General features: G+C 35.6%; 4 protein-coding genes across 4 annotated transcripts; 1 reads left to right on the top strand and 3 right to left on the bottom strand.

The window, feature by feature from the left end:
* Positions 1 to 30044: 30044 nt before the first annotated feature.
* LOC132563573 (uncharacterized) lies at positions 30045 to 33439 on the bottom strand. The gene has a single exon (XM_060228315.1). It carries the CDS (start codon positions 33361 to 33363, stop codon positions 32341 to 32343), a length of 1023 nt encoding a protein of 340 aa, XP_060084298.1. The 5' UTR covers positions 33364 to 33439; the 3' UTR covers positions 30045 to 32340.
* Positions 33440 to 47573: 14134 nt separating this feature from the next.
* On the bottom strand, positions 47574 to 48086 carry LOC132563565 (uncharacterized). Its single transcript, XM_060228307.1, has one exon. The coding sequence runs from the start codon at positions 48084 to 48086 to the stop codon at positions 47574 to 47576; it is 513 nt and encodes a 170-aa protein (XP_060084290.1).
* Positions 48087 to 56881: 8795 nt separating this feature from the next.
* LOC132563564 (sodium- and chloride-dependent glycine transporter 1-like) lies at positions 56882 to 83190 on the top strand. The gene is made up of 16 exons (XM_060228306.1): positions 56882 to 56965; positions 66602 to 66626; positions 70818 to 70931; positions 71349 to 71480; positions 71917 to 72138; positions 76259 to 76403; positions 76715 to 76853; positions 77335 to 77469; positions 77646 to 77749; positions 78066 to 78190; positions 79062 to 79174; positions 79552 to 79683; positions 80202 to 80301; positions 81118 to 81218; positions 82148 to 82300; positions 82975 to 83190. Exons 1-16 carry the CDS (start codon positions 56882 to 56884, stop codon positions 83188 to 83190), a joined length of 2040 nt encoding a protein of 679 aa, XP_060084289.1.
* Positions 83191 to 85126: 1936 nt separating this feature from the next.
* Positions 85127 to 120225, bottom strand: LOC132563577 (CD109 antigen-like). The gene is made up of 35 exons (XM_060228318.1): positions 120161 to 120225; positions 112048 to 112232; positions 110606 to 110785; positions 108896 to 108966; positions 108041 to 108166; positions 107540 to 107579; positions 105760 to 105844; positions 105241 to 105358; positions 104192 to 104416; positions 103554 to 103964; positions 102505 to 102603; positions 102158 to 102220; positions 101697 to 101888; positions 101151 to 101300; positions 100555 to 100668; positions 100085 to 100139; positions 98182 to 98377; positions 95772 to 95889; positions 94917 to 95027; positions 94281 to 94379; positions 93772 to 93900; positions 93293 to 93431; positions 92700 to 92876; positions 92241 to 92322; positions 91307 to 91463; positions 90571 to 90651; positions 89745 to 89937; positions 88636 to 88850; positions 88278 to 88436; positions 87671 to 87733; positions 87362 to 87471; positions 87029 to 87182; positions 86411 to 86513; positions 86031 to 86142; positions 85127 to 85233 (listed from the first exon to the last, which is right to left on the bottom strand). Exons 1-34 carry the CDS (start codon positions 120223 to 120225, stop codon positions 86042 to 86044), a joined length of 4566 nt encoding a protein of 1521 aa, XP_060084301.1. The 3' UTR covers positions 85127 to 85233; positions 86031 to 86041.
* Positions 120226 to 144179: the final 23954 nt, after the last annotated feature.

The raw sequence follows: 144179 nt of genomic DNA, 5'->3' as shown, positions 1-144179 counted from the left end.
ATGCGACAGAGATATGACATGTATAGTATATATGTGAAGACCACAGCATGCAAGCTACTTTATGTGTCCCACTGTCGTATGTAAAACTTTGGTCTTATATATTCAGTGATAACATTAAGGTATAAAAAGTCCTTCCTACGATCTACCTGATGAAATGATTATATACAGACACGATCACTAATTAAATTAAATTTCAAAACCTCAATAAAGGGCTCACCTAGAAGAGCTAAATATGCTTATTTTCTGGATCATGAAAGATATAATGTTGGTCGGTATTAATTAATCTATCCACTACTGAAGTAACCTTAAGTGCGACTACACTACACCCATATATCAATGAGATCAGACATTAATAAAATACTGTCTCTGTAATGAGGCTAATATAGACGGGATTATACAACAGCACATCAGGGATGAATACATGCACGAAAAGTTACCTGTACTTTAAACTTCATTCCATTTTAATGTTACAATTTAAACGTACCATGGACTGTCTCGTACGCAAATATCAGAACAGATATTTCTTCTCTGTTAATTTGTACATTTGTATATTGAACATGACTAAATCTATATATGTATTTGATACAAATAGATTTATACAACTAAACATAACCAAATTCATACGGATACTTGATATAAATCAAAATTGTATACTGCCAGGTACTGTCGAAATATACAGTTACTAAAAATACCAGTTTCATACAGACACAGGATTCACGTCGAATTATATACACTTACTGCCAAAAAGTCAAATGAACACAGGTACTTCATATACAGTGAAATGTTTAGTTACTGAAACATACCCAAATGAACACAGGTACTCCCTACACAGTGAAATGTTTAGTTACTGAAACATACCCAAATGAACACAGGTACTCCCTACACAGTGAAATGTTTAGTTACTGAAACATACCCAAATGGACACAGGTACCCCATATACAGTGAAATGTTTAGTTACTGAAACATACCCACACAGTGTGAAATGTTTAGTTACTGTAAAACCATAATTCTTAATTCTTACTCCGTGGATATACTTTGAAATCTGATGCGCAACTGAACCAAAACAGCAAGCTAGTGAATACCAACAACTGAAACATTAGAAATCGCAAAACTCCACGAATAACACTAAATACAAGCTGAAATAGAATGTTTCTGAACGGATATACAAAATTATATACATCAGATGAAAAGTAGGTATTCAAACGTCAAATTCTACAAAAATACGGCTTCCTGAACAACCATATTGAAAACCTTTTCGAAAACATTAAAAGTGTGGGTACTTACAATCGAGGAGCTTGTAGTTACAGCATTAGCCATCCTGGTTATTGTGTCCCTGTATCTACTGATTATTTCATATATCTGATTTTGATTGAATTAAACTTGATTTGTATATTTCAGTATTCCATCCCACCAGTTTGAACAGCATGTACTCATGACTTGTGATTAAAGCTAATGTTTCGCCTGGTTGATGTCGGACTGTAGCTCAGTGTGCGTACCCAGCGAGCTCGGTTACAACACGACTTGGTACTTGTCAACTTCACAGCACTTTCAACAATATAGTATTACGTTTTGTGAATTTCTAGTCCAATTCGAAGTTTGCTTACATGATTTGTCAGAGTGATCACTAAACGTTTGATTACGGTGTGATCTGATGACAAATTAATCTCTGGAATTGTTAACTCCGGTAAATAAAATAATAATAGAAAATAGTCACCCGTTTAACTCCCTTCCTCTGTAACAGAGGTATGGTAATCGGTTAATCCCCCGCTATGTCGGCGTGCACCTTACTCTCATCGCCTTACACACGTGATAATCAGATTAATTTCTATCTCCTATTTAATCAGAAAGCCCTAACTTGACCCTTTGCGTATTAAAATCAAGCTGTAAAACATAGACCAGTTAAGAAAAACCAACTGATCCCGATTAATTCTGTTTTGATTATTCGGTTTTAAATAATTGCCCTTCGGTCACGGAATAATGTTACATGTGTATTGTATTTTAATTAGGGGTAATGTGTTTATTCTTAACAGTTTAACAGTTATAACAAACAAAGAAAGAAATAAACGTTGAGTAAAGATGGCCAAATATGTCTTCTGAGAATTCATCAGAACGTGAGGCATCTTAAACATCCGTATCAGTCCCGGAAACAGGAACTATAGTTTACAAAACATGGAAAACAGAGCATTGATGACAAAACAAAGAACGCCTTTAATATACATATATATATATATATATTTATATATATATATCACAAGATGTGTTTATGAAACAACATGTCCGCGGTTGCAACCAAAATTCTCAAAGTGTGACATAAAGACTGTAATACATGTGCTAATTGCATGCACAATTTTTCAAATGTTACTCAAAGGTTACGACCAAGGTCAGATGTTCAAACATTTTGGTACCACTGAAAAAGGTCTTGTCACAAGGAATACACGTGTCAAATATGAAAGCCCTACCTCTTACGATGGAACAGATAAACAAACAGACAGTACAAAAACAATATGTCCCCGATGTTTCGATCTGAGGGCATAAGAATACATGAAACGTTCAATCAAATGTTACAAATACCATAAGGACTATGTTATTAGCTCAAAGCCTGGATATTCATATGTCATTCAACATCCAATATTACGTCGAGTCTGATCCATTCGACTTCAACACGTAAACCTGTTGTTTACTGACGATGTAATGCAACTATACTATCCAAATATATCAATATACACGTATTACAGAAAGTCCCTCTAGGTCACTATCATTATAGAGACAAGCATACGTTTTTCCTTTTGTAAAAGATGACTTCATTTCAGAAATAATTGATTTTAGATGTAGTAATCAGAATGCCATCATTAAGGATGCAATAATAAATTTAATTATGTAGATATGAATGCTGGTGTTCGTGCGTAGACGTTCTCCGTGACAAAGATAAAGGAACTTTCGGACGAATACAACGTTATGGTTGCTATCAGTGATCCAAATATAACCGAAGTCATTTACATCTGAGTCAGACGTTATACATATTTCATCATTAAAGCCACGTTTCTGTATTTTTATACATACTTAATATGTTTAAACTTTGCGTGTGTCTTTTAACTTTTGTTATTTTTAAATAGCACCTAAAAGAATGATAAGTGCTGGCATTATGTTACATGTTATAATGGATAGGATTTCCACCTATCACTGGGTTGATTTATTCAGTGGGAGCGACCCTAAACCCTCTCTTGTATATGTGATTAAATCATTATAGTTATTTAAAAGGTAATTGATATATCACATACACTAAATACACTATATATCAATAGTTTATGGTCAGAAACCCGAGACAGAAAAATAACAAAAATGAAAGAAAACAAACATCGTTTGATATCAATTACTTAAAGTGCTTTCGAATATGAAGTCAAATAGATATAATGTCCTTATTTCTTTCTTCAGTAAAGGAACGTAATTATTGGATTAAAACTGTCTTTCAGTATACAATGTTAAATCGGAGCATTTTTCAATTACTCTAAAGAAAACATTATTTGTCGTTTTGTCGCTGTTAACATGAAAGGGTTTACGTCACAGTATAATGAAACCCTTCTTATGATCTGTAAAAACAGGCAAAACAGACGGGCTGACAAAGATTGTACAAAAGACACACAAATGAATAACACATTTTCATAATTTAGAGTGAGATACAGTAGAGCCAAACAACGAATTAAACTGCATCATGCAGCTGTTTCGTCCTTCTAGTACTAGTCAGTGATGCTAAAGGCCTAAATTTTGAAGCATAGGAGGCAACTAGTGATAAAAAAGTCAAAATCTACACAGGGAGGTGCAGACGCCCTATAATTAGATAAAGGTCGTAATTTTCTTACATTAGATAATTTAAGAATAGCGTCAAGTACAAGTGTATTTTCTGAACCATGCCACCATTCACCTGTAAATACTGGGAAAACCAACAGGCTGTTAAAGTCATCAACTGTGAATACAGAGGAAAATATGCTGGCTGTCAAAATCACCAACTGTAAAAATAGGAAAAAAACTGGCTGTCAAAATCACCAACTGTAAAAATAGGAAAAAAAACTGGCTGTCAAAATCGTCAACTGTAAAAACGTAAAAACCGACAAGATCTTAAAATCATCATTCAAAGTTAGGATCGATAAAACTATAACAATGCGACCTCTGTAAATGAAGAGCAAAATAAGACCACATGTTCCAGAAGAGTCAGCGTCATTTACTTATCAATAATATAACTACTTCATGTTCTGTAAAGACTACACGAGAAGAGTGTGTAAATCCCTGTTAAACAGGAGTCATATTCACTTGGGTATTAGTAGTAAGGTGTAGCGATGATCATACAACACCCAATAACTGTCAGGTTCATTATAAAGTTTCCTCACCAGTAAAACACATTTCTCTGTAACCAAATGTTACCACTTAGAACAAAATCAAACAGACATCCGTGATTTCAAAACACCACGATATTTCTAATTGTCTAAAGACAAAATGATACCTATAAATGATAATGAACCCTAACAATGGATAGCAATATTTCAACATACGGATAAATCATGGAGATTCGGACTCCCATTGGATTTCGATTTTACCAGTTTCTACAACAAATCAATATCGTTCTGATTATTTGTAATTATTATTTTGATTTTGTGACATCATTGTAACAATGCATCTCCTGAGTGAACTCTGTACACTACACTACAATCAGACCAAAGAATTCAACCTTTCTGGTCTTTTATTGCAAATTGTGTTGGATTGTATGTATGGTAGAACGATGAACTCATCATTAGCTGGTAATGATTAAATCCATTTTTTTACACTTTCTCCTCTCCTTATAAGTTATCCTCATTCTTATCGACCACCATTAGCAATACGTCCTGAAACACTTATTCAGTGGTACAATATAGTATTCATTTCAAATCCAAGATCTTATCTATGAAAAGCCCTATCATTTTTCTGTACTGGTTCGTTTCTAGAGTCCCTGCTGATTTCTATTGGTAAACACCTATGCCAACTGCTTATTAATTAAACACACACTATCTTTTTGTCTACCACATGCAATGTTCCACCGACATTTTAAAACACGTAATGATGCTGTAATGGGGATATAATGAATACATCGGTTATTTGTGTTACATTTAGTTGAAATAAGATTGTCACGACTCTTTTTTAATGTGACAAAAATGCATATGACGGTTTAGTGTTTCAGTAATGTTTGGCTAATGTTAGTGCTGAAGAGTTTTGGTGACGCTGAAGAGTTTTGGTGACGCTGAAGAGTTTTTGGTGACGCTGATTAAACAGATTCCACCGATACCTCATCCTATCATAAATATTACATTTTACAGTATATAGACTCGGGGTATAGTGTCGGGTACACTAATCAATAGCTATAGATAATAAACAGAGATTTTGGGCTGGAATTTTAAATGGATTATAATAACCCTCTAATTACTTTATAACTGATTGAATACCTACCTCATACATACAGGTAGCTCGGTCTGAGTGCCAATCTAAAATCTTCGTTTTTTTAGAAATTTTAAACATCAATATGAGTACAAGAGGAAACCAGTCCCGAGTAGCAAAAACACCCGTTCATCTGTTGTATAATTGTCATTATTCGCTAGACTATCTTATGTAGTCTTACAGCCGTGTAAAAGTATAGTTCAGTAGTTTGGTTAGTCAAAAACTGCAGTGATCTGATTTCGGTTTGTTTCGTCCACAAAGACAGTACACAGCTAGCAAAACCTATGGGAGATAGCACAAAGCCAGTAAAAACTATGGGAGATAGCACAAAGCCAGTAAAATCTATGAGAGATAGCACACTGTCAGTAAAACCTATGGGAGATAGCACACTGTCAGTAAAACCTATGGGAGATAGCACACAGTCAGTAACACCTATGGGAGATAGCACACAGCCAGTAAAACCTATGGGAGATAGCACACAGCCAGTAAAACAAATGGGAGATAGCACAAAGCCAGTAAAACCTATGGGAGATAGCACACAGCCAGTAAAACCTATGGCAGATAGCACACAGCCAATTAAACCTATGGTAGATAGCACACAGTCAGTAACACCTATGGGAGATTGCACACAGTCAGTAAAAACTATGGGAGATAGCACGAAGCCAGTAAAACATATGGGAGATAGTACACCGCCTGTTAAACCTATGGGAGATAGCACACAGCCAGTAAAACCTATGGAAGATAGCACACAGCCAGTAAAACCTATGGAAGATAGCACACAGCCAGTAAAACTTATGGGAGATAACACACCGCCAGTAAAACATATGGGAGAGAGCACACAGCCAGTAAAATCTATGGGAGATAGCACACAGTCAGTAAAACATATGGGAGATAGCACACAGCCAGTAAAAATTATGGGAGATAGCACACAGTCAGTAAAACCTATGGGAGATAGTACACAGCCAGTAAAACCTATGGGAGATAACACACCGCCAGTAAAACATATGGGAGATAGCACAAAGCCAGTAAAAACTATGAAAGATAGCACACAGCCAGTAAAACATATGGGAGATAGCACACAGCCAGTAAAACCTACGGGAAATAGCACACAGTCAGTAAAACCTATGGGAGATAGCACACAGCCAGTAAAACCTATAGGAGATAGTACACAGCCAGTAAAACCTATGGGAGATAACACACCGCCAGTAAAACCTATGGCAGATAGTACACAGTCAGTAAAACATATGGGAGATAGCACACAGCCAGTAAAACCTATGGGAGATAGCACAAAGCATGTTAATCTCGTGGGAAATTTCTTCTCGCAACAGTGTTTTTATAGCTGTGTCTTTAGAGTTGCCCCTGTTAACATTCACTTAAATGTAACCAGTGAAATGTGTACTGCTGTGTTGATTTGTTTTATATTAGCACCAGGCAAACGTTAAACCTAATTAAATAACTGTATTGATTCCTCACTACAATATTATTTAAATGATAAAATACAGCAATACATGAAATCGATGTACTGTATTAGGTGATTGGTGGACGTTGTATGTAAATGTTTTTATAGTTTTATCCTCCGTACATCATGTGTATCCACTACCACGACCATATGACATAAATGGGTAACGGAATACAACTGGGATTAATTTGAACACAGAAAACTACTTGATGATACAAGTGTTCAACACATCATTCTGAAATATACATTACACATTCTAAGGAGATTATGAATGAAAACCTACACACTTCTAGACTTTAAATTTCCAAATTATTCTATGCGAATTTTTACACCAAGCTAATCCCACTATGAACTCAATACCAATTCAGTTGAAAAAAAAAAGTAAATACCACCATGCCTAGATAACCATAATTCACAAAGTCAAATTCCATAAAGCTAGGGCAAAATATAACAAAAGAACGATTTACACGGACACTCTTGAAAGAATAAACCCAGGTGTTCCGGAATAGTAAGTGTGAGTGATATTCTTACTCAAATTCGGAGAAAAGTTTGAACATGTGACATAGGTTACAAGGAGATCACTGGAAACTACACAAAGAAATCCCAGTAGAACAAGGTCTTCTGGGTAGTACGTAATTTATATCGTATTTCATGTGTGAGAGAATATATTTATGTATTCTGTTTGATCTATGCTGTAGAGTTTGTAATATAAAGCATATTTAGTTTATCTATGCTGTAGAGTTTGTAATATAAGGTATACTTAGTTTGATCTATGCTGTAGAGTTTGTAATATAAGGCTTATTTAGTTTATCTATGCTGTAGAGTTTGTAATATAAGGTGTATCTAGTTTGATCTATGCTGTAGAGTTTGTAATATAAGGTATATTTAGTTTGATCTATGCTGTAGAGTTTGTAATATAAGGTATATTTAGTTTGATCTATGCTGTAGAATTTGTAATATAAGGTATATTTAGTTTGAACTATGCTGTAGAGTTTGTAATATAAGGTATATTTAGTTTGATCTATGCTGTAGAGTTTGTAATATAAGGTATATTTAGTTTGATCTATGCTGTAGAGTTTGTAATATAAGGTATATTTAGTTTGATCTATGCTGTAGAGTTTGTAATATAAGGTATATTTAGTTTGATCTATGCTGTAGAGTTTGTAATATAAGGTATATTTAGTTTGATCTATGCTGTAGAGTTTGTAATATAAGGTATATTTAGTTTGATCTATGCTGTAGAATTTGTAATATAAGGCATATTTAGTTTGATCTATGCTGTAGAGTTTGTAATATAAGGTACATTTAGTTTGATCTATGCTGTAGAATTTGTAATATAAGGTATATTTAGTTTGATCTATGCTGTAGAGTTTGCAATATAAAGCATATTTAGTTTATCTATGCTGTAGAGTTTGTAATATAAGGTATACTTAGTTTGATCTATGCTGTAGAATTTGTAATATAAGGTATACTTAGTTTGATCTATGCTGTAGAGTTTGTAATATAAGGTATATTTAGTTTGATCTATGCTGTAGAGTTTGTAATATAAGGTATATTTAGTTTGATCTATGCTGTAGAGTTTGTAATATAAGGTATATTTAGTTTGATCTATGCTGTAGAGTTTGTAATATAAGGTATATTTAGTTTGATCTATGCTGTAGAGTTTGTAATATAAGGTATATTTAGTTTGATCTATGCTGTAGAGTTTGTAATATAAGGTATATTTAGTTTGATCTATGCTGTAGAGTTTGTAATATAAGGTATCATGAATGTAAATCTTTACTATTCTTGAAATATCTCTGTAGTAATATGTATAATTCTTCTTTGTAGGAGTTGTGTTATTGTAGATACTCTTCATCATGTGATTTATGAATGTATGCCTTCTAAATGCAGCGATAGTGGTAAGTATTGTAAAGTATTTAAGTGTGAGAGTTATGTCCCTTGATTTAACACGTCTTAATGATTATATTGTCTTTTGAAAGGTTTTGTCATACGGGTTACTTATGAATAAACACAAAGGATTTTGGAACCAAGTTTTCATTTCTTCCCTTTTACAAATGGCCCTGTTAATCTCCGCCTCATCTTCTTATCGTTATTTCTATTCCGATCTCATTCTACAACCAGAATATACAACCAAACGAGGTTTGATACCGGCACTCCGATCTTCATGGTGTGCTCGGAATATGAACATTACATTGATCATAATCTTCATCAATTTTCATCTGTCGTAACCGTAACTTGTCCTTTACATATAATCGCCGTATCTTTTTAACCCCTGTCAATTATTTTCATGTAAACTGCATCCAACAGATAACAGATAAAAATCAAACCGGGTTCAAGTTCTGGCCTTTATTTTAATGGATTTATACGACAAACTAGAACGACTATGCAGACTCGTTATATATACGATACAAGTCAGCGAAGATAGGAACAAACTTTTTTCTAGAGAAGTGCCAATAACCTCAACCGAGATGTCATTAACATGAAAATGTGTCATAGTAGTTTCTTCACGGATTACACCAACTATAGAGATCACGACCGTACACATCGCACCCATGAGAAATGTTGTACTTGTGTCGATTTGAAGCTTGACGTGTTTGATACTTATAATCCCTGGTGGTTTCGTGGTTGTTTACCGTGCGTACATTTGGTAACATTCACTACTTACTTGGATTGACAAAGATTGACATCGACCCTTCCGGATTCCATGGTACTATTCCTTTGTTGTTTTTATGACGTGTAAATATTTCTTCTGTTTCGGCATAGAGCGTGAATCAAGATTCGGGTGATATTTTGGTAGTTTCTTTGCTGTTTTTGGAATTCCGAAGAATCTTTTTTTTTACATTTTATTTCACGATTCCACTACAACCAGTAAAAATGAATTATTTTTGTGAAATTTATGTATCCAATATAAAAGAGGCAGGCCGATATCATCAATCATGATTCGGAAAAAAGGCATTTGCAGGTTAACTCCTAGACGGGTAATTAGCTCATCTGACACAATAAGCTTATCACTAAACAGTCAATTCAAAAATACATAACAAACCTCAAAGACACATTACTTGTATGTTGTTCTTTACACAATAAATGGAAAGGAAAATAACCTAACAAAGGTATCTGTTGTGTTTTAATGATCACTTTCTATACCTATACCTACCTTTCTAAGCTGATACATCAAATCACAATCTGTAGACACCATCGTTTTATCCTAAAGATAAAAAACCCGGAATTATCCTAAGGTCCATCATACATATCCTCCATTAACGTGTCAATTAAATCACAAGTTTTCAATGTTAAATGTTCTTCCTTTGCCATTCATCATATCCTCTGTGGAGAAATCAGCCTTCCAACTGCCTTCTAGTCAAGTGTTCAGTTGACCGTGAACTACTTGACTCCGGCCAAAGTGGTTTGAGCGCCCATTAAGCTGAGCCACTACAAAAATGATTTGAAAATGAGATTGTTATCACACGCAAGAGTTGGGTTTGTAAATAAATAGACATTTGACGCACTACTCAATAGTTTAAATGATTCCACATCTAGTGTCAAAGATTTAAATTATTGTATATCTAATGGAGGTTTGTGGTGGCGACAATATGTTTATAGTCTTTGTCTCTACAGAGTTATTAGTACCTACATGTTGGTATTGTCAGGTATTTTACTTATAGAGGATAACAGGTATCACACTAGTATCACAATTAATGTATAAAAGTTCGAGGTCATCAGGGAAACCCATGGCTCTCTAACAGATCGTTCGGTCTATAATCTTATTCACTGAAGTATTGTGTAGTTTCTGTTATCGATCTTTTCGATGACATCAATAAAAAGCTACACTAATTTAACGGACTAATTAATAGAACACTTTGTCTTTATTGACATTCTGATATTCCCTGTCATTTCGGATCCCATTGAACCTTAATCAAACAACTCTGAGTCATTTCTTTAATGTTAGCGTACACACGAAGAGTCATTACACACGCCTTCGTGTTACAGAACAACGAACAATGGACCTTTGCCCTGTGTCCGATCCACCTTCGGCAGATCAATGGGACTGGTCTTTACAAGTACTGACTGTTATTATATTCACACTTACCATGATGTACCTATATTGTTTAACATAGCGTGTATGTTGTACATTGCTAATACTCTGTCATTAAAAGATTGAGAAGTAGACATTGTTGTGATCCACCCCAGATTGTGTACCGACATCTCCAATGCTTTAGGTCGATAAAGACACATTAAGTCGATTAGATTTATGATATTCTCTACCAGGGATGTCTACTAGTTCCGGCTTTCACGTAACATTTTTACTATCTATAACAGTCCTACATCTCGAAAATTTTACTTAGATAATGATAAATTCTATTATGCAGCCAGCTCCAAAGTTCAACTCTAGTCAAAAGTCAAAAGGGAGGATGGAATTTTTTCAAAGTTTGAGATATCTTGTCGCTATATTAGAGATCGAATATATCTGTTTAGTGATGACCTCAAATATGTCACAATGAAGATTGCCTTACAGACACACAATGAATGGCACAAATGACTGAACTGCACCCACACTATTGGTTTAACCTTCAAGGACTTGTTGGTGATGTTACACTATATACACTTGCTTTAACCCTCTAGGACTCGTCAGTAATGAAAAGTAAAGTCAAAACGGGGGCGAAATTTTCCGTCTGAACTGAAAGAGAGATGCATGGGCAACTCAGGAATATTTCACTCTGTAATGTGAAAATACATTGACACAGCACATTTAGACACACATTGTGTGTTTCTGGTATACATGTACTAATGATCAAAGAACTAAACATTATGTTTTGTTGAAAGGTTGGTGTGCAGTTACATTAAGCCAATCTATCATGCAGAAGGAAGATGTCTCCTGCATGAAAGATACATTTCAGTTCAAATGTACTTCCCATTTTGTCCCCGATCTCTGAAATGACGTACGATTGCCAACCACTCAAGTCTCTGTAGTAAACACTACATATGTAGGCAATAAATTCCGACTTCATATGATTCTGGATTTAACGATGACGTATAAAAAACACATTTTGAAAATTATTTATATATATCTGGGTTCCATTAGTCATTTAAATTTGTCATATGTGCGGGGGTTTGTATGTATCAGAACAGATAAAATCAGAAAGATAGTAACTGAGTTTTTTCTACACGTTTTCAAGTCTTCAGTCTCGGTCAAATATACTTGTGGAAGACATTCGAACGACTTGACTGTAACTGAGTGCGATGCATTATATACATTTATCATGGTTAATAAGTATGTATCAGGGTTTATATAGAAACGTTATCATAAGTAGGTTTGGATATGAATTTTGACCGACATAACAAAACATCAACCATGTGAAAATTGTCCCTGTCGCTGTGGCGAGGTGCAACTTTGTTGTTATCTACAAAATGTAAAGACCTAAAAATCAGTTGAACTCTTTTCCTTGAGAACATCTGTCGTAACCATGACGTGCTCTGACTTTTCTGCAATTGTTGTATTGAAAATCACTGCCATGAAGCCCAAAGTTCTTGCACGTTTAATCTCTTTTCCTTTCCCTTGCTCTGGAAAATCGAGACAATATGTGTGTTCTGAGGAACTGGCCTTTGTATCTGAAGTAACGACATTAACATGTCACTTTCTAATACCTAACAGGAAATCCCGTATTAAAGTGATAGTATCACGTATGGATATACTTGTGTATTCAAATTAGGATTAAGGATTTAAATATGCTTAACTTTCCTAGTACTGAATGCCGATATCATGACATTTTCATACTGGCGCTCAATTCCCGCATTAGACTGATATCAAATAAAAGCAGAAGATATTGTAGTGGGTTGCATTCCCAGTGGGCATGTACTTGGTGTCAGGATGTCCGGTAAAATCTGTACATGGCTCCGGTTTCGAAACCATTCCATTTTTACTTGCAACTAATGCCATGTTAATATGATGACATCATCATGCGAGATATGACGTCATTATTTGTAATCTCAAGAAAACATGATGATAACAAATGAATTATAGAATTGTCCAGACCTATGCCGAGGTACAGAGTGAAAATACACGGCTTGTCTAATGGTCGAATTGTTGGATCCCCGTATAAGATAAAGATTTTCTGTAAGCTTATATTTTCATTATTCCTTCCTATTACAGAATTTCATCGTCGTACAGACCTGATTCTTTCATACGGATTTTTTGCCATTATTAGAAACCCACATAATGATGTTCTATCATTCTAATATGTATTGACAAGCACCATCTCCAACAAACAAGGCTTAGTTGTTCCGAGTTTTATCATAAGTGTATTGCAATGAATTCCTTGAAATGATAGCAATATCAGATATATACAAAAATATAAAAAGAGAATAGTATTAATTCACAAAGTGTTAACACGTTGTTAATCAAAACATTCACATTGAAGACAACAAGGTCATTTGCAAAAATGGCAGTTGTATAAATCCAACAACAAAAAATGTTAAACCTCGTATAGTATCACTTCGGAAAATTTGACGTTGTGCTATGGTGTCGATTTCATGAAAATGGCGAGACAATAATGACGTCATTATTTATCAATAGGTAAGATATCGCCTTATGAATCAGTTATATCAAAAATTATAAAAAGAAAAATGTTGTACTTTTGTGCATCTGCATCGACTTAAAATCGGCTTTGTGGTACTAAACGTAGATGTCCAATCGGCTAAAAATCAGCTTTGTGGTAGGGAACTGGTTAAATGTAAAAAGCGACAGACACAACAAAAAAGTAGATGTAAAATCTACTCACCCCACAATCAGTGTTGACTGGTTTCAATACAGTTAACTAGCCTTGTACTTGGTTAACTTACCTTACGTCTTAATAAGAGTGTGGACTTTATACCAATGTGTATCAAATGGCACAGAAATGTAAAAGCAGATCAATCATGATATTGTAAAATCTGGGGAAACCATATCCAGCTCACTTTTTTCAAAGTTTTACCTAAATCTTTAAATAAGGGATTTTGGTGCCATCTTTCCCCTGGTGCAACCCTTATTTGAAATTGATAAAGGCTTCTGACGGTCGCCAATGATCAGAGCAACTCTGACCGGAAATTGCTGCAGGCTTCTGACGTCCGCCAATGATCAGAGCAACTCTGACCTTAAAGTTTAGTTAAAAGTCTGAAAGTCATTAGATATCGTTTATCAAAGCTCGCAAAGTCTAAGAGTTCTCCATATGGCAAAAACTGTGACAAAGACAAATAATGAAAAAAAGATCAGGAGCCTGTCGTTAAGTCAGGTAGTGTGCCTTTACAGAATCAGATCAATACCCGTTCTTTGTTTTATTTGGTTCTACTTACTAACCCCTCGTTATTATTATTGGATATTATTTTGCCCAAAACAAAAATTTACATCAACTTGAACAGGGGCAAATATTAACGGCATCGACATGAAAAAAATGGCTATTGGCATTTTAGGAATTTTTATGGTCTGTCGCAAAACATGGATATGACGTATTTACCAGCTAACCAAAAAATAATGATAAGTATGACTTCCCACACGAGAACACATTCAAGGCACCAAGTTATAATAACACAGGGTGCGATAAAATTCGTTTTATTAGGAAGCAGGCTTAAAAAGAAAAGGTCGTCCATGTGACACGGGGAAAAGGGAAGTACTCAATATGATAGATTCCATAGACTGGTGTACACATGAGACCGCCAAATACGTACGCCAAGACTATACATATATGTTAGGCTGAATTGTAGCATTTAATGTTTTTATTCTGTATCGTTCTGTTGCTCTACTAAGATTTATGATTGCCATCCTTATTACAACGCGGTTAGCTAATCATTACATGCTGTTACATAGCACAGCAGCATAATGTTAGCTGCTTTAAAATGACAATTATCAGATTGGCTTTCAGTCGAGATGGTATAAAATTTATCCGTCATAATTCTCAAGCAAATGACATTACCAACATGTAAGACTAGCTGTGGACGACCTAGTTATGTACTTATATAGGTGTGATGATAGGTAACTTTTCGATAACTTTGTCGTAGATTATTTCAATAAAGTTCGTTTGTCATTAAATCATACTTTAAATGATAACGTTTTGTTGTATTATCTTACTGATGTATCGCCTGGGTGACGTTTCTGTTATATTATCTTACTGATGTATCGCCTGGATGACGTTTCTGTTATATTATCTTACTGATGTATCGCCTGGGTGACCTTTTTGTTGTATTATCTTACTGATGTATCGCCTGGATGACGTTTTTGTTATATTATCTTACTGATGTATCGCCTGGGTGACGTTTTTGTTGTATTATCTTACTGATGTATCGCCTGGATGACGTTTTTGTTATATCATCTTACTGATGTATCGCCTGGGTGACGTTTTTGTTATATTATCTTACTGATGTATCGCCTGGGTGACGTTTTTGTTGTATTATTTTTGTTGTATTATCTGTGTATATTATCCTGGTTTTTGTTGTATGACGTTTTTGTTATATTATCTTACTGATGTATCGCCTGGGTGACTTTTTTGTTTTATTATCTTACTGATGTATCGCCTGGGTGACGTTTTTGTTATATTATCTTACTGATGTATCGCCTTGGTGACGTTTTTGTTGTATTATCTTACTGATGTATCGCCTGGGTGACGTTTTTGTTGTATTATCTTACTGATATATCGCCTGGGTGACGTTTTTGTTATATCATCTTACTGATGTATTGCCTGGGTGACGTTTTTGTTGTATTATCAGTATCGCCTGGATGACGTTTTTGTTATATCATCTTACTGATGTATCGCCTGGGTGACGTTTTTGTTATATTATCTTACTGATGTATCGCCTTGGTGACGTTTTTGTTGTATTATATTACTGATGTATCGCCTGGGTGACGTTTTTGTTATATTATCTTACTGATATATCGCCTGGGTGACGTTTTTGTTGTATTATCTTACTGATGTATCGCCTGGGTGGCATTTTTGTTGTATTATCTTACTGATGTATCGCCTGGGTGACGTTTTTGTTATATTATCTTACTGATGTATCGCCTGGATGACGTTTTTGTTATATTATCTTACTGATGTATCGCCTGGGTGACGTTTTTGTTATATTATCTTACTGATGTATCGCCTGGGTGACGTTTTTGTTGTATTATCTTACTGATGTATCGCCTTGGTGACGTTTTTGTTATATCATCTTACTGATGTATCGCCTGGGTGACGTTTTTGTTATATTATCTTACTGATGTATCGCCTGGGTGACGTTTTTGTTATATTATCTTACTGATGTATCGCCTGGGTGACGTTTTTGTTGTATTATCTTACTGATATATCGCCTGGGTGACGTTTTTGTTGTATTATCTTACTGATGTATCGCCTGGGTGGCATTTTTGTTGTATTATCTTACTGATGTATCGCCTGGGTGACGTTTTTGTTATATCATCTTACTGATGTATCGCCTGGGTGACGTTTTTGTTGTATTATCTTACTGATGTATCGCCTGGGTGACGTTTTTGTTGTATTATCTTACTGATGTATCGCCTGGGTGACGTTTTTGTTATATTATCTTACTGATGTATCGCCTGGGTGACGTTTTTGTTATATTATCTTACTGATGTATCGCCTGGGTGACGTTTTTGTTATATTATCTTACTGATGTATCGCCTTGGTGACGTTTTTGTTAGATTATCTAACTGATGTATCGCCTGGGTGACGTTTTTGTTATATTATCTTAATGATGTATCGCTAGGGTGACGTTTTTGTTATATTATCATACTGATGTATCGCCTGGATGACGTTTCTGTTATATTATTTTACTGATGTATCGCTTGGGTGACGTTTCCGTTATATTATCATACTGATGTATCGCCTGGGTGACCTTTTTGTTGTATTATCTTACTGATGTATCGCCTGGGTGACGTTTTTGTTATATTATCTTACTGATGTATCGCCTGGGTGACGTTTTTGTTATATTATCTTACTGATGTATCGCCTGGGTGACGTTTTTGTTATATTATCTTACTGATGTATCGCCTGGGTGACTTTTTGTTGTATTATCTTACTGATGTATCGCCTGGGTGACGTTTTTGTTATATTATCTTACTGATGTATCGCCTGGGTGACGTATTTGTTGTATTATCTTACTGATGTATCGATAGGGTGACGTTTTTGTTGTATTATCAGTATCGCCTGGTTGACGTTTTTGTTGTATCATCTTACTGATATATCGCCTGGGTGACGTTTTTGTTGTATTATCTTACTGATGTATCTCCTGGATGACGTTTTTGTTATATTATCTTACTGATGTATCGCCTGGGTGACGTTTTTGTTGTATTATCTTACTGATGTATCGCCTGGGTGACGTTTTTGTTATATTATCTTACTGATGTATCGCCTGGGTGACGTATTTGTTGTATTATCTTACTGATGTATCGCCTGGGTGACGTTTTTGTTGTATTATCAGTATCGCCTGGATGACGTTTTTGTTGTATCATCTTACTGATGTATCGCCTGGGTGACGTTTCTGTTATATTATCTTACTGATATATCGCCTTGGTGACGTTTTTGTTGTATTATCTTACTGATATATCGCTTGGGTGACGTTTTTGTTATATCATCTTACTGATGTATCGCCTGGGTGACGTTTTTGTTGTATTATCTTACTGATGTATCGCCTGGGTGACGTTTTTGTTGTATTATCTTACTGATATATCGCCTTGGTGACGTTTTTGTTATATCATCTTACTGATGTATCGCCTGGGTGACGTTTTTGTTATATTATCTTACTGATATATCGCCTTGGTGACGTTTTTGTTATATTATCTTACTGATGTATCGCCTGGGTGACGTTTTTGTTGTATTATATTACTGATGTATCGCCTGGATGACGTTTTTGTTATATGATCTTACTGATGTATCGCCTGGGTGACGTTTTTGTTATATTATCTTACTGATGTATCGCCTGGGTGACGTTTTTGTTGTATTATCTTACTGATGTATCGCCTTGGTGACGTTTTTGTTATATCATCTTACTGATGTATTGCCTGGGTGACGTTTTTGTTGTATTATCTTACTGATGTATCGGCTGGATGACGTTTTTGTTATATCATCTTACTGATGTATCGCCTTGGTGACGTTTCTGTTATATTATCTTACTGATGTATCGCCTGGGTGACGTTTTTGTTGTATTATCTTACTGATGTATCGCCTGGGTGACGTTTTTGTTGTATTATCTTACTGATATATCGCCTGGGTGACGTTTTTGTTGTATTATCTTACTGATGTATCGCCTGGGTGGCATTTTTGTTGTATTATCTTACTGATGTATCGCCTGGGTGACGTTTTTGTTATATTATCTTACTGATCTATCGCCTGGATGACGTTTTTGTTATATTATCTTACTGATGTATCGCCTGGGTGACGTTTTTGTTATATTATCTTACTGATGTATCGCCTGGATGACTTTTTTGTTATATTATCTTACTGATGTATCGCCTTGGTGACGTTTTTGTTAGATTATCTTACTGATGTATCGCCTTGGTGACGTTTTTGTTAGATTATCTAACTGATGTATCGCCTGGGTGACGTTTCTGTTATATTATTTTACTGATGTATCGCTTGGGTGACGTTTCCGTTATATTATCATACTGATGTATCGCCTGGGTGACCTTTTTGTTGTATTATCTTACTGATGTATCGCCTGGGTGACGTTTTTGTTATATTATCTTACTGATGTATCGCCTGGGTGACGTTTTTGTTATATTATCTTACTGATGTATCGCCTGGGTGACGTTTTTGTTATATTATCTTACTGATGTATCGCCTGGGTGACTTTTTGTTGTATTATCTTACTGATGTATCGCCTGGGTGACGTTTTTGTTATATTATCTTACTGATGTATCGCCTGGGTGACGTTTTTGTTGTATTATCTTACTGATGTATCGCCTGGGTGACGTTTTTGTTATATTATCTTACTGATGTATCGCCTGGGTGACGTTTTTGTTATATTATCTTACTGATGTATCGCCTGGGTGACTTTTTGTTGTATTATCTTACTGATGTATCGCCTGGGTGACGTTTTTGTTATATTATCTTACTGATGTATCGCCTGGGTGACGTATTTGTTATATTATCTTACTGATGTATCGCCTGGGTGACGTTTTTGTTATATTATCTTACTGATGTATCGCCTGGGTGACGTTTTTGTTGTATTATCAGTATCGCCTGGTTGACGTTTTTGTTGTATTATCTTACTGATGTATCTCCTGGATGACGTTTTTGTTATATTATCTTACTGATGTATCGCCTGGGTGACGTTTTTGTTGTATTATCTTACTGATGTATCGCCTGGGTGACGTTTTTGTTATATTATCTTACTGATGTATCGCCTGGGTGACGTATTTGTTGTATTATCTTACTGATGTATCGCCTGGGTGACGTTTTTGTTGTATTATCAGTATCGCCTGGATGACGTTTTTGTTGTATCATCTTACTGATATATCGCCTGGGTGACGTTTTTGTTGTATTATCTTACTGATATATCGCCTTGGTGACGTTTTTGTTATATTATCTTACTGATGTATCGCCTGGGTGACGTTTTTGTTATATCATCTTACTGATGTATCGCCTGGGTGACGTTTTTGTTATATCATCTTACTGATGTATCGCCTGGGTGACGTTTCTGTTATATTATCTTCTAATATGTCGTGTTTTACTTACATCCTTCCTCTATCAGTTCAATCCTTGTTGGTATTACTCAGCAAAATTTGTCATACCAAGAAATCTTTGACTAAGGCCTACAATTTCTAAGAGACTCTTATACTGAAGTTTAGCGAGTAATTATAAGTTTGATATAAACATATACCCAAGATATATTGCATCAGTATAATGTAACTCAAATTCGCACATCCACTCAGTGACTGCATAATACAGTAGATATGGTAACATATCCAGAGAACGTTGATGTTGTAAAGAATTAAACCATCCACTGACGACAAGTTTCCTGCTTATTGATCTGTTGTAAGTTTCTAAACCTCATATCCCGTTTTAACTCAAGCTGGAAAATAATTGTACTGAAAGATGATGTCCAGTTATAAAGTGTCGATGAGGATTAATGAGACAAACAACTGATGATGATCACAACTAAATGAATCTTCATTCTGTGTACATGGTCCAGCCTCGTATATCTTATCTTGTATACTGATAGGAAGAATAAAGTCTCAAACTAATAAATGAATGTTATATTGGTAGACATTAAGGTTCTATTGTTCTGGAACACGCCCTGTTTTATGGTGACAAACATAGCTTCATGTGTAAAAAATATACGATTATCATTACATTATTGTTTGCACTATGGTTTGGTTTCACAGCATTGACATCGATTTTTATTATCACAATTCAGTCTCATTCAAATTGCTTCATTGCGTCATTTAAATTTTGCTAACGCCAGCGCTTTCATTTCCTGAGACAGCAGTAGTTTTTTATTGACCCGTCCGGTATTTAATAGGGTTTGTTACCCATGGGATATCGAGTAAGAAATCTCGGATGTAATCTCGTCCATTGATAAACAGTATTTGTACGGTAATTATGTCCTCTCAACAGTTATTGCTGTGACGTCATCACACAGGCATTGATCGTCTCCAGTATGTAATTACTGATAACGCCTACTTTTGCTTCATATTTCGGTTGCGTCATAACAGAGAGTCACACCGGCTTACCATTATTCCATTACATAAATAGTAGCTAGCCCAGTGTGTTAGAGGTAGACAAAGTCGATTGGTTATCATGAAAGCTTCACTTCAAATGTCGTTAAATATAAATGACAACAGTTTAATCGACCAGGTATTTTTTTTACAATTAAACATGTCTCTAAGAGTGAGGTTTATTAATTGAAGTTCGGTCACATTTGATTCATTATACCAAAATAAATTCTGAATTACTGTGCTTAAAAATGTCTAAATACAGCATATACCAGTTAAAAATTTAGACATTCACGCCATCGTCGAACCTATTTAATGTAAATCAATCAATTAATTTTTATCACTGTGAGAGCTTGCTTAGTTTTTAAATAATCTAATCCTACCAACATACAGATGTAACAACCTCGGCTATACGCAATCATCTCACTCATAATTTGACAACATTTGATAGGTTTATACAACAAGGGAGACAACTCTCGTGAAGATAAACTTACCAGAACAAATAACGTGGCAAATGATGAATTTAGATGAATAAATTAACAAATCGATCAATTGTAAATGTGTGACGTACATGCATTCGATTTCGTTAATAGTAGCTAACCCAATGGGTTAAAGGTAGATCACGTTGAAATGCTTGTGTTTGCTCTAGATGTTGAATGATACTTTACCCGTTTGACTGGTGGGACATTTTATCGTATATGAGTGATAAAATGATATATACCTTGAAGAGGTTGAGACCGTTATGTAAGTATTCCAAGCTTCAAAGATAGTCTACTGAGCAGATCTAAAGGCGTCTACGACTTAAGAAAAATATCTCTGAATCAAGGGAGATAAACCTCTAAACCAAGGGAGATAAACCTCTGAATCAATGAGATTAATCGATGTATTCTTCCATGTTGAGAGAAAATATGTTCTTCCTCCGTCAATATGACGAGTTAAACTAATATCACAGTAAAGATTAAAATGTTTCTTTACCAATTACGTATGGGTACTTTAATCAGTCTGGACTTTCCTATTGACTCCTGATGAAAGAGCAACTGAATCATTATGACAAAATAAGAGATTTTTTTTAACACCAATTGGCTATATTTTTGCAGAAACCATCATTTATATAGTAGTATTTGTGGCTGCTGGAATGGAGAATGGTCTACAGAATACAAATTATTGTTAACTGGAGATTTCGTAAAGTCATAGAGAATCTTTACTTCCTGAGATAGTGGTCACGTGATGATGGTCATGAAATGGTGGTCATGAAATGATGGTCATGAGGTGGTGGTCATGAGAAGGTGACTATGAGACGGTGGTCATGAGATAGTGGTCATGAGATAGTGACTATGAGATGTCATGAGATGGTGGTCATGAGAAGATGACTATGAGATGTCATGAGATGGTGGTCATGAGATAGTGACTATGAGATGTCATGAGATGGTGGTCTCTATGAGATAGTGACTATGAGATGTCATTTTAGATGGTGGTCATGAGGTGGTGGCCATGAGATGGTGGTATTGAGGTGGTGGTCATGAGGTGGTGGCCAAGAGATGTCATGAGAACGTGGTAATGAGTTGGTGCCCATGAGATGGTGGTCATGAGGTGGTGGCCATGAGATGGTGGTCATGAGGCTGGTGGTCATGATGGTGGTGGCCATGAAAGAGATATATCATTAATAATCCTTAACCCTTTTTGTCATGAGAATGTTTTATGTGGTCATGAGGTGGTGGTCATGAGGTGGTGGTTATGAGATGGTGGTCATGAGGTGGTGGTCATGAGAAGGTGACTATGAGACGGTGGTCATGAGATAGTGGTCATGAGATAGTGACTATGAGATGTCATGAGATGGTGGTCATGAGAAGATGACTATGAGATGTCATGAGATGGTGGTCATGAGATAGTGACTATGAGATGTCATGAGATGGTGGTTATGAGAAGGTGACTATGAGATGTCATGAGATGGTGGTCATGAGATAGTGACTATGAGATGTCATGAGATGGTGGTCATGAGGTGGTGGCCATGAGATGGTGGTCTTGAGGTGGTGGTCATGAGGTGGTGGCCATGAGATGTCATGAGATGGTGGTCATGAGGTGGTGGCCATGAGATGGTGGTCATGAGGTGGTGGCCATGAGATGGTGGTCTTGAGGTGGTGGTCATGTGGTGGTGGCCATGAGATGTCATGAGATGGTGGTCATGAGGTGGTGGTCATGAGGTGGTGGTCATGAGATGGTGGTCATGAGATGGTGGTCATGAGATGTCATGAGATGTCATGAGATGGTGGTCATGAGAAGGTGACTATGAGATGTCATGAGATGGTGGTCATGAGATAGTGACTATGAGATGTCATGAGATGGTGGTCATGAGATAGTGACTATGAGATGTCATGAGATGGTGGTCATGAGATAGTGACTATGAGATGTCATGAGATGGTGGTTATGAGAAGGTGACTATGAGATGTCATGAGATGGTGGTCATGAGATAGTGACTATGAGATGTCATGAGATGGTGGTCATGAGGTGGTGGCCATGAGATGGTGGTCTTGAGGTGGTGGTCATGAGTTGGTGGCCATGAGATGTCATGAGATGGTGGTCATGTGGTGGTGGCCATGAGATGGTGGTCATGAGGTGGTGGTCATGTGATGGTGGTCATGAGGTGGTGGCCATGAGATGTCATGAGATGGTGGTCATGAGGTGGTGGTCTTGAGGTGGTGGTCATGAGGTGGTGGCCATGAGATGTCATGAGATGGTGGTCATGAGGTGGTGGCCATGAGATGGTGGTCATGAGGTGGTGGTCATGTGGTGGTGGCCATGAGATGTCATGAGATGGTGGTCATGAGGTGGTGGTCATGAGGTGGTGGTTATGAGATGGTGGTCATGAGGTGGTGGTCATAAGATGGTCATGACCACCATCTCATGACCACCATCTCAATTTATTCACCATATTCGTCATTTGGCACATTATTTGTTTTGGCACGTTTTGTCTTCACGAGTCTTCTCCCTTGTTGTATACACCATATTATATGTTATTAAGTTCTGAGTGAGATGATTGCGTATAGCCGAGGATTTTACATGTGGCAGGATTAGATGATTAAAAAAACATAAGCAAGCTCTCACAGTGATAAAAATAATTGTTGATTTACATTTAATAGGTTCGGCGATGGCGTGAATGTCTACATTTGTAACTGGTATATGCTGTATTTAGACATTTTAAAGCACAATAATTCAGAATGAACCTAGAATCTTGATTGCAAAAGAATTTATTTTGGTATAATGAATCAAATGTGACCGAATTTCAATTAATAAACCTCACTTTTAGAGACAGGTTTAATTGTAAAAAAAAATACCTGGTCGATTAAACTGTTGTCATTTATATTTAACGACATTTGAAGTGAAGCTTTCATGATAACCAATCGACTTTGTCTACCTCTAACACATTGGGCTAGCTACTATTTATGTAATGGAATAATGGTAAGCCAGTGTGACTCTCTGTTATGACGCAACCGAAATATGAAGCAAAAGTAGGCGTTATCAGTAATTACAAACTGGAGACGATCAAGGCCTGTGTGATGACGTCACAGCAATAACTGTTGAGAGGACACAATTACCGTACAGATACAGATATATTGTTTATCAATGGACGAGATTACGTCCGAGATTTCTTATTCGATATGTCATGGGTTACAAACCCTATTAAATACCGGACTGGTCGATAAAAAACACTGCTGGATCGGCTCACGTTAATATTGCTAAAAAGCATAAAAACCGTTCATCACGCTCACTATGCGTTTGTCAATCGCTGGCCTTGCTTGTATTCCGATAACATTTATCATTGATGTGCCTCTAGATTAACTTACATCAGACAGAATTTTTTTTTAATTTCAAACGGTTGGTATGTGGGTTGTGCTGCTTTATGAAACGTCAATGAAAGGCCTTCCTAATCATTGCTATCACAACAGCAATGCTTTTAATGCCTGGCTGACCGTTTCTTGCACACCAATTTTACCACTTTTAAATTCACTGACCACTCAGAAAACACTGCTAACTAACTATTCGGTAAATATCTGTTTCGGATGAACATTTTTATTCGGGTTGTGTGCATTCTTATGTGTGTATTGCTATCTATAGCTAGATATTAGTCTGGCGAGCCAAAGCACTGCTATCTCATTTCTTGATAATCTTCATACGGGGAGAGAAAGTATCGTCATTGCATGTCGGTGTTTTATTTAACAGAATAGGATCATACAGCATTGGTTTTTGTTCTTATTTTTTATTTTTGTTTTTTAAACATCGTTTCAATTTTTAAATAGTATTTATATCTGATACACTGGTGTTTCGAAATATGTTAGGTTACATAGCACTATAAGGCTTTCTATGTTGAAAAATTTGCATTGACGTTTTTGTAGAACACATCAATAAATTACCATAACAGCTTTTTATTGTGGTAGGAACAGATAACAGAAACGTGTGGTTGAAGCGTATGGATTTTTTTTTTAAAAATTGTGAAAAAAAAAAGAGTAAAAAAAAAGCTAGGTTTTAAAGACCTTAATCGAACAGACATAAGACTTGTGGATGTTTTTCAAACATGAATATTTCAAACACGTTATTACTTCAAATGAATGTAATATATACAAATATCTTTGTAACTGTTTGGGATCCTTGTCTTAATACCGTGATATTTACACTGTTTGGTAACCTTCAGGCCCTCTTTGACCCTTGTCTTAATACCGTGATGTTGACCGTGTTTGGTAACCTCCACGCTCTGTTTGACATCCTTGTCTTAATACCGTGATGTTGACCGTGTTTGGTAACCTCCACGCTCTGTTTGACATCCTTGTCTTAATACCGTGATATTTACCGTGTTTGATAACCTTCACCCCTGTTTGGGATCCTTGTCTTAATACCGTGATGTTTACCGTGTTTGATAACCTTCACCCCTGTTTGGGATCCTTGTCTCAATACCGTGGTGTTTACCCTGTTTGGTTACCTTCACCCCTGTTTGGGATCCGTGTCTTAATACCGTGATGTTTACCGTGTTTGGTAACATTCACGCTCTGTTTGGGATCCTTGTCTTAATACCGTGATGTTTACCGTGTTTGGTAACCTTCACCCCTGTTTGGGATCCTTGTCTTAATACCGTGATGTTTACCGTGTTTGGTAACATTCATGCCCTGTTTGATCCTTGTCTCAATACCGTGATGTTTACCCTGTTTGGTAACTTTCACCCCTGTTTGGGATCCTTGTCTTAATACCGTGATGTTTACCGTGTTTGGAATCCTTGTCTTAACCTACCCCTGTTTGGGATCCTTGTCTTAATACCGTGATATTTACCGTGTTTGGTTACCTTCACGCCCTGTTTGGGATCCTTGTCTTAATACCGTGATATTTACCGTGTTTGGTAACCTTCACGCCCTGTTTGATCCTTGTCTCAATACCGTGATGTTTACCCTGTTTGGTAACCTTCACCCCTGTTTGGGATCCTTGTCTTAATACCGTGATGTTTACCGTGTTTGATAACCTTCACGCTCTGTTTGGGATCCTTGTCTTAATACCGTGATGTTTACCCTGTTTGGTAACCTTCACGCCCTGTTTGATCCTTGTCTTAATACCGTGATGTTTACCGTGTTTGGTAACCTTCACGCCCTGTTTGACCCTTGTCTTAATACCGTGATGTTTACCGTGTTTGATAACCTTCACGCCCTGTTTTATCCTTGTCTCAATACCGTGATGTTTACCGTGTTTGATAACATTCACCCCTGTTTGGGATCCTTGTCTTAATACCGTGATGTTTACCGTGTTTGGTAACCTTCACCCCTGTGTGGGATCCTTGTCTTAATACCGTGATGTTTACCGTGTTTGGTAACCTGCACGCCCTGTTTGGGATCCTTGTCTTAATACCGTGATGTTTACCCTGTTTGGTAACCTTCACGCCCTGTTTGGGATCCTTGTCTTAATACCGTGATGTTGACCGTGTTTGGTAACCTTCACGCCCTGTGTGGGATCCTTGTCTTAATACCGTGATGTTTACCCTGTTTGGTAACCTTCACGCCCTGTTTGGGATCCTTGTCTTAATACCGTGATGTTTACCGTGTTTGGTAACCTTCACGCCCTGTTTGACCCTTGTCTTAATACCGTGATGTTTACCGTGTTTGATAACCTTCACGCCTTGTTTTATCCTTGTCTCAATACCGTGATGTTTACCGTGTTTGATAACCTTCACCCCTGTTTGGGATCCTTGTCTTAATACCGTGATGTTTACCGTGTTTGGTAACCTTCACGCCCTGTGTGGGATCCTTGTCTTAATACCGTGATGTTTACCGTGTTTGGTAACCTTCACGCCCTGTTTGGGATCCTTGTCTTAATACCGTGATGTTTACCCTGTTTGGTAACCTTCACGCCCTGTTTGACCCTTGTCTTAATACCGTGATGTTTACCCTGTTTGGTAACCTGCACGCCCTGTTTGGGATCCTTGTCTTAATACCGTGATGTTTACCCTGTTTGGTAACCTTCACGCCCTGTTTGGGATCCTTGTCTTAATACCGTGATGTTTACCGTGTTTGGTAACCTTCACGCCCTGTTTGACCCTTGTCTTAATACCGTGATGTTGACCGTGTTTGGTAACCTTCACGCCCTGTTTGGGATCCTTGTCTTAATACCGTGATGTTTACCGTGTTTGGTAACCATCACGCTCTGTTTGGGATCCTTGTCTTAATACCGCGATGTTTACCCTGTTTGGTAACCTTCACGCCCTGTTTGACCCTTGTCTTAATACCGTGATGTTTACCGTGTTTGGTAACCTTCACGCTCTGTTTGAGATCCTTGTCTTAATACCGTGATGTTTACCCTGTCTGGTAACCTTCACGCCCTGTTTGATCCTTGTCTTAATACCGTGATGTTTACCGTGTTTGGTAACATTCACGCCCTGTTTAACCCTTGTCTTAATACCGTGATGTTTACCGTGTTTGGGAACCTTCACGCCCTGTTTGACCCTTGTCTTAATACCGTGATGTTTACCGTTTTGGTAACCTTCACGCTCTGTTTGGTATCCTTGTCTTAATACCGCGATGTTTACCCTGTTTGGTAACCTTCACGCCCTGTTTGACCCTTGTCTTAATACCGTGATGTTTACCCTGTTTGGTAACCTTCACGCCCTGTTTGACCCTTGTCTTAATACCGTGATGTTTACCGTGTTTGGTAACATTCACGCTCTGTTTGGGATCCTTGTCTTAATACCGTGATGTTTACCCTGTTTGGTAACCTTCACGCCCTGTTTGACCCTTGTCTTAATACCGTGATGTTTACCGTGTTTGGTAACATTCACGCCCTGTTTGACCCTTGTCTTAATACCGTGATGTTTACCCTGTTTGGTAACCTTCACGCTCTGTTTTGGGATCCTTGTCTTAATACCGTGATGTTTACCCTGTTTGGTAACCTTCACGCCCTGTTTGGGATCCTTGTCTTAATAACATGATATTTACCGTGTTTGGTAACCTTTACGCCCTGTTTTATCCTTGTAATATACATGTCGTGTACTGTACTTTGGTGAAATACAATTTCTTGAAATGATAAACTCTTTAACACAACGTGAGATGATGAAGTTTTTCAATTCCTCTTCTTTTTTCCGAATGTCTCTATGTCATATTTTATCTTTTCTAACCCTCCAATTTTTCCGTCCCTCATCTCCCATACATCCTGAAATGTTTCCTTCTTGGCCTTTAGTGTTCTAAATTATGTGTGACAATCAACTGATCGCCTACAATAGTGTAATGTATATTGTTAGTGACGTCATAGTATAATGAATCCATCCATTCATTGAAGGTGATGTCAATAAAGTAAACGCCGGCAGACCATATGGTATTCCACTTTCGCCATCTCTGGCTTGTAGTGTTGGTAGAAAAGGCGTTACTCGTAGCTGATATCAACAAATGAAAATATTATATTTGATAAATCTCGCGGACAATGATCATTACCAAACCGACGAAACATAAATATGCTGAAATTCATGAATTATGATATATAAGTGTTTTGTCTTGTTCTTTGTATTGTATTAACAAATTTATTCTACAGTCTATTGAGGTTACTTTAGTTAACAAAAGGATAGAGTGATATAATGAGAATCGTGTAAATAAAGTTCTCTTTCAATAACACTACAAACGGCTAGAATTTATCGATCTGGTTTTCCTACAGAAAACGATTATACTGAAATGATAATAAAAATATTATGAAAACTGAATCTAATCATTAAAGAAATAATAACATAAAATTAAGCGATTGTTTAAATTTCTCCAAAGATTCGTCGTCCAGGGTATCTTATCGTCTGCTCTTTTAAATCATGGGATACTCGACAGAGCCTTGAAACTGTTTTGAGGTAACTATCACTATGTAATCCACAGCTTTGTCAGCGCATGCGGTAACTATCTTGGGTTATTCCAGAGCCTTGACAGCGCATGCGGTAAATATCTTGGGTTATTCCAGAGCCTTGACAGCGCATGCGGTAACTATCTTAGGTTATTCCAGAGCCTTGACAGCGCATGCGGTAACTATCACGGGATACTCCAGAGCCTTGACAGCGCATGCGGTAACTATCACGGGATACTACAGAGCCTTGACAGCGCATGTGGTAAATATCATGGGATACTCCAAAGCCTTGACAGCGTATGCGGTAACTATCACGGGATACTCCAAAGCCTTGACAGCGCATGCGGTAACTATCACGGGATACTACAGAGCCTTGACAGCGCATGTGGTAAATATCATGGGATACTCCAAAGCCTTGACAGCGTATGCGGTAACTATCACGGGATACTCCAAAGCCTTGACAGCGCATGCGGTAACTATCACGGGATACTACAGAGCCTTGACACCGCATGTGGTAAATATCATGGGTTACTCCAAAGTCTTGACAGCGCATGCGGTAACTATCTTGGGATACTCCAGAGCCTTGACAGCGCATGCGGTAACTATCTGGGGATGCTCCAGAGCCTTAAGAGCGCATGTGGTAAATATCATGGGATACTCCAAAGCCTTGACAGCGTATGCGGTAACTATCACGGGATACTCCAAAGCCTTGACAGCGCATGCGGTAACTATCACGGGATACTACAGAGCCTTGACAGCGCATGTGGTAAATATCATGGGTTACTCCAAAGTCTTGACAGCGCATGCGGTAACTATCTTGGGTTATTCCAGAGCCTTGACAGCGCATGCGGTAACTATCACGGGATACTCCAGAGCCTTGACAGCGCATGCGGTAACTATTATGGGATACTACAGAGCCTTGACAGCGCATGCGGTAACTATCTTGGGTTACGCCAGTGCCTTGACAGCGCATGCGGTAACTATCTTGGGTTATTCCAGAGCCTTGACAGCGCATGCGGTAACTATCACGGGATACTCCAGAGCCTTGACAGCGCATGCGGTAACTATCACGGGATACACCAGTAACAAAACAATACCATTCCATTTTGCTTCAAGTGTTAGGTTGTTTTTAATTTCACAAAATGAACAAAAATATCTTTACAACAACTTTTGACCAAAGGTCATGTTTTCCTGATTCGTGTCCAATACAACTGTCACGTGGACACTATCGTGTGACTATCAGCAGACACTTTATAACATTATTGCTTTACGATACCACTCATTACAAACATACACAATCTCAATACTAAATACCGCTCACTACATCACATGATCTAGCGAATGATTTTTTAATACACGGACACAATGTTAACAATGATATCACGTGATATGACAAGATACACAACCTCACCACTAAATCACCACTCATTAAACACATACAATATTAACAATAAATAAACGTGATCAATTAGTATGACCCAATATTAACATCCACAGTTACACATTGCAAGGTAGTATAGTTCGGGTACATAGACACCTAGCACCATATCATATCATGGACTCGGCAATATCACTGGTAGGAAAGTTACGTGAATCATGGACTTGGCAATTTCACCGGTAGGAAAAGTTACGCGTATCATGGACTCGGCAATAATGGACTTGGCAATATCACTGGTAGGAAAGTTACGCGTATCATGGACTCGGCAATACCACTGGTAGGAAAGTTACGCGTATCATGGACTCGGCAATAATGGACTCGGCAATACCACTGGTAGGAAAGTTACGCGTGTGATGGACTCGGCAATACCACTGGTAGGAAAGTTACGCGTATGATGGACTCGGCAATAATGGACTCGGCAATACCACCGATAGGAAAAGTTACGCGTATCATGGACTCGGCAATAATTGACTCGGCAATACCACTGGTAGGAAAGTTACGCGTGTGATGGACTCGGCAATACCACTGGTAGGAAAGTTACGCGTATCATGTAAGAAAAATATTTATATGCTTACAAGTACTTCATTCCAATAAATTACACAATAGGGATTAAAGTACAGATTTGTAAACAACACAATGCAACAAAATAATGATTATGTACTGACCAGGTAAGTACGTGTCAATGAGAAGAACACAGATTCTTACCGGCTAAGTACAAACTCATACGTGTCTGTAAATAGAACATTGATACTGAGCGGATAAAAGCGTGTTAGTACAATACTGGCCATTTAAATACAGGATATTTAAAAGTGTCTTCAGTAATAACAAATATATTTCACAAGTATATCTAATATTTGTTTTATCTTTCACGAGTGTACAGGACGAGTGAGAGGTACAAAAGATATTAGATACATGGTAATCAGTAATAACAAATACATTTCCCAAGTGTGTCTAATGTTTTGGTATCTTTCACGAGTGAAAAAATAACAAAAATAGTGAAATTTTCATTAGTGAAAAATAACACTTTTATCAATGGGATATATCTATATTTCACTGGAAAAATGCAATAAATATGTGTTCACCCATGTCTATCAACATAATACTGACCGAATCCATACCTATTTATCAACAGAACATAAATACAGGTCTGATAAATACATGTTCATCAGTAGTACAGATACTGACTGGATAAATACGTGTTCATCAGTAGTACACAGATACTGACTGGATAAATACGTGTTCATCAGTAGTATACAGATACTGGCAGAATAAATACGTGTTCATCAGTAGTACACAGATACTGACTGGATAAATACGTGTTCATCAGTAGTATACAGATACTGACAGAATAAATACGTGTTCATCAGTAGTACACAGATACTGACAGGATAAATACGTGTTCATCAGTAGTACACAGATACTGACAGGATAAACACGTGTTCATCAGTAGTACACAGATACTGACTGGATAAATACGTGTTCATCAGTGGAACTCATGTACTGATCTAACCACATCTATAACTATCAAACAAAGTTTACTGACCGGGTTAAAATATCACTTCATTAACAACGTCAACAGATAACTGACCGGCTGATTGTGAGCGAGCAGACATAGCTGTACTGGCCAGATCAGCGGATTTCGTTTAACCTATAAATTATATATAACATCACTAAATCAGACAGACGTGACCAAAGCACACCTGTTATACCTGAGTGGAGAAATTGGCGAATGTCATGTCAATGTTATCGTAATAACTATAACAAATGATAGTTTTACCTGGAAATAAAATATGACTGTTTCTTATACAGATTTCAACGAATAAGCACGCCATACGTCCAAAAATAGCATCAAGTACGTCACCGATTTGATATGCTTTCGATCACGAACACTACAGTTTACTTACTGACCCCATTAAGTCCTACACACATACCCTAATGGTATACCACACACACCACAGGCGGTCAACAACAGTTCTCCTCTATTATCTCTATCCGCCTTTCCTTCGTACTTAACTTCAGACATGGTGCAGTTACTGTGAGAACTCCTTGCTCCGATCGGACACACCTTAAACCGTCCATATCCACATTTGTGGGTAGGGCGTATTCCGTGGAGTACGACTCTTTTAGACTTATTCCCGATAGCTGTCGATGAATCGTACATCTCACTATAAGTTTTCGTCCTTTGGTGGAAACTTCGATGTATTTTGATGGCACGTTCTGCATGTTGATATTGAGACGAAAGTTGCTACCCTTTGACTTATCGTCGTGGTCCATGTTGTCTGTACGGCCACAGTCTTTGTACTCGTTGTTAATTTTACTGCTTACGCTACTGAAGGAATCGTTGCTGTTCTCTGAGAGAAGGTCACTATCTATGGGTTGTTGTTTATGTTCCTCGCATTCACTGCTGAAGACGGAGTTAGGACGGGGAAATAGTTCTTCGTCGTCTACATCACTACTAGATGCTCTACGAAGTCCTGGAACAACCTGATCCTTTTGACATTTCCTGTCCTTATAGGGTGCTTCTATTATCAGGACTTGCTGTTCATCTAAATATCCAACGACATTTTCCCTGACCACCGTGTCCGGAATAGCAATAGTCCTGGTCATACCGTAAATTTTGTCACTGTTTCCCTGATCGTGGTCAAATTTGGCCTGGACCAGTACCGTAGTTTCTTGAACAGAAATCTTTACATTTTCGGCTTTAAATCCCTGCATTGACATTCGGAATATCCACATGTCATTTTTCTGTGGCGGTGTTGGTACCGTCTTAGCTTTAAAAGTTTGACTGTCCATAGGTGAATAGTAACCAGCAGAAGTAGCGTACAGAGATCGGCATCCCATCAGGAGCTTACTAAGACTCTGCAAAACATTCGACTCGGGAGTAATATTCGCACTCATTGACGTCCGGTCCTTTTTCGAAAAATATGGATGTGCTTTGTTTTTCAAGAAATTATGAAAGTGACGGTTGTGGTGATTTAGAGCCATGTTTTTTCCTGGCAGTCGGTATCCAAGTTTGAGTGTGTGTACACTATCTATAGGTGTTCTCCTTGTGGACGCTGTGTTCGTTCTGATACCATTCTACACGTTAACTGTATGTTAAGCTGTTCTTACAAATGATGACGAAAGTCAGCCTGACTGACGTGTGGGAGAAATGTGTCAACACTCTCGTGTGACTAAATATAGCACAAGTGTGACGTCAACAGCTCACTGGCCAAGCAGAACTTATACCACGCACAGCCCGCCCACGCCTGATTACAGACTAGCGCACATTCCGATCGATTCACAGAAAGCACAAGGAAAGTCTGCAGGTCGATTTATCAATGACAGCTGTCGTGTATACATACAACGCCTTGTCAATGAATAAAATCATCTAATTTCTGTACTTATCTTCCCGAACTAGCCTTAGTTTTACTTAGGTAAATGTGTTGCTAGGCCCTATAGTGTAATAAATCTATATTTGTATACGTACATACATGTAGGTTAGAGGGGAGGTAACTCGCATGTATTATATAATACATTCCTGATATGCTTATGTGTATTTCATAATCAAAGATAATATCTAACAATGGTGCTGCCCACAAAGATTTTTTTATTACCTTGTGATGATATATTAAGTAAATACCCGTCCCAGATTGCGAAACCTACCTGTATACCAGTGGCCCTCCACTTCCTACCACACATGCCTACACACACAAAACGTGTTTCCGTACACAAGCTACTCATAGGTCACGGACTTAACTGTATATACGTAAATAAAATGACGCGTGCAGTACATATAAACTCTCAGAATTTCAAAATTTCGAAAAACAACTACAAAAAAACCAAATCAGTGTAATATAATACAATTTAAAAAAAACAGTGATATATTTTGTCCTGTATAAAATACTTCTATTATAAACAAGCTAGGGATATGTTTTGTCCTGTATAAAATACTTCTATTATAAACAAGCCAAGGATGTGTTTTGTCCTGTATAAAATACTTATATTATAAACAAGCAAGGGATATGTTTTGTCCTGTATAAAATACTTATATCATAAACAAGCCAGGGATATGTTTTGTCCTGTATAAAATACTTCTATTATAAACAAGCCAGGGATATGTTTTGTCCTGTATAAAATACTTACATTATAAACAAACCAGGGATATATTTTGTCCTGTATTAAACACTTATATCATAAACAAACCAGGGATATGTTTTGTCCTGTATAAAATACTTATATTATAAACAAGCCAGGGATGTGTTTTGTCCTGTATAAAATACTTATATTATAAACAAGCCAGGGATATGTTTTGTCCTGTATAAAATACTTATATTATAAACAAGCCAGGGATATGTTTTGTCCTGTATAAAATACTTATATTATAAACAAGCCAGGGATGTGTTTTGTCCTGTATAAAATACTTATATTATAAACAAGCCAGGGATGTGTTTTGTCCTGTATAAAATACTTATATTATAAACAAGCCAGGGGTATATTTTGTCCTGTATTAAACACTTATATCATAAACAAACCAGGGATATATTTTGTCCTGTATAAAATACTTATATTATAAACAAGCCAAGGATGTGTTTTTTAATGTATTAAATAATTCTAATCAAACGAGAATGATGTTTTATTTGTCGTGTATAAAACACATGCTCCCTCCTCTGTCCTCACCACCGTCATGTTATCATCATTATTTACCTAGCCCCTCCTCTGTCCTCACCACCGTCATGTTATCATCATTATTTACCTAGCTCCCTCCTCTGTCCTCACCCCAATCATGTTATCATCATTATTAACCTAGCTCCCTCCTCTGTCCTCACCCCAATCATGTTATCATCATTATTTACCTAGCCCCTCCTCTGTCCTCACCACCGTCATGTTATCATCATTATTTACCTAGCCCCTCCTCTGTCCTCACCACCATCATGTTATCATCATTATTTACCTAGCCCCTCCTCTGTCCTCACCACCGTCATGATATCATCATTATTTACCTAGCTCCCTCCTCTGTCCTCACCACCGTCATGTTATCATCATTATTTACCTAGCCCCTCCTCTGTCCTCACCACCGTCATGTTATCATCATTATTTACCTAGCTCCCTCCTCTGTCCTCACCACCGTCATGTTATCATCATTATTTACCTAGCTCCCTCCTCTGTCCTCACCACCGTCATGTTATCATCATTATTTACCTAGCTCCCTCCTCTGTCCTCACCACCGTCATGTTATCATCATTATTTACCTAGCTCCCTCCTCTGTCCTCACCACCGTCATGTTATCATTATTTACCTAGCTCCCTCCTCTGTCCTCACCACCGTCATGTTATCATCATTATTTACCTAGCTCCCTCCTCTGTCCTCACCACCGTCATGTTATCATCATTATTTACCTAGCCCCCCTCCTCTGTCCTCACCACCATCATGTTATCATCATTATTTACCTAGCTCCCTCCTCTGTCCTCACCACCGTCATGTTATCATCATTATTTACCTAGCTCCCTCCTCTGTCCTCACTACCGTCATGTTATCATCATTATTTACCTAGCTCCCTCCTCTGTCCTCACCACCATCATGTTATCATCATTATTTACCTAAATCCCTCCTCTGTCCTCACCACCATCAGTATCATTTTTCTTGCCCCCTCCCCTTTCCTCATGTTCTATAAATAGATTGACATGTTAAATCTATCCAGTGGTGTCCAGATGGGAGTGATCAAAATCGCAGTTATATCGCTACCGGCACTAAATATAGAGTCGCGCAGACTCGTGATCGCTGCGAGACCATCTGATTGTTCTCAGTGTGTGGGCGTTATGACTTGTCAACAGCGTACAACACGCGATACAAGACGGCGATAATGTTTTAAGTCTTCTATATATTCCTGTAAATTCATTTAAATGAAATTTTCTGCTTTCTTGACGTGTACGAGTCAAGATAACGACATTGTTTTAAAAGCAAACCACTCTAGCGAATGTAGCCATAGAAACAAATATCAGAACCTTCATGGATGTAGAATAAGATGAAAGGCGGTATAACGGTCTCATGTTTGATTCCCCGAATGTGTTCGGCCTTAGAATAGAGTATTTAGGGTATATCCTCCTATGTGTAACATAGAAGACCTCATCAACACGTAAACTTGTATGTCTGATTTGCTGAATTTTTACCGGTACGTGTTAGACTAAGCACTTCACGCATAAAAATGTTAACTCAAGGGCAGTTATTTTTTATATACGTTTAACAATATATTTTCAATTATTTTCAAGTAATTTCAGACTGTTGTTTGAGAGAATTTTTCTTCTTCAAAAAACATGAAAAGACAAACAATTGTTACCCATGCAGGAGGACTCTCATTTCGGCAGACAAACTCATTCATACAATATTATTTCTTACGTGCCACAGATACAAAATGTATCATAACTAGAAACACATTAATGGTAACATCAGTATTATATCCGGATAGCATCCGCCTCGGCGTTGACACTACCAGTTAATTACTACAAGCTCGGACTTATGTACACATATATATGTGTATATAAGTCCGTGCTACAAGTCTTTCTTAATGCTTACTAAATATCCTGACAGTTTCTTTTTTACCGTATTTTTCTATTTTATCTTAATCATATGCATCTGTCGATACAGAGGTAAATACCAAATCATTAGGCTTGTCCAGTTACATGTTTTAATCATGAAAAATAAAGAACATGTTAATCTTCAATTATATTTTGTGCTATTTTTTTACCCGAAAATCTGTATTGCTCAGTGGACGGTGTCGTCTTTGGACACGATTTTTCACCTTTTCCCCTTCTCTAACTCGTTGGCACTTTTTTGTGCATTCAAGCATTGTATTATAGATAACAAAATACGCGCTAAGTAATTCTTTTGCAATTTTGTCAGATTACTCCTTATCTTAACGGTAAATATACTAGCCTACATTGTACAATCTAAATTAGCATAGGCTTCAACATACAATCATGACAGGAAAACTACAATATAGATATAAAACAAAATAGATCTTAGCAAACAAGCATGGTATACGACTTTACCCAGGTTCAGTAATTCTTTGATATTACCAGTTGATAAAAACATTATTTTTTAGACATGGGATTAAACGATATTATGACTGATATATTTATTTCTTTGTTCATTGGAAGAGGGGCATCATAGAAGTAAGTGAAAATCGCTTCTAAATCATTTTCACAGAAAGGACAAAGCCTTAAATTATGATATTTTTTACTGTCTTCCAGATTCCATTAAAAGATTGTGTGAAGACAATCGTATTTTAGCAATTGCTTTCTTATACTAAACAGGAAAAGTTTAAGTAAAACTGAAGGCGATCAGTACTAAGTTGATTCACCAAGCACTTAGTCGTGTCAGAGAAAAAAGTCTTGCAGCCTTGTTTAGATAGTCAACAATGTCTGTTTTACTGAAACCACAGAAAGGATGTGCATAGAAGCTACCCTGTGCTTGACAGTTTCAGTGTTTATTTAACTTGAAGCCTTACAGCTCATAAGCATCCATAACAACATATAATTGATACATAAGTAATATGAAATACACAGACATAATGTCATCATGTATAAATCATGATATTGGACGTCGTTAGTATAGATACTCTGTCAATATCATGTACAAGGTAGACAAATGAACGCAAGATGGACAACTCTTGGTTACTTTATCTTAATGTACATTGACTTTATATAGGAATACATAGGCTAGACTATAATCATAAAGTGCAGTGACAACATTTACCATCAACATTATCAAATAAAGGCTCAAACAGGGCATGCATATGTATAGAGTGTTGTAGTCAGCGGATTAACGGTTACAATATATATAACATACAATAAGTTAAAGTTGTAATCTAAACCGTACAAATAAACTCTGCTGTAGATACTTTCCTAAGTAACTAAGATCCCTTCTGTTACGTACAGATAGCTGCCAGACAATTTTATATGAAGGTGGTTCCAATGATACTTTGTAATTAACTTTTTATGAATATCTACAGATAATGGACAGATTAGAATAAAATGAAACTCGTCTTCTACCTGGCATGGATTATAAAACCGACATAACCCATTCTCCCATCGGAATACTATAACAATCTTCAATACATAACTGATTAGATGAAGTCTTAATTTCAATATAAGTTTAAGATTTGCATCTGGGAAAGCCTTTGTTAAATAAAATTGCAGTCTGAAACTACCTAACAGGAATTTATACAAATAGCGTTTTGACGACCGCTCAACAAAATCATCCCTTATTTGAATAAAATCATCTATCAAACGCTGCTCAAATTAACGTAAAAATACCTGTTCGTTATCGACATAATGAGTTAACCAGACGTTACTAAAAACAGACGACATTAGGTTCTCAAGTTGACAACGCCATTTACGATGTCTGAGGTTACATTCTTCCATTTTTTGTAAATTGGCAATTGATATGACGATAGTGAGGGGATGGGTTGCTAAGAAGTCCGCCATTTTGGGTTTCCTTAGCAACAGAAATTCAAGTTGGCGATTAGCAACCCACCCACTCAGGTAGCAGTACACAGTTTATCGGTGATATTTTTGTTTATTAGATTACCTCATTATAAAGGCTTTAACTAAAATAAAATAAAAAAAAACAAATCCTTGCTAAAATTGGTCTTGTTATGTTGAACTGGACAAGGTGGGGTTTTATTTTTTTCATGATAACATTTTAGCTGTGTGTTTGAGATAACTCTTTGGGCAGTCTCCAATCTGTGTGTATGCACCAAAACTAGCTTTACAGGAAGTGAAATGTTCATAGTGTTTACACGTGGTCATGATGTGAAGGATTCCCGAGTTGGAATTCGCTGAAATGTAAGTAGTCTTTACCATGACAGTGTTGTTGATTTTAAGACAAATGTTCAGAAATGAATTTCTTCCATAAAATTGTAGTGTTTGATTTGAATTAGCAGTATTTTTGGATTTTTTTTGTGTTGGTAACCACGGTAATCACATGTCAGATATCAGAGAAATTTTTTTATTTACACAAAATTTCATCTCTCTACTATTAATCTAATTGTGATGTAGCTTATAAGTATAAACACATGTAAGGAAGTATTTTCATGACCCAACTGCTATACCTGTATATCTCAAACATGACTAATAATTTTAGGAGAAAGGCAAATGAACTGTTTCCTGCTACGAGAAAATAGTCTAATCATCATGCCGGAGTATATGACGTCATCACTCATCGATTTATCGCCCATGTCACTAATTGTCTCCCCTGTTCTGCTGTTGTTTGCTGTTGTTTGATGCTGGTTTGCCGTTGTTTGCTGCTGTTTTTCTGCTGTTTGCTTCTGTTTTGCTTTTGATCGTTGTTATTTGCTGCTGTTTTGCTGTTGTTTACTGCAGTTATTTGCTATTTTTATTGACAAAATTTTACCATTGTACAATTTTTATACACAAAATATTATTGTTTGATGTTTTACATTGCCAAAAACATTATTTTGAAAAAAATATTTTGACATACAAAAATATTTACATCTTACATTTCTTTTTCTTTCTTTTTTTTCAAAACTGTACTTTTAAAAAACATTTTTTGCCTCAACTTGTGTAATTTGAACTTTTCCAGTATCGGCTATCTATTGCCTAATCCCTCCATCACAAAGCAACACGATGTTTTATATGACCCTTCCTAGTAACAGTTCAATGGATGATACTTTGACCACTTACACAACCAGACTATCGCAACCTCTAGACCTCAAAGGTTCTTGGGAATTCGGTTTAGCCGTACTTAGATATCATCATTCTTGGTTCAATGTGAACGTATTTTACTATAGCTAAATACGTTAATGACGTCATCAAAACCAACCCGTCAGTCGAATTACGTATTTTACTATAGCCAAATACGTCAATGACGTCATCAAAACCAACCGTCAGTCGAATTACGTGTTTTACTATAGCTAAATACATCAATGACGTCGTTAAACCAACCCGTCAGTCGAACTACGTATTTTACTATAGCTAAATACACCAATGACGTCATTAAACCAATCCGTCAGTCGAATTACGTATTTTACTATAGCTAAATACACCAATGACGTCGTTAAACCAACCCGTCAGTCGAATTACGTATTTTACTATAGCTAAATACACCAATGACGTCATTAAACCAATCCGTCAGTCGAATTACGTATTTGACTATAGCTAAATACGTCAATGACGTCTTTAAACCAACCCGTCAGTCGAATTACGTGTTTTACTATAGCTAAATACGTCAATGACGTCTTTAAACCAACCCGTCAGTCGAATTACGTGTTTTACTATAGCTAAATACGTCAATGACGTCGTTAAACCAACCCGTCAGTCGAATTACGTGTTTTACTATAGCTAAATACGTCAATGATGTCGTTAAACCAACCCGTCAGTCGAATTACGTGTTTTACTATAGCTAAATACGTCAATGACGTCATCAAAACCAACCGTCAGTCGAATTACGTGTTTTACTATAGCTAAATACGTCAATGACGTCGTTAAACCAACCCGTCAGTCGAATTACGTGTTTTACTATAGCTAAATACGTCAATGACGTCATCAAAACCAACCGTCAGTCGAATTACGTGTTTTACTATAGCTAAATACGTCAATGACGTCGTTAAACCAACCCGTCAGTCGAATTACGTGTTTTACTATAGCTAAATACGTCAATGACGTCATCAAAACCAACCGTCAGTCGAATTACGTGTTTTACTATAGCTAAATACGTCAATGACGTCGTTAAACCAACCCGTCAGTCGAATTACGTGTTTTACTATAGCTAAATACGTCAATGACGTCATCAAAGCCAACCGTCAGTCGAATTACGTATTTTACTATAGCTAAATACGTCAATGACGTCGTTAAACCAAACCGTCAGTCGAATTACGTGTTTTACTATAGCTAAATACGTCAATGACGTCGTTAAACCAACCCGTCAGTCGAATTACGTGTTTTACTATAGCTAAATACGTCAATGACGTCGTTAAACCAACCCGTCAGTCGAATTACGTATTTTACTATAGCTAAATACGTCAATGACGTCATCAAAACCAACCGTCAGTCGAATTACGTATTTTACTATAGCTAAAAACATCAATGACGTCATTAAACCAACTCGTCATTCGAATTTCATACGAGGGCGTACCTGAAACACGGCAAGAGAACAGGGGAGACAATTAGTGACAGGAGTGATAACTCGGTGACTGATGACGTGTCACACACTCCGCCATTAATGATTAGACGATTCTGAGGAGGTGGGCTGCTAAGCGCGCCAACTTGAATTTCCATTGCTAAGGAAATCCAAGATGACGGACACCTTAGCAACCCACCCCCACAGTATCGTCATATCATCAATTGACTTAAGGACACAATTATCACATTTATTTCAGTTCAACCAATATTTCATTATTCAACATTTCCTAATGATATCCATAGGCAGGCGTCTTAATTCTGAGTATACCGTAAAAGAGGACATACTGGTTTTTACATTTAGGATTTTTTAAATCAACATGTACTTTTTCCACTGTGTCCGCGGCATGAAAGACCTAAGTTAAGCAACCATTGTAAAGAATTGCTGAAACATGTATATTAAAAACATTGAATTTTGATTCTGCATTGAGTGACAAATTATTTCAAGTTCTTAATACATTGTACACGAATTTTCGAACCTTGTTCAGTTTTTGTAAACTTACCATTAAAATTCAGCAATACACAAAGATTATTGAATCTTTCAACAAAAAATTTCTTTTTCAAAATTGTTAAAATAAAATTTCTCATCAGTTCGTAATCTTCCACCATTTCGAAATATAACAATTTTTGTTTTTCTCTGTATCAACTGTCAGATCCCAATTATCACTATATTGTTTTAAAGAGTCTAACATTTTCTGCGAACCAGAGACAGATTCTGAGAAGAATCGCCAGTACTCCGACATAACAAAAGAACAGAGTTTAACATAAGCCACCCAGTTTTTCTAACGTGGGTATGATTCACACTTATTATACATAGCTTCTTACCATGCATTTAAATGTTACAGTTGCTAGAAGTTAACAAGTTTGCACTGATATATTCGTTCTACTTATCAGCTAAAAAAATTATAACACTTGTCCAAAACCTTAACACAAGAACAACTGATATTTTTAAGTTCCTTGGAAATCGCGAAACCGATATCTTTCTCTGTCAGTTGAGAAATGAGGCCAGCAACCTAAATTGTGTCCTTCAGAAAAATCATCTAGCTGAGTCCTCGGCTTGTTCTTGTGGATTTAGATTTGAAAAAACATCTCACTACTTTCTTGAATGTTTAAACTTTAATCAACATCGTGTTATATTTTTTCAGAATATATCACATGAAGGTCATAACCATCTAACTATTGATGTCATTCTAAATGGTTGTGAGAGATGCAATGAAAATGAAAATAAACATATCCTTCTATCTCTCTCAGATTATATCGTAAGAACTAGAAGACTTAGTATGTCTAACCAAGATCTCTATCTCATTATGCTTTCATTCATTCATTGTCATCTGATTTCCAAATAAGGTAACTTGCACATTAATATTTGTTCTTTAGGGAGAGTTTAGTGTTCACAAGACCAGTTATATTGTCTACTCAAAATACTGGGGAACAACTTAATGAATAGAATTAGAAATTGGAAGAAGTTTTATTGAACAACACAGATCTCTAACCTGCAAATAGGCATAAATTAAACTATTTGGTGAGATTGAATTTCCAAATTCATTAGTGGATGGCCTTGTGTGATACAATGGACTTTTCTGGCCTGTATCTGTTGGGTGAGGTAATTTAATAACACTAAATGTTTATTCATTAATCTCTAATAGTTTTCTTCTCTTCAATTAAATGTAATATTTTTATTTAAAGAAAAAGGTTAGAAAATGAAATCAAATGGAATTATATGAGCATTAGATTAAAGTAGTTGTCTCCCCTACTTCAGCATTCTAATTTATTTACGTTTGTATATGTTCAAATGTCTAATTTTGTATGCCTATGTTTGTACCACTGTTTGTTACCATGTTTGGAGAGGGCTTAAATAGGCTATGCCTGCTGCCCAATCCATTTGTCAATTTGACAATAAAATTTGTTGAAATTGAAATTCCTAGTCAAACTTCTACACACCTCGCAAGCAGTTTGCTCAAGATGCCATAATGATTTAGCTAAATAAGAATAATTTGCAGGCTCGAGTGAAAAACCAGCATACTGCCATGTTTCATTTCCTGCACTATTGTCGATTTTCTGAAACAAAACTGTTCCTCGACATTACTGTTAAATATCACCTCCTCGTCTTAAAAGTTATGTAGACAAGTGATAATTGAAGTATAATTTTGGTATATATTTCTCGGTCATGTTTGCCTTTACATAAACAGTGAAATTCATCTCAAACGTCGAGGTAACATAATGTGCAGGTTCTCTCTTGATTAGAAATACCTAACCATCTTCCTGTTTCTCCCTGCTAGGTAAATGTTTAATTGAAGAACGAAACTTACATATAATTTTCAAATGGCTGGTATTAAGCTTATTAAGCTTAAGTGTTTCTCTTGTTCAAACTTTGTCTTAAACTTGGAATATGTGTGCCCTCTAGAGGAGAGAAGAATATCATCGAACCATTTCTGCATAAATTTATCTTTCAGTCTATTTTTCACCAATGTCTTAAATTCATCTTTAGAAAAGGAACATGTAGATTGACAGTACCAGACATAATTCAGTCCAGTTTGGAATATAATTTCTTTAACATTTGTGAGCCATTTAAATGACATGGTTCCTTTTTCTTTTATTGTATAAATCAACTTATAGATAATTCTAGATAACTGATTGGCAGTTATCAGTTTATGCCAGAATACTATTATTCTACATTTAATTTCAATGTCTAGTGGGTATCTTTCCAGTTCACCATAAACAATCAAATTAGCTGTGTTTTTTCTTACATTAAGTACATTTAAACAATATTGCACATGACAGTTGCCCCTTGTAGGGAGACGCGGCAATAGGTCAGTCCCTATACCGTGATACTCAGTTATGGTCAAAAGATTCTTTCAAATTTATTTCTTTAAATGTTTGCGGTATTAAGTCTAAGATACCCGAGCTTGAAAACTAAGTATTTGTACACGATGTACTTGTTTCTGCCGCGAGTAAGATTGATAATTTGGATCATTTACAATTAACGTTTGACTATGAACATTATGTTTAATGTAGAACTAATGCAGACAAAAATCTGGTGGTATAGTAGTCATATTTCAAAACATTATCAAGCCAATGCTTACCTTACCTTAAACTGTGTCAGAAGATGTATCATGGATAAAATTTTCAAAACGTCTTATGAAGTGTAATGAAGATATCTTAGAAGGCGGTGTATATATACCTCCGGAAAATACTTAGTATGCATCTCCCGAAACTTTCATAGAAATTGAAAGGGATTTGATAGAATGGTAACAAAGTCGCTATGGCTGGAGATTTTAATGTTAAAACACAAATTAGAGATGATTATATAGAATCAGATGGCAACTTTTTCACTCCTAAAATCTAGATGAAGAGTTATACTACTACCTTTATGATTTCGAAAAGTTGAAACTATATCATGTTTCTCTACTTAGGCCATTGTGCGAAATATTGCTTTATTTTTGTAAACAAAATCATATGTATATTGCTAATGGTCGGATCGGAAAGGATATAGTAATAGGTAATACTACATATAGTGATGTCATCGTTATTGATTATTTATTGTTGTTGTCGGATATTTCCAGTATACAATTGACTTTGAAATCATACATTTTGATCCATTAATATCTGATATCTATTGTAGAATAGCATTTAGCTTTTTTATATTTAATGATGCGTGTAACTATAATAGCAAATGTCATGAGAACGGTATCGTATATACCAAACGGAAATCATGTATATAGAAAGATTTTGTAAAACACATACTTGATTACGAGGCAGGTAACCAGCATAAAACTAACGATAAATTAAATTAATTATCAAATAAACAATACAACAATGTAGCAAATAATTAATAAAATTGTAAATTCAATTAGTGCATTGTTCAAGGGATCTTCTAAACAGGTTTTGGTATCTATAATACTTACGGGTTAATTTTTGACTATGTAATAATTTTAGCAGGGAATGATGCTAAACAGAACTCAAACACATATCAACAGTTAAGACAATCTCCATCAATATATCAATAACATTACATCATGTAATCTCCTTTACAGGCTGTAGTTTGACAGCATTGTAACATCGGTCACATAGACGAATTTCTAAGCATTTCGATTTTTAAAGTTGAATACTATTGACAAGCTTTTTATCTTAAGAAGTGTATTGTGAATAAACGAATTCACTGTGCTCCTTTTATCGACGAACTTTCACCCTATATATAGACAATCAGTGATTCTTGTTGAAACATTGTCACTAAACATAGATAATCAGTGATTCTTGTTGAAACATTGTCACTATACATAGACAATCAGTGATTCTTAATTAAACATTGTCACTATACATAGACAATCAGTGATTCTTAATTAAACATTGTCACTATACATAGACAATCAGTGATTCTTAATTAAACATTGTCACTATACATAGACAATCAGTGATTCTTGTTGAAACATTGTCACTATACATAGACAATCAGTGATTCTTGTCGAAACATTGTCATTAGACATAGACAATCGGTGATCCTTAATTAAACATTGTCACTATACATAGACAATCAGTGGTTCTTTGAAACATTGTCACTATACATAGACAATCAGTGACAATCAGTGATTCTTGTTGAAACATTGTCACTATACATAGACAATCAGTGATTCTTGTTGAAACATTGTCACTATACATAGACAATCAGTGATTCTTGATTAACATTGTCAATTAAACATTATACATAGACAATCAGTGGTTCTTGTTGAAACATTGTCACTATACATAGACAATCAGTGATTCTTGTCGAAACATTGTCACTATACATAGACAATCAGTGATTCTTGTCGAAACATTGTCACTATACATAGACAATCAGTGATTCTTGTAGAAACATTGTCACTATACATAGACAATCAGTGGTTCTTGTTGAAACATTGTCACAACATCAGACAATCAGTGTGATTCTTGTCAGTGATTCTTGTTGAAACATTGTCATTAGAAACATTGTCATTAGACATAGACAATCAGTGATTCTTGTAGAAACATTGTCACTATACATAGACAATCAGTGATTCTTGTCGAAACATTGTCACTATACATAGACAATCAGTGATTCTTGTCGAAACATAGACAATCAGTGATTCTTGTCGAAACATACTATACATAGACAATCAGTGATTCTTGTTGAAACATTGTCATTAGACATAGACAATCGGTGATCCTTAATTAAACATTGTCACTATACATAGACAATCAGTGGTTCTTGTTGAAACATTGTCACTATACATAGACAATCAGTGATTCTTGTTGAAACATTGTCACTATACATAGACAATCAGTGATTCTTGTTGAAACATTGTCACTATACATAGACAATCAGTGATTCTTGTTGAAACATTGTCACTATACATAGACAATCAGTGATTCTTGTCGAAACATTGTCACTATACATAGACAATCAGTGATTCTTGTTAAAACATTGGCCCTATATATGGATCTACAAAAAAAATCGTTGATTCCTGTCGAAAAATCTTCCCTACTGATTGAATGCAAAATCGGTCAGATTTGCATGGAAATCTTTCCGCTGCATACAAGGTGAAATCTGTAATGCCAGATATCAATCAGTGTTATACAAATAGCACTGCTTCCTAAAGCTAACAGTAAGAGTTTACTGATAAATCCTTCCCCCGGCTATTACAGGAAGCCATTATCCTGTTTATTCTTCCTAATAACTCATTACTCAAGATTCTTGTTTGATATTTCTGACCCTATATTATTGAATTTGTTTACAAGGGAAATTGAATGAAATCCAGAGAAGCTATATACAACAACTTTTCAACAAAGATTGTGCTGTTTTAACATTTAATAATTATCCTCTACATAAAAAAAAGACCTAAATTACATGATAGAAAGTACGTGAAAAGAATGACGTTTCCGTCATGAAATGACGGAATGTTGATTTGGACAGTGACGATACAATATGTCTTATGTGTTTATTCGTTTGAATATCGCAGGAAATCAACAGTTATTCCATTAGTAAGTTTAACCAGTCACGTGTTACCTTCCGACAGACGTTTCTATACCGTTCTCTGCTACCCACTCCCGACATTTGTCGACTGGGTTAGGTTCTGTCGTCAGTAAATCGTGGTCACCCACGTGTTTTTCTCCCGTTGTTTGCGTAATATTTATTTCCTTTGTGTTAATAACTTCCTTCTTTGAGATGAAAGATTTCACTTCTTTGTTTATCACCCTCGGGGAATCTGTAAAGGAAATTTGTCTCCTCGATTTGTCTCTTCCAGACCTCCTTGAAGATATTCTAGATATCTGGACATTTTTTCTTCCTGAGTTTTGTGCACCTTCCTCCCCAGCGGAATTATCGTCCGAATCTTCATTAAATTTCACTCGGGTATCCTCTGTCATTTGCTGTAGAGCCAACCTTGCCTCCGGTGAAAGGCCTTCAGAAAACTTCGTCTTTTGTCGTCTATTCAGTAATGTCCGAATTTCAAATAACGCATCACTAGACAATATGAACCCTCTCAAAATTCTCTCATCAAACTGACTCCTTGACATTTTATCCTCTTTTTAATTCACGTGACAATATCTCAGTAAACACAACTACCGAAAAATCATCCTTGACACCTGAAAAATTCAAGTTAAAGAGCTATTATGACCACCATTTTGTTTTCGTAAACAGGGACTATTTCATGGTTTGTCTATAAACACGTAACAATGACTATTTCATGGTTTGTCTATAAACACGTAACAATGACTATTTCATGGTTTGTCTATAAACATGTAAACAAGGACTATTCCAGTGAATAACGGAAACTCACACGATGATATATAATTACGTGAAGTAAAAGAAACTGCAACAGTATGAAGACGCCACTTTCTTTGTTCAAACAATTAGATCTCATTGTCATTTACAGTAAACGTATAAAAGTCTTAAACTTACTTCACATTCGGATGTCTAGTGGAAGTCAAAAGCTCTGTAAATATTGACAGCCGAGAAATCTGGCGCCTAAGTATTTAATTTTCGGATAAGGTCAATAGAAAAACACGAATTTATAATTAATCATGCTACAACTTACTCGACCTTAGTGGAAGTTTTTCTGAAATATTCCCTTACGATATGTACCCGCTATACACAAATTTATTAAAATTTTATTCATTTAAAGAACCTCATACGCAGTATATATACAATACTATTCTGTGAGTAATGAATACACATTACGAAGTTATGGTACCCCTATTTGAAATCCAGAACGGTGGGAACCTTTGCGATATTCTAATTTTATGTTTACATGAATGAGGATTTGTGAAAAGCTTCTATTATATTATGTCAAAATAATACAAGCCGAACGTTTTTAATTAATCGTCCAAATACCTGTTAACAAATAATGCTACACAAAAACAGGGGAAATCTTATATACTTATCGACATGGGAGTATTCGGGCGGTAGTGCGGTGTCAAAATAAAATAATTTTCTAATAAAATCGTCTGTAAATTTGGTAATGAAAACAATATTTTATCAAAACATCATACCTTTAATTATATAAAAAAAATTATACTTTTAATTATGAATGTTAAAAGTCTTTAGTTGCAAAATTATGAAAAAAAAAATGTGTACATGAAAATTAAGGGTATGTTAGTGTTAAATCATCTTTTAAAATATATGTTGTAAAGTATTTGAATTACATTGATTGCAGATCTACTTAAATGTGGATGCTGGTTTGTAAATAATTAACAATTAGATTTAAAATCTTTCGTATCAATATCAACAGTATTTCATTTCTATATAATGATACTATAGTGATTTACATGATAGCCGTTTCCATGCTCAGTTCTCTTGAAATGAAAAAAATATATATATTATTCGTGTAAAGTTTGAGTAGTTTAATATCCCGATATGTCACCATGACAACCAATATGATGAAAAGTTCAGACGAATAAAAACATCGTATAAGACAATGCTTTCAAAAATAACATGATTTGATTGGCTACTTGTATTTCCTCCATTATAACACTAATAAACTTAATAAAATACAATAAAGTGTTTATCAATATATCTCGCATTTTCAATTTCTGTGACGAAGTTATCAAGTCTTTGACATGTTAGTCCTTTGGTTTACAGGTGTATTTAGTAACTTAGACCATACCTGTCACGATGAAGTATTCCGATGTCCACTCAGATGAAAACACAGGTGTGTAGGTTACAGGTGGTTGTTTCTGGGATGGAATGAGAAAAAACGAAAAGTTCAGGCTACCTATTAAACATGCCTCGGTATATTAGTGTACACGTGACAGCCCGTTAGAGTGGGCATATCACTGTCGACCTTACATTGTACCAAGGTAGCAGGTACTTCAAACCTGTCAAGCTCTCTTGGCACTGGAACGTCATTTTACACACATCTCGAGATACCTTTCGTTCTTGTAGTACAGCTAAATGACAGGTTTTATATACTGATCAGTTGAGCAGGGGTAAAACAGAAAGTAGCCGACACTAAAGTATAAACATTTAATATATTGTTTTTACCGTTCTGAACACATACCACACATTTACTATACACATATCACTGCACATACCAATACATACCACTTAACACATTAACACCAACACATACCATCAAACATAATACACATATCACTGAACACATACCATCAAACATAATACACATATCACTGAACACATACCATCAAACATAATACACATATCACTGAACACATACCATCAAACATAATACACATATCACTGAACACATACCATCAAACATAATACACATATCACTGAACACATACCATCAAACATAATACACATATCACTGAACACATACCATCAAACATAATACACATATCACTGAACACATACCATCAAACATAATACACATATCACTGAACACATACCATCAAACATAATACACATATCACTGAACACATACCATCAAACATAATACACATATCACTGAACACATACCATCAAACATAATACACATATCACTGAACACATACCATCAAACATAATACACATATCACTGAACACATACCATCAAACATAATACACATATCACTGAACACATACCATCAAACATAATACACATATCACTGAACACATACCATCAAACATAATACACATATCACTGAACACATACCATCAAACATAATACACATATCACTGAACACATACCATCAAACATAATACACATATCACTGAACACATACCATCAAACATAATACACATAATACACATATCACTGAACACATACCATCAAACATAATACACATATCACTGAACACATACCATCAAACATAATACACATAATACACATATCACTGAACACATACCATCAAACATAATACACATATCACTGAACACATACCATCAAACATAATACACATATCACTGAACACATACCATCAAACATAATACACATATCACTGAACACATACCATCAAACATAATACACATATCACTGAACACATACCATCAAACATAATATACATATCACTGAACACATACCATCAAACATAATACACATATCACTGAACACATACCATCAAACATAATACACATATCACACTGAACACATACCATCAAACATAATATACATATCACTGAACACATACCATCAAACATAATATACATAATAACACATACCATCAAACATAATACACATAATACAGATATCACTGAACACATACCATCAAACATAATATACATATCACTGAACACATACCATCAAACATAATATACATATCACTGAACACATACCATCAAACATAATACACATATCATTTATACATACCACAAAACAAAACGTACATATATAACATGTATATAAAATGTACATATATTAACACATCCCAGTGAACAGAAAGTAGCCGACACTTAAGTATAAACATTTAATATATTGTTTTTACCGTTCTGAGACACATTTACTATCAAGCAACCAATACATACCACTTAACACATTAACACCAACACATACCATCAAACATAATACACATATCACTGAACACATACCATCAAACAAAATACACATATCACTGAACACATACCATCAAACATAATATACATATCACGAGCTATCAAACACATAAAGTAACTCAAGTAAATAAGAACACAGCCCTTCCAAACATTACCGTATACTAACTATCGGTAATTTCAGTCCATTTAATGCATATCATTAAAAACTAGAAAGGCATTGGCTTGTGAGCAGAAAAAGAGTAAGCGGAAAATACGACCAGGAGTTCTGGAAGTATAAGCGTCAACACAGAAACTCGCAACTCAAAGCTTGGTCAAGTTAAGATTGTACTAAATGTAGACAAGTAATTAACATTCTTCAATAAAGTAATATCACTAAACCGAAACCTATAGACATTCTTACTAGCAACGACAACATTTAACTTCACATCACCCACGAAAATAGATAAGTTCCTGATGAGACCATGGTTACAACTTCTCTGTAGGTTTCGTAAACCTGAACGAAACATAAAGCATCAAATATTTACCGTGGAACACTTACTGCTAAATGTAGCATTAAACACATAATATGAAACAACAACCTTCAAATTAGCGATAAAATGATCCTACCAAAATGATCTCCATAACGTAAATATCATTAATGACTGACCATGAAACATTTATCTGCAATTAACTACCTCCGTCCTCAATTCTCCATCCATACCTTCAAACGCATGTCCCTGAAATATCTTCCTTTTACCAAAACCAAGAAACATTTATCTTAATTCAACGATCGATAAATCGACATTATCAACACGCCTCTAAACATATAAATATATATAATGTAGGTCACTTAACACATACCATGGTTTTTATCTCAACACCTATCAATAAAACCATGATAATTACAATTAGATATATACTACATATAGGAAATCAAACATAAAATATACATATATCAGAAATATTATCATATATCTACAAGAGGAACGTTCAAACAGTGAAATGTTTTGAGGAAAATACTTACACTTAAAACTTAAAACACAAAGAAGTATCCTGTATAGATAAACCACTCTCACTAAGCTGCGAATCAACATGGCAGGTAATCTACCTGTAAAGTATTGCTAACAGACCAAGGCGGTATGTAAGTCTTACAAATCTGAACAAAAACTAAAAAAAAAGTAATGAAATCTTGTTTTATTCTAGTTTTGTTAAAGCCTGCTCTACACGGTCTGGTGACGCTTTTTGACAAATATACCTCCCGTAGAGTATACGGGGAATGTCTAAACAAAGCCTTTTCAGTATGATTACTTACAACCCTCTTAACTTCTAAAAGTTCTTTCATCACATGGTGGAACACTTCCGCATTTTTTTCACATTCAGCTGAATAGCGTCGGTAATTGAATATTCAATATTTTTCGTCAGATACCTACATGTACATATGTTTTGTCCTCGGTTCTAAATACACCATCCCGCTCCTTCGTCCTCGATAAACCATCCCGCCCCTTTCGTCCTCAATACACCATTCCGCCACCTCCTCCTCAAAACGCCATCCCGACTACTCGGTCCTCAATACACCATCCCACCTCCTCCGTCCTCAATACACCATTCCGACCTTTCCGTTCTCAATACTCCATCCCGACTACTCGGTCCTCAATACACCATCCCGATTACTTGGTCCTCAATACACCATTCCGCCCCCTCCGTCCTCAATGCACCATTCCGACCCCTCCCCGTCCTCAATGCACCATCCCAAATCCTTCGGCCTCAAAACACCATCCAGACCTCTCCATACTATATACACTTCACGCATGAATTCAATATATAATTTTGTATTCATACCCAATTCAATAAATACCAACGTGAGTTTGTCGTACCCGATGACTTTTTCAGTGCCTCACAAAAGTGTAAATAGAATTAAATTATAATGTAAGTAACGACGACGGATTAAAATATATAGAGGCTATACATGACGGTATAGATAAAATGTTGTGTTGTATATAAACAGCTTTATTAAGGCATATAGTGAAGGCAGTCAGACTACCGCCGTGATAGGAGGTCGATTTACATATTCACCTTTTATAGTATACACTTGTATAGGATGGTTGTGTATTTGTCAACAAATGGTGCCATTAAAAAGTGAGGAGAATGTTATGGAGTATTGTAAATCGAGGGAATGTTTACGGCTATTAAATATGGAACATCAGAATGGCTCCTCCGTAGATCCTATCAGATTTAATCAAATGGTTTACTTAATTTTATAAATACATTTCTCTTTAATGCTTGCAGTAACGTCATTGTAATTAGAATATAATTATCTATTTTTACTTTGAGTAGACACCAAATTAAAGGTGTTTTATTTATCCAAGAAAGTCGTGTTTTATTTAGAAATTAACACACCTTTTCTCACAATTACTTTATTACACGCAATTTCGTTCCGCATGTTTCACAACGACATCATCAAATCCGTAAGAAATTTATATAGCATTTCTGCTTGATTTCACAACGATTTCTTATTAAATAATCATTATCCTAGAATGAGATTTTTTATTTCATCGGAAGTGAAAATATTTTCACATTTACATTATTTTTTCTTATTTGTCCTCACATGGTAATGGAAGGTCTGCTATTGGACCAGACGCACTATGATAATGGTAGTATTCCATTGGAGTGGGAGGGACGATAACAATAACACATTCTCTACCGGTATGGTGATAACACGAGTCTACTGGTGTGATGATAACACGTAGTCTACTGGTGTTACAATAACACGTAGTCTACTGGTGTGACAATAACATGTAGTCTACTGGTGTGACAATAACACGTAGTCTACTGGTGTGACAATAACACGTAGTCTACTGGTGTGATGATAACACGTAGTCTACTGGTGTGACAATAACACGTAGTCTACTGGTGTGACAATAACACGTAGTCTACTGGTGTGACAATAACACGTAGTCTACTGGTGTGATGATAACACGTAGTCTACTGGTGTGACAATAACACATAGTCTACTGGTGTGACAATAACACGTAGTCTACTGGTGTGACAATAACACATAGTCTACTGGTGTGACAATAACACGTAGTCTACTGGTGTGATGATAACACGTAGTCTACTGGTGTGATGATAACACGTAGTCTACTGGTGTGATGATAACACGTAGTCTACTGGTGTGACAATAACACATAGTCTACTGGTGTGATGATAACACGTAGTCTACTGGTGTGATGATAACACGTAGTCTACTGGTGTGATGATAACACATAGTCTACTGGTGTGATGATAACACGTAGTCTACTGGTGTGACAATAACACGTAGTCTACTGGTGTGATGATCACACGTAGTCTATTGGTGTGATGATCACACGTAGTCTACTGGTGTGATGATAACACATAGTCTACTGGTGTGATGATAACACGTAGTCTACTGGTGTGATGATAACACGTAGTCTACTGGTGTGATGATAACACGTAGTCTACTGGTGTGATGATAACACGTAGTCTACTGGTGTGATGATAACACATAGTCTACTGGTGTGACAATAACACATAGTCTACTGGTGTGACAATAACACGTAGTCTACTGGTGTGACAATAACAAGTAGTCTACTGATGTGACAATAACACATAGTCTACTGGTGTGACAACACATAGTCTACTGGTGTGATGATAACACGTAGTCTACTGGTGTGACAATAACACGTAGTCTACTGGTGTGATGATAACACGTAGTCTACTGGTGTGATGATAACACGTAGTCTACTGGTGTGACAATAACACATAGTCTACTGGTGTGATGATAACACGAAGTCTACTGGTGTGACAATAACACATAGTCTACTGGTGTGATGATAACACGTAGTCTACTGGTGTGACAATAACACGTAGTCTACTGGTGTGACAATAACACATAGTCTACTGGTGTGACAATAACACATAGTCTACTGGTGTGACAATAACACGTAGTCTACTGGTGTGACAATAACAAGTAGTCTACTGATGTGACAATAACACATAGTCTACTGGTGTGACAATAACACATAGTCTACTGGTGTGATGATAACACGTAGTCTACTGGTGTGATGGTAACACGTAGTCTACTGGTGTGATGGTAATACATAGTCTACTGGTGTGATGGTAATACATAGTCTACTGGTGTGATGGTAACACATAGTCTACTGGTGTGACAATAACACATAGTCTACTGGTGTGATGATAACACATAGTCTACTGGTGTGATGATAACACATAGTCTACTGGTGTGACAATAATACAGTCTACTGGTGTGATGATAACACGTAGTCTACTGGTGTGATGATAACACGAAGTCTACTGGTGTGATGATAACACGTAGTCTACTGGTGTGATGATAACACGTAGTCTACTGGTTTGTTGATAACAACACAATGTCAATTAATTTCTACCAAAGTTTAAGCCTTACAATAACTTGAAATGCACTCTAGGGATGACTGATATTCTACCGGCACACAGAACCATAGTATTTATTCATAATAAAGATAAAACGACACTAAAAGTCCTACACAACAATCTGTGTACATGGTATTACTGTTCAGTGAGATATCTTATCATCTACTTTTACACAAAAGAAAACTGATAATTAACGTAGCAGACAAGACCAACATTCTGAACTCCCAGTTCCAGTCCGCATTCTCTGAGAAACCAAGCTTCACACACCCCGACTTATATATCATCAGGCAGGTGTATGTCTGTAAATTATAGACCGATATCCCTCACGTCGGTTTGCTGTAATGTTATGGACACTATCATAACCCTTGTCACCGTGTCCCACGGCGAGACTAATTACATACTCGATGACCTTCAACATAGTGTCAGAAGGGTAGAGTGAAACACAGCTCACTGGGTACCTGGACGACCTCACCAACAGCCTTCATATTTGACATCAAACTGATATCTGTAGTGTCCATGATAATCTTATAATTAAGTTCTGATATCCTTTGTATAAATTATCTATATCAATAGAACTTCAATATGGCGGCATATACAGTAAAGTTCCAGACTACAGAGAAGTGTTAATGCTGTTTGTAGATCACAACATGAAATCCTACAATATCCTATCATGAACTTCGCCAAAGTCATCAATACGGCAATTTATAGTTTGGTTGTCCACAAACTCTATGAATATGGCATCAGAAGTCAAATTAATAACTGGATTCGGAGCTGGCTAGGAGACTGAAACTGTAAGAAGCGGAAAGCATTGAACATTGAAAGTCCCATATGGATCAGTGCTATACTCTTCCTCTTCTACATTAACGACTTGCAGAACATTCTAAGAGCCCTCCTCTGTCCGCCGATGACACCATTGCCTAGCATCAGAAGACAGCTCAAAGACCCTACAATAGGATCTTGACAAGCTGGCGACATGGTTATACCTCCCAGGAGGTTTAGTCAGCCGGCTACTTTGGTGTCGCCACATCGAACAACATTATGTGGGATGTCCACATCCGTAAGATAGCTTGCAAGGAAAACAGGATTTCTTGCTAAAGACCCTGCGAATCTCCCCAACAAAGATTAAATCCATGGCGTTCATTAGACTTGTCAGACTTTTACTGGAGTACGTGTGTACAGTCAGGGACCCGCTACGTCCAAGCTGCAGAGCAGATCTAGAGACGTACAGCGCGATATGTCACATGTCGCCATAGAAACATCTTCCGCACCCATTTTAGGTGGGAATATCTCAGATCCAGACATCAAGAGTCCTGACTCTCCATGTTATACAAGATTGACATATGACTAGTCGCGATAAAAAAAAAGACAAAAAAGCTGCTACCACCTCGTTTGTTTGACAAAACCGTGCATATCAGATAATTTCAAATTTTTCCCCAGAACGTTGAGAAATCGGAGTGCTTTACCGCCAGACATCTTCCTTGCAGACACACTGAGTGTCTTTAAAGCTGGGGTGGCACGACTCTGAAGCCTTGTGTTTGTATCTTGTTTTTTATGCACTACATTTTAAGCTTTCGTCGTTCCTGCAACGTGCTTGCACACAGTATATAGCAGAATCTTCAATTTGTTGAAGGAAGTTACTTCTAGGCAAAACAAGACGTATCATATGTATGGTGTAAGGAGAAGTAAATCTATGTGCGTTGGCTATCTTGAATCCGGACTGGAGATGCTAGATTGAAGTAATAAGATAGCAGCAGTGGAGATCCAACCTTGTTCTTTTATCCGACCAGGTAGGATGTCACTGTTATTTAGTAATTTAAGGTCTAGGAAAAGTAATTCCTCAAACCTAAGTATAAACATGTGCCAAGCTATTCACATTTTATACTTTACACTTAACAAGTAAGGAGGGAATCGGCGAATAATCATCAAAACATCCCAACAACTCATGTTGAAGTCGATTGAAAACGGAAGCCTACAAACGATTAACCTACCGTTTGAAGGTTTGAAGCGTGCTTTATATATATTGATTTAGAAGGGAATGTCATATTATTTTTTAATACTGGGCCCCGTTAGGGATGAGTCTTCAGTATCTTCCTAGGACTTACTAATCGTCTGCATAATAAACATAACCTTTTCTGTCGGTACATGTGCTCAAATTCAGTACACGGCACCTTAAGCCCGACATTTAAAAAAGAAAAAAAATTAGGTAGCATAACCGTTTTTAAATAAACGTTTTTCTTACCTGCTGTGTTCTTTACTTTTTCCTGTTTCCGGTGTTGACAGCTAGGCGTATGTTTTTTACGGTGTGGTGTACTATCTGTGGTGTATAACTGGCATTTTGTTGTTCGTCTCACCTGCTGTATCTGTCTTTACTTTCCCTTGCGCAGCACCAGAGGTAGACAACAATGCATGTTTATTTATATTTTTTCCGAGTAACTCATTATTTTCGAAGCATAGACAATAAAAAACATTTTGATATGACGTTCATACAGGGAGAAAACTCGACCTGAAAACAATCTAATTGCAAGGAAGTTACAGGGAGATAACTCGATATGCAAAAAAACCCTTACAGCAGAGCAGTTTTGCACACTGAAAATAGCAATATCACCGCAGTTCCAGGGAGACAACTCGAACTGAAAAAAACATAACACGGCAGTTACAGGGAGATAACTCGAACTGAAAAAAGGAGATTCCCATGACTTTAGCACAATTGAATAGATCTATAGCAATGAATAACACTTATCAAACTGGTATTCTGTTAGAAGTTCGGGATAATTAATAAAATTTTCTATTGTAAATTTTCCATTTCTGAATAGCTATATTTCTGCATCCCAACCTATGGTGCTGACATGTCGCAGCTGATTCGATATTCAAGAATCTGCTCCAAATATCACGTTTTCCATACAAGATGCCGCCAATTGACTAACAAACTCGGATTTGCAAGATGAAGTTAAACGTGATGAATGCTTGTTAACATGCCTGGTACGTCTGTTTTTCTTGTTCTCATTGAGTCACGTGACATTTGTTTCTTTGATAGACGAAGAATATATGGCGGATGTAGCAGACAGTGAAGTGCTTACCCTTCCGAAACACGTGGTCGTATTATTTTTTGTACATTTCCTCCTTTTCAGGAGTATCGTTGTTAACATCTTTCTATATATATATCATTTATTGTTTATTTTCATTTCTTCTTCTTCTTCTTCTTCTTCTTCTTCTTCTTCTTCTTCTTCTTCTTCTTCTTCTTCTTCTTCTTCTTCTTCTTTCTTCTTCTTCTTCTTCTTCTTCTTCTTCTTCTTCTTCTTCTTCTTCTTCTTCTTCTTCTTCTTCTTCTTCTTTCATCGATCAATTCTGTTAACATATCATCTTTATTTTTTTTGGTTTTTTATTCCCCAACACTCAATCCCGTTATCAAATCGTAAAATGTCTTATACGGACGCAATAAGTAATTTTTATGTGACGTTTGATGTACCTTGCTTTTATGTGACGTTTGATGTAACTTATAAGTTACGACGTTTGATGTAACTTGTAAGTTATGACGTTTTATGTACCTTGTTAGCTATGACGTTTTATGTACCTTATTAGGTATGATGTTTGATGTATCTTGTAAGTTATGACGTTTTATGTATCTTGTTAGTTATGACGTTTTATGTACCTGTAAGTTATGACGTTTTATGTACCTTGTTAGCTATGACGTTTTATGTACCTTGTTAGCTATGACGTTTTATGTTCCTTGTTAGATATGACGTTTTATGTACCTTGTTAGCTATGACGTTTGATGTATCTTGTAAGTTATGACGTTTTATGTATCTTGTTAGTTATGACGTTTTATATACCTGTAAGTTATGACGTTTTATGTACCTGGTTAGTTATGACGTTTTATGGACCTTGTTAGTTATGACGTTTTATGTACCTGTAAGTTATGATGTTTTATGTACCTTGTTAGCTATGACGTTTTATGTACCTTGTTAGCTATGACGTTTGATGTATCTTGTAAGTTATGACGTTTTATGGATCTTGTTAGTTATGACGTTTTATGTACCTTGTTAGCTATGACGTTTTATGTACCTTGTTAGTTATGACGTTTTATGTATCTTGTTAGTTATGACGTTTTATGTACCTTGTTAGCTATGACGTTTTATGTACCTTGTTAGTTATGACGTTTTATGTACCTGTAAGTTATGACGTGTTATGTACCTTGTTAGCTATGATGTTTTATGTTCCTTGTTAGCTATGACGTTTTATGTACCTTGTTAGTTATGACGTTTTATGTATCTTGTTAGTTATGACGTTTTATGTACCTTGTTAGTTAGGACGTTTTATGTACCTTGTTAGCTATGACGTTTTATGTACCTGTAAGTTATGACGTTTTATGTACCTTGTTAGTTATGACGTTTTATGTACCTGTAAGTTATGACGTTTTATGTACCTTGTTAGCTATGACGTTTTATGTACCTTGTTAGCTATGACGTTTTATGTACCTTGTTAGATATGACGTTTTATGTACCTTGTTAGCTATGACGTTTGATGTATCTTGTTAGTTATGACGTTTTATGTACCTTGTTAGCTATGACGTTTTATGTACCTTATTAGCTATGACGTTTTATGTACCTTTAAGTTATGACGTGTTATGTACCTTGTTAGCTATGACGTTTTATGTTCCTTGTTAGCTATGACGTTTTATGTACCTTGTAAGTTATGACGTGTTATGTACCTTGTTAGCTATGACGTTTTATGTACCTTGTAAGTTATGACGTTTTATGTACCTTGTTAGCTATGACGTTTTATGTACCTTGTTAGCTATGACGTTTTATGTACCTGTTAGTTATGACGTTTTATGTACCTTATTAGCTATGACGTTTTATGTACCTTTAAGTTATGACGTGTTATGTACCTTGTTAGCTATGACGTTTTATGTTCCTTGTTAGCTATGACGTTTTATGTACCTTGTAAGTTATGACGTGTTATGTACCTTGTTAGCTATGACGTTTTATGTACCTTGTTAGCTATGACGTTTTATGTACCTTGTAAGTTATGACGTTTTATGTACCTTGTTAGCTATGACGTTTTATGTACCTTGTTAGCTATGACGTTTTATGTACCTGTTAGTTATGACGTTTTATGTACCTTGTTAGTTATGACGTTTTATGTACCTTGTTAGTTATGACGTTTTATGTACCTGTAAGTTATGACGTTTTATTTTCCTTATGTTATGTTGCAACGATGATTTATTATAAGTGCGCGTAGACCTAATGCTGAAAAACTTGAATGATAACATAAATTAAAAAACACACAACTGTGACTTGTTCTTGTTTTGGTACGTACTATTTTAGAACAAAACAAAAAAGACATTATATTTACTACGCGGGTTTTCATTAAGATAAAGTTGTCTAAGATTCAATGCTGCAGTGTCCTACTGGAGACATTGTAGAGTGATGTATAAATCATACCTGTATTATACCTGTTGGTATACTAGTCATTGACTTATACGACTGATCACATGACCACTTTGTAAATATATAAGATAATAACACTGACAGTTTCAACATCGTCACAATTTTTGTACCATTTCTATATCTAAACTGTTAATAAAACTCTGACCTTGTGTTGTATAACCACTAACTGATGTATGTCTGGGTTTGGTACTCGTGTTGTATAACCACTAACTGATGTATGTCTGGGTTTGGTACTCGTGTTGTATAACCACTAACTGATGTATGTCTGGGTTTGGTACTCGTGTTGTATAACCACTAACTCATGTATGTCTATATTTGGTACACGTGTTGTATAACCACTAACTAATGTATGTCTATATTTGGTACTCGTGTTGTATAACCACTAGCTGATATATATCTGTGTTTGGTACTCGTGTTGTATAACCACTAACTGCTGTATGTCTGCGTTTGGTACTCGTGTTGTATAACCACTAGCTGCTGTATATCTGTGTTTGGTACTCGTGTTGTATAACCACTAGCTGATGTATGTCTGTGTTTGGTACTCGTGCTGTATAACCACTAGCTGCTGTATGTCTGTGTTTGGTACTCGTGTTGTATAACCACTAGCTGCTGTATATCTGTGTTTGGTACTCGTGTTGTATAACCACAAGCTGCTGTATAAGCACTAGCTGATGTATGTCTGTGTTTGGTACTCGTGTTGTATAACCACTAGCTGCTGTATATCTGTGTTTGGTACTCGTGTTGTATAACCACTAGCTGATGTATGTCTGTGTTTGGTACTCGTGTTGTATAACCACTAGCTGCTGTATGTCTGTGTTTGGTACTCGTGTTGTATAACCACTAGCTACTGTATGATCACTAGCTGGTGTATATCTGTGTTTGGTACTGGTGTTGTATAATCACTAGCTGCTGTATGTCTGTGTTTGGTACTCGTGTTGTATAACCACTAGCTGATGTATGTCTGTGTTTGGTACTCGTGTTGTATAACCACTAGCTGGTGTATATCTGTGTTTGGTACTCGTGTTGTATAACCACTAGCTGCTGTATGTCTGTGTTTGGTACTCGTGTTGTATAACCACTCGCTGGTGTATGTCTGTGTTTGGTACTCGTGTTGTATAACCACTAGCTGCTGTATGTCTGTGTTTGGTACTCGTGTTGTATAACCACTAGCTGCTGTATGTCTGTGTTTGGTACTCGTGTTGTATAACCACTAGCTGATGTATATCTGTGTTTGGTACTCGTGTTGTATAACCACTAGCTGCTGTATGTCTGTGTTTGGTACTCGTGTTGTATAACCACTAGCTGGTGTATGTCTGTGTTTGGTACTCGTGTTGTATAACCACTAGCTGCTGTATGTCTGTGTTTGGTACTCGTGTTGTATAACCACTAGCTGATGTATGTCTGTGTTTGGTACTCGTGTTGTATAACCTCTAACTGGTGTATATCTGTGTTTGGTACTCGTGTTGTATAACCTGTGGTGTATATCTGTGTTTGGTACTCTGTGTTTGGTACTCGTGTTGTATAACCACTAGCTGATGTATATCTGTGTTTGGTACTCGTGTTGTATAACCACTAGCTGATGTATATCTGTGTTTGGTACTCGTGTTGTATAACCACTAGCTGCTGTATGTCTGTGTTTGGTACTCGTGTTGTATAACCGCTAACTGGTGTATATCTGTGTTTGGTACTCGTGTTGTATAACCACTAGCTGGTGTATATCTGTGTTTGGAACTCGTGTTGTATAACCACTAGCTGATGTATGTCTGTGTTTGGTACTCGTGTTGTATAACCACTAGCTGATGTATGTCTGTGTTTGGTACTCGTGTTGTAAAACCACTAGCTGCTGTATATCTGTGTTTGGTACTCGTGTTGTATAACCACTAGCTGGTGTATATCTGTGTTTGGTACTCGTGTTGTATAACCACTAGCTGGTGTATGTCTGTGTTTGGTACTCGTGTTGTATAACCACTAGCTGATGTATATCTGTGTTTGGTACTCGTGTTGTATAACCACTAGCTGATATATATCTGTGTTTGGTCATCGTGTTGTATAACCACTAGCTGCTGTATATCTGTGTTTGGTACTCGTGCTGTATAACCACTAGCTGATGTATATCTGTTTTCTTGTACTCGATTTTTTATAACCACCGGTTGGTTGATATACATCTTTGTTAGTTTATAAACCAGAAGATCGTGATTCATTCTTTGGTGTTTGGGAAATATATTGGTTGCGCAGTTTCGCGTATTCTAGATGCCGGGAGTATTTGATAAGTCCTTGTTGTAGTTGATGACATTGTTAAGTGTGTACCTGTTCTTCTTAACCTTTCCCTCCAGTTATTGACTTGTATGTCGTGCCCTTGATGGAAATGTGACGGAAAAATTCTCTCTTAGTTTGATCTAAATGTTTTAGTAGTCAAGTCTTAGTTTTAATTTTGCCTTATAAATAAGTATTTCCCAGCCCTCAGGTTCAGCCGTGTTTACTGAATCGCAATGTTGAGAGGATGTAATGGGGCCGGCGGTCATATCCCCGAGAGAATTGTTTTGACCTGTACTGTTTATATTGACAATCTTAATCGGTTTACTCACGGAGATTCATATTTCAAGGGGTTATGACACGTTTCTTAAAATTGATGTGTATGTAATGTGGGGCTTGGTACCGAATGAATGCACACTGTGGTTGATAGATTCTCCTTAAGATACGATAACTAATTAATTTGTTTCAACTGGTGTCGAATGTAAAGATGACAGACAGTTCATGCTGTCTAATAATCTTTAGTGCAGGATATCCATTCTATTGATGTCTGAAGTACAATTTCATGTTTTGTCCCTTTAAATCTCCTCTGACATTTATATATAAGTTTCATAATTTTCACAACTTTATGATATATTACTAACGAGCATTCGGCCGAATCGTACAACTTAGTTATCATCTGGCTTCAACATATTTCTAATAACTTTAAGTTTAAAAGATTGGGTTTTTTTAAACATTTTCTTTAGGTTGAATGTTAATAGAATAGAAGTTCTTTTAACACAACCAGTAGAAGATTAGAATGTGACGTTTCGATGACTACACGATCATCTTCATCACACAAATGACCAATATGGAGCGTACTGCCACTGACGTACGTAGTGTACGAGATGGTACGGAATCGACCAGCTTTTTCTTCTGTACTACAATCCTGTGTACATCCTTTTTTGTGAGGATGACTTTTTGGAAGGTTTGATTTGCGAAAGTAGATTAAAAGCAAAAAAGTCATCATGTTACTGTACTATTTGTCCCGGTACAGATGTCAGAATATGTGTAACAAGAAATAATTCATTGCCATATCTTATTCTTATTTCTTCCTGAATAACAAACATTCGCGGTTATTTTTATGACAACTTTCTTTAAAATAGATTTTCCTCTTTCATTACAAGGCTAGGGTATGATATTTGAATATTTAAAGAAAAAGTGAAAATGCTTAGTTATCTTTTGATTTAACTTATTCAATCTGCTTTGCAATCAATAAATAAAATACATAAATCTTTTGTTTATTATTATTTTAATTTTCGAAATGACTTTTCTCGATTAAAAAAGAGGGGATCGTTATGCTTTATTTTTACAATTTTCACCTAAATATCCAGTTTTTCAGGATCAAGAAACCTGCTGAAATATTTATTTTCGTATCCTATGAACCTGGGAAAGTTGTCCCCAAGTCAAAATTCACGAATTTGAAATCTGTGATATGTCGTGATAATTCATGAAAAAATTAGTTGAAATATATCCAAAACAACTAGAGTTATACTCTATAGAAATATCAAAGTAACCAGAGAATATTAGAATCGTTGACTCTACTAACCAAATTACACTGTCAACTACGCCGACAAATAAGTCCGCGAGCGAAAACTCTTCAGAAGGTCATGTAAATCGCACGTTTTCAACTTACAGGTACAAATGTCGATGGCAAAATATATAATAAGACTTAAGTCCAAGATATTATGTTGGAATCTATTTTAAAGTGAATTATGCCTTACTTCCGGTCAAAACATCAGAGGTATACATCAAACTATTTCAAGTGTGACGACTGCATTTTAAAGTCAGAATAGCAGAATACTTATCTCTTATCGACAGCAGCCAGGTTTGTTTCTGAATTAAGTAGTAAGAATTAATTCTATAACGATATCAACTGTTTCAGTTATCGATGATGCCAGTAACATGTTTGATCAAATTTATACAATAATAGTTAGTCCTTTGTGTGAATGACGTTTACCCTACAAATCTGTGTCACGTGAAAAACAACTTCGGTATTTTTAAACGAGTACATCTCCCCTACAATTTAAACACATAACCTAAAGATTATACACAAACATTCAGTCCAGAATACATCCGTTGCATAAAAGAACCTGATTAAGATGATCACATGAGGACGAGGATGAACCCTAGTAGCCTCGTTTAGGATAAGAAGACGACGGTATACGATAAACAGACAAACTTGTTTTATGGTAATTCTGAGAAACGTTAAACTAGACGGTTTGACTCTCACAAACAACGTTACAAGTTCATTGTCGTTAATTATAATGTTTTCTTCAGTGATGTTCGTAACGATGATTTGTAAGCTGTCTCTGACTTTCAGTAATTTACTAATCCGCCCATCAAATGTTACTTTGAGAATGATATAATCTTACTCGACACAATTTCATGCTCGTTTTAATATTCATTGGATTTTATATGTGTAATTACTAAATCAAAGTGTATCATGTCCGTGGCACTTCTACACACTAATACAGATAAACTGTACAGCATAGTTTGTTATTCAGGATGGGATACATCCTTTGGTAAAACCATTGTTGTTATCAGACACTGATATACTTTATATGTAATTCACTTTGCCCTCCCGGCGCAATAGAGACAAATATGTAAACATCTTCTCGCGTGATAAGGGCGAGATTAGACTGGTTTCTGAAATTTTTTATATGAAAATTCCTTAAAATTCTCTCAATAAAATTAAAGTTAAGTTGATAATTGAAAAGACTTTAGTACAAGTTCGTAATTCTGCTCCTGACAAATTGAGTATAAACCCGTTAGAATATTTCTAAAGAGTCCCTTATACAGTGGTGTCATTCTCTCTCTCTCTCTCTCTCTCTCTCTCTCTCTCTCTCTCTCTCTCTCTCTCTCTCTCTCTCTCTCTCTCTCTCTCTCTCTCTCTCTCTCTCTCTCTCTTTATTCTAAATTCTTATGCTCAATATGTTGTCAATGGAATAAAGTTATCATACAGGCAGAAAAAGATAGGTGTCGTCACCGTGATATCATCGACCAATCAGCGATCAGAAGTTTGTCAGCCTGTAAGATAATACGTTTAAATTCAACATTCATGTGTATATGTTTACCGCTCGTCTATCGATCGGGAGGGACGTAACGGTATGACGAAATCTCAGGTAGGACATTATCAATTATTAATCACAAATGTATTTGAACATATTAATTTATCTTTAGTGAAGGTAGCAAATGTCATGCCTTGATTTTTTACAGTAGCTGTTTTACAATCAAATTAATGGAAATTCATTATCACTTGTCCTTCCGATAATTTGTTGTGTGCAATACTGTGAACACGTGGAAGGTTTGTTTGTAGATATTTAAATCAGCAAAAACCATATTAACAACTGAATTAAAATAGCCCCTTTAAACAGTGTATTTATTCTACACGTAATGATAACAAAAATTCGTTCATCTTGATTGTCTTACACTCTTTAACTATTAATATATTCAAAGATGGATCTATTCACGACAAATCCTTGATATATTTCCTAAAGGAGACTAGAATAAGGAGATATTTCAATACGACATGTCATTGATTTATCTGCTAAAGAGACTAGAATAACGATTGTGGTATACCTGAAAGGAGGCTGGAATAAGGATAGATCGGGACATATCCTAAAGGAGGCTGGAATAAGGATAGATTAGGACACATTATAAAGGAGGCTGGAATAAGGATAGATCGGGACATATCCTAAAGGAGGCTGGAATAAGGATAGATCGGGACATATCCTAAAGGAGGCTGGAATAAGGATAGATCGGGACATATCCTAAAGGAGGCTGGGATAAGGATTTATCTATACACGAGTCGTCATTGAATTATCTACTAAAGGATGGTAGAATGAAGATAGATCTATTCACGACATATCCTACGATTTATTTCCTAAAGCACCCTGGAATAAGGATTGATATATACACTCCTAGAGGAGACTAGAATAAGGAGATATCTAAATACGACATATCATTGATTTATCTGCTAAAGAGACTAGAATAAGGATTGTGGTATACACGACACATCCTTGGTTTATCTCCTTAGGGAGGCTGGAATACGGATAGATTAGTACATATCCTTAAGGAGCATGGAATAAGGATTTATCTGCACACGAAACATCCCTGTATAATGTCCTTAAGGAGGCTACAATAAGGATTTATCTACACACGAAACATCCCTGTATAATGTCCTTAAGGAGGCTACAATAAGGATTTATCTGCACACGAAACATCCCTGTATTATTTTCCTAAGGAGGCTACAATAAGGATTTATCTACACACGAAACATCCCTGTATAATGTCCTTAAGGAGGCTACAATAAGGATTTATCTACACACGAAACATCCCTGTATTATTTCCTTAAAGAGGCTACAATAAGGATTTATCTACACACGAAACATCCCTGTATTATTTTCCTAAGGAGGCTACAATAAGGATTTATCTACACACGAAACATCCCTGTATAATGTCCTTAAGGAGGCTACAATAAGGATTTATCTACACACGAAACATCCCTGTATTATTTCCTTAAAGAGGCCTAAGGAGGCTACAATAAGGATTTATCTACACACGAAACATCCCTGTATTATACAATAAGGATTTATCTACACACGAAACATCCCTGTATTATTTTCCTAAGGAGGCTACAATAAGGATTTATCTACACACGAAACATCCCTGTATAATGTCCTTAAGGAGGCTACAATAAGGATTTATCTACACACGAAACATCCCTGTATAATGTCCTTAAGGAGGCTACAATAAGGATTTATCTACACACGAAACATCCCTGTATAATGTCCTTAAGGAGGCTACAATAAGGATTTATCTACACACGAAACATCCCTGTATTATTTTCCTAAGGAGGCTACAATAAGGATTTATCTACACACGAAACATCCCTGTATAATGTCCTTAAGGAGGCTACAATAAGGATTTATCTACACACGAAACATCCCTGTATAATGTCCTTAAGGAGGCTACAATAAGGATTTATCTACACACGAAACATCCCTGTATTATTTCCTTAAGGAGTCTAGCATTTTAACATCAGATTCCTAAACAAGATATTTTCAGATGATTCAGTGTGAGCTGAATTGATAAGTTATAATTATCTTTCTCTAGATAAATAAACAGATAAAAGAAAACTGGCGAGTTATATCTGCTATCTAATGACTTGTATGTGCGACAAGAAACTTGATGATAACATATGACAGCGTTTGAAAGACTTTTATTCAAACACTGATAACATCTTATTTCATTTGTTTATAAATGTTCTGCTTCTGATAACAATTCTGAGGATACGTTTTGCAATGGCTCTGGGTTTTTATACGTCTTTTTTGTATTTCATATAATCAATCGGATTTCTTTGCATATAATTCTATAATATTTTGGAATGGAGATACGGATTTCCTTGAGTCATAAACATAGACTACCAGGATTTTGTATAACATTTTCTTCTGATGTTGTTAAAGATATCAGAGACTCGAATTCTGTAAGACTCTCTTATTACAAAGGAGACAATAAGATGCATAGATTACATTACGTACATACGAGAGATGCACTCTGTGTGTGTTGATCTCCTTCATACTATACTGGTATACAAACGTTATATCCCAAATAGAAAACACATGTGCCTTGAATTTCATATAATGCTAAGACAAATATTTGTTTTCAACAGTTTAGGTCAATAAGTATTGAGACATCCGTAATGGTGAAATACCGGGTCTATTTCCACTGTTCAATGGAAAAATCTCGGCGAGCAAAAACGTAATGGAAAATTACCCAGAGTAGCCGTGATTTCCCCTCAACGTTGCAATGTCAGAGTGTCACACTCCAGATAAGGGGGATTTATCATACCGCCATCCACTGCCAGAAATCAGTAGGTTAAAGCTACTCAGTAAAACAGTTCAAACTAGGCACACAGGGCAATGTTTGACAATGACAGGTCCTCGAGATTGTACAGGAGACACACAAGTCAATAACACCTTCTAATACAAATTGAGAGCTAGATACAATGGAGCCAAACAATAGGGAAAACACCATACAGTCGTTTTGTCCTTCTAGGACTTGTCAGTGATGCTAAGGGCTTAACTTATAAAGCATAAGGGACAATTTGGGAATATTAAAAGTGATTGAAATAAAAGTAAAAATTGAGGTGAACTCTAGAAATGCACTAGCCCCATAATTAGACCATTTTCGTAATTCTCATATGTCTGATAATTCTGGTATAACGTCAAGAGCATTTGTATATGATGAACCTTGTCACTATTGACGTTTACTCTCCCCACTTTAATTATTAATTAATTATAGATTTTTGTCTGGTGATCATTTTGTCTAAAAGGCTCTGTTCAGTAATTCTTCAGAGATTTTGAAAGCTTGAAATAAACACTAGCAGGTAGTGTATTTCATTAATGAACGGAAGCAATATAGACATAATAAAAAATGCGTCCGGAAGGACATATACATGTCAGGTGAATTTTCTTGTGAACTGGTTAAACGCCATTTGATACGAATCATATAATCAAACTTCCTTTGAGCTGCATATACTATTAACTGGGCAAGCAACAGTAACAATATCGATCAACCAAATGCAAAGTATTAAGAACATGAATCACACTTTACACTCGGGAAACAATTGAAAATAGTGCAAGGAGAACAACATAAGGAGCTTCGAAAAGGTAATGCCATGTTCTCAAAATAGAAACCGCGACCACCTGGCATGCTGGAAAGTGATTTGTCCTAATTGTAGGTCTCGGAGACAATTTATCTTGCTCCGTATACTTTTTTTCAGTTAGTTATTTTTTATTCACTCAATCGATTCGTTGACTTTGGTCTTGTCAGGCTTAGTAACAATTCCTGCTATTGTCTTTTTTTGCTTTGCTTTTGTTTTTGTTTTTCTCTCTGTGTGTATGTGTGTGTTTTTGTTCTTTGATTTTTTTTTTTTTTTTGTGGAGAAAGGGGGTGTTGGGTGTGGATGGGGTGTTCGTTTCCGCAATTTCTTTGTTTGTTTATATTGTCTTCATGTCTTCACAACTTCAGAGCGATCGTGTGCTCATCACTCAATGCTGCTGATATTGTTATGCTACGATTTCATTGGACCATTGTTATTATCAGGTTAAATTGACTCTGTATCGTATAAGTACTAAAATACAATATGGTCTGTTTATCAGGAAGTGGAGCGCGGATCCTGGGGAAACCAGGTGGAGTTTTTCCTTTCCTGTGTGGGGTATGCTGTAGGACTGGGAAATATCTGGAGGTTTCCCTATCTCTGCTTCAGAAATGGCGGAGGTAAGTATAGTAACACTGTCCAGACTTTTTTTACGACTGTACAACACGTATCGGAATTCATAGTTCTTATTTCCCAAAGCTGAAGATTATTACATTATACAGAGAAATATTCGCCGAAGTTTTTTTTTTCGCCCTAGATTAATATATTAGTCCTCACCCATAGTTTATTTCGGCCTAGAATCATTATAACAACTATCTTAGTTTTAACCCTGTATATAGTACAAAAGGCCAAGGTCGTGTTTGTTGTGTAAATAACATCTTAAAAAGATAGTCAATATCAGTCAATATCAAAATAAAAAGATACAAAAATACTGCACAAATGTTAATTAAGTACGTCCGTTTCAATCAATATCCAAAATTACGAAGCCTGTACCATTTTTGTTATTGATGTTACGGTTTTTTCTTCATCTTTTTCAGGTGCTTTCCTTATACCATATGTGCTGATGCTGACATTTGTCGGTTTGCCTGTCTTTTTCATGGAGCTTGCCTTCGGACAATTTGCTTCCTTGGGTCCAATTTCGATTTGGAGAGTCAACCCCCTGTTCAAAGGTTATTTTATAACATAACATTCCGGTAATGACGATATTTACACATTATAAACAGTGTGAGAGACATTTCTAGGTTACAATCTTTGTTGGCAACTGTATATCATCTGTAAGTGTAGGTAAACACCTGATCCAATCGTAAGGTGGTGAAGTTTTAACAGAGTTATTGTGTTAAATTATACATATGTACTCTCTGATTGATCATGATTCTCAACTGCATTTATCAGTTATCGTTTCGTCTTATACCGTAACAATATTGTATATATTGTAGATAAATACTTCACCATAATTTGAAAAAAAAACGGTTTAGATAATTAAAGAATGCGGATATTTGAAATGGTTCTTGCTCTACAACAAAATAATGATTTGCGATAAAACCAGTCATTACAAAACAGTTTTATACTATATTATATGTATATATTATTGTGTATCCTGCACAGGTATTGGGTTTGCTTCCGTATGTGTGTCCACTATGGTAGCTATATACTATAATGTGGTGATTGCCTACGCCCTGTATTACCTCCTGGTATCCTTGGTTAGTTTCGATAATAATGTTCCCTGGGCCACCTGTGGGAATGACTGGAATTCTGACTTCTGCATCAACAATTTAACCCTCATCGAAGACAGTATGAACGACACGGAGAAACTCAACATCCAACTAGGTAAGTTGTATCACACTGTTTAACTCTTAAAACTCAACATCCAACTAGGTAAGTTATATAACATTTTGTACCTCTTAAAACTCAACATCTAACTAGGTAAGTTGATAACACTTTGTACCTCTTAAAACTCAACATCTAACTAGGTAAGTTTTATAACATTTTTTACCTCTTAAAACTCAACATCTAACTAGGTAAGTTATATAACATTTTGTACCTCTTAAAACTCAACATCTAACTAGGTAAGTTATATAACATTTTTTACCTCTTAAAACTCAACTTCTAACTAGGTAAGTTTTATAACATTTTGTACCTCTTAAAACTCAACATCTAACTAGGTAAGTTATATAACATTTTGTACCTCTTAAAACTCAACATCTAACTAGGTAAGTTATATAACATTTTGTACCTCTTAAAACTCAACATCTAACTAGGTAAGTTGATAACACTTTGTACCTCTTAAAACTCAACATCTAACTAGGTAAGTTTTATAACATTTTGTACCTCTTAAAACTCAACATCTAACTAGGTAAGTTGATAACACTTTGTACCTCTTAAAACTCAACATCTAACTAGGTAAGTTATATAACATTTTGTACCTCTTAAAACTCAACATCTAACTAGGTAAGTTATATAACATTTTGTACCTCTTAAAACTCAACTTCTAACTAGGTAAGTTATATAACATTTTGTACCTCTTAAAACTCAACCTCTAACTAGGTAAGTTATATAACATTTTGTACCTCTTAAAACTCAACATCTAACTAGGTAAGTTATATAACATTTTGTACCTCTTAAAACTCAACATCTAACTAGGTAAGTTATATAACATTTTGTACCTCTTAAAACTCAACATCTAACTAGGTAAGTTATATAACATTTTGTACCTCTTAAAACTCAACTTCTAACTAGGTAAGTTATATAACATTTTGTACCTCTTAAAACTCAACCTCTAACTAGGTAAGTTATATAACATTTTGTACCTCTTAAAACTCAACATCTAACTAGGTAAGTTATATAACATTTTGTACCTCTTAAAACTCAACATCTAACTAGGTAAGTTATATAACATTTTGTACCTCTTAAAACTCAACATCTAACTAGGTAAGTTATATAACATTTTGTACCTCTTAAAACTCAACATCTAACTAGGTAAGTTATATAACATTTTGTACCTCTTAAAACTCAACATCTAACTAGGTAAGTTGTATCACACTGTTTAACTCTTAAAACTCAACATCCAAATTGGTAAGTTGTATCACACTTTGAACCTCTTAAAGTGTTTTTGAATTATTTGCTATGGTGCTGTCATATATGATCAATGGAATGATACCGACGATACGGACAAGTGAATTGTCAAATTTTCGAGACAGTCTGTCCCTTTATCGAGACAAACATATTACATAAATTACATCACATACATAGAACATAAATCAAATACATAGTTATAAACTAAAATCGAGAGCAGGTCCCACTTGTATAAAACATCTCAACTTGAGATTTCCTCAAGTCGAGATTTTCCCCAGCTGATATCTCCTTGAAAATATCTTGTATGAAAATTCCTCAAGGAATTTCAGGACATCCTAGCCGATGCCTTCCTCCTGTTCCTTGAGAAAATTTGATACAAGCCGTTTTTGAGGAGATAGCTGAGGAAAATCTCGACTTGAGGAAATCTCAAGTTGAGGTGTTTTATACAAGTGGGGCCTGTAGTGTTAATTTAGGTGTCTCGATGATCCCTTCGGCCGATTGATGCCGAATGCCCATTATAGGGGCAAAACAATTTTATTGTATGAGAAATTGTGATTAAAATATCAAAAATGTTTTATATAAATATCGGTGCGTTGTGCACAGTAGATTAATATATTATTATTGTTATCGCGGCCATCTTAGAATTAGTCGTTCATCATTAATTGTGAGACAATTATATACAATAATTACAAAGAGGTTCTATTGTTTTTGTAGTCATTTATTTGTAGATGTTATACTTTGCCAATATCCAAACAGATACAACACATCCTCAACAGAATACAGAGACAAACATATACCATTAACTTAGATATGTAGACTCTCACATCATTTATATCGAAGACAAAAACAAAATGATTGATATCCTTATCTCGTGTATTTATCAAAAATTTTATTTATTAAACGTCCGATACGTTTATCATTAAAGTCTGCACGTTAGTTTAATTTTCGCGTGTTTAAAATACCAGCATTTTGATAAATTGTCAACATGCCAGATGTTCCCGGATGTACATTTTCTTTGATATCTGTTGTTACCTTCGCTGCTGTCTTCTCGTTATACTCCTGTAATATTCTTCGCTTATAAGTATCAACATTCTTGTCGACCGTATAACCTTAAAGGTATGTCATAATGATATATCAATCTGTCAAACTATCATACAACTTCCTATATTTCTTAATGATCTCCCAATAACAAAGCTTTAGGATACAATTTTCAGAACTTCTTAATCATCAGCAATATTCAAGCACACCTGATTCCAAATAATAATATTCGAAAATCTTCTCGTTTCCTGGTAAATCACATTTTGAAAATTTTTACCTTAGTAATCTCCAAAATCAATGAAATGTGATTTATTTATGTTGGTTGTTTATGAAACCCTTACACTTTCCTTTCTGTATATAAATATGCAAGTGACACATTTTGATACTGCCAAAAGTGTTCACTTACCTCCTTGGAACTTTTCCCTGTATTGATCTAATATTTCCCTGTATTGATCTGATATTTCCCTGTATTGATCTAATATTTCCCTTGATCTGATATTTCCCAGTATTGATCTGATATTTCCCAGTATTGATCTGATCTGTCCCCAGTATTGATCTGATATTTCCCTGTATTGATCTGATATTTCCCCTGTATTGACCTGATCTGTCCCCTGTATCGATCCAATATTTCCCTGTATTGATCTGATATTTCCCTGTATTGATCTGATATTTCCCTGTATTGATCGGATATTTCCCTGTATTGATCTGATATTTCCCTGTATTGATCGGATATTTCCTTGTATTGATCTGATATTTCTCTGTATTGATATGATATTTCCCTGTATTGATCGGATATTTCCCTGTATTGATTTGATATCTCCCTGTATTGATCTGATATTTCCCTGTATTGATTTGATATTTCCCTGTATTGATCTGATATTTCCCTGTATTGATCGGATATTTCCTTGTATTGATCTGATATTTCTCTGTATTGATATGATATTTCCCTGTATTGATCGGATATTTCCCTGTATTGATTTGATATCTCCCTGTATTGATCTGATATTTCCCTGTATTGATTTGATATTTCCCTGTATTGATCTGATATTTCCCTGTATTGATCCAATATTTCTCTGTATTGATCTGATATTTCTCTGTATTGATCTGATATTTCCCTGTATTGACCTGATCTGTCCCCTGTATTGATCCAATATTTCCCTGTATTGATCCAATATTCCCCTGTATTGATCCAATATTTCCCTGTATTGATCCAATATTCCCCTGTATTGATCCAATATTTCCCTGTATTGATCCAATATTTCCATGTATTGATCCAATATTTCCCTGTATTGATCCAATATTCCCCTGTATTGATCCAATATTTCCCTGTATTGATCCAATATTTCCATGTATTGATCCAATATTTCCCTGTATTGACCTGATCTGTCCCCTGTATTGATCCAATATTTCCCTGTACTGATCCAATATTTCCCTGTATTGATCTGATATATATACGATATCCTATTGTTTACCTCCACTTTAATCCTAAATTTGATCATGATTTGTTATGGTTTAGGATTCGCCATAAATTTATCTTAATCTTTATTGCAAACATTCATTTGTTTAATTTAATTTATTATTTATTTTCATTTAAACTTCGTCGACAGCCAATGTCATTTTCAGAGATCATTTGGATTTGTCGACATTCATCAATGAACTATTTACCATGATAAATAGAGGTTATTAGACAGCAGTGCATTCATCAGGGTAAGATGACTAAGGTGAAAATATTTCGCCCTGATAGGATAATAGAGGAATTAATGAGTGAACTATCAAAGTACTAGTGAACAAGTTGATGTAATTTGTATAACATAACCATTGTCATCATGTTTTACAGAGCGGATGAATGTATCCTGCGTACAAGGTACTATAATGAATTATGGACTGCCGTATGAAAATCTTACGTACGAATTTGCAAAAAAGAATCTCACCGAATGCAGTTACGAAAGCTTATACAAGACCTCTAGCGAAGAATACTTCACGTAAGTAATCTATTCACCAAACTGCAATTTGAAGATGTTTTAGAATCATTTAGAAACAAAAAACGCGCGGCGATTGATGGCTTTTTTAATAGAAGTTATATGAAATGAACAGCTGTTTATCTAACATGTCATTTTCGATACCCAGAACCTAGTTTTGACGTCAAAAGTTAGGTTTCTCATTCAGCTGACGTTAGCAGTATGATGCGAACACTTGTTTACAGAGACTACCACTGGTAAATGGCAGGCGAAGAAGGCACAGCTGATGGTAGTAGCGAGGAGACCATTAAATGCATTTCGCCCTCTTTTTACAGTAACTTTGTATTGAGACTGAATGAGGTTAAGACTATCGGAGATGTTGGCGAAATCAGCCCCAAATTGACAGTTACTCTGCTTATAGCTTGGATATTCATTTTCTTCTCTTTGATGAAAGGCGTCAAATCTTCCGGAAAGGTTGGTGTGCTTAAATTGTATCCATATATCGACAACATGCACACTTCCTGATTCATGTCATTATTCTCTGGTGAGTGTTGTAACCTATCCTGTCTTTGCACGATCAATGCCATTTTCTGATGATATTTAAAGAACTAAATTCCTCAATATATACCTCTAGGATCTACCCACAGAGAGGCGATGTGTCTGCAGTCCAATGTAGACAGGAGAACCTAGGATATGTATGATAAAGATTCCCTCATTATGTTGTCCAGTTAATATCAATCATGTTTTCATTATACCATTACACCTGCATCATCCCATCAGGAATGAAGGAAAGCTATCGCCTGTTAACTGTACGTGATATTAACACTTGGGACAAAGGAGACATCGGATGGCTGCTTCCATTTACGGCAATATGAGATTCTATTCAGCTTCATTGCACACTGATATCTGTTAATTCAGTTTGGTTATATTGAGATTTCTTTCTGTTTTGCTTTAGGTCATATACTTCACAGCTACCTTCCCGTATCTGGTGTTGGTGATACTGTTGATTAGAGGCGTCACACTGGAAGGTTACAAGAAAGGCATAGAGTTTTACATTGTGCCTAAGATGGAAGAACTGGCCAATCCGAGGGTACATACTTTACTTAGTCTTCATATTAGTTAGACATTTCTACTATAAAATGTAATGAAGAAATACATTCATTTTGCTTTCAATATATTTTATAGCTCATAATTTTACACTAAGATTGATAACAATAAGATACGTCAATTTCCATTTGTATTACAACCAGGGTTATATCTTTACAGCCATGGATTGATGCTGCTAGCCAGATTTTCTACTCCTTAGGACCAGCATTTGGAAGTCTCATAACAATGGCCAGTTATAACAAGTTCAAAAATAACTGTTATAGGTAAGTAGTCGGGAACTGTCCCCAATGTAATATATAGAAAACCGAATATCATATAGCCTGGTGTTTATCAATATAGGGTGTATGTATCAATATCAGATGGTAGAAGAAACGGTAACAGCTGAAGGACTATGAACATTTTTATGTAATCAGATATAATTTAATCGTTTGACAGATTATTGTCTTCTTTTGTATGTAAAGCTTTTTGATCCCATTCATGTAAGTAAATATTTAACATTTAGTAGCAATCTTTTGTTGATTATGCTGAATAAAAATTTTAAAAAAAACTAACTTCCACATATCTGTGTTTAATCTGTAGGGACGCCATATTGGTTTCCATTATTAACTGCGGGACTAGCGTGTTTGCTGGCTTTGTAATATTCTCTGTGTTGGGTTTCATGGCTCACCTGACTGGCAAAGATGTTAAGGACGTCGCTACCTCAGGTCTGTAATCACATTCAACTGTTAAATGTATACTGATAATCAGTACATTTTATATTATGTAGACTTTTGATATGCTACTCATTTCAGTGTGCAAGTGCCCATTTAATTATTATAAAACTATTAGGTAAGTTAGCTAAGGATCTTTAGGTGTTTTTTATAAGAAATGTAATACAGGAACGTTTTTGCAGCGCTGTCAGCTTGTTATCACTTATTCAAAATATCTAATTAAAATAAAGTGTGTCCTAATTATCCTGGCCTTGTATTCATTGCCTACCCAGAAGGTATTGCAAGACTGTCTCTTATTTGAGCCCAAGCTTATTGTAATGTTTTATTTTAGGTCCTGGCCTTGTGTTCATTGCCTATCCAGAGGGTATTGCAAGACTGTCTCTTATTTGAGCCCAAGCTTATTGTAGTGTTGTCTTTCATGTCCTGGCCTCATATTCACTGCCTACCCAGAGGGTATAGCAAGGATGTCTCTTATTTAAGCCCAAGCTTATTGTAATGTTTTATTTCAGGTCCTGGCCTTGTGTTCATTGCCTATCCAGAGGGTATTGCAAGACTGTCTCTTATTTGAGCCCAACCTTATTGTAATGTTTTATTTCAGGTCCTCGCCTTGTATTCATTTCCTACCCAGAGGGTATCGCAAGGATGTCTCTTATTTGAGCCCAAGCTTATTGTAATGTTGTCTTTCATGTCCTGACCTCATATTCACTGCCTACCCAGACGGTATTGCAAGACTGTCTCTTATTTGAGCCCAAGCTTATTGTAATGTTTTATTTCAGGTCCTCGCCTTGTATTCATTGCCTATCCAGAGGGTATTGCAAGGATGTCTCTTATTTGAGCCCAAGCTTAATGTAATGTTGTATTTCAGGTCCTGGCCTTGTCTTCATTGCCTATCCAGAGGGTATTGCAAGAATGCCTTTTCCTCCTATTTGGGCCTTCCTGTTTTTCTTCATGTTGTTGCTTTTAGGAATGTCAAGTCAGGTATTTTCTAATTAGTCTATCATTTTGAAACTTGAAATTATGTTTTTGATAATATTACCTCGGTTGTGCATTTTTAACTAATGTTTAAATATTGCAAATCATATCGTTAGAATCAAATTTTGCATTTTACTCCACGGTGACCTTAGTTTATTGCCACGATATCACTTGATACTCTGTTTAAGTTTGTTAAGTTTTCATGGTAAATGGTCATGAGAATAACATAATCTAAAATAATGGAAATGTTTAAATCAAAGTCCGTTTTGAAGACCATATACCATTTGACGTTACCCTTTTATCGTCTAATCTAATTTATTTCGGTCTTTACAGAACAAGAATGGTGACTCGATATGTATCGTAGATATTGTTATTGTTTACAGTTTGGAATGGTGGAAGGAGTTATCAGCGCCCTTTCAGATGAATTTCCAGGTGTATTACGTAAATATAAGCCATACTGGGTATTCTTTGTGTGTATGACGCTCTTCCTACTGGGACTAACTAACGTTACTCAGGTAAGTACTTCAGAGTTTGTTTCCTGTCGCTATCCAGAAAGATACTGGCATTTGCTCTGTATCCTATGAACGCGATGGGTTAAATATTAAGACTTGCTTTTAAGGAACTAGGACGTAAATTACAATAATCATTTCATTGGTTATACTCCCAATTAGTCCAAGGGTATATAATAATTATTCAAGCAGTTCATGCGTGACACGCACTGATTTTGGCTGATGGCCAACTGTATGTTAGGACCTTTAAAATCTATGAAGATGGACACTGGTGTCTCTGTAAGACATTCATCCTGTCAGAACTGTGTGATCTGTATAACCACCATTATATTGACAATTTCTTTATATTAGCATTAGTTTTATCTACATTTCGATCTTTTTGACATATTCTGTATATTTTAGCCTAAAGTTTGAGCCATCAATCTGGTTACGTTGGTTTTGTGAGATATGTGTATTTGTATATGGATTCATCACTAAGTATCGGTGTTTTGGATGTGTTACATGCTCACTTTTTGCCTTGGTAGGGTGGTATTTGGGTGTTGACACTGATGAACGATTACTCGGGCTCATATGGGATACTGTTCATTGCCTTCTGTGAGCTGAGTGCGCTGATGTGGTCATATGGTAAGTATCTCACGTAATCACATATTGCAAATAGACTGTTATTGTCATGTTTTATTCTTTGGTGTGCGCTAATATTTAACAGATCGAAATAACAATAAAACGTATCTTTCAGTTATAAGAGAAAATGTGCTGTTCAGTGGTGCATGTCCATTGTATGGTTCCCTTTCTTTGTCTTGTTTGGCGGTGTATTGCCCACACGTTTGGACGTTAAGGCTTTTTACTGCAGACAAGATATCATTTATGTCATTGGCATCCAACACATAAAATTCACAATGTCGGACAATTTTGTTCTTAAGCCTTCATTTGAAGTGTCATGAGGATATTCCTTTCAGTGTGTTACATTCTTTGTCGTGTGTCTGACGAAAACGACCTTGACATTGACAGAAGAAAAGCGTTTGGCAGAAAGAATTGCTATACTCACTCCTGTGCTTAAGTTATAATGTGATCACATGATAAGGGTTTTTTTTCTCTGTTCCGTAAGGGCATACTGCACTGCTATTTTCCTCTCAATGGTTACAAAATAACTATATCTTTCCCCATCTTCACGATTTTATACACGATCTTTGCTGGACAATCCACTGCCAACAAAGGAGATGATATACAAACAAACTTAATAAATTGGCAACATATTACAAGAATGATATGATATATATGTCGTCTAATTTGACAGGCTACAAAGGTCACTGAGTTATCCCCCTTTGCCCAGCAATAATGCATGTTAAATTGTTAAATCACAAGTGATTAGCTCTTTATAAATTTTGAACCTGAGTCAATATTCATAGCAATGCAATACATTGAGATAATCTACTATTTCAGGACTGACAAATTTCTGTGATGATGTTGAAATGATGCTGGGATTTCGACCAAATATCTTTTGGAAAGCTACATGGACAGTTATATCTCCGCTCATCGTTCTTGTATGCAAATTTCACATTTCTTTTATTAACAATATTAACACCATTTAAAATATTTAAACTTATTTGTATATTTCTCATATTAAGGGATGGTAACTTATTTGGATCTTTCTCATGTTAAGGGATGGTAACTTATTTGGATCTTTCTCATATCAAGGAATGGTAACTTATTTGGATCTTTCTCATATTAAGGGATGGTAACTTATTTGGATCTTTCTCATATTAAGGGATGGTAACTTATTTGGATCTTTCTCATATCAAGGAATGGTGGTTTATTTGGATCTTTCTCATGTTAAGGGATGGTAACTTATTTGGATATTTCTCATATTAAGGGATGGTAACTTATTTGGATCTTTCTCATATTAAGGGATGGTAACTTATTTGGATCTTTCTCATATTAAGGGATGGTAACTTATTTGGATCTTTCTCATGTTAAGGAATGATAACTGATTTGTCACATGTACCATTGTATTGTGCTCATTATCTTTATGTCTATTTAGTATTTTTTAATGTTAGCTGTATATAGTGTGCTACTTTTGTGTTGGTTCATCATCCCTTAGGGGGTCAATGAGGATTGTTTAATAAAAAAGCAATCAGAAGTTCCATTGAATGTAAAAACAGTGTTCTTTTCATTGTTTCAAAGAATTCGGTATCAAGTTTAAGAAATCAAGTAAAAAACCAGTAAGGACTTAAAAGTACACCGTCACAAATGTATAAATAGTCAGGCCACATATGGCATTGTATTAAAATACCTGGACCTAAAAGTTGTCACAATATACAATTATACGCATTGGATATTATCATTTTACCCCATCGATTATTTTGATATGAACCCGTTTTGAAATTTCATTTACACGTTACTGTTGTGTTAGATTTTATATATACTGATACATTGTTTTATGCAGCTTTTTGTGAAAACTTTTTTTCTCTAGGCAATCATTGTGGCTTCCCTTGTACAGTTCGCACCGTCCGTTTATGGTGATTATGAGTTCGAGAGCTGGGCACAAGGAATAGGTTGGGCTATGGTGGGACTTCCGGTTTTATGTATTGTCTTCGTGGGTATTATTCAGCTGGTTTCATACGGGGTAAGTACTTATATACATGATTAAAGTTGGCATCATATACGATTTTATTTCTCAGTATAATGTAAACGAATTTCGTATATAAAGATATACCCTTTGAGGATTTTCTTTTGATCATCACTGCATCCGTCATCAGGGCACTTGCTACAATAAGATTTAATTGAAATAAAGCATTTATCGTTGACTAGAGCCACATGAATGTCTTTCAGGCCATGTGCCTTGCCTGTGCTCGGTGTTTATGACTTTATTAAAATTTACAATGACAAATGCAAACTAGAGGAAATTGTGCTACAGCGTCAATACTGTAGAACAAAATATACCCTACAGCCAGCGCAATAGGAACAAATATACAGAATACGATATTGTGGCCTACCATGTCTGTTTTGTTGGTCCTTTCAGGGATAGTTTGTTCTTTTTGTTCGTCAGTGTGTATTGACGATATGGCGTATGTGTCCGTGTGTGATGAAGGTATAGCGTACGTGCTGGTGTAAGATGACATTAATGTGTACGTGTCCATATGTGAGGGCGCTTTGGTGTACCTGCCTGTATGTGATGACACTGCTGATATGTTTTGTCTTTGTACCCGGAATACTTGGTAAATTTGTCCTGATATATTTTTTCATTTGATCCCCTGATTGTACCATGATGAACTCGTAGTTGTACGTACATTATTTTAGGGGTTTAAAGCTGCTATGACACCATTGGATTCCTGGGGACCAGCAGAAGAAGAATACAGGACAGGCAGATACTCAGATGCTTATAAGCGAGCAAATGTAGAGTCTCATGGATCAGATAATAATGGGTACGTGTTAGACGACCAGCATCCGGGAAAGGAAAAGAATGGACATCCCACTGTGGAAATGACGGAGATCGTAATGGATGATAGATTATAGAGTTTGTGGCTACTACATCTTCATTGGATCAACTACTCAACAGATGTAGTGAAACAATGATCCAACTGTGTTACAATGATATCAAAACAACGAACAACCAACCCTAAATCAGCAATAAGAACCTGAACAATGTGGGCCTGATATCCAGTGTACACAGAGGCATTACTGTATTTATATAAGTGTTTTATTACTTTATAATCAGCATCTAATAAGACTATCTTGTATATAGAGAAATGAATAACACTTCGATGTTAAACGTTAATCAATTATTGAAATTCAGAGACTATATTAGTCCGGAAACAAACTTTGTTTTACCCTGTCACTCTTTGACGTCGAAATCAATCATGTTTAAAAATAGTTCTGATACAAATGTTCTAAAATCTGCAATAGTATATCTCTACTAGCAAGGATATTAAGTATGCAATGCAGTTTGTCATTGTGATGGCATTTTAGTTGTTTTAAAGTTTTAAGAATGATGAGTTCAGATTTTTATTTATTTAACAATCAAATAAAGTGCTGATGAACTCCGGGGAAACATAACAAGATGTATTGGTCGGATAAAAGAGTTATCAGCTATTTCGTTGTTTCGCATTTGTTGGGCGCATTTTATTTCATCACAGACATGCGTGTATAGGAACGTTAACTTCGTATGTTAATAGTCTATTCACTTGTATAACTGGAAGTCTTGATATATCAATGCTATAAACATTTGTTCCCTTTAAGTGATGGGTTTTTGTGGATATTCCACTATAGTTTTCACTTGAGCGAAACATATTCAATTACAGGTAAAAACCGGTACAATTATTATTGCAATTAGTACATTCACCATAAAACATAAACGTATCGGTTAGATATTAACTATGACCAGTTTGATATTCCATACGTGTAGATCGTAGACTTACCGGAATGTCAAATTGTATTTTTTTAACTCTTTATTATATATGCTGTCATTTACATTGCTTTAATCCTTTGTTTAGGTAATGGTGTTTAAACTCAAGCTATGAGTGAAAGACTGATTGTGCAATCACATCTTAACAAAGGACGGAAAAATTGATCGCAGAATAAAATTGTGAGGCTTTCTGTATTCCCGTCAGCAACCACATATAAAACCAAAATGTGAAGCATGCTGTATTTAGGTAAATCATCTATACACATAACTGAAATGGGAAGGTTGCTTTATTTACGTGAATTTTCTATACATTTAAGGAAATTGTGAAACTTGCTTTGTTAACGTGAATCTTTTGTATACATAATTAAAATGTGAAATATGCTGTACCTCAGTCGACCATCTTTATATATTATTTGATTACCATGGTCCTAAATAATTCAAACAGAACAAGTGAATTGATAAAACACAATTTTATTACTAACTGTTTGTCTTATCATTACAGTAACATGAAATATAACATGATTAAAATGTGACAAATAACTAATATTCCTAACTGAAAACCTTGTACATAATGACTATTGTAAAAATGCTCAGATTTATTTCGCCTGAAAGATGGGATGAGATGATAACTAATTGTGAAAAGCTGACGTAATGAGATATTTGACGATTGTGTTGTACCTGACTACATACAGTAGTTCCTGCTCTAATTGTAACCTGTGTTAACTGATAGTTTTTTCTCTACAAAGCAAACCGTCTTGATTTTCAGACAATTCAATTAGCGTTGAAAATTCATATAAAAATTAATTAAAGGAATTAGTTTCATAACAGGGTACAGGTATAATACGTTATAAACGCCGGTGATATGAACTGCTTACAAAAATGAATTTATTTACAGACTAATTACAAATGTTAATTAAGAATCAATTGAAAAGTTATTCCGTAGGTATATTCTGCCCCAGCATAACAGTTGTTGACGGATGCCTGTCTTGACATCATATGAACAAACAAACATATAAGAATTGGAAACTAATATACAGAATCGATCAATAAGATTTTATACAAAAGAATGGCACTTTGTGTCATAACTTGTTTCTCCGTGTCGTCTGTTAAGGTTCGCATTACAAAAACATCGTTTTGAAAGTGTGGTCAGGTCCCTGCAAATAAAAGTTACCTTTATACAGGTTTTGAATATATACCTGAGTGTTTATACCTCAATCATTAAGTGTTTGACGCTAAAGACGTAAAAGTCAATCCAATATTAAATTATTTTCACAAAATGTGTCTTTTTTTAAATCAATTCGATACGAATGGAAGAAAAAGAACGAAAATCTTAATATCACATCTTACCTGGTTTCCACCTATGGTAATTCCGTATCTCATGTGATTTATGTCTTTATTTGTATTAACTATGTGTCTCACCTGATTACTGTCTATAAATGGTGTTCATAGTATATCTCAATTGTTTTAGATTTATACTGATGCCAAATGTCTGTCTCTCCTGGTTTACTCTTATTTTGATGTTAATTACGTTTCTCACCTCATATCAATACATCAATGCTTATCTCCTGATTGACACCTAAATTAATGTTTAGCAACGTGTCTCACTTGGTTAATACCTATATTGATGTTAGTTACGTGTCTCACTTGGTTAATACCTATATTGATGTTAGTTACGTGTCTCACCTGGTTTACACCTATATTGATGTTAGTTACGTGTCTCACCTGGTTTACACCTATATTGATGTTAGTTACGTGTCTCACTGGTTTACACCTATATTGATGTTAGTTACGTGTCTCACCTGGTTTACAACTATATTGATGTTAGTTACGTGTCTCACCTGGTTTACAACTATATTGATATTAGTTACGTGTCTCCCATGGTTTACACCTATACTGATGTTAATAACTTGTCTTTCCTAAGTAACAGCTGTATTAAAATTATTTATTTTACCTGATTTACATCTATGGGTTTCCATTCCGTCTACAGAAACAGTCTTTACAGACATCACATACACCAGAGTTGGCCAGAACTTCAGACACGTAGAATGTAGTGGATTGCTTACCTAAATAAACGAAAATGATTTAAATCCATTTACAACAATAAACCAGTCACTTTATCTCACTGAACAGGTCTATAAATAAATCCATGCTTTAGCCATATATATAATAATATAAATTCTTCATAAATGCTTCACTTACAATGATATAGCAATACATTATATATCTAAACGACTCTGCATTCAGTATAGCAATTATAAAAGGGCGCTACTGTGTTGTATTTTAAGGAGTTGCTTTCAGATTATAATCATGATGACGTTGTATAATGCTTACTGGTGTCGTAGTAATCGTATATCTTAATCGGAGCAGGCTTCTGTTCTGCGACCATGTCGGTTCTCATCATGTAAACACTAACACACTGTGGCTCTGAATTAAACTGGAAACAGAAATGAGAAAAAAATTATACACTAGTAGTCCCCCAAAGAAGCTTTTGACTATAACATATACGGGTAGACATAAGATTTCTTTTATGTTCTATCAAAATATATCTTATGTTAGTTTTCCTTTATATACATATTTGTATAAAGTACACGATCCTCAGTCCAGTGGTTACCAAACCTTAATACCTGATTTTATTGGAATATAAGCTGAGATTTGTGAAAATATTTTGATATCTTGAACAATATTCAATGTTTCGATTAATGTTAATAAGATGATTGATGATAACAGATAACTTAAGCACATGTTATAAACAATCTCTTCTTTTGAATCAAGGCACCTTTAAAGATTCATAGTGTGTGTTTGTATCAAGATACCATACCAACTTCATGCAAAATTATATCACTTTTCAAATGTTTAGGCAGACTCACACAAAACAATACATTATTTCTGTCCTACCTGATATAACTAAAACAAAATTTTGAAAAGGAAATTCTAAAAATGGTTTCGTACCTCATCAAAGTATAGAACTAATCCTCTAGCTGCTTTCTCCATGCGTTTGTAATCTGGTGCTCTTGTAGTATCAAGTGTATCTCCATCCGGTTCCATACCACTGGGGTAACCAATTTCTATAATAGACATGCCACTGGCACCCTTCTTCATCCATCTGTAATATAAACCCCATACAAAATGCTTTGACAGTGATATAAAAGGAAATACGCTTAATTGAAAACAGACGAAAATTCATAAATAAAATGCATAAAACATATTATCAAACAAATAGAAATAATCGTTGTTTGAACATGTGAAGAGACACTTTACTCATGACTCATAGTTGGTACTTACCGTCCACAGACTTCTACAACAAATCCTGTCATACTCTCCTCTTTTAATGTCACGTTCACGTCAAAAGACTTCACTTTCAAATCATCTATCACATTGAAGTAGGTGGCGACCTACACACAAAATAATGTTCAAACATGACTCCACAAAATACTTCCAACGCAATACACACTAATTGGAATAATTAGATAAAACCATAATAGAGTACAAATCGGATACAGTATTTCTACCAGCAAGTATCAAGACTATAAGAAACGCCATATTTGAAAGTAATGAACTTTTACATATCTGTTTATCTGGTTTTTATCTCACCTCGACAACAGCCATTCCTACTCCTTCCGCTGAGATCTCTACCAACCGCAAACTTTCTGGTATCTAATTATTAAACAGAGATCACATCCTTTTGTCATAAAACGTAGATTTACATATAGTCAAATTAGACGAATGATCCAATAATGATAATGATCAATCAATGCAATTCATTAAAATAAAAAAGTGTCAATAATTAAAGATACATAGGAGCCCTTTTACAGCGACAAAAACATTATTCAATAATGTATCACTGTCATTGGCATACTGTAACAGTTTCTTAATTTACAATAAAATAAGCAAGCACCTGTATAATTACCTAGTCGCGACGATATATATCTCTCATATAAATCAGGTGATAATAACCTAGTCACACTGCTGCCTATAAGCTTACAAGTGAGTTAATGATAATCAAGTCATACTGCTACCTATATACTAACAAGTTAGCTAATGAAAACCCAGTCATACTACTACCTATATACTTACAAGTTAGCAAACTTGGTCATACTGTTACCTATATACTCACACACATACAGTATAGGGGTAACAGTGTGATTTTATAGCATGTAAATACAATATGAATCAGTTTATCAAAAGCGAATACACTTACGTCAGTAGTTTGAAAAATAAGAGCGTTTTCTGGTGACACTTGAAATTCATGGAAGATATCTTGTGTTTCGACATTTTTCAGCTGGACTCTCATGTTAAATTCTGGTTTGTAGATTAAGACTGCAAGATCAGCTAGGGATTGCAGTGCTATAATAGTGTCCTAAAAGTAAATACATCATCATGAAATAATAATATTAATAATGTATATACATACAAAGCGATCACCAAAGTACAGTACTTAAATAATGACACATTATCATTTTGTAGAAATAAAATGGTATGATTGGTACAGAACTAATACTGTGAGGAGTAACCGTCTTTCAGACATTGCACAAAGGCCATTGTTCGAGGCTATTTACCTGTGTGGACGAAAAACCACCTTCTGGATTTCTCTGAGCTGAGAGCCATTTTAATATCTGTAACGCGTTTTCTGTGTCAGGTGTTCGAGTGTATATCATCATAATATAGGACGTGAGCTCTATGTCTATTCCGTTAGATTGTATGTGTGATGGGCGCCACCTATTGAAGACAGCTTGTGGTTCTTCTTCTGGTCTTGTCCAATGCATTGTTCCATCTGGAACGTAGAGACAAAATCAAGTGAAGATCATATATATATATATCTGTTGTGATAAAAATTGTATCAAGTTTACCCTGATGGCGTATACAGCAAAAGCTAGTTATCCCTTCAATACTTAACTGCACTAAAGCAATATAAATATATAAGTGTTGTATCTCGCGTACCTTAATGGCGGATACACATATGACGTTTCAAACGACTAAATCAAATAAAGATATTATATGATTAACACAAAATTTACAACTCAAAACCAGAAAATCTACTGACCCTAACAAACGACACGTGATTGATGCATTACAAAGGGGAGAGACTAATGGATAAAGTCCTAGAGCAGTAGATAGTTTATCTAATAGTCACTTATTTCAATGAAATAAAACAACGTTTGTTTTTAGTATTCCGTGTTTTAGAAGTGCCATTAAGAATATCATATACTTATACACATATGGACTTCTCTGTAAAGTACATTGTATTCAGTACAGTACATGAAACTAAGACAAAATATGAACTAAAGTAAAGATTTACGTGGAGACTAATGATAAAACATTAGGAGAATAAGACCAGGTGTTCTGGAAGAATGTTTCTGCTTCATCGATAGTGCCCGCCATGTAAATTTTGGTCAACGCAAAATCCGTAATTCTACGTTTCCAAATAAAAGTAGGGTAAACAGCATGCATAGAAGGATATGACCAAATATTACCATTACCTAAACCACTGACGAACGAGCTTGTAATAAGAGCTTACCCCTCTATTTATTATATCTTTGCTGTCCCAATAGAGAAACAAGCACGTGTTATCGCTACTTATACCACTGAGAGACAAGCCTGTGATAATACCAGCTCTCTTGCATTGATACAATTACCATTGATTGCAAAAGATGTTTAAAGTAGTTACCCTCTTGTACTGCATTCATTACTATCGGTACCATGGCTTTCTCCACTTTAGCACTGCCTGACAGAGACAGCGCATACCCAATAATGGCCAACTCGTACACATCCACGTTCAAAGGTGACATCGCCATCGCTTCTACTTCGTCCTCCAGGAATCCTAAAGCAAGAGCTCTGGCCTTCGCGGTCGTCTCGTTTACCTGATTATCGTAAAATACCTCACCATATAAATCTAAATAACACGAACGAAAATGATATAGGAAAACATTGCTATATTTAACTTCATCACATGATCATTTCTAGATAGATAATTTAGCAAGAAATAAAACAAACAAAAAATAAAAGTTCAAATAAATGCGAAAACAAGGAACTTCGGTCGAAAAAAAAACTGCAAGTCATATTGCTACATTATATTATCGGATGTATCCAATATCAAAAATTTTATTTGTGGAAGATGTGTCATTCAACCAATAAAATATTTACACGTAAGTCTTTGAAAACATACAATTAGACCAGGTATTCTAATTCAACTTCGACACCTGCTGTGCAATTTTGTTCAATCAAAGTAATATCACGTTCCCAAATGAGAAACAAGCTAGCGACAACGGAACCAGCAGTAAACACATCCAATTTCATATCGCGCAGAAAAACTGAATATTCTCCAATCAGGCGATGTTGCCTGTAAAACTTTCTCCATAATCGTCATCAACCTGCATCACCTGAGTCCATCTGTCAGCTGTCGGCGATATTCGTGATATTAGGGAACTATTAATTGCATTTTAAAAAATAATGCTTATGCTTCTTTCTAATTATTGATAACAACATTAACTTACCCCTGGGATAACCCCGGCTGCTTCTGTCAATGCAATTAGCACGAATGCCGTCAGTGAGGATTCACCAGAAGCAGAACCGCCCTGAAAATCAAGTTATGGATACAATTAATTGACTGTTAGACTTATAAAGTTTGTTATTTACTGTTTACGAATTTCTGAATATACATCATCCTTGAGAGGCTACCTTTCCAAATCATTTTATTTTGTCCCGAATCTCGGTATACATTACGTTCGCTATAATATATAGCGAGGACGCAAAATGATAACACGTAATAAACTACACCACGTTGTTTATTGTCGAATCTCATTTTAATGTAATTTTGTATTACATGTTTTTGGCATTTATTTTAGTGACATCGATTCCTTGAAGGACAAATATATCTTTTTATGATACAGTTTAATGAATTTGCTATTCTTTAATAAAGTATCAAACCATGAAGAATAAAAATGTATTATTCTCTTGCGTGTCCTTTGTACAGCCTTGCTTTGTTCCACCACAAGTAGAGAAGTGCATGATTTTGAAAAATTATATGATATAATACATATTATTTCGATGCAGTTGACGATCAAATGTAGCAGAGCCTTATTAATCTACTTCTTAGAGAAAAACATCAAAGTTCACAGAGGAGTTCAAGTTAATTGAATAAGAAAGTAAAAATGCTTTATTTTCATTCGCTGTTAACTTGTACTAATAAATAGTGCATCTGAATCTGTGAAAGAGGTCCATACTGCATACCTGCATAGCCTTGTGAAGCACTTTCCCAGGTTCGTTGAATGTTCCATTAATATTTTGTTGATCAACAAGCCATTGGACAGCCTTCACGACCGCATCGTTATCTATATTGATCATGTCAGATGCTTCGGCGAACGATTTCACAACAAAAGCCGTCAACCTATCAAACGACGTGTAAATGATTTCACTTTTACGAAAGCTGTTAATCTGTCAAAGGTTTGGTAATCGATTTACCTTAAAAATTGTTTTCCTTTTTAATTTTAGACGAGTAGATGATTTCATTGCAAACGCTATTAGCCTATCAAAGGACGAGTTCACCACTTCATTAGGAGGAGTACACTATTTCATTGTAAATGTTCTCAATTTATCAAATGACCAGTAGACTGTTTCGTTGCAAAATTCTTATCCTGTCAAAGGACGAGTAGACCACTTCATTGCAAACGTTCTTTATCTAACAAAGGATGAATAAACCATTTCATTGCAAAAGTTTTTAACCTGTCAAAGGTCAAATAGAACGTTTCATTGCAAAGTTCTTAACCTGTCAAAGGTCGAGTAGACCACTTCATTGCAAATGCTGTTATCTTATTATATCACATTTAGACTGAGGAAACATGACGGCAACAAGTGTATACATAATTATAACTTAAATAAGGACAAAATATCGGGAAACTATGTAAAAGTAGAGATTCTCGAGTAGACCATTGAAAAACACCAAGAACATTTTTATAGGGTATTTCTAAATGGTAAGCGTCTTCTGCATGTAACACTGTCACTTATAAGTCAGTGCTATTATCGGAGGAGGAGCTGGTCATAAGGTGATGGTTTTTAAAAATTAGTTTAGGCATTGCATCGATAGCTTAACAGAGAAAACCAAAAACCCAGAGTAGAGATAATTAACAGATAACATAATGAATGATATGTAAAATGTAACACGTACCACGTAGTCCCAGATTTGTCACTTTCACCAAAAGCACTAAATGAGCCGTCTTTGTGCTGATATGTCATTTCTCTTTGGTAACCTTTTCAAAACAGAAGTATTAATACAATCAAATGGAAAAGAAAATTTTCAAATATCAAATACGAAACCCGTGACAAACTTTTCCGGAAAGGTATGAGAAAATGACTTATATATGTCACTCGAAAATTTACCTTTATCATATTATTTACAAGAAGCATCATAAACACTTGATCAATATAAATGAAAAAAATATGAAAAAAATGACAAAACACACGACTACCCGCATGACCTTTCTGTCTTCTTCGGCTACTTAAGGCCTGGAGAAGCTAAATGGCAGGCAGCCTTTGGGAGTGTAAAGTTTGTGTCATTTTTTTATATCCTTTTTAAGGAATTATTTTTGTTGTTTTTACCGTAGTAGATACAAAATGCGCGACGAACCTTTTATCATATACTCCTTTGATTTAGCATCAATGGCCGGTGTCAGTTTATTTGTGATAGTCAGATAACGTCGGACGAAAATGTTAGGAGCAAAATTCAACATATTCTGTTCACCACATCCATAGGGCATCTTCAGGAGTTTTTCTATTCCATTTATAGAGGGTCCCATGACATCACCTATCAAAATCACAAATATTCTTTCGATAATGTGAGACTAAAACGTTAACATGTATGTATTGAAATGGTGGTAATGTGGTTTTGATATAGTGACCACAACAGTTGCATTCCATCAAGATTAGCGTAGCCTCTGTGGACAAGATAACCAGTATTAGCGCTAATGTCACCTGTAATTAAATATACAAGAGGACGTGACATTCAATCTGATAATGCTGATGCTATCGAATGTTTTCTTTTACATGAAATATAAAACGATATAGAACTATTCATCAACCAAAATACTTTCGTCAACCACTTTTCAATCGAAGTGAAATCATTTTTTTCTTATCATATGATCGTTGACGAATCAAGTGTAAAATTACTTTCCAATTAAAATTATTCACTGATATCAAAGCTATTAATACATGCTTACGTACCAATAACAGCAGCCCGCACGCGCTTGGAACCATCCACAGCATTTGGTGGGAAGTCAATAGGAATTCTTGTCTTAAAGTTAGCAGCAGAGGCAAGGTCAATAAGTACTGGGTTGTTAAACTCTTCTGGGGTTCCCTCAGGCTGTAAGAATGGAGATATAGGTAAGGTGTACATGACATTGTTTACTATACCAATATATCGCACTTTATATTTTTAAAGATTAGTTGATATTATACAAATTTAAGCGTATCCATTTCAAATATAAGATTTCCTCCTCCCTTCTCAGTGATATGGAAAACGATTACAAAACAGGTGATTCGCGATCAATTACTCCATTGGTAAAATTATTCCATTGCATGTGAACCCTTACTACTGCGAATCTAGTCATCCTGACAAGTATAATTCTGTTTTCAGTTAGATGAGCATATGACTAAGGTATTAAGTAAGGTACATGTATTGTTGAAATCACTCCTACGCTTACCTCCACACGTAGTTTTCTCTCCACCGAGTCAGAAAATTTCAATCCAAAAGCGTTGATTTTGATTTGGAGATCTCCAACTTTCCTAGGTATAATGGGGAAAAATGCAGAAGCAACCTTTCCACTTTCAACCTGAGGAGGCAGGTAAGAAATGTAATCATTTAGTTATATATTTGTTAGCAATAGTTTTACATAAGTCAGATATCTACCGGAAATATAACACAGTGATAACATTGTATCAATTAATTTAATAGTAAAAATATCCTAATATAACAGTTATAACTATGTAATTATTAATAGAAAAATAACAATGTGTCGATGTATATAATTTGCTTAACATTGGTCTTTTAAAATCAATGTCTTCGTGATGCAGCATTAGTTTTAAGCATATTACAATTCGGAGCACGCTGTCTTGGTTTAGTAAGAAACATATTTTCGTTCAGTTATGCCAAAAAATCCATCTCTTGGTACGCAAGTGCTGTGAATGTAGTACTAGATAAGTTGATACTTACCCACATCCACCTGCCGACCCTGGTGGAGTAGTCTGTCCACCCTGATTGAGTGGATACCACATTGTTTATGTCAGGATTATTCTCCATGACGACGAGAGTCTGTAAACACGATGGTAAATGTATATTAATGTTCGATCTCATTGCGATAAATTTGTCCATTATGAACAGGAACTAGATAAGAACCATTCATGTTACACAAAATTAGTTAAAACAGTCCGCATCGGTGTCGGCAATAATGGAAATATTTCACGAAAAAATATATTAATTAAGTATCTTTGATAAAAATTTTCAGGTCCAGAATAATTAGAAAAGATTCTTAATTAAAGCACAAACAAACGCCAAAAAATTATCTCAACCTGCATAACACAGGTCACCAATGTATTGTACACATCGTAAGCTAAAACCCACAGGATATAATCGTCCAAAAATTATTAAACGGAGAAAAGATATTTGTAAACGTTTTTACTTATCACATCAGAAACATCATCCTTGAAATATTTAGAACCCATCAATACATCTAGGTACATATAAATATATATGTATTGAACGTTAGCAAAACACATATTTTTGTTTTGTTTTGTTAGTATGTCCTGTTTATATCAAAGTATTGATATATGATATGCTGTCCGGACTTACCCATGCCGGTCTACGGTAATTAAATACATCGACTTGAAGGACGAGTAACTCTCCTCTAACAACAGAATACGGGAGATTCATCCGGATAAAGAATGGCATGAACACTTCTAGCTGAAACGGTACAAAAACAATGTAACACTAATCCTTATCATAGTACAGTGTATATATCACTGATATTTCTGTTGCCATAGGAACACGGTAAACTTGCAACTTTACCGAAGCATTTTAGACCAATGGAAACACGAGGTACAAGATTAAAACTTTTCAGGTAGGTCAAGGGATGACGATGGTAGAAGCAGATAATGTCCAAGGAAGGAATAAAATAATTTTTATTTAGGACTGTCTTACAGAAAAGTACTGTAATGCTTATCACCACGATTAGTGCTGATACTCGAGAATGTGTACGTAAATGATGTTTTATCACCGAAATTGTTAATAATTTACTTGCGGATTTCAGAAGGCGTTATTGTCATTTAGACGAAAATGTAGATATTTATACCCAGCCAGGTTAAATAATTGGTTTGTTTGTTGGTTTTTCATCTGCCTGACTCTTTCTTTTTCTAGACGTTTACAAAACGTGGAATGTCAGTGTTCTAGCGACGAATCTATTATCCTTATCATCATAACAGGTAAAGAGATATACCAGATAAAGGTTGTATAGCAGTAACAATAGAGATACTTAAATCATCGCAGCTGATATAAATCATCTGTAAACATTGTCTACAAGGAAAGCATACATATACTGGGTACCAAAACTAAATCTCGTCAAAATGGAGTCCAGCAGAGCATGTGTAAAACATAGAATACATCACTGAGAAGTCCTCCAATATGCTGACACTGACACACTGTACCTACGTTTGATGGGCTCGGAGCGAGTCCAAGACCGGTATCCTTATTAACGGCAAAAGCGGTGGCCACCCAGGACGTGATAGTATCGGGGACAGTAACTGTGAGTTCTGTCTGGCCATTGTTTCTGTCAACACAAATTATTTTAAATGTAACTATCACAATTAGACATTCAATAAAGACTTAAATATTTCACGTTTCAAATAAAGAACTGGTTCGAGCGACTAATAACTGTACTTAGGGACACCTAATCTACAGGATAGAAAATGACCCTGATTACATACCATGCTACCCATTACAAATATCGATATGGAATTTAAAACGATTTTAGGTTTTGTACAAATATACTAGTTGAATCTACAACAGAAATGATTGTCTGAACCTCAACATTTATCTATATGTTGCCAAGTATAGGCATTATGATATAGTGAATTATTTAATCAGTTGTACTTACAATCAAAACACGATCGTTTATTTCATACTGTGGACTTAGCTTAATGCCAAATTTCCCACACCAAAATAAAATAGTATTCTAATTCGTCATTTGTGACCGTCATCGCTCATCATAAAACACCTAAATCCATGTAAGTGACCGAGCTTGCATAACAATGACATATGTAAGGTTCTCCGACTGTAATCGTTGTTCCCACGTGAAACCAAATTTTCATGAAGTAGTGGTTCGTCGCGTGAAACCACAACTTACTCGAAGCCATTGGTTCGTCACGTGAAACCAAACTTTCATGGAGCCCGTGGTTCAACACCTGAAACCAAACTTACACGAAAGTCATGGTTCGGTTACATGTAACCAAACTTACATTAAGTCCTGGTTCCACATATGTAACTTAATTTTCATGAAAACGTGGTTTGTCATGCTAAACCATGCTTACATTAACTCTTGGTTCGTCACGTGAAACCAAACCTTCATGAAGCCCGTGGTTTGTCACGTGAAACCAAACCTTCATGAAGCCCGTGGTTTGTCACGTGAAACCAAACTTACATGAAGCCCGTGGTTTGTCACGTGAAACCAAACTTACATGAAGTTCGTGGTTTGTCACGTGAAACCAAACCTTCATGAAGCCCGTGGTTTGTCACGTGAAACCAAACTTACATGAAGCCCGTGGTTTGTCACGTGAAACCAAACTTACATGAAGTTCGTGGTTCGATATATGTAACAAACCTTCATGAAGCCCGTGGTTTGTCACGTGAAACCAAACTTACATGAAGTTCGTGGTTTGTCACGTGAAACCAAACTTACATGAAGCCCGTGGTTTGTCACGTGAAACCAAACTTACATGAAGCCCGTGGTTTGTCACGTGAAACCAAACTTACATGAAGTTCGAAACCAAACTTACATGAAGCCCGTGGTTTGTCACGTGAAACCAAACTTACATGAAGCCCGTGGTTTGTCACGTGAAACCAAACTTACATGAAGCCCGTGGTTTGTCACGTGAAACCAAACTTACATGAAGTTCGTGGTTTGTCACGTGAAACCAAACTTACATGAAGTTCGTGGTTTGTCACGTGAAACCAAACTTACATGAAGTTCGTGGTTTGTCACGTGAAACCAAACTTACATGAAGTTCGTGGTTTGTCACGTGAAACCAAACTTACATGAAGCCCGTGGTTTGTCACGTGAAACCAAACTTACATGAAGTTCGTGGTTTGTCACGTGAAACCAAACTTACATGAAGCCCGTGGTTTGTCACGTGAAACCAAACTTACATGAAGCCAGTGGTTTGTCACGTGAAACCAAACTTACATGAAGTTCGTGGTTTGTCACGTGAAACCAAACTTACATGAAGCCCGTGGTTTGTCACGTGAAACCAAACTTACATGAAGCCCGTGGTTTGTCACGTGAAACCAAACTTACATGAAGTTCGTGGTTCGATATATGTAACAAACTTACATGAAGTTCGTGGTTCGATATATGTAACAAACTTTCATGAAGTGGTTCGTCACGCGAAACAAATTTACTTGGAACCATTGGTTTAATAAATGTAACCAAACCTACATGAAGCATTATTCGTGTCGTGAAACTAAACATACATGAAGCAAATGGTTCGTCACGTGAAACCAAACTTTCATTAAGTCCATGGTTCGATAAATGTAACCAAACTTACATATTGTTACGGTTAGTCATACGTAACCAATTTTACATCATGTCGTGGGCTGTCACATGTAACCCAACTTACCCAGTTGAGACATTCTCCCATAGCCAAGTTTCAGGAAACTTTGTCCTAACTCTTTTCACTTTGGCTAGTTTTACTGTTGGGGGAGGTTTTGCAGCGGAACTTCTCATCATCATTCTGTTGCCACCACCTGCCATATTCATCATCGGTACTGGTCTACCACCGTCGAGTAAAACTCCCCTTTCCATCCCTACAGTATTAAACAATGAGTACGGTACACGTTTACATACCCCAATTGAACGTTTTCCCAAAGCCATGTTTCTGGAAACTTCTTGCGAACACGCGTCGGTTTTGCCAGTTTCGATTCTTTCGGCTTGACCCCTGACTTCTCCATTGGTGCTGATTGCAGATCCATATCTACGGGAGAATCCATCATGGCCATAGCTCCGAAGGCCATCATTGGCATGTTATCATACCGTCCGTCCCCTTTTAGAAAGCATTAAAACTCGCGTAGAACAAAGCATGTGCAAGTATGCTCACTAGGAATGTCTATCAGTTATGCTCAAGGAAGGAATTTGAATGTAACTCAATTTAAGAATTCAAAATCAAAATAATTGATTATGATAGAATGCATGGAAGGAAACGTGTGCGAATACTGGTGCAACATAGACACAGTGCTAATTCACGCCTTAAACTCACAAATAACTAAGGATTAAATACTAAACGGTCAGCATACAGGACCAAAGCGGAATTCAAACGGTGGTGTGACTAACGATAACTGAAAACATATGCAGTGCCAAGCAAAATAGTAGGCAAAACATGAAATTTTAGTGACTCTGTTGCAACAATGCCGACATTACAAACGGAATCTATTGAAGGGACAGGTGCGGATTAAGTGTGTAGCGCTTGCTTGGTTTGTTGTACTTAAAACGTATTTGTGCAACTCAAACTTACACATAAACGGAATCATAAACACGAATCTACTACACAGTTTACGTATCGTTTGTGCTTCTACTGGTGTACGAGGGGCACGATATTGTACATTGCCATCACATAGACATTTGACATGTAGCGCGTGCATTGTAGGAGACATGCAAACTTACAGAGGCGGACATAGGTAACAAAATGAGCACTGTGTGTACAATACAAGGACGTACGGTATACGAGTAAGTGCACGGATATAAGTGACGTTTTTACGTTTGCTTCCATTTCGCGATATACTTTGAATGGTCAAACGGTTGTTTTATCATAGAAATTCCCAGAAGCACAGCTTTGGTATTAAATTAAAACAAAAATAAATTGACAAGGATCACTTTTCACACTATGAACATAAACTTAGCGAATGTTTTTTCTTCAATTTAGTTACTTTACTTATAAATACATTGGATTACTTATGAACATTTTTAATAAATAATTTTTAAGGAAATGAACTTGCAGTCAGTCGAATTCATATACTTAGTAAGTCAAGTAAGTAAATCAGTCAAGCACGATGTAGGTCAGTTATTATCAAGTACGCTGAAGGTCAAGTTAAATACGCTGAAAGTCAGTTGCACTCAAGAACGCTGTATCTCAGTTTCAATCAAGTATATGAAGGTCAGTTAAAATCAAGTATCTCAAGGTCAGTAACTGGAGGTCAGTTAAAATCAAGTACACTGAAGGTCAGTTATAATCAAGTATCTGAAGGTCAGTAGCTGAAGGTCAGTTACAATCAAGTACACTGAATGTCAGTTACATATAAATTACGCTCGAAGTCCAATACCTTCAACTACAATGTAAGTCCGTTACATTCAACTACAATGTAAGTCCGTTACATTCAGCTACAATGCAAGTCCGTTACATTCAGCTACAATGTAAGTCCGTTACCTTCAACTACAATGTAAGTCCGTTACATTCAGCTACAATGTAAGTCCGTTACATTCAGCTACAATGTAAGTCCGTTACATTCAACTACAATGTAAGTCCGTTACATTCAGCTACAATGTAAGTCCGTTACATTCAGCTACAATGTAAGTCCGTTACATTCAGCTACAATGTAAGTCCGTTACATTCAACTACAATGTAAGTCCGTTACATTCAACTTCAATGAAAGTCAATTTCATTTAATACACACATTGTTTGAGGCATTTAGTAAAAGATCCAGTTGGATTATTTCATTGTGCATTACATGTAAAGTAGTGGTTATTTGATACGTACATTCGTTTGGTTTCTGATAAAGTAAAGCGTCTGTCAGCACTTTAATACCATTGTTCTGAAATGAAATAAATATCAATAAACGATCATTTCTAACTTTGTATCACTGGAATGTAACGTAACCGATACTAACTGACGGGACTTAACTAAATTTAACTTAATCTTATCTCAGTCTTCATCCAACAGCAGATACTTACTGACAGGGATATACCAAGCTACATGTAATTCACTCTTGTTTCAGTCGTTACACCACCAGTAAAGCCAGAAAATAATTTACCGTGATAAAGTCGGAATTCGTGATATACCGATTGAAGTTTAAATGGCAGATCGATATTTGAACTTATATATATATAATTCCTTTTTATCGATGTTAAGCGGTTATATGAAAAAATAATCTGACACCGATGTGATTCACTTTTGCCTGTTTAGGGTTTGTTGTCATGGTGATATAATAATGGTCTAGGTATTCTTACTTTGAAAACATCAGCTGCATCCTGCCCTCCACTCGAGACAGGCCATCGCCAACTCCAGAACCAGGGAAAATTGCCACCCCCTGCGTTGTCATAGGACTGTAGTTCCTGGGTAACCTAAAGTAATAGTTACGAGACAGATAACAAACCGCCAGATGACATATGATTCTAAATTGGTATAAATTATAACAAAAATGTTTAAGTGTCTTTCTCCACGCGAAAGCAGTCAAGATGTGATCAGATTTGAAAAGATTAACACGATTTAAGGGTCAAGGGTACCAGGGCTGTGGAAAGTGGAGGAGTTGTATGTATATGCACGTAAAAAAGAGGAGTCCCATGCATCCAGTGTGTTGATGCAGGCAGAATGTTTTACTGCGTCGTTCACCCAGTTTTCAGTTCTCTTTTTACTCTTTGATATCATATCAATTTTCTCGCATTACTACATAATAAGTCTTGAACACATTTTCTTGTTCTTATTTTCTTAAAAAAGAAAAATGTTCATATAATTATTATCCCTCGTGTTTAATGTTTTTGCTGGCACGTTCTCGGAAAAGATAAACATAATTATAATTCATATCAAAATGTAAAATGACATGTACCTCATCCTCTGTAATATCGTTGCCTGTTTTCAACAGAAGCACACTTTTGTCTACGGCCAGTACATTCACTTGAGAGTTGGGAGAGGCTTCGAGATCGACACGAACTGATTCTCCTGGTTTTGCCGACTTCCTATCAAAATTGATAGCTACCTGCAAAATAATTTTCAATATATGTTTGATTTGTTGATGAAAAGTTGATAATAAATGATATTATTGATTCAAATTTACCTGAAATATCTTCACACAATAATGTTAACGCATTCTTCGCGAACAATTTTCATTTTCTATTATCTTCTGTTTCTATGATTAACATAAATACGAAGGACAAAAATTGAATAGAAAGTTTGGCAGCAAATTATGAAAACATTTTTTAAAAAAGACATACTATGAATGGAAACATTGATTCCAAACATAAGAGTTAAGCATAAGCGCTATGCAGACAAAAGAGTTAAGCATATGCGCTAAACTTATTTTTGTTTATATTTTCTATAGATAAATTAATACAGAATTAAGTCGATATTGGTCAATGACGTGAATCATACTTACAGGATTTTTGAAGACCCCATCAACTTTAAATGTGATTCCGTCAGCGACAATTTCTCCGTCGTCTCTTACGTACTGTACAATCATTCTTGCCTTCGGCGCCATATCAGCTGTTATCATCAAGGGAAATTCTCCCCGAGTCTGACCTCGCATATCGAACGTTCCAGCATCCAGAACCATTCCTTTAGATATTATCTGATAAAGAAAACTTTACTGATATCATAATGAGTAAACGAGACGGCACAATGATATCTTATTACCAGAAAAGAAAAACGGATGCACATGAGACTTTGTCGTATAGTGTCATATCATCTGTGATGTCTATAAATAGAATCATATCCATTCTATGATTTGATGTATAGGTAACATTGTAGTAATTCAGTTTCATTAACCCTGAACTTAAAAGTTCTTTTATAATTCGGTTTCTATCGTTAGAACATTCCAAACCATTGTTACGTTCTCACCTGGTATCGAGCTTCTGGAACACTCTGTGTAGTTTTGATTTCAAACACGGCATTTGTCCCTGGCTGTAAAATAACAATTGTTACTAAGTAACTACTGTAAAGACTTATGTTTGCTTTAGCTCAGAAATGTTACACTATTTTAAAAGAGAGTGACATAATATATTTCTTTTGTAGGAGGAGAATGAAGAAAAATATTACAAGATGTCAACAGCAGTATTTCGTCTTTTATATAACGACAATATCTTATAAATAAAAAAAAATAAATAAAAATATGAATGAATTCATGAAAGTGTTATTTAAAAGTTTGCCATATATTTCAGGTGTTACAGGTGTATTGGATACCTCACCTTTAGTTTGTCTGTTAGTAGACTGACTTGAACATAGCTCTTTGACGGTGACTCACTCAAGCTGAGATCTTTATAGTCCTTTTCCTTCTTGTACTCAGCCTATAAACATTACAAGTCATAATATTCGGCAATTAGTTACGTTCGTGAACAACATTCACCTATTTCATATCTATCTGTATTGAAAATAGCTGGATCTGGGTATTCAGTGCTTTGCTATAATACTTAATTGTAATACCATATGTCTAATATTTCTTTAAAAAAAACAAGTATTAATCAATTAGTAATCATTTCGAATAAAAGTAGATACTGGATGCTAAGGTCTTTAAATACATCGTTCGTAAAGGTGAGTAAATTACAATCAATGAAAGTTATACTAAAGCAATTTATGGGAAAGTATTTGCATACAGAAAATATTTAATATCGTAATTAAAGATTACCACAGCATTAAGAAACAGCATAAAATTGTAAAATTATATCCATATAAAAATGAATATCATTAGTAAAATCAAAAAGATGTTTAGAATTTCGTAGAAAAAAATGCTGCGTTTGTGAGGTTTTATTATCACTTTATATATTTAGCTTTAAAACAAGACTAATATGGATTCAATCCACTATGATATTTGATCCTGGCGAAGGTTGCTGTTATACAGTTATACTTACAATAATAGAGATTTTAGAGATATCATCCTAATTCTTACACAGATGTTAAGTATATACATTATTATGACAGCATTTCATAATTTCTTTCCGTTAACATGTCGAATAGTTTCTATTGTTCTTATAATAAACTTACTACGATACTACCGAATGTGGCGTTTTAAATAATACCGTAATATATACTTACTATGATACTACCGAATGTGACGTTTTAAATAATACCGTAATATATACTTACTACGATACTACCGAATGTGACGTTTTAAATAATACCGTAATATATACTTACCGTGATGCTAACAATTGTACCGCTTTCAATGATATTCGCGAATGTGGCATTTTAAAGCACATTTTTATATATCCTTGCAAGGATACTGATGAAACATACTTACAATGATACTGACGGATGTGGCGTTTTCAGGTACCATAACATCAAAGTGAATCAGTCCGTCAGCAGGTACGTTGAAATAACGCGGCTCTTCATGAACTGTCTCATACCGTGGGTAGACATGGCGTTCAAATGGCGGCCAAACATCCATTATTTCCGGTCTAGGAATAAGTTCTAGCGGAGGGATGTCGGTATCATTCAAATTCAGGACAGAAGTATTAAACGTCTCTGTGGTATTCATATCTATATCAATACTTCGTGTGGGTGGTGGTGGCGAAGGTGGAAGAATCGCTTCCGTAGTGCTAATAATGGGTGTGGTGGTTTCCATTGGAAGCGGAAACTGGTAGCTTATTGAGACGTTAACACGTGTCAATGTGTTGGGAATAGGGCTGTCATCTCTTTGGGTTACTCGTACCTTTCACAAGAACAAAATGCAATCACAAAATAGCGTGACAACAAGGACCAAGTACAAAGATTTTTTCATAAAAAGCATGGTTGATCCACTTTAATTCTCCTAATTTGTTTCTACTGTATCTAATTCTAAAATTGTGTCTTGTAAATATTTTTATCTATTATCATTGAATTGGCTGAATATGAAGTATATTCTAAACACAGATATAATTATTTCTACATCCTACTTACAATGGCAGTATACTTGAGTCCAGGTTTGAACGTAGTAGGAAGAGATTCAGCAAAGCTGATTTTGTCAGGGCTGTTGTAGAACATTATTTCCTCACTGTCGTTCATCCTCAGACCTGTGATTCCTTCAGTAACATTAGCCTCAACTACAAATTGAGTCCACTCCAGACTAGAGTCGATCTTTCGGATTTCACTTAGGGCTATTTTGGTTTCATAATCACCATTGATCTGAAATTAATAAAAATTAGACAAAAATAAAAAAAAGATGCTGAAAACTATTCGTTAACCTGATGTGAGTCATGATCAATTCTTCCTTAACATCTTGCTTTCTAAAGACCATTGAACATATCTAGTTTCATATCGCATCATGGGATTAATCACGATCATAAGCATCCCCGATGTCTCTCATCTGTATCCTAAGTGTGTATTTCAGTTGATATCTCGGAAATTCCGCTACAACTGCTAAATGTAAAGGTAGGGAACTGGAGGTGATATAATCCATAAGTTGAAAGTAGGGAAAAAGAAATTGTCATGTTTATCATACTGGCTAGGTGGAAAGCTGTCCCTGACGGTTTCGTTGTGAAGTCGCTATGACAGGTTGGTATAAAAGAGTCTGCCATGCGTTCGATCTCCAGGTGTGACCGGTAGATATGATAAACTTGGTCAGTAAATTGCTTGTTATTTCATCAGAAATCATCAGTTTATCTAAAAGGGTCATTGAAGATCTTTGTGGTCTTTCACGTCATCACATCTTACGATAAGGAGTCTGAACTGTTCCATGCAGTTTGAATATTTCATGGACGTATTAAAGATGTAAATAATAGGTCAGATAACCTTACTGAATATACCCTACAAATGTAAAAGCAATGGGATCCAAACTGGAGGACAATCTGAATTTGATAAAAGACATCGAAATAAACATAGAAACAACAATGACGCAGAATTACGAACTTAGAATTGTTCGTGAATGACTGTATACATCTCGACGCTCTGTATATGATTAACAATGATGACGTTTTATGATTCAGTCTTTACGTAATCTTCATACTCACTTTGAAGTGATGATCGATGCTCTCCACGTAGTTTTTATCTTTTTGTAACCACCAGCTGGTGTATTTCCTTTTGATGCGGAACACACCCGAACCTCTTACTGGCTTCCCGAACGTATACCTAACATAGAACATTTGGTAATGATTAAAACTGTAAAATGGTTTACATAAATGAAACACTGACACCATTCCGATGGAATTGTCAAACGAAATAATATTTTTAAGTAAAGATTGTCAACATGGAACATTTTTAATTCGAATCTTTGATACATTTATATTACATTGATATTTTCCTTGGATAACGTTCATACTCATTGGAAAGAAATTCTTTAAATTACAGATGTTTTATTACAAATACAATTATACAATATATCTGTCAGTTATTTCACATATATTTCAGCTATATTCACTAAATATATAACAATTCAGCTCTTTTATTTTCCACTGTAGATGAAATTATTCATAACCAATATATATTCACATATTTGTATTTTTTTTATATATAACATTTATCTTACATACATCGAAGATATTTTCACAGTTAAGGTGTCGTCAGTTGTTACTCCAAAAGGTGGGAGGATAACTTTCACTTCAAACTTTGGCAACACTGTAAATGGAAGATAAAAACAGGTCAGGAAACTTATGTCACATCACAAAAGTAATAAAAAACTCTGTGTATTGCATCGTAAAGTACTAAAGTCAAGAAGTATGTGTATTACAGACCAGAATCAAGAAACTTTGTTTACAGTACTAGAGTCAATAAACTGTGTATTATAGTACTGGAGTCAATAAACTGTGTATTACAGTACTAGAGTCAATAAACTATGTTTTATAGTACTAGTGTCAATAAACTGTGTGTTATAATACTGGAGTCAATAAACTGTGTATTATAGTACTGGAGTTAATACACTGTGTATTACAGTACTAGAGTCAATAAACTATGTTTTATAGTACTAGAGTCAATAAACTGTGTATAACAGTACTAGAGTCAATAAACTGTGTATTTTAGTACTGGAGTCAATAAACTGTGTATTATAGTACTGGAGTCAATAAACTATGTTTTACAGTACTGGAGTCAATAAACTGTGTATTACAGTACTGGAGTCAATAAACTGTGTATTACAGTACTAGAGTCAATAAATTGTGTATTATAGTACTGGAGTCAATAAACTGTGTATTATAGTACTGGAGTCAATAAACTATGTTTTATAGTACTAGAGTCAATAAACTATGTATTATAGTACTGGAGTCAATAAACTGTGTATAACAGTACTAGAGTCAATAAACTGTGTATTATAGTACTGGAGTCAATAAACTGTGTATTATAGTACTGGAGTAATAAACTATGTTTTATAGTACTAGAGTCAATAAACTATGTATTATAGTACTTAATAAACTGTGTATAACAGTACTAGAGTCAATAAACTGTGTATTATAGTACTGGAGTCAATAAACTGTGTATTATAGTACTGGAGTCAATAAACTGTGTATTATAGTACTGGAGTCAATAAATTGTGTATTATAGTACTAGAGTCAATAAACTGTGTATAACAGTACTAGAGTCAATAAACTGTGTATTATAGTACTGGAGTCAATAAACTGTGTATTATAGTACTGGAGTCAATAAACTGTGTATTATAGTACTGGAGTCAATAAACTGTGTATTATAGTACTGGAGTCAATAAACTGTGTATTATAGTACTGGAGTCAATAAACTGTGTATTATAGTACTGGAGTCAATAAACTGTTTTATAGTACTTCAATAAACTGTGTATTACAGTACTGGAGTCAATAAACTGTGTATTACAGTACTAGAGTCAATAAATTGTGTATTATAGTACTGGAGTCAATAAACTGTGTATTATAGTACTGGAGTCAATAAATTGTGTGTTATTGTACTAGAGTCAATAAACTGTGTATTACAGTACTAGAGTCAATAAACTGTGTATTATAGTACTGGAGTCAATAAACTGTGTATTATAGTACTGGAGTCAATAAACTGTGTATTATTGTATTAGTGTCAATAAACTGTGTATTATTGTATTAGTGTCAATAAACTGTGTTTTATAGTTGTAGAAGTATATATCATATATTTTAACGGTCAGTATGTTAACACATTAGTCTGGGGGTAAAATAAGAAAACGTTAGAAAACGTTTGATGGTAGAAAGTAATGTAAGCCACTTAAACTACTGGTATATTACTTTAATGATATACAATAAAGAAAAATGTATACTCTTTAATTATTTATCAAACAAACTACACATATCACACTACACATATCATATCTAATATATTATTTACCATATTCAGCAACTGTGAATGTCTTTTCCCTACTTTCAACCTGAAATTGTAAAGAATTTACTGATGACATTTGTGGTTCTGTCTGCGGAACTTGACACTTTCGACAAGCAATTACAAAAACGTCATAATAATTAGTTGTAAGATGTATATACAAGACCAGGCCATAAACTTAAAGGGACCATGTCAAGATATTCTATGAGTCAAACAATTTGTTGTTATTCATAAACAGCATTCTATATTGTGCTCATAGTTATGTAAGTTATATCTAGGATGTACCGAAAACACTTACAAGAGTGAAGGATATTGGAATAACGTGGATATATATATTAATTCATTGTTTGGTATACAAGATCACGAAAAAATACTGTTAAATAATACTTCATTTGTTTAGAGAAACAACCATTTGCTCAAAGAGTAGATAAATAGATACACTGAGGATTGAAATGAGTCCACCCATCAAGTAACTACATATTGACCTATCCGTTACAAGTGTACACTGACCCCTTGATTGACTTTGATCACCCAGTCACCGAGCACGGGAAAGTCTGACATCACCATGGACTCTGTGATGACCCCACTAGGGTCACTTAAACCTTTCCATTGCTGTATCTTGTTCCTCTTAGGGTCCTGTAACATCAAATTTGACATCATGATAGAGAAATGCATCAACACTCTAGAGACATTCATCGCCGTGTTTGACATCACACCAGAGCCATTCATCTCCGTGTATGACATCAAACCAGAGCCATTCACCGCCGAGTATTGCATCACACCATAGCCATTCACCGTCGAGTATGGCATCAAACCAGAGCCATTCACCGCCGTGTATGACATCAAAACAGAGCTATTCACCGCCGTGTATGACATCAAAACAGAGCCATTCACCGCCGTGTATGACATCAAACCATAGCCATTCACCGCCGTGTATGGCATCACACCATAGCCATTCACCGTGGTGTATGACATCAGACCATAGTCATTCACCGCGGTGTATGACATCACACCATAGTCATTTACCGCCGTGTATGGCATCACACCAGAGCCATTCAGATTCGAGATTAACTCCAATCAGGATGCAGATTTGAGGTTAACACTAATCAAGATTTGTTACACATTGAGAGGAAACTAAATGCCGTTATATCGTTTTGAGTTGTGCTTTCATAACAACTATTCGTCTTTTTGTGACAAGATTCCCCAAACACATGGGAAGCACATCTAAGATTGGACAGATAAATTGATGATTCATAAAAAAACGAAGATAACGTTTAACACCGATGGCGTCCGGATTTTTTATTTTATTTTTTAGTGACCTATCAAGTTCAAAGTAGTCGGTATGAATGTATAAAAGATACTTACAACAATTGAAACATCGATGGGCTTTTCTAATAATGTCAGGTCTGGTAACATTCCAAAGATTCGAAATCTCACTGAAAAAAACAGAAGTAAAAGATTTGATAGCTATCCTCCTGATTTCAACATTTGTTCGATTTCAGTGGTGAAAACGATACCTTGGTCTTCATGTTTAAACACAGAACGTGACGACCATGCATGACACATAGGAAAGAGTACCTGTTTGGAACTCGTCACATGCATGTGGATGATAACGGAGAAAGAAATCATGCTGATTGTTATTTCAGTGAGAAGTAAAAAGAAGTAAAGCATGACGTTTTGTTGGCAGCACTTCCACCTTCTTCAGACAAATGATCAGTGTGAAGTGTAGTAGCACTGATGTATGTAGTGAATGACATTTTCGCCAGTGCGTACTATAATAAGTGCATTAAGATATGAAATAGTGTGAAAAGATTATAGAGAAAAAGTACTCAAGACAGTAACACTGTACTGTAGTCGACTATGCTATATTAGGACCTCGGCTTACAGGGACTTCAGTCAGTCGACTACACTGTGTTAGGACCCCAGGTTACAGGGACCTCAGTCAGTCCAATACACTGTGTTAGGACCTTGACTTACTGGGACCTTAGTCGACAGCCATGGCTCCTTTCAAGGCTATCCTAGAATCATTTATACAGAAAATTTTCCTCTGTTTGAAAATAAGTTACCCACTACCAGAATATAATCTCCAACCGGATTGAAATTTTATATCTTGGTAGAATGATGACAACGATAAAATTTTTCCACTGCATCAATTACTGACATGTATGACATATAATCTGCATACCAGTGCAGAACGTGATTTATGATTGCCGTGAGCCGTGTAGACATATTCCACAATGTCACTATATCTAGTACACACTTTGTAACGGTACATGACACATAATTACCATAAGTACCTAACTGATATGTCTATGACATCAGTATACTGCTGAAACAGCATATACTTAAATTATCTCCTCATCTATCTGTATTGCAAATTTGACAAACGTTTTAAAGCGAATTTTAGATTTATATCCAGTACGTATATAAATAGTTTCTGTGTTATATTCTAGTTAGTTTGATTTCTTATCCTGTGTTGTATTCTAGTTAGTTAGGGTTTGATTTCTAATCCTGTGTTATATTCTAGTTAGTTAGGGTTTGATTTCTTATCCTGTGTTGTATTCTAGTTAGTTAGGGTTTGATTTCTTATCCTTTGTTATATTCAAGATGGTAAGGATTTGATTTCTAATTCTGTTCTATATCTAACATTTCATATTTTTTCGAGACTATCTATTTCTTGTTATTTTCCTGAATTGAATTAAATATTCAAAGGTTGATATCTTTAATAAAAAATAATAGATAGAACCATAGTCTGTTTCTTGTTTCCTGAAAACCAATACCTTTGTGTTTGAATGCTTAAGTGTAAATAACTATTACCTTACCTTATAATAAAAGACATATTTCGTGAATTGGTCGGAATCGGCTGTTTTATTAAACACGCGCAACTATTGTCTTAGATATCAGTATTTTAAATCACTTTAATCAGGTGGGCGCGGTAAATGCCTCAACACATGGTTAAACAGCATATGTTTAAACTATCGGTAACAATTCATTTGATTCGGGATCGACCTAATGTCTAACTTCTCACTAAATCAATTCCACGGAGCTGATGAAATTAAACAAAGGAAAACTTGCCTGTCTGGCCGGGTTTGTATATTGCTCTGTCGGTCTGGACAAGGATAGAGGAACTCTTTTTGTCAAACTTGAGTTCCGTCCAGTTGGCGAAGGTCAGGCCGCCAGTTCCCTCAACTTTCATGGCATACTCTCCCTCCATCAGATGACTGGGTACCCGGATGTCAATTAATGTGGATACGCCTTAATTAACAAAGAGAAATGAATGTTAAAAGTAATTCCTCAACGGATACTCGACCCATTGTTGAATATAGTGAATGTCTAATTACCGATAGTAATCACATGATGTGTTAACGTTTATCATACATATTATTATTCATTCGAATAGTGGCACGGTTCAGAATGTTCGCATGTACTTGTCGCTTCTAAAATCATCTGGGCCCGTAACCGTTCTCATGCTCAAGCATGAATTTTGTGCTCAAGTCTTATTAAAAATTATTAAATAAGACTGATTTTGCCAAAGATTAAAAAGAAATTTTGAAAGGACTTCAAGTCAAAGTTATATTCCATGTTTATATTTGACATTTGCATTATTTTATATGATTTAGGTGAATTATAAAAAGTTTGTTTGAGCACAAAATCTATGCTTGAGCATGAAAATGGTTTCATGAACACGTGCCCTGATGTATGAAAATTACTAAATTTAATTATAGGACTGCTGCACTTTTCCTTCTATATTTTGAATCATAAGATTTTTTTTAAAGGTTGGCCCTTAGCATCACTAACGAGTTCTTGAAGGACAAAACAGCTGTATGGTGCAATTTAATGAATTGTTCGGCTCTATTGTATCTTATTCTATATCTATATTAAAAGGTGCGATTCACTTGTGTGTCTCTTGTACAATTATTATGTGAAATTACGCATATAAGGTCATACAATTGAACTTTCAACCCTGCCTAAATGAAACAGTACCAGAAAACGAATTACCAATAATTCCGAAACGTGCATATACCTATTGTCAACATTATTTATATATTGGACTTTTAAAAAAGATTATATAAAAGATACGCAGATGAATAACACTTAAAGGAACGATAATACAATCCAAAATCAACAACTTATAGAGCAAGCAAACTCAACACATTATTTTACGTCATAGTCTCACTTAATATTAGTTTACAGCTACACAAATGGAGATTAATCTCAGTTTTCTGACATGGTACCTCATATATCAATCTTCATACTTGTCCTTGCGAACATTATATGAGAAAGGATGTTACCTTTTAGTTATATGGTTTCATCTTCAGACTAAATTTATCTTTCTATTGCCAAAGTCGTGATTTCTTACGAAACATAAATCCGGCTGTTGCGGCTTTCTTCATTTGTATTCATAAAAATTGTAAATTTCAAGTGACAAAAATAATAAAGATATTGAGTTAATTACCATTGTAAACAGTTTTTCTTTTTTAATATTTAGTATAAAAGTTCACTTCTGAAGAATTTACCGTTTTTACTTGGATCGTTTGATGGTAGGATTGTTTTTGAGCTCTGTGACACTGTCGCATTGTTGTTATCGCTTCTCTGTAGTGTTACGGTGACGTCGACTGGACCTTCAGATTTTAAGATGTGAACATAGACTCTGGTATCGAGGTTTGGGCGGATAGTTTCAGGCATTGTAACAATGTAGGAACTGGAGAAAAATAGAAATATAGAATAAGTCATCAGTGCAGAATCAACTTAAGAATATATGTGTAGAGTTAACTTCTGGATATCTGTGAAGACTCTACTTCAGAATATCTGTGAAGACTCTACTTCAGAATATCTATGAAGACTCTACTTAAGAATATCTATGAAGACTCTACTTAAGAATGTCTATGAAGACTCTACTTCAGAATATCTATGAAGACTCTACTTCAGAATATCTATGAAGACTCTACTTCAGAATGTCTATGAAGACTGTGAAGACTCTACTTCAGAATATCTGTGAAGACTCTACTTCAGAATGTCTATGAAGACTCTACTTCAGAATATCTATGAAGACTCTACTTCAGAATATCTATGAAGACTCTACTTCAGAATATCTGTGAAGACTCTACTTCAGATTGTCTGCGAAGACTTAACTTCAGAATGTCTGTGAAGACTTAACTTCAGAATGTCTGTGAAGACTTAACTTTAGAATATCCACGAAGACCGTACATTAGCATGTCTATAGATTCAACTTAACGTTAGAATATATCTGCATCATTTGCTTCAGAATTGCGATGTAGATTCAACTAAAGCACATCTTTGAAGAATCAACTTTAGAATGTAAATTGAACATTTTAAACGAGTTTGTTTATATCGTGGTAGTGAATGGTAACAAGACCTTTTGGCCATATATGGTAAGTCAACACCGCAATGTGTGCTATTTTATTCAGAGATAAACATGGGCGTTTCCTTTTATTAGCATCAGGACATGGTTATTATCATAAGACACCAGGTAATGCGTGTACAATTAAAGACGTCCAGGCGCAGTTTCAGTGAGAGAATAACTAATGAAAGCATGAATCGGCTAAATATAGAATTGAAGTTGTTTTTACAAAACCAAAGATTTTCATGTCGAGAAGCTGAATTACTAGTACTGAAATGAGTCCATACATGTGTAAGTATTTTGCATTATACAAAATATTCAGTAGCTGATAACCGTTAAAAGCGATGGCTGTTCACTGTGTGATAAAACCAGCAGATACAAAAATAACCAAAAAAGGAAAAGAGATAAAATAGCGTGTTGATAATGTTAAGAGCGATAAATAGTAAGACGTATTTAATAAGTGTTAGATATAATCGTTAGAATCATTAATACACTAAGCGTAATGAAATTGCCACGAACAAATTTAAAACACCTATTCATAACAGTCGTATCTCCTATGTTATTTTAGCGTGATAAACTTAATAGCTTTCATAAAAAACACACTTAGACGTTGATATGTCATGAGGTCTAGCAACGTCAGTGAGGGATTGGTTTTCATTGCAAGAAAGAAAACTTATCTTGTTAAAGTGAAATTAGCTCTTTTGATAGATTGATAAAACTTCACATATCAACAAGAGAATCAAGGAACAAACCGGAGAGGGAAGATCGCCAATGACATACGGGGGAGGGAAGGTCGCCAAGGACATACCAGAGGGGAAAGATAACCAAGGACATACGAGAGGAGGAAGGTCGCCAAGGACATATTTGAGGGGGAAGATCGCCAATGACATACGATAGAGGGGAAGGTCGTCAATGACATACGAGAGGAGGAAGGTCGCCAGTGACATAGGGAGAGGGAAAGATAACCAGTGACATACGAAAGGGGGGAGGTCGTCAATGACATACGTGAGAGGGGAAGGTCGTCAATGACATACGATAGTGGGAAGGTCGTCAATGACATACGAGAGGAGGAAGGTCGTCAATGACATACGAGAGAGGGAAAGATAACCAATGACATACGAGAGGAGGAAGGTCGCCAGTGACATACGAGAGAGGGAAAGATAACCAATGACATACGAGAGGGGGAAGGTCGTCAATGACATACGAGAGAGGGAAAGATAACCAATGACATACGAGAGGGGGAAGGTCGCCAGTGACATACGATAGAGGGGAAGATAACCAATGACATACGAGAGGGGGGAAGGTCGTCAATGACATACGAGAGGAGGAAGGTCGTCAATGACATACGAGAGAGGGAAAGATAACCAATGACATACGAGAGGGCGAAGGTCGCCAGTGACATACGAGAGAGGGAAAGATAACCAATGACATACGAGAGGGGGAAGGTCGTCAATGACATCCGAGAGAGGGAAAGATAACCAATGAAATACGAGAGGGGGAAGGTTGCCAGTGACATACGATAGAGGGGAAGGTCGCCAATGACATACGAGAGGGAGAAGATCGCCAATGACATACGAGAGAGGGAGGTCTCCGGTGACATACTGCAGAAGGAAGTCTCCAGTCAGTGACATACCGGAGGGGAGAGATCGTTTCCATTGATATGAAAATGTCCACTTTTGTCTTCTGAGATTCGTCGCCTTGCGACAGATATAACTGGAAAGAATCTGTTATTTTTTCTTGCATCAAATTAATATTAATACTACAGACAAACTATGAGTATCCGCGAACAATTCAAAAATCAATACATGTCCGAACTACAAGATAACACCGACATGATGACAAAAACATAATTCAAACCTTGTATCGTGATCAAAATATGAAAAAGGAAAGATTAACACATTACAAAATTGAAAAATAAGACCATGTATTCCAAATAGATAAGCGTCTGTTACTTCGACCATAAGGTACCCTTTTATGAATCTAATTTCATATTAACATTCAAATAAGATTCTCTGAAAAATGTGTTATGATCACATGATTATGATTATTATGTATAGTGATCCAATAATAGCGGAGGTGAAATCAGAATCATGTAGAAAGGCATTAGACATGTTTACGCGTTCAACGAACGGGGGAAACTGTTTTATAGTTATTCAAATAAAGAAACATGTACTTTCCAACAGTATCTAGTTTAGGAAATGTGTACGTTTCAACAGTATCTAGTTTAGGAAATGTGTACGTTTCAACAGTATCTAGGTTAAGAAATATACACCTTTCAACAGAATCTAGGTTAAGAAATATTCACTTTTCAACAGTATCTCAAATATACACTTAATCACGGCGCAGTGGAATGTGCATAGTGATTAATACTTGTATTTATAATCTTGAAAACATGTCCGATTTATATAATTATAATGATAGTAAACATCACAAGGATGTAAACACACGAACTAAACTTTTTTTAATAAAAGTAAGAAAGTTTTACGTATAAATCTGCAGAGGGAAGCCCTAGCCACTGAAATATGGCACTCTTTTTACCGATTTCAGAGAACAATGAATTTTCCTCAGTTTTGGGGGTCACCATGCGTCTACATACAATGAGGTAGATAATGCAGAAACAAATGTTACTCAGTGTTTACTTGGCAGACTTGACACATCTTGCCTTACTAGAGTGATGATGGCTGAAATGTATCCTCACTTGTAACTACCTACTGTCACAAAAAGACTGATGGTCATGCCGACAGCTCTAAAACGTCCAGTGCTCTCACGAAGAGGCGGTTTAACGACACGCAAAATACACTGTAGTCGTTTTACTCTGTTCATCACGTTGTTTTTGTACATCATGTTATCAGTCGGCCTAATTGTTCACGGTACAACAACACGATCAAACTTTACAAAAACCATTAATAGAGCTCAGACCTCCATAAAATCATTTTTTCAAACGTTTTTGTTTGTCTTAGAAGGAATTTTTAGTGTTTAATCAACAATTTTGTGGCAAATCTAATGATAAAGGACGTTTTTGAATTTTCATGTTGTCTATAAAAGGAACCAAATAATGAAGATGGGTTATTACTACAAGCATAGGTCGTGAAAATTTCGATCAGAAAATTGTACTAGATCTGTGGATCTAGTGTTTCGATGAAGATGGCACTAATTTATGTTAATTATGGCGACGACTGAAAATTATTTAGTAAAATGGGTATAGCTAAATATGTTTATCGTGGCGATGAGTACAAACTATTTAGTATAATGGGTATAGCTAAATATGTCAATCGTGGCGATGAGTACAAACTATTTAGTATAATGAGTGAACCTTATAACGTTTTTTCGTGGCGATGAGTACAAACTATTTAGTATAATGAGTGAACTTTATGATGTTTATCGTGGCGATGAGTACAAACTATTTAGTATAATGAGTGAACTTTATGATGTTTATCGTGGCGATGAGTACAAACTATTTAGTTTTATGAGTGAACCTTATAACGTTTTTTCGTGGCGATGAGTACAAACTATTTAGTTTAACGAGTGAACCTTATAACGTTTTTTCGTGGCGATGAGTACAAACTATTTAGTTTAACGAGGGAACCTTACTATGTTTATCGTGGCGATGAGTACAAACTATTTAGTTCAATGGGTATAGCTTATTATATTTTTCGTGGCGATGAGTACAAACTATTTAGTATAATGAGTGAACTTTATGATGTTTATCGTGGCGATGAGTAAAAACTATTTAGTTTTATGAGTGAACCTTATAACGTTTTTTCGTGGCGATGAGTACAAACTATTTAGTTTAACGAGTGAACCTTACTATGTTTATCGTGGCGATGAGTACAAACTATTTAGTTCAATGGGTATAGCTTATTATATTTTTCGTGGCGATGAGTACAAACTATTTAGTATAATGAGTGAACTTTATGATGTTTATCGTGGCGATGAGTACAAACTATTTAGTATAATGAGTGAACTTTATGATGTTTATCGTGGCGATGAGTACAAACTATTTAGTTTAATGAGTGAACCTTATAACGTTTTTTCGTGGCGATGAGTACAAACTATTTAGTTTAACGAGTGAACCTTACTATGTTTATCGTGGCGATGAGTACAAACTATTTAGTTCAATGGGTATAGCTTATTATATTTTTCGTGGCGATGAGTACAAACTATTTAGTATAATGAGTGAACTTTATGATGTTTATCGTGGCGATGAGTACAAACTATTTAGTTCAATGGGTATAGCTTATTATATTTTTCGTGGCGATGAGTACAAACTATTTAGTATAATGAGTGAACTTTATGATGTTTATCGTGGCGATGAGTACAAACTATTTAGTTTTATGAGTGAACCTTATAACGTTTTTTCGTGGCGATGAGTACAAACTATTTAGTTTAACGAGTGAACCTTACTATGTTTATCGTGGCGATGAGTACAAACTATTTAGTTCAATGGGTATAGCTTATTATATTTTTCGTGGCGATGAGTACAAACTATTTAGTATAATGAGTGAACTTTATGATGTTTATCGTGGCGATGAGTACAAACTATTTAGTATAATGAGTGAACTTTATGATGTTTATCGTGGCGATGAGTACAAACTATTTAGTTTAATGAGTGAACCTTATAACGTTTTTTCGTGGCGATGAGTACAAACTATTTAGTTTAACGAGTGAACCTTATAACGTTTTTTCGTGGCGATGAGTACAAACCATTTAGTTTAACGAGTGAACCTTACTATGTTTATCGTGGCGATGAGTACAAACTATTTAGTTCAATGGGTATAGCTTATTATATTTTTCGTGGCGATGAGTACAAACTATTTAGTATAATGAGTGAACTTTATGATGTTTATCGTGGCGATGAGTACAAACTATTTAGTATAATGAGTGAACTTTATGATGTTTATCGTGGCGATGAGTACAAACTATTTAGTTTAATGAGTGAACCTTATAACGTTTTTTCGTGGCGATGAGTACAAACTATTTAGTTTAACGAGTGAACCTTATAACGTTTTTTCGTGGCGATGAGTACAAACTATTTAGTTTAACGAGTGAACCTTACTATGTTTATCGTGGCGATGAGTACAAACTATTTAGTTCAATGGGTATAGCTTATTATATTTTTCGTGGCGATGAGTACAAACTATTTAGTTTAATGAGTGAACCTTATAACGTTTTTTCGTGGCGATGAGTACAAACTATTTAGTTTAACGAGTGAACCTTACTATGTTTATCGTGGCGATGAGTACAAACTATTTAGTTTAATGAGTGAACCTTATAACGTTTTTTCGTGGCGATGAGTACAAACTATTTAGTATAATGGGTATAGCTTATCATGTTTATCGTGGCGATGAGTACAAACTATTTAGTTTAATGAGTGAAACTTATTATGTTTATCGTGGCGATGAGTACAAACTATTTAGTATAATGAGTGAACCTTATTATGTTTATCGTGGCGATGAGTACAAACTATTTAGTTTAATGAGTGTATCAAACACTTGGTCCTCTACTCTTTTTATAGGTTTTCAATCTTCAAACTTTCTTTGTTGTAATCTCTTTTTTCTATCTTTAATTTACATTAAAAATTTACTGCATTCGCTTTAACGTGTCTCATTCGTCTTTGGTTAACGGAGACAACAAGTGAATTGATGTGTATCTTTATCCGGGTCAAACTAGGGTCATGGTAACTGACGCTTCATTCTGTAACAATCGTTGCGCCCCATTCATTAGGAGTTTATCTTTACACCTGTCAGCACTGAACCATTGCGACATGTGTCATCTAAAGTGCATGTTGTCTACATACACCTCTATAGTTATAACAACATAGTCTTCTCTATTTTCGGCATTAATTGTATCTATTGCGTTGTATAAAAGATACAAGAGTTTTTACCTGACTTAGGAATAACTGGAACAAGCACTATCAATGAAGTATAGTTGAAATCATTCAGTATTGAAAACTATGAAATTTATTTAATTTTGTTGTTTGTTCTCCTTAATTGGTTTTTGACCAACTTTGATTTTCCGTAGTTGATTCACAATTTTGCCTCCTGGCATCACTGACGAGTCTTAAAAGGACTAAGCAGCTGTATGATGTAGCATCACTAACGAGTCCTAGAAGGACGAAACAGCTGTATGATGCAGCATCACTGACGAGTCCTAGAAAGACAAACAGCTGTATGATGCAGCATCACTGACGAGTCCTAGATAGACAAACAGCTGTATGATGCAGCATCACTGACGAGTCCTAGAAGGACAAACAGCTGTACGATGCAGCATCACTGACGAGTCCTAGAAAGACAAACAGCTGTATGATGCAGCATCACTGACGAGTCCTAGATAGACAAACAGCTGTATGATGCAGCATCACTGACGAGTCCTAAAAGGACAAATAGCTGTATGATGCAGCATCACTGACGAGTCCTAGAAGGACAAACAGCTGTATGATGTAGCATCACTAACGAGTCCTAGAAGGACAAACAGCTGTATGATGCAGTACCAATGACGAGTCCTCGATGGACAAACAGCTGAATGATGCAGCATCACTGACGAGTCCTAGAAATAAAAACAGCTGTATGATGCAGCATCACTGACGAGTCCTAGAAGGGCAAATAGCTGTATGATGCAGCATCACTGACGAGTCCTAGAAGGACAAACAGCTGTATGATGCAGCATCACTGACGAGTCCTAGAAGGACAAACAGCTGTACGATGCAGCATCACTGACGAGTCCTAGAAGGACAAACAGCTGTACGATGCAGCATCACTGACGAGTCCTAGAAGGACAAACAGCTGTATGATGCAGTGCCAATGACGAGTCCTAGATGGACAAACAGCTGTATGATGCAGCATCACTGACGAGTCCTAGAAGGACAAATAGCTGTATGATGCAGCATCACTGACGAGTTCTAGAAGGACAAACAGCTGTATGATGCAGCATCACTGACGAGTCCTAGAAGGACAAACAGCTGTACGATGCAGCATCACTGACGAGTCCTAGAAGGACAAACAGCTGTATGATGCAGTACCAATGACGAGTCCTAGATGGACAAACAGCTGTATGAGGCAGCATCACTGACGAGTCCTAGAAGGACGATGCAGCTGCATCGTGTCGTTTAATTCATTATTTGAAATTACTTTACCGAATTCTAAATTTGGGTTGAATAGTTCGACGTGGTTTATGATACAAAGAATCCTGTACCGTATGTAGAATACTGTCCCATAATAATACATTTTACCCAACAGTTTAATTTTCGTTTTTATTTACTATATACTTACTTCAAAGCAGAGCACAGTGTGACAGCGGCAATGCCCACAAATACACCGAACATGGAGGTACCCATGTCGGCTGGAATTCTACAACAGAAAGGAAAACAGCATATTACATGATTCTTGAAACAATAACATTTTTTCTAACATAAAGCATTTTTATCGAACATAGTTGACAGCCTACGGAACATACTAGCATTACGAAATCAGACCGGTACGATTTGGCACAAAACGTCAACCCATCAGGTCCTTACATAACAAAGCTTCATCACACATTACCTTCATGCTGCTTCACCAACATATTTAATTTCATAGTAATTTGATAAAGAGATCTACGAACAAAAGGTTAATCATTGGTCAATTCGCCGGTACTTAAAGGATGTTACTACAGCTTCATCAGAATATGTCACTATAGCGTCAACACAAGGACCTTACCATTGTTGATATCCACATTGGGTTCACAATTACAATTAACTTTGTATTAGTGGTATATGAATAAATAAACTATTGTTGATTTCGTCTTTATTCGGAGTATTATACCACACAAAATTTGTTCCAATACCTTGTGATCTGCTTGGATGAATTCATTTAACCATGAATATTCCCATTTATTATTATGTCATAATATCTTTATCTTCATTCATGCGTAGAATCATATTAAGGAGTCGAACATGTCAGAAGATATACTGCTTTATATCACATATTAGAATATATTATTGTATAACAGACTTAGAGCCCTGCTATGTATCTACATCCCGTTATAAATCAAAATAAATAGCGGCATGGCCAAGGATAGTTTTATTATTTCTATTTCTATCTAACATTAATGAACGAATCCAGGATTATTTTGATATCTACTGGGTGTTAAATGCATATTTCAAATGTTTTTAAATTATAGCGTCAATGAACGAATCCATCCCTATTTCCTTATATAGTATCTTTTACTAATTACATTAATCAATGAATGACCCTATTGTTTTTTGGTATGTATCAAATTATAGTGTTGATTAATTAACCCATTAATACTTATTGAATTAGAGCACTTAACAATGAACCCATTATTTCGATATGAAGATCCTCATCATATTTTAACACTTATTACACTATATAGGTACTGAACAAATCTATCCTTATTATGATATTTATCCAATCACATCCTTCCCATCCTTAATCAAGGACACGACAAACTCTCCTACATCAGCTGCTTTTCTTAATCTTTTCCTGAAACGAAACTAACATGGACAGCTTTCAAGTAATCTGTATGATAAGCTTGATGATTTCGATTTCAGGATCGCAACAACCCTGCATTCTTAAACTATGGTGTTTTCATGTCGCGGATGATTCGAGATTCTAAGGCCTGTTCCCATTATCACTATTGTGAATCTGACAGACAAACTTGAAACACATGGTTTCAAAAATGCAACTTGATGAAAATTACGGGAAAGTTGTAAGGTCGTCATACTAATCTCACTGAGAAATATTCATTGTCTTTATACTATAGGAAGCTGGACCTGTTTGATGCTCGTTAGTTTGCCCGTTAGCTCCATTGTTGTATCGCTTGTTCTCTTTTGAGATTGGTACATTACTGGGGAACCCTAGAATGAATCTCTGAGAAACAACACTGTGGAATCCTAGCATTAACGCGGAAGCCTTGCATTACTTAGAAAGCATAGTTTTAAAAAGGAAGCCTCGCATCACTTTGAAAGCCTGGCTTTAGCAAGGAAGCCTCACATCACTTAGAAAGTCTGGCTTTAGCAAGGAAGCCTCGCATCACTTAGAAAGCCTGGCTTTAGCAAGGAAGTCTCGAATCACTTACAAAGCCTGGCTTTAACAAAAAAGTCTCGAATCACTTACAAAGCCTGGCTTTAGCAAGGAAGCCTCGCATCACTTAGAAACCTTAGCATTGCCGGGGCATTATGGTGCAATGTAACTTGTCATTAAATATATACTGTATCTAATAATAAACATTTAAAAGGTATTATTAATTGACGTATCCTCAGTACAATTCTTGGAAATACTGATATTGGTTGGTATTAAGTGGGATATTATCTATTCCACTGCTGTGAATATCCCATTATTTTGTTGTAATGGTAGGTGCAGACGTCATGAATACTATATCGTTTGACTAATATCTTGTATACCAACAAAGTACTAGTTATGCCAAATGTATGGTTTTCGCAATTTTCACAGTTTGTATTTATATATATTTTAGTTTACATTTCAAGTTATTTGGAAAGAAAGGGGGGAGACAAATACCAATACGGGAACAGAATCAGAATCCAAACCTAAATTCACTACAACTAGAGCAAAAAATCAAGATATTTGTCCTGAGATATTTGATATAGATCGATTGTAAAACAGTTTATCTTGATCTTGAAAGATACTTGTAATAAAAATGACACTTGGTTATCTTACTAACTACAGAATTATTGCATTATCATTAAATATAGAATTCGTTATTCTAGCTTAGAGGAATCTTTAACAACAAAGTAAATCAATCGTTATTTATGCTGTACCAGTCTAATGTATCCAATCTCCATCTGAGCTATACTACTTACAATATCACTCCGATTTAAACTGTCTACAATATCACTCAAAGCTACACTGCATATATTATCACTCAGAGCCACACTGTTTACAATATCACCCAGAGCTATACTGTTTACAATATCACTCAGAGCTACACTGTTTACAATATCATCCAGAGCTACACTGTTTACAATATCACTCAGAGCTACGCTGTTTACAATATCACTCAGAGCTACACTGTTTACAATATCACTCAGAGCTACACTGTTTACAATATCACCCAGAGCTACACTGTTTACAATATCATCCAGAGCTATACTGTTTACAATATCACTCAGAGCTATACTGTTTACAATATCACTTACAATATCACTCAAAGCTACACTGTTTACAATATCACTCAGAGCTACACTGTTTACAATATCATTCAGAGCTACACTGTTTACAATATCATCCAGAGCTACACTGTTTACAATATCACTCAGAGCTATACTGTTTACAATATCATTCAGAGCTACACTGTTTACAATATCACTCAGAGCTATACTGTTTACAATATCATTCAGAGCTACACTGTTTACAATATCACTCAGAGCTATACTGTTTACAATATCACTCAGAGCTATACTGTTTACAATATCACTCAGAGCTACACTGTTTACAATATCATCCAGAGCTACACTGCATATATTATCACTCAGAGCTACACTGTTTACAATATCACTCAGAGCTACACTGTTTACAATATCACTCAGAGCTATACTGTTTACAATAACATCCAGAGCTATACTGTTTACAATATCACTCAGAGCTACACTGTTTACAATATCACTCAGAGCTACACTGTTTACAATATCACTCAGAGCTACACTGTTTACAATATCATCCAGAGCTATACTGTTTACAATATCACTCAGAGCTACACTGTTTACAATATCATCCAGAGCTACACTGTTTACAATATCACTCAGAGCTATACTGTTTACAATATCACTCAGAGCTACACTGCATATATTATGACTCAGAGCTACACTGTTTACAATATCACTCAGAGCTACGCTGTTTACAATATCACCCAGAACTACACTGTTTACAATATCACTCAGAGCTACACTGTTTACAATATCACCCAGAGCTACACTATCTACAATATCACTCAGAGCCATACTTGTGCGCAGTACTGTTAACACGTTGTTGGTCACCACTTTGGTAATATGATGGATGGAGTTCCTTGTGGCGAACAGGTAAATACGTGTCTGAAATGTGTTAGTTAAACTGAAACGATCTCCAAAAATATCAAAGCTTCATTAATGTCCTGTAGCTTGAATACGACACTTGAATTTATAAATTGTTGAAGACGCCGAAATCACGTCCTTGAAAAATTGATTTTTAAATAGGTTCTTTAAAACAAACAAAAATTAAAAACAGTATACCGATATGTAATAACAGCTTATTTCAAAACTAAATGGAACGAGGACAAAAATGACCAAAAGGTGGGTTTGCATAAACTTTACAACAGTTCAAAGACAACAGGAAAAGTCATTCCGAAAGGGAAGATGTCTTCTACTTCACCAGTTAAACATCAATCTGAATTCGGAATGTCACGTAATCAAACGAGAAACAGGTTTAAAATTACTAATGCAGCTAGCATACTAATGAGCATCGAATATATCTGAAAGATGATTTTATCGTCGAGTTCATGTCGAACGTTATATGTGAACGTCTGACGGTGCAATTTACTACACAATGACGATAATACGTAAATGTCTGATGGTAATAAACAGTGTCGATTACATGTGAACATCTGACGGCAATCATCTATGACAATTACACTTGAACGTCTGACGGTACTAAGAAATGTCGATTACAAATGAACGAATGACGGTACTAAGAAATGTCGATTACATGTGAACGTCAGCGGGATACCTGACTAAGCGTATTTTTAGAATAACTCTGAGACAATGAAAAATGAACTGGTGTTAATTGTTCTGTTGACCTATTTATGACATCTATCAAACGTCAAATGTCAAAGAAGGTGGATCGCAGTTGTGCGGAGTACGACGCTAACAGGATTTTTACGATGCACCAAAAAATCCTAAAATAAACAGCTTAACGGGGTATTAACATATGGTAGATAAATTATCACTACCGTAACGCAAAGAGAAGAAAAGTTTAAATATGTATGTTTAGATCATTAATAGAAATAGAAGATAAGTACTCTTAAACTAGACCTTGATACAATAGATTGCAGCAAGAATCTGTTCTAGATTCAAAGATTACTCTAAAGTGGTTTGTTTACCAATCGTTTTTGGAGATGAATATCATGGAGTGATCATACTCATCCAAAATAGAAATTACTAAAATGACTAATTTATAATGACAAAAAGATACAGTGTGTTTCATCATTTATATTCCTTTTATTTCGTGTTATATATATATATTTCTATCCAGAAAATTCTCATCTGTATCATGTGAGATATCATAACAGATATAACGATGTGCCATTAATTGTTGTCAGCTTTTCATGACTTTAATTAATAACCAAGTATCTGCCTACACGCATACAACATTCATTTTACAATAATACTACGACACAATTCTGAAGGACATATCCTTCATTCTTTGGTCTGTTAGATACAGGCTAATTTTTTTCCAATAAATTCTTTTTATAAATTCGTTTTGTGAAAATGAGGAAGTTAACATGTAGTTTAATCATTAATTATATAAAAAGGTGTCCGATATCAAACACATACATCGATTCGATTGACAGATTCGATAACAATGTTACATTATCATTACCTTGTTTAATCTCGTTCATTAAAAATGAATACTAATACGATATACTGGTATATCACATTATATCTACTAGAATCTCTGTGTGGGGAAATGGAGGGGGTGTTGGAGGGGGTGTTGGAAGGGGGAACATATCAGCTGATAAAGTGATGATCAGCTCGGAAATGTTGAGTCCTTTTTATATAATACTTTATGAACCACATGTAATTGAGACAATGTAATATCTTGAAATATTTTTAAATATCAGGTATAAGTGAGACGATGTGATGTTTTGAATTAATATACTATATAATAGATATAAAAGAAATAATGTGTTGTTTTGATATAATACACTTTATACCAGGTATTAGTGAGACGATATTAGGTGTATGTGAGACGATATGACGTTCTGATGAAACATATATTAGGTATCACTGAGCCGGAAGGCTAACATAATTAATTATGTGACAAATTCATGTCGATGTCGGTGATGATTTCATTTATGGTATGACACAATACCCATCATACCTCCTGACTTATTACATGATCTTACAACCAAACCTGTCGACCTATCAATTTATGGGTGACTATCTGTCACTTGATAAATTCCTAGACATTTGTAAAAGGTACAAATATATACGAATACCTCATATTACAGAACCTAACAAATTGGTCCATCATGTAATGGGCTATGATATATTTTCTAGAAACTAAAGCAAAATCTATGTTTAATGAAATCCTATCAAGGAATGATTCGTTATTATAGCAAAAATCGCCCCCATGAACGTTAGAAGTTCCTAAGGAAGTGTGGTGTTCTTATAGTGTCCAAGTTATTAGGACGGTGCATGTATATGATATAGATAAATTCCAGAACCCACAAAACCCATTAGGTCTTCACTCTATGCATCAAATAAGTCAAAACGAGTCACTATTGTCTGGTTTCAAAAATACTAGTAATACTGATTAGGCAGGAAAATAGTCATATTTTAAGTACATGTTCACCCCATTCACACCGTTATGCTGCAATTTGTCATCACGCGACATTCTTTTTTTATAGCTGGGATCATAAACGTCTAGCATGTCGACATTTGATATAATTATCCACTGTCTTCGTTAGTGGGTTTACAAAATCTTGTCAACGACCGTTTTTTTTCCTTTTCAAAAGATCAATTGTTAAACGCAATGGTACTGGATCAACAATTCGGTGTTGTTTCCAAATTTTCAGTGATGTCAATCTTCTTTCGATGTGATAAAATATTCACTAGGTAATTGTATGGTTATAATGATGAGTGTAGTTCAGTAATTCTTTAATATCTGTCAAAAGGTATATCAATTCAAAGATATAATTAATTAATTGATTAGATTCATTATTTAACATTATACTGCATCTGTCACTAAATTTGTCCCTGCATAACCCTTCCGAAATCTATGTACAATAACAGGTAGGCCCCCATAGTAAACCGGATGAGCTGATGTATCAGCTTTAGGCATTCTTCTTTTAACGCCATTACAATAAATCACCTATAAATAACATTATCAGTATGTATCACCATGAATGTTAGTTAATATCCAAATGAAAGACAAATACAATAGCGGTTCAGATTGTGAATATTAATCGTTTCCTGTAACGAAGTGACGGTGGTTGGGAGTGACATGTATTAGTCTTATGCTATAGAACTGTAATAAATATAACGAGATCAAGGAGATTTTTATCACGGGTTAATTGACGGCTGACATTAATGGAAGAAGAGTGATTAAATACCAGTATAATGCGTACAATACATAATCAGTAATGATCTAACTTTAGACATGCGGTGAGTTTCTTCATTTCAACTTAAGCAGTTTGTTAATAAGGCCAGTATGTCGTATATATTAGTAGTTACAAGTATGAATGAGCTGTTTCATTAAACACACATGACAGCTGCATGCTCAAGATACAGGCTCTGTATTTCGCAATATGAAATCCTTGCTAAGATGCTAATGTAATATTGACGCCTTGTCTAACAAAATGCTTCATCTAATTTTATATATTAGTTATTTTCATGTAACCTTGGTCAATAGTCGACCGATAGAATTTAATTTCTCCACAGTATGTGTTCAATCAAAAGCACATCTAATTTGTATTCGAAAATAGAAACGAAGTCACGATAATATGCAAAGTATTCGTCCATCGTTTCCGGGTTACTGTTGAAACTAGAACGGGTTCAGTATTGTATCAGTTCATTAAAATACGTGATAGAATAACACTTTAAAGAAGTATGCCTGACATATTTTTAGATTCCAGCTTGACCAAATGCAAAAGGAACAGCACGTCTTGGCAAAAGGATTTTACACTAGCAATGCAACATAAATTCTGTAGAAACCACGCAGATAGCATCATATATATTGAGCTGAGTACAGATTTGTGGATAAGGATAGATTTTGAGACATAACAAGATCCATACATTTACGTAGATAGAAGTATAAATCTATATAAATTTAACAAACCTTTTCTTTATGAAGTCTTAAGATTCTCTCTAAATCTGGTCTTCGCCTTGCTGATGTACGGATTATGATCCAAAATAAATTAATTCACAAAATCATTTTCTTTCCTGTAGTGTGTATGTAGCCTTATCTTTGCTATCTGCCGTTACAATCTGTGTTAAGATATATATGCCGGAGTATTTGGTCACACTTTTATACGCATGGCTACACATAGGATGACTGATGACTACGGTCACGGTCTACGTCACATCAGCACGTTCTACCAGTCCCTAGTTGAATCGGTACTCCTGATTGGTTGGTTTCTTAACATCCGGTCATGCTCATGTGTAGTTTGCTGTTTACCTGTACCAGGTAAACATCGCTCCAAAGTGACCGTCGTTGTGGTGTTCAGGGTCATCATATGTAGGTATGTTACACCTCGGGGGATCAGAAGCAATGGCTATAGCGTAACATGAGATTGATCTGTCAACAAAATGGACAACGTCATGTATGCACTATAAAAAGGTGAACATTTAGAATGAATGAAAATTTTCAGTGTTGCTCCTATTTCCCAGAAATAAACACACCCTTTGTTAAAAGCGTTACTAAGTAACTATCTTACTTGGCCAATAAAATAACAATATGTTTTTAGAGAAATGTATAAAACGTACAGTTTAACAAACAATATTTTCTTGAGTATTTCTTTGCATACATAATTTTGTAGTACTCCAGATATAAAAACTGTACCTGTACAATATATATAATATCATAATATATCCTAGTTATTCAAAAGCATACTAAGGCTATAACCATGTATTTTGATAATAACATTTCATCAATAAATCTATACATTTTTATCGTACCATTAACTGAAATAGATAATTTTTTTTTCATTTTATAAAAATATATTAAATCAAATAATAGAAACTGGGAAGTAATATCGACGGTATGATCCAATATTGGTACTGGATCCTAACGAACACATGTTCGTCAGAAACATATTACTGGAATAGATATATGATCAATGAAGTAATATTGACAGTACGGACAAGCGAATTGTCAAATATTCGAGGCAACCTGCACCTTTATTAAGACACAAATATTACTTAAATTACATCACATACATAAAACAAATACAAAGTTATAAATCTAAATCGAGAGCGGTGGTGTAAATTTAGGTGTCTCGATAACCCCTTCGGCACATGGACGCCGAAGGCCCTTTATAACGGACCAAGGATACATCCCAATTTTTTGTATGGAAGATGGTGATTAAAATATCTCAAATGTTTTATATCAATCTCGGTATGTTTTTCACTCTAGACACTGAGCGTATATGTGGTCGCAACAAACTGCATGTCACACTCTGAGGAAAGTAGTCTTCCGGTGCATATTTAAAACAAATAATATATATATTACGCATACATCAAAACAGCCACTATATCTTAAACACAGAAAACTGAAACAAATACACTATCTAAAACCAAGTGTTTAAACATTCAAACAAATATCATAACCAGTAAACCATATATTCAAATATCTATTTCAACATTAATTAAATCTTAAAATGCTGTGTATGAAATAGATACTATATTTATTAAACAATATGCTTTAACAAAATGTATGTCTATTACGCCTTATATGAAAACGAATAATATTATCTATCTATATGATATAATAATATATCTATATTATTTATTATCTCATATATTAAAACAGATGCGTATTTATTACAGCATATATTAAATCAGGTAATGTATATATTACACTTCATATAAAACAAATACTTTGTAATTATTACATCTCATATTAAGGGAACTAATCCATCTTTTATCCCATATGCTAAAACAAATACATATTTAATACAGCGTATAATTAAAAATTAACACATCTTTTACATCTTGTATTAAGACAAACACTTTATTTATTACATCTGATATTTAAACAACTGTAACTATCACACTATATATTAAAGCAATATATTTATCACAGTATATATTGAAATAATATCAGTATTGCACTTTGTATTAAAACAGATTTTCTACCTATTATACCGTTATTAAGAATACTTCATTTATTACAAAGAATATCGAAACAAATCATATATCTATTACAACAAATATTTAAACAAGTCATGTATCTAATTTACCAAATATTTAAATAAATTATATATCTATTACACCAAAGTTTTAAATAAATAGTCAACTATTACACTATATACATATATTTTCTAAGAATTAAATGTTATATTCTGAGATAACCAGAGTAACGTTTTTGTTGACCATCATCACATGTAAGATGTAACCTTTTTTAATCGTATTCGGATTTTTAATCATGTGATACAGAGTGTTCAGAGTCATTTTTAAATCGTTACCGAAATTTATCTTCTAAGTGTATATCCTTGTAGTTTTTGCTTATTTAAGTCTTGCTCGACAGACAGAATACGATAATAACATCTTTTAGATGATGAATTAATCTACATCTTCTAACTTGTTCCTCTTACTATGGCTTGTTAGCGATGTTAGGGATTCCAAGTGTAAAAATCAAGGTGACGAATGAGTTGAAAAAACAAGAGTGGACGACATGTAATTGTACAATTGATAGATAGTGTGAATTAGTATATTGTACCGAATTCTTGCTACATTTATTTCCATGGAATTCATATATATCAGTTCACAACAAGCATTCAGTTAAAAAAAACATGTTAGTAATGATAATGATATGCAGACGTGGCGACAAGGAAATCATTTTAAGTAAGGTTTTTGATTCAGGAAAATCCACAATATCCATTCAGACAGGGGCTCCATATTTGGCATTTCATTAATTTGAGAGGGAGAGAAAAGAAAACAAGAATAACTTAAGTTACTCATCGAACTCAATAACATTACAATAATGATACACTACACATGATATAACATCACAGAACTAAAATGCTGACGTAGTTAACAAACATACAGAGTATTGCTGAAGTAACCCACGTCTCCTACCAGCCCTAGCGAGCTATTACACTGTAATAATTTATGAAGATTGTTTGGTGTTAAGTTGGGAAAACATGTATATAATGAGATTGTAACTGATTTTAATAGAGCAATGGAATAAATATGACATTTAGACAATACTTTTCCATCACCAATGTGTAATAATGTGTGAGGTTTGATAGAGAAAAATTTTAAGGAACGAAGCTGCTAAAGCGCTAACACCGATTTTCTCAAGCATGTAATGGTGACCGTGACCATGCAACAACAACCCTGAAACTCTTTTATTATTACAACTTTCGACGGGAACCCCTCAAGAAATGAAGCCAGTAGAGGCTTTCTAAAAATAGTAACAATGACCTTGACCTGGACCCAAGATAATTTGATGTTTTAGAAGTGTGTGAAGTTTGAAGAGAATATCCCAGGAACGAATGAAGCTGCAAAAGCACTTACAAACCTTTTTAGACGCACGGAATGACGGACGGACGGGAGGGCGGACGGACGGAGAGCAGACTAATAAGCAAAGTCGAATATAAACATTATAGCTGAGAAAGCAGTCAAATATTGATAACATGAATACAATTGATGTATGGATGATTGGAGACACAATGATGACACAATAATGACCAATCAGAAAACATGTTTTGATTCTAGCATTTTTAACGCTTTGCAGTAACCGGCAAGTAACGTTTTAATTTCTTCGATTAGTGGAAAGGTTCAGAACAAACACATGTGGTTAGGTTAGAAATTATCAGATCAGAAAATTACAGAATTTATCTCATCTAGATGTTGACATTTTCTGTCAAGATGTGTTTTACACAGTTGCCTTCTCGATTTCTTTCTAACGTTAGGCCTTTAGCATCACTGAAGAGCCCTAGAAGGATGAAACGGACCAACTCAAATTTGATAAAACTACAATGAAATATGATAAAAAAAAATAATAACACTGAGACTCATGGAAAACACATGAAAAATAAAATCAGGTATTCTGGAGGAGTCTTCTGCTTCATTGACAGCACTCGCCATGTTTATCTTGGTCAATCCAAGTAAATAATGTTACGATCCCAAATGAGAACAAGATAAACCACAGTTAACAGGTAATCTAACGAGCACGAATCACGTCCAGCTTCATAGAATGATATCAGCATGACGACCCATCATTTTCACTAACCTGCATCTTTTGAAACCTTATGTTTGCCCGTCAGTTGACGACTTCTTGCATGAAAATCGTGATAACGGGAATGGGACCTTAAATATCGAATCAACTGTGACATGTAAATACCATTTGGTTGGGTGTGCAGGGATGTTGCACATGGAACATTTGCAACAGAGAAAATTGAAACCACCACTGTTACAGCTTGATGGAAAACAGACCATGCTAGTTTCGTTGTGGGTATGTATGTATTGTCCATAATTTCCAGCTCTGAGGGGTAAATGCGATAGACGTGATCGATAACTATTTTTTTATTTAAAACCAAGAGGTCATCAATATATTTGAAAGTGAAGTTGGAGGACTTTGTAAGGTCTATGTTACCTGTTTTGATAAGTTCATCCATTAATGCTTCTAGTCTACTGGAAGATCTTACTACCAAAGTCGACAAAGATGCTGTCGACAAGAAACTCGGTCATTATTATGATTTTGTCTTATGTATATCTCTTCTTTGATTGAGACGTATTTTCACGAAATATTCTTCAGTATAGTTCACAACTATTTATTTGTATTGTCGTTCAATCTCCTTGGAAAATACAACTCTCATAACAAGAGATTGTGGACGTTCTTTCAATTTAGAATGTTTTCAGAGAAGTAAGTCAGCGATGTCACGTTGTGATTCAAGAATAAACTACAACAACATCACCGGACATAGTGACGGGCATCGTAAACGTCTTCATATCTCAATGGAAAAGGCTATAGGTCGGTGCTAATATTCACCACATCATGTGTTAAAATCAGCTCCAGACTCTATATTTTCACAGACTTTTTGATAAATCATTCTTAACGACTGTATCTAACAGAATAGTGTTACATAGTATTACTCCCTGGTCGGGCGGTAGCGTGTAACTTAATGTCCCCTCCCTGATAGGGCGGAAACGTGTAACTTAATGCCATGACATGGCGGTATTATGTTACTTTTATCCCTGCCTGATATGGCGGTATTATGTTACATCTAATCCTGCCTGATTGGGCGGTAATGTGTTACGTTGTTTCTCCTTCCTGATAGGCTGATAGGATGTAACGTTTTACTTAATGTCCCCTCACTGATAGGGCGCTATCCAGTTACTTAACGTCCCCTCACTGATAGGGCGCTATACAGTTAATTAATGTCCCCTCACTGATGGGGCGCTATCCAGTTAACTAATGTCCCCTCACTGATAGGGCGCTACCCAGTTAATTAACGTCCCCTCACTGATAGGGCGCTATCCAGTTACTTAATGTCCCCTCACTGATAGGGCGCTATCCAGTTACTTAATGTTCCCTCCCTGATAGGGCGCTATCCAGTTACTTAGTGTCCCCTCACTGATAGGGCGCTATCCAGTTACTTAATGTTCCCTCCCTGATAGGGCGCTATCCAGTTACTTAATGTTCCCTCACTGATAGGGCGCTATCCAGTTACTTAATGTTCCCTCACTGATAGGGCGGTATAATGTTACTTAACGTCCCCTCACTGATAGGGCGGTATAATGTTACTTAGTGTCCCCTCACTGATAGGGTGCTATCCAGTTACTTAATGTTCCCTCCCTGATAGGGCGCTATCCAGTTACTTAATGTCCCCTCACTGATAGGGCGCTATCCAGTTACTTAATGTTCCCTCCCTGATAGGGCGCTATTCAGTTACTTAATGTCCCCTCACTAATAGGGCGCAATCCAGTTACTTAATGTTCCCTCACTGATAGGGCGCTATCCAGTTACTTAATGTCCCCTCACTGATAGGGCGCTATCCAGTTACTTAATGTTCCCTCCCTGATAGGGCGCTATCCAGTTACTTAATGTCCCCTCACTGATAGGGCGCTATCCAGTTACTTAATGTTCCCTCCCTGATAGGGCGCTATCCAGTTACTTAGTGTCCCCTGACTGATAGGGCGCTATCCAGTTACTTAATGTTCCCTCTCTGATAGGGCGCTATCCAGTTACTTAATGTCCCCTCACTGATAGGGCGCTATCCAGTTACTTAATGTTCCCTCACTGATAGGGCGCTATCCAGTTACTTAATGTCCCCTCACTGATAGGGCGCTATCCAGTTACTTAATGTTCCCTCACTGATAGGGCGGTATAATGTTACTTAACGTCCCCTCACTGATAGGGCGGTATAATGTTACTTAGTGTCCCTCACTGATAGGGTGCTATCCAGTTACTTAATGTTCCCTCCCTGATAGGGCGCTATCCAGTTACTTAATGTCCCCTCACTGATAGGGCGCTATCCAGTTACTTAATGTTCCCTCCCTGATAGGGCGCTATTCAGTTACTTAATGTCCCCTCACTAATAGGGCGCTATCCAGTTACTTAATGTTCCCTCACTGATAGGGCGCTATCCAGTTACTTAATGTTCCCTCCCTGATAGGGCGCTATCCAGTTACTTAATGTCCCCTCACTGATAGGGCGCTATCCAGTTACTTAATGTTCCCTCCCTGATAGGGCGCTATCCAGTTACTTAGTGTCCCCTCACTGATAGGGCGCTATCCAGTTACTTAATGTTCCCTCCCTGATAGGGCGCTATCCAGTTACTTAATGTCCCCTCACTGATAGGGCGCTATCCAGTTACTTAATGTTCCCTCACTGATAGGGCGGTATAATGTTACTTAACGTCCCCTCACTGATAGGGCGCTATCCAGTTAACTAATGTCCCCTCACTGATAGGGCGCTACCCAGTTAATTAACGTCCCCTCACTGATAGGGCGCTATCCAGTTACTTAATGTCCCCTCACTGATAGGGCGCTATCCAGTTACTTAATGTTCCCTCCCTGATAGGGCGCTATCCAGTTACCTAATGTTCCTTCACTGATATGGCGGTATAATGTTACTTAATGTTCCCTCACAGATAGGGCGGTATAATATTACTTAACGTCCCCTCACTGATAGGGCGGTATAATGTTACTTAGTGTCCCCTCACTGATAGGGCGCTATCCAGTTACTTAATGTTTCCTCCCTGATAGGGCGCTATCCAGTTACTTAATGTTCCCTCACTGATAGGGCGGTATAATGTTACTTAATGTTCCCTCACAGATAGGGCGGTATAATATTACTTAACGTCCCCTCACTGATAGGGCGGTATCCAGTTACTTAGTGTCCCCTCACTGATAGGGCGCTATCCAGTTACTTAATGTTCCCTCCCTGATAGGGCGGTATAATGTTACTTAATGTTCCCTCACAGATAGGGCGGTATAATGTTACTTAATGTCCCCTCCCTGATAGGGCGGTATAATGTTACTTAGTGTTCCCATACAGATAGGGCGAAGATGATATCATAGCCATAACTTACCATCCTACGCATTACCTATCATGTATATCAATAACGTACTAACGAGATTGAAAGGAGTCAAACAAATGACAAATACAAAGGAATGTCCATTTAATGTAGTTATTGACCAACAACATGTCTGGACTGAAGTGAGGCCTCTTATGACAAATAGACAAATCATTTCTGACGTCATCATTACGACGCTGAACAAAACAACACATGATAATGCTACAAGGCATACTTGAAAGACCACGACAACAAAGTATAACTTTGTATAAGATCAGATCGTACACACTCAATGATAATAAGTAGAGTACACACGGACACCAAAAAAGTATCATTCGCGCTTCTAGTTGGCAACACATTCGTCGAGTTTTGTGGGAAAAGGTTCCAGCAAACTATTGGTATACCTATAGGAACTGTCCCACAGTAGACAGACATGTTTCTGTTTTCATATGAAGCTGAATTTATCAAAGAGCTTATTAAAACAGGTCACAAAGACCTTGCCAAATTGTTTAATTCACTTTCAGATATATTGATGATTCATTAACCATGTCCGTCATGTATCCCTACCAGAACTTGAAATCAAAGACACGACAGACTTTTCTACATCAGTATTTTATCTCTGTCTTTTCCAACAATGAAACCAATATGGACATATTCCTATCAAGTTGTATGATAAACGTGGTGATTTCAATTTCCCTATTGTTAATTTTCCATGTCTGCATTGCAACATCTCAGCATCCCTACCTTGTGATGTTTACATGTTGCAAATAATTCGATATTCAAAGTCCTGTTTCAATTATCACGATTTTGTACAACTCAAAAGATGCAGGTTGATGATATCATGAGGATTTTTTATGGTCGTCATAGTGATCTCATTAAGAGATATTTCATTTCTTTGTGCGATATGAAGGTGGGCGTGTTCGATGCTCGTTAGTTTGCCTATGAAAGGATTAAATGAACATTTATTTACTAAAAGAAGTTATATTATCATAGTTACAATTACATCATTTATTAACAATGGAAGAAAAGGCTGTACGATAACAGTAAAATTCAGTATTTAGCACTTCTATATCTAATTCTAAAGTGTGTGTCTCTTGTACAATCTTCAGGATTGCAGGTGGTAGACACTGCTGGCGGAATTTAAGTCTCCGAGCTTTGCCGTAACCTACATGCCACGTTATAATTCATATGAATAAAGGTCTTGTTCATACTATATCCGTGAACTTTCAGTATCGGGAATCGTGAAATTTATTTAATTTGGGGGTTAGCGCACCTCACCTCATTTTGATAAGTATTCCGATCGAGGTCGATTTTCCTTTTACGCTTCGTAGGTTTCAGCAATTGAAGCTGTTGGCATCACTGATGAATCCTAGAAGGACGAAATAGTTATATGATGCAGCTTTAGTTTAAACTTGTATCGAAACCCATGCTTTAAGGACGTTTACTCTGCATGGATCGCTCTTAATCTTCGCTACATTCTATGACAGTGATGTCATAGGGTTTAGGATGCTTGGTATCTACAGCTTGTATTGGGTCCTTCATAACATCTATAACCCAACGTCATGTTCCTTAAAAGTGTTCCTTCCTGATTATGCTTTGTCATGTTGTTCCATGTGTCACAAGAACAGGCCTGTATAACGTGGTTTAGTCTCGTGTCCATTATCTAGGTACACATGTTAGGAACATTGAAATCATCAAAATAAAAATAAATTTTTAATGTGAACATTTAAACATTGCAGTACACCAATACAACAACAATATCATATCTAATAATAAACAGTACAAATGAACTTATGTATGATGTATACCTCACATAGGGGCCTGTTTACTTATAGTATACTATATAAGTCCTCATCCCCAGTAATATTGTTACAAGACACTGTGGTACCTCCCGTGTACAATAAAGCATGAGGTTTCATGCTACTGGCTAAATATCTGTCATATGTGACACAGACGTGACGATATATTTCTCTTTACAAAGTAGTTACATTGGCACACTTTCATTAGTTCTACATTCTTACTAAAAATGAAAAGTGATAATTTCCATTTGAACAAGAAAATTTGCGTGTCTATTTTTCGTTATTATTCCCAATGTTTCCGTGTCTCCTATTGCTACCGTTCATTTTATATTCAGTTCCCTATTGTTACAGGTCCGATTGTTTTCCGTCCCCCATTGTTACAGTTCCGATTGTTATCAATTCCCTATTGTTACAGTTCCGATTGTTATCAATTCCCTATTGTTACAGTTCCGATTGTTATCAATTCCCTATTGTTACAGTTCCGATTGTTTTCCGTCCCCTATTTTTACCGTTCCTATCGCTTTCAGTTCCCTATCATTACCATTCCTTTATTACCAGTTCCCTATTGTTACCGTTCCCTATTGTTACCGCTCCCTATTTTTACCGTTCTTATTACCAGTTCCCTTTTGTAACCATTCCTATTGTTTTCAGTTTCCTATTTTTACCGTTCCTTTATTACCAGTTCCCCATTGTTACCGTTCCTATTATTCCAGTTCCCTATTTTTACCCTTCCTATTTCAGTACCCTATCATTACCGTTCCTTTATTACCAGTTCCCCACTGTTACCGTTCCTGTTGTTTTTAATTCCCTATTATAACCTGTCACATTGTTTTCATAGCTGTTTTTACATCGTGAGTGAATATTTTCTTGTGTATTATTTTTTTTTTTTTTTTAAAATCTGAAAAATACCTGGAAGCTCTGTGACCGTAAGTCAACTAATTACGTGACAGATCTCCCATACAGAATGTTTGAAATGGGAATAGAATTATATGGTAATTCGTGTCATCTCGTATTTAAATAAATTATTGTACTTTACCTAAATATCTACAATGTAAATTCTTCATTGCCACACAACGCTACTCATTTCTATTCCATTTTGTACTTGTACAAGCTCCGGTTATGTAAATACCTGTTGGCAGGGGAGAAGAGCTTTGATAATTACAATATGATATACAATGTAAGCGCCTACGTTAATAATAGGTACACAAGGTCGAAACGAAAATTCGTGACCGAGGGATTCAATCCACAGTGAATTCAGAAACCGAGGAGAAAGGAACTATAATAAGATGCCATCTCGACATTACTGACACGATGTACAGTGTTTCTATAGCATGGCTTCATGTCTACCAGTAAGAAAATGTATCTCTCGATGCTGTCCAAATCATACATTGTACGCGAATATCTAACAACGGTGACAAGATGATTGTAAAAGTAGTAGTTTGTTACCTGAACTTATGTATAATGTTCGTAATAAGGATGCACAAAATTAACATAGTATTATTTCTAATCTTCTCTACAGTGCGACAAAAGACTAAACAATAATTCCCCTTGTAATAATATCGCACATGACGTTACAAACAACAGGTCAAAGCAACAATAACAAAGTCTAAAAAAAATTGAAAACGGAAATGTGTATTTTAAACAATACTTTTAAACAATTCTTGGCTGATTGACTTTCTGTTTGACAATGTGTAAGTGACATCTTAAAACTTGTAATGTCGTTGTATTATCCAGCTAAGTCAATCATTGTTAAAGCAGAGCGTATCTATAATTTATATTGTCTTACTTCAAGATTAAGACACTGATTTACATACCAAGGATCTCATTGGAGGTAAACCGCCAAAGTTCAGATATATTTCCACGGGTGAAGACCAGTAACGAATCTTAATCATCTCTACAATGGCGAAATATCACTTCATGAATAAAATTGATATCTCAGGTAAATAACAGCAACACATTGCTAATCCTCTCTACAACATTGGAATATTAGGTAAAATCAAAGTACTGAAAGTACTGAGAGGCTAAACTTATTGGAAAATGTTTACAAATAATCGCTAAGCTATCTTACTTTCCCCATACTCCTACACTTTGGAATGCAAAAAGAACAAGAGGCTATTTTTCTTAATTTCAAACCATTTTATGTATTCTTTAATTCTTATTTCAAATTGAACGACAATAATGTGAACAAATCAAAATAGGTTAAAAAAAAAAAATACACACAACCATATATTTATCGCTAACAAGCCAAATGATAAATAGCTCTATGATGAAGTTGACTAAATAAAACCTTTGAAATACCCAAGATGTTGCAATTACTATCCTATCAATATGAGGATTTAGACAAATCGAAAGGACTTTATACCTACGTCTTTATTTTAAATGTATTGCAAAGTAATAGTCCTTACTTATTGTAATTATATCTGTAGTTGAGGAAAGTAGATAAGGTGTACACAGCATTTCAGATAGATTAAAGTGTAAGTAATTACATTAAATGTATTTACATGACTATCCTCCTTGAAGTATCATGGTTAGACTTTTCTTCCAGTAATTATATCTGTAAAGACATAGTTCTATGAGATTAAACCAGATTTCCATATATATACAAAATTTACAATATTTTCACTATAGCTATTACTATTTCTGATCTCCAATGCATTAGATAATGTCAACATGACACGCAAAATGAATAAATATGTTAAGGAAATATTTCGTTCTAGTTAATTGATAATTATAAACATGAATATTTTGGGTTTTGTTTTATACGCGCTTTGTTTGAAGGAATATTTTCATTTCAAGGAACTTTGATATACATTAACAAACCTTGAGAAATCAGCACAATCAACCTTCATCATATAAAACTAAAAGACAAAAAATATAAATTATAACAAAGTCCACAAACTTTTTATCTTCAAAAACTTGAAAAAGTGTCATATCGGCGGGTGTGCGCGTGGGACGAACAGTCCAATTTTGTGACGTCTAATGAGGTAAAGTGATGTTATATATTAAGACGATCTCGACACAACGACAAGGATTAAAGCAAAATTGATGTTCTGTTTGTAAGTGTTGTTTTTTTATAAGTGCAGTTAGTTGATAATTCAAACCAAGCCCTCAGACTAGCTTCTTATCATGGCGCCAACTCACACGTACAGCGTTCTGTACACTTACGTCATGTCGAGAAGGATTCATAAGCCGCCATACAGTAAATGCACTGTAAATCAAGTCACGCAGTTACAATAAACTTTGAAGATACAAGAAACCATTTTTTTGCTTACTTATAAAATATTAGGTAAAAAAACAGCAACACATTGCTAATCCTCTCTACAACATTGGAATATCTGTTCAGTTAATAGAATTTGTATTCTTTGAATATTAATGAAATCATCTTATAAACACGATTATCTATGATATAAAGTTTCTTTTTGTTATCTACAAGGCGAAAGTATACCGTTCATAACTACTAGATTCTACAGTCTGAATAACACTGCAATGGTCTGAAAAAGACATCGATTTGGAATTTCTGTTGTCAAGCATTAATGTTTTGTATTTTTATTTCTTGATTTGCTTTATTAAAACATATATGTTTAAGTTTGTGTGGTTTACGCTCGTAGCATAAAAAGGTGAGTACGATTTTTTTTAATTTTTAATATAAATTTCTGAATATTAAAAAAAAAAAAAAAAATATGATGACGCTGGTTTTAAACACATTGAATATATGTGTTTTCGGAAACAAGTGTAATAATAATGACTATATCATTGTTTTAATGTGGTGTGGTCTGAACACATGTCACGTTCGAATGACATTGCACATAATTGTCCCTTTAGGTGCGGGCTATAGGTGGTGATCGCCTAGCACATGGCATCAGTGACCGGTGGGGGTCATACACTAGACTGCCTACAGGCATTAGAACACGATTTACACGTGCACGTTGTCTGCCAACTTCGTTACGATCACAACAAAATTAAATTATAACAGAAACACAAATTTTGGCTTGAAGCGACATCACGGTAAAAAGATTGATTTCTTTTACTGATTTTTTTATCATTGGATATATTTTTATATATATAAAGTGTATCACTGTTGAAATTTGTACTTATACAGGCTAATTAAAATCATTAAAGTAACACTGGGTTAACATGTACAGGTGTATGGAATCCCCGGGGATTACTGTCACTAGGTTAACGTGTACAGGTGTATGGAATCCCCGGGGATTACTGACACTGGGTTAACATGTACAGATATATCGAATCCCCGGGGATTACTGTCACTAGGTTAACATGTACATATGTATGGAATTCCCGGGGATTACTGACACTAGGTTAACATGTACAGGTCTATAGAATCCCCGGGGTTTACTGACACTAGGTTGACTTGTGTGTGTCCCCGTGCCTTCTGTTGCTGCCCTCCTTATTTTTACTTAGTTATCTCGACTCTTGCTGAATCATTTCCCTTTTGTTTTACGAAGTTGTCTTTCCTTTCGTTTCGGTGTCTATGCTGTTATCATCATTCGTTTTATTTTGCGTCCTCCTATTTTCTTTCATTTTCTTAGGTGCTGTTGTCATGTTAATCACAACATCAAAATGTTGTCTCTTTATTTCCACCTTCCAATAAGCTTCAGTCAATATTTATGTATCCAAAAGGATGTAATTAACTTAGGTAGAACATCTGTGTGAAAACTTATAGATAGTAAGCACTAACGGTCAATTTCTTTTAATGTTAATCATCAGCATCATTGTAGACCATGACAGTTGACCCCTTGGTACAAACTACAGCAACAGGGCTAGTGCCGGCTTCAGGCAGAGGCGTTAAGTAAATTACATATTTAGCGTATCACTTAATTATCTCAAGAACAACAGAGGAATACCAAAGTGTCTACAGGAATGTGCCTTCAGCACAGAAAAGCAGGTAACACCATGACAGGTGTCATAATGGACGTCTCAATTACTCTGTCACTGAACCTACTGCATATGTTTCATGTAAGTTAAAGTAACATTTAACAATGGCTGTTCAAAACGAACACTCTAAAAGTTTCCCTGATCGTATAAACAGAAACATAGGGAACTAGATACTTTGGAGCCAAATAATCAAATATATTACGCCATCCTTCTTTTACAGCCTTTTGGGACGCATCAGTAATGCTAAAGGTAACTGAAGAAAAACACAATATCAAAAGCCAGGATTGTATGTGAAATTGCAATATTAAATGATATCAAAAGAATGTCAAGTACATGTATATGAACGTGACGTGCAGGTTACGGAAAATATAGGGGACATGAGAGTATCAGTCTTCAACCTGCAATTTCGAAGGTTGTGGTAAACGTACACCTGTGATTAGAACCTTACAGAATTAGATACTGTAATATACTGTAAAGCCAAATAAAGACTTAATCTGCATCATATAACTGGTCCGTCCGTTTAGGATTTTTTGTCAGTGATGCTATGGGTCTATAAAAAAACTAGCCGGAATCAACATAAGCAGGCTGAATTTTAACGTCTATGTTTTGATTGGTTGGAGAACGAGGAACCGAAAACACAATCAAGCTATTCACCATAAGTCAGAAGTGCATGACGATTGATGACTTTCAGAGCAAACAGGATCCGCCCTGTCCGTAATAAGGTATAGACCCTTGCTGCTATGCACAAACGTGACTCTACAATGTCCTGTTGTGGCGTTTTGTAACTTTTAGAACAAATGGTCATTATCTAAAACTCTTAGAGAGGATTTTACAGTATTTGTATGTCCGGCTACAGAAAGGGTTTTATTTTAACAAGTATTTGTATCCTCAACACAAAGCAGGTTCTGTTTTTTGTACTTGTGTATAGTATTCTGCACTACATGAGCCTGCAAGAATGTGCAGACATGTGATGTACAAGGCACAGTAATCACAAGGGGATGGACTAGATCGCTAGCCTCGTTTTAGTGTCAGATTTACCTTTCTTTCTCTCAAATACATCAGCAAAATGTATCCGTACTAATTTCAGAACAACACATAGCTTACGCAGGTTGACCAATGATTTGCATGGCGAGGACTGTACTTTTACAGTTGTCTCCGTGTAGATCCTTCCATGATTTCAAGTTCGGATTACGATCTTGTTACATTGTAGGTATTTTTGTGTTCTTTCAGCTTGGTTCGATGAAATATATCAGTTTCCGTCGGTGTTTTGAATAAATATATAAAAAAAACTCTAGTATCTGTCTAATACATGAATAATGTTCCAAATACATGTCACTTGTGGAGGAAACTTTTCGACACTTATATCCGTAACGACGGATAGTTGAGTTTGGAGACGGCTTAAAAAACAAGAAAATACAAACATGTGAATATAATCGAAATGAAATTCGAATAACTAGACTAAAATATAAACAAAAGACTCCTGAAAAAGGACAATATGACCAGGAGTTCCGGAGAAGCAAGCGCCTTCTGCTTCGACAACTACCGCGATGTAATATCACTCTTCAATACTCAAAGCTCGAAAGACCAGCGAATGAATTCTCTAGTAATACGAGAAAGATGAACATTTTCATGTTTAAATTATTTCATTCATAAAAAAAGGTGACCATGTGCATAATATATCAAGTAGGATTTGTCCAGGGTTTTGTATACCGTTTTAAACATGGTGTGGTATAGCTGTTTTTATTTGCGAAGACCGTTATCATGGTTCCAGGAGTTCAGTAGATGATAATATCGTAGTGAAATCTTGGTCAGTAATGTTGACATGTTTTGGCGTAGATTATGATAGTTATTATTGTAGTCTTGTGGGGTCTTATGAGGTCCCTCTTTTGTTGGTGATAAGGTGTTGATACAATTAAACAATTTAAAATTCGGTCCTATCCCCCCTCTCTCCTCATTCTGTCCTGCCATTCGGCAGTCTTTACAGCTTTGCTATCCCTCTTCTGTCCTGCCATTCGGCACTGTCTATACAGCTTTGCTATCCAATCCCCCCAGCCCCCCACCAAACTTCTGTCTTGCCACTCTGCACTACCTGTACAGTTATGCTATCCCCTCTGCACTGTTTATACAGCTCTGCTATCTT

The sequence above is a fragment of the Ylistrum balloti genome, unplaced genomic scaffold (genome assembly GCF_031769215.1).
Source record: "Ylistrum balloti isolate Yb309-2 unplaced genomic scaffold, AGI_CSIRO_Ybal_v1 Utg371770, whole genome shotgun sequence".
In the NCBI taxonomy this organism is placed as follows: Eukaryota; Metazoa; Mollusca; class Bivalvia; order Pectinida; family Pectinidae; genus Ylistrum; species Ylistrum balloti.
This window is presented reverse-complemented; position numbering and strand designations above follow the sequence as displayed.

What these genes read in the sequence shown, in the direction of transcription:
- LOC132563573 (XM_060228315.1), bottom strand. Translation starts at nt 33,363, where the DNA reads ATGGCTCTAAATCACCACAACCGTCACTTTCATAATTTCTTGAAAAAC.
- LOC132563565 (XM_060228307.1), bottom strand. Translation starts at nt 48,086, where the DNA reads ATGTCAAGGAGTCAGTTTGATGAGAGAATTTTGAGAGGGTTCATATTG.
- LOC132563564 (XM_060228306.1), top strand. Translation starts at nt 56,882, where the DNA reads ATGGTTATACCTCCCAGGAGGTTTAGTCAGCCGGCTACTTTGGTGTCG. An exon ending in AGTCAACCCCCTGTTCAAAG is followed by an intron (nt 71,481 to 71,916) that starts GTTATTTTATAA and finishes TATCCTGCACAG; the next exon opens with GTATTGGGTTTGCTTCCGTA. An exon ending in TCTAGCGAAGAATACTTCAC is followed by an intron (nt 76,404 to 76,714) that starts GTAAGTAATCTA and finishes CTCTTTTTACAG; the next exon opens with TAACTTTGTATTGAGACTGA.
- LOC132563577 (XM_060228318.1), bottom strand. Translation starts at nt 120,225, where the DNA reads ATGGGTACCTCCATGTTCGGTGTATTTGTGGGCATTGCCGCTGTCACA. An exon ending in ATACAAACCCGGCCAGACAG is followed by an intron (nt 108,967 to 110,605) that starts GCAAGTTTTCCT and finishes TGTTTTTTTCAG; the next exon opens with TGAGATTTCGAATCTTTGGA. An exon ending in TTATTTTTCAAACTACTGAC is followed by an intron (nt 87,734 to 88,277) that starts GTAAGTGTATTC and finishes TTTAATAATTAG; the next exon opens with ATACCAGAAAGTTTGCGGTT.